The 144,179-nt window shown below is 42.0% G+C and overlaps 1 protein-coding gene across 1 annotated transcript; it reads right to left on the bottom strand.

The window, feature by feature from the left end:
- Positions 1 to 52,016: 52,016 nt before the first annotated feature.
- Positions 52,017 to 100,049, bottom strand: LOC126469615 (pro-neuropeptide Y-like). The gene is made up of 3 exons (XM_050096737.1): positions 100,020 to 100,049; positions 58,130 to 58,331; positions 52,017 to 52,219 (listed from the first exon to the last, which is right to left on the bottom strand). The coding sequence occupies exons 2-3, from the start codon at positions 58,321 to 58,323 to the stop codon at positions 52,114 to 52,116; spliced, it is 300 nt and encodes a 99-aa protein (XP_049952694.1). The 5' UTR covers positions 58,324 to 58,331; positions 100,020 to 100,049; the 3' UTR covers positions 52,017 to 52,113.
- Positions 100,050 to 144,179: the final 44,130 nt, after the last annotated feature.

Genomic DNA, 144,179 nt, shown 5'->3' on the forward strand with positions numbered 1-144,179 from the left:
AATCATCCCTTGTAGATCATTCGTAAATATACCGTGAAGACAGACAGCACCACATATACTCCTCACAGCACCAGCTATTTTCATGCAGGGTTGGCGGTCATATAACCCTGAAGGGTGACCAGAGCGCCCTCTGCAGAACGAAGTCACTCTTAGAACTGTTCTACAAATTCGGGCTCGTTTCCCCTCGGCACAAAAGCGTTACTGTTCTGGTACAGACCTGCTTGCTTGCTCACTTTTCTACACCCATCTCCAAACTCGGGGATTACAAGAACAGATGTATTTTCGTACAGTTTGCCACAATATTATACCATTTTCGCAGTACTTCTAGATATCAAGCACATGGCAGCATCCTACCAATGTCTCGCGCAACATAATTCCCAAAATATGGACTGGAAATTATTTTTCTACAAACCCCAAACTTTATTGAGATGGAGCGTACTCTAGACCACCGAGTAACTAGAAACTTGTCCCATCTGCAAAGACCTTTACGTGAGAACTCGAAACAAATAGAGGAAAATGATATTTCCACTCGCGAATACCAGTGTCGGTGATGTAACAGATTCCAAATCATCCCAACAACTTACGGAGTCAACTAAGGTGTTTATCATGTGTAGAGAACCGGCATATGTGTCTTTTACCTGCTAGATCCACATACCATGCCGGCCGGTGTGGCCGTGTGGTTAAAGGCGCTTCAGTCTGGAACCGTGTGACCGCTATGGTCACAGGTTCGAATCCTGCCTCGGGCATGGATGTGTGTGATGTCCTTAGGTTAGTTAGGTTTAAGTAGTTCTAAGTTCTAGGGGACTGATGACCACAGATGTTAAGTCCCATAGTGCTCAGAGCCATTTGAACCATTTGAACCACATACCACATCCGATATCCCCTCAACTAAATAAAGGTGCGAAATTTTCAGCTGCTAGATGCACACACCACAATCCATGCTCCCTCAACTAAATAAAGGCGTGAAATGTGCAGAAGCAGTCAATCTTCTCAAATTTCAATGTGATCACGAAAGTTGCCCAACACATACGAAGTATTAGTTCACTATTGTGCCGTCTAGAGGACGACACAATCAACTCAGCTACATTCCGGTATTCCAACAGACCTTTGCATTCGGACGGCTGCTGCCGTTAGCTGGAAACATGAATCATTCCCACCACAGGCCACGGATAGATTGAATCATCCCATGAAATTGGTCACATATGTATTTGATCGCTATACTTACAATTAAATGTTAGGATATCTGTTTCAGTTGAATGACATTCGACAATGACCGAAGTATCAGAAATACACTCTACTGACAGCTGTTGCTCTAAAAATAAAAATATCGGTGCATTCTTATGACCTGACTTACTCTTCCCTTTGCTATCATAGTACTCCACTTCAAATCCACACCTTCCTTACGACTGGACACAGTCATTCCCTTTGTAAGTAGGCTGTTTATGTTTTCTCTATGTAAGTAGGCTGTTTATGTTTTCTTATTGGCAACGTTACGTAGCGCTCAATATGAAAACACTGGCTGTGCTGTGTGCAGTCTGTGGCTAGTTTGCATTGTTGTCTGCCATTGTAGTGTTGGGCAGCGGCAGCTGGATGTGAACAGCGCGTAGCGTTGCGCAGTTGGAGGTGAGCCGCCAGCAGTGGTGGATGTGGGGAGAGAGATGGCGGAGATTTGTAATTTGTCATGAACTGATATATATATTATGACTTGTGATGATATTAAGGTAAATACATTGTTTGTTCTCTATTAATATCTTTCATTTGCTAACTATCCCTATCAGTAGTTAGTGCCTTCCATAGTTTGAATCTTTTATTTAGCTGGCAGTAGTGGCGCTCGCTGTATTGCAGTAGCTTGAGCAGCGAAGATTTTTGTGAGGTAAGTGATTTGTGAAAGGTATAGTTTAATGTTAGTCAGGGCCATTCTTTTGTAGGGAATTTTGAAAGTCAGATTGCGTTGCGCTAACAAAATATTGTGTGTCAGTTTAAGCACAGTCATGTATAATTGTACAAAGGGGACGTTTCATATGTCGACCCTTAGCCGAGGATACCTCACTGGAATCTTCTAATTTTTTTCTTGTAGTTTGTGTAATTAGTGTAGATTTTGTTTATTGCTAGCGCGTAATTATAGAGAGAATTTCCTTTGTAGTTGCAGTCTTTCATTGTTGTATAGTAAAACAGTTGTGGCATGCATGTAGATTTGCACCAAGTATTTCGCAGCTGCGCTTGCAATTAACTAGATATTATTTTCAGTGCTATGTTAATGTGTTCTCTTATTTTTGATCTTCAAATTGTGTTTTTCTGTGTTGTCGTGTGAAATACTGTGACAATAATGGCGTGTGAAAAACGTAATACTAGGCTCCAAAGTAAACTGAGAAATGACAGTGAAAATGAAAGCAGTGTGTTAGCGCCACCGAGTAATGAATTAACTGATGTTCAAAGTAGTAATTTGGTAATTGTGCATAGGGAAATGGAGCGGGCTGCAAACAATGGTGTAGACAGTGAAACAGGTAGTGAACAGGGAAGCATTATCGATCGATCGGTCGGCAACAGCTCGCCTCAGGAATCCGAAATGACAGGACACAATTTCGCAAATACTGTAGATTCAGGTTTTGGGTTATCACCGTTTTCTCAAATAAGTCAAGACGCATTTTCTGCTTGTCAAAATGTGAATGTTGCCGGTGCAAATGCACTGCCGAAAAGCGTAGAGAAACAGATTCCAGACACTAATACATTATTATTGCAATTAATGCAACAAATGGAACAAAATCAGAGACAAATGGGACAAAATCTTAAAAAGTTAGACACAGTGGAACAAAATCTCAAAAAGTTAGACACAGTGGAACAAAATCTCAAAAAGTTAGACACAGTGGAACAAAATCTCAAAAAGTTAGACACAATGGAACAAAATCTTCAAAAGTTAGACACTACACTTGAACAAACACGTGAAGATTTAACCACTGAGTTACATAACATCGAATCGAAATGTCAAAAGGTCTGTAATGACGTAAAAACACAAATTTGTGAGCATTTCCAACCTATTTTTTCGCGTCATGAAAATGTATTACAGAAGCACGAAGCAGCCATAAAAGAACTGCAAACTATTGTTCATGAAAATCATGAGACCTTGCAAGCTAAAATTGACTCAGTTGCATCTACCGATTCGGTTACGCAACTTGCAAGAACTCAGGAAAACTTAAAGGACACAGTAGATACTCTGAAACTTGGTTCAGAAAAACATACAGAGGAAATAATTTCACTATCGGATAAAGTAGCAGAACTTTCAGATCAGTTCACTAACTTATCTACAAAGGTAGATGATGATCTGAATAACACAACACCTGTAGCCTTCACTGACACTGAAGAGTATGTAGAAATTAGAAAATTCAAACAAAATCAAAATCAAATCAATACACAGTACAAAAGAGAAATCCGGGAAGTACAAGATCAGCTGACACAGGTAATACAAGAATTACGTATTTCAGAGGACACTCGCGCTCCAATACGGGAAGAGGGACATAGAAATACGGAACAACCACAAAATAATAACACAGCGCATTTCGGAAATTATGAAAGAAATTGGCAAGGCGCATTGGATTTTGAGATGGAACCGCCGAAACGAAGTAACAATGACCGACATGCGACTCGCCGACATGACGATTTTGACTATAAGCTGTTCATTACTACACGTAAATTCAAAACATTTAAGAATTCTGGCAACGACATTCATCCACAAGCATGGCTCCATCAATTCTCTCATTGTTTTCCTCCCAACTGGTCGTTGGAACACAGATTAGAATTTATGTGTGGCTACTTAGAGAATGAACCAGCTGTAAGAATGCGATCGGTAATTCACGATTGCCACAGTGAAGGAGAGTTTTACCATGCCTTCCTCTCAGCATATTGGTCTCAAGCTACACAAGACCGTGTAAAACATAGCATCATGATGATGAAACACTTTGAACAATCTGAATTTTCCAGTCTTGTGAAATATTTTGAAGACATGTTGCACAAGAATCAGTACCTGACAAACCCATACAGCCCCTCAGAACTCATCCGCATTTGCTTAATCAAATTACCTGAACATTTACGCCATATTATTTTGGCAGGACGTTGCAAAGACGACACTGAAGCTTTTCAGGGACTGTTACAAGAACTGGAAATTGACACTGACAATCGCGGAACGCGAAAACAGGAACACAACAATTACAGGTCACATCTGTCACAATTCCGTGACGACAGAAACGATAACTGGACGCGACAAGGCTATTCTCACAACACAAATCGTGACCGAAACAGGCACCACCCGTATTACAACCGTTGGCAGAGTAGTAATAATTATAGGGAAAGATCACCTCTCCGCGGTAGTGACTATCACAGAGACAATCTGAGAAACAGACAATATGGGAACCAAAATAATTATTATTACGGGAGACAGAATAACTTTAGACGCAACGGTCCAGCGCGCAGTTACGATTCAGGGAGAAATTCTCCACCATGTGACCGACAAGAAAGAAACTATGGAATCTACCGACATGACGACAGACGATATGATCGTAACGACAGACCTGAGTTGCATCAGAACTGGCGGGATTCAAACAGAGCAGGGCCCTCTCGTCACGGTAAATTCGTAGAAGTTAGGTCTCCAAATCCCAATAACGACGCGCGCCAACAAAGGAACAGACAATGACTCGCACAGGAGGCAGCCGCGTGCGCCCGCTGGCTCCGAGAAAAATAACATAAGACGCTAACCTTGAGAAATATTCCAGTATTCTTTACCGACGTATACCGCACGATAACTGGGTTGATGTTGAAACTCTGAGTACTATGAAGAGTAAAAGATTGTACCACATTTCACTTGTAAAACCGTTTATTGAAAGATAGTCTGCCTTTTAACTTAGTCTTTGTCATAAAATTTTTCGCTTCACATTACTAATATGATTTGTCAGACTTAGAATCTGTTAACATACAACAATGTTTGAAGTTAAATATCCAATCAAGAACCAAGAGAACTTATTTAAACAGAAATGACGAATGCACTGTTATAGTGAACAGACGTCACAGTGTTATTGTGTGTGTACATTCTTGCTTGTTTGCTGCACGATTACGTAACGACTATAAGGCTCACATACTTAGAACATTTACCAGTACTGCTAATGAGATTTTTATGCAACATTTTGGTTTATTTGAAAATAAATTCTGAATTTAAAGTGCTTTCTGAGAGATACCAGATGACACAGATGTTAGTTTATGTGACAGCTACACGATTTTTATCACGACACTACTAATGAGTGACAATTTACAATGTTGCTTTTGCGGTGTATCTGTTTTATATCTGCACAGTTTTCTGAATTCTTCTGGAAAGAAAAACATGTTTTAGTAGTAACTTTGTAGTATAGCTACAATGAGACAGGGTTTTCCATAGCACAACAATACGTTACAGCACAGTACGTTCTTCACCACAACAATAAGCGTAATAACTAAGATATCTATACGCAAAGCATTTCACTTTCGTTTATCATGAGGTAAGTACATTGACTTCTGCAGAACTTAGCTTTCGGAGGACGATAACTACTACACTTCCACACAGATTATGTTGCAACAAGACGCACATTTAGCGCTACAGTACACGTATTTGAGTGATTAATTTTGTACTTAAAACATTTATTTTTAAAGATTTTTGAATTACAAAGAAAGTTTTCCGTGATACATTTCATTCTATTGCTGTAATCTGTAACACCTGAGTGTATAATTACATTAATCCTCAGGGGGGTACACGCCTACTTTGTGTACCATGTGTGTGGCAACCACAAGGAACCCTAGCTAATATGGTATTTGCTTATTCAACTTTACACATCGGTACCATATTTCTCTAACACACAAATTACACAGCTATCTGATCATTTAACTGAGAGATAAACTTTTTTTATTACATCAGTGACATATGTTTACGCAATTACAGAGTTGGATTACTTCACACTTACGAAATTGTATTTTGTCTGTACTTTGTGAACTCTTCATATTTTTTCGGAACCATTGTGATACTATGAGAGCTTTGAATGATGTATTTGGTATGGATTCATGATTTTTAAAGTACGTTTGAGGCAGATGACACTTTTGAAATGAGCAGAGAATTTTTTTAGGCTTAGAAATTATTGGAGGAAGCTACGACGATTTTGAGATTTGACTGAGGTGTTATGATGTTATTTTTATGACGACGATGTGTATTATGCTGCTGAGGTATGTTTATGATTAATAGGCTGATGCTATATGAGTTATTTGATTAAGCCACGTAGCTGTTATGATGAAATATTGAAGAAGTGTCGACGAATATGGTAAGGAATAATGAGTAGTGTTTAGGGACTCTGGTTTGTGAAAAAGGTTGTTGGAAACCAAGATTCGTACTTTAAGAGTTATGAAATGTGTGTGTAAATGTGTGACTGTATCACAATGCTGACGAATTTTTTTTTTTGGACGCTGTTATATTTACAAGATTTGGTTTCTACACATTTGTTACGCAAATTTTCGACCTGTGAAATGTTTATATGAGACTGCCACGGTAGCAGAAACTGCTGTCGTAAATATTTCCGTACGAAAGTTAAGTGACCACCTGCACGTAATGCGTTGCGGGCACCCAGCTGTGTCAGACGCCTGGAGAAAAAGCCATTATTGCGAGCCCTTTTCAGCGGCAAGGGTAGAAAAAAAAGGGGACGCCATTAACCTCGCTTCCGACATTCCTTTGTAGAAAGCATCGCAAAAACGACACGGTCGAACTAGAAAACATATGATTTTTGTAATGCGTTGTGGGCACACAGCTGTGTCAAACACCTGGAGAACAAGCCATTAGGGTGTGCCTTTCATCGCTAATGCGACACCCTCGTTACTTGAAAACATATGATTACTCGCACTTTGTGCTAATTACTGAAATGCTTATGAATTGATGGGAAATATTCGTACATCTGCACACCTGATTATGACAAGTGTCTTTCTACGAGAGTTGAGAGAGTTTCTACTAACTTATGAAATGTCACATGACTACTGAATGATATTTTTATACTTTGCTTTTCATAGTTGCTTATTTCATTTGATATCTGGTTTCCAGCTGTGTTGCAGCATTGCTTTTATAAAATAAAATGCATTTACTAATGTGAACACTTTCTGTCAACAGATCTATTAAATAATTATTTTATGATCCACATTCTTTAAAAAAGGAGCACTTGGAAAGGAAAGAACAATAAGAAGGAACTAGTAACAGTAACACAATTTTCTTTTCAAGTACATGGTAATATTTTTTTTACAATAATTTGTTATGGTGCACCACTTTAATTACATATACATTAAGATGTGAATAGACATTTCCCTTGTCTGCATTGTTGTTTTTCCTGAAATATTTTTTATGCTTGAGCTTTGTCATGCTTAGGTATACGTCATAGCATTTGCTGCTGCTGTTTGCCAGGCATAATGTTACTGAATTTGACTTTGTGTTACTCTTCTAAGCTAGTTTTTCTTGTTTCCTGCACAGTGCCTTATATTAGTTGTAATTTTGCATTTTTTTTGTTAATTTAGATTTACTGCTGCTTGCTTTGCAAATTGGCATTTTTTTTGTCATTGATGTTTGTGTTAATTGTTTTGTGCTGCTGCATTGCCTCGTCCCTTAGTTTAGCATCTGAGCTCAGTAGATTTAAGTTAGCTTAAGAGGGGGTAGACTATAGAAGAGAATGAGTTGCGATGAATTGGAAGAAATGCATTGAGAATCTATACGAAAAACGTACAGAAAGCAGGTATAGGTAGGATTTTCTTGGAAATAAATGTTGAGGTAAGAAATGTGTGAACATATAAATACAGAAAGCATGCTTAGATAGAATTTTTTTGGTGGAAACAAAGGATGAAATAAGAGGAAAGATATATGAAGTTTTGGGTTGGACTGCAGTACCACATGTTACACTGAAAACAAACCCTGTCCTTTCCTTGTGTTATCCCACTATGTGTTTGTGTACCCTTGTGTATTTGTTTTCTTCCTGTCTCTGTGTAGTTTCATAGAATTTTTTTTTCTTTTAATATTAAGCTACATTCACTATGATGAGGAATACTGTTATCCTCAAATATAATTGGCATTAATAATATGTTATTTACCTTATAAATATGCTTACACATTATTTATTCTGTTTAATGCTCATGTGTGAAGTTGATGTTTCAATAATTATTCTGATCTTTTATGTATTTACTTATGTCATAATTCCTGCAACACTGATGTATATGTTTATTCCTATTCTTTTGTAAAGCCCCTATTACTACAAATATTATCTGTATTGTTATGTTCTTTAATGATGTATTTTGTACCTTTGTAATTGTATTCTCATGTTATAATATTGTAATTGACACTAGTTCATCAAATTAAGTAACTTGTAAGCATTCCTTTCACTGCACACGTTTCTGTTGGTCATAGTATATGGACAATATGTGAGCCGTAGGGACTGTTAGTGTTTGCACGTGTGTTACTAATTCAGCAAGGGACTGGATAACAGCATTGCTGGTTCTAAGGACATTTCAAACAAATTTTTTTGTGAGTGGACATGTGGTGGTTTATGGACTTGCCATATTCTCCACAAGACTCTTCAAGGGTGATTGTGCACCTGCACAGTCGCAACAGATGGCTGCTGGCCGTCTCTACAAGGACTACAGTGGGTCTGCACCTTCGATGGCCCACCAATACCGTAATCTCTACAAGGACTACAGTGGGTCTACATCTTTGATGGCCCACCAATACCATTATCTCTACAAGGACTACAGTGGATCTGCACCTCTGGTGGCCCACCAATACCACAATCTCTACCAGGACTCCAGTGGGTCTGCTCTGTGATGACCTAACTACCAATATTCTTCAAAACGTCGACTGACTCTGCTGTGGGTTTACCCTGTTGTGGCCCATTACCTGTCAGCATGTCAAGAGTCAGCACTGTCTTTCCGTTGGAAGGACAACACTACTTCTTCAAGACGGCATGGAAATCCACTACTTCCGTGTGCATTGTCTTTTACTGCTCAGACTTTGAGAAAAGAAACGGCAGTTTCACTGTGATGAACAATGTGGACTGTCTTTATGGACTGTGAGAAAATTTGAGCTTTTGACCAACATAATATCAATAAGTGTGTGCATTTGATTTCTTTGTTATTGTAGTTATGAAAAATTTTATCAAATCATTATTGGCCACCGCCCAAAAAAAAAAATTTGTAAAATTTTTTGTGGGGAGCATGGGGGCTATGTAAGTAGGCTGTTTATGTTTTCTCTATGTAAGTAGGCTGTTTATGTTTTCTTATTGGCAACGTTACGTAGCGCTCAATATGAAAACACTGGCTGTGCTGTGTGCAGTCTGTGGCTAGTTTGCATTGTTGTCTGCCATTGTAGTGTTGGGCAGCGGCAGCTGGATGTGAACAGCGCGTAGCGTTGCGCAGTTGGAGGTGAGCCGCCAGCAGTGGTGGATGTGGGGAGAGAGATGGCGGAGATTTGTAATTTGTCATGAACTGATATATATATTATGACTTGTGATGATATTAAGGTAAATACATTGTTTGTTCTCTATTAATATCTTTCATTTGCTAACTATCCCTATCAGTAGTTAGTGCCTTCCATAGTTTGAATCTTTTATTTAGCTGGCAGTAGTGGCGCTCGCTGTATTGCAGTAGCTTGAGCAGCGAAGATTTTTGTGAGGTAAGTGATTTGTGAAAGGTATAGTTTAATGTTAGTCAGGGCCATTCTTTTGTAGGGAATTTTGAAAGTCAGATTGCGTTGCGCTAACAAAATATTGTGTGTCAGTTTAAGCACAGTCATGTATAATTGTTCAAAGGAGACGTTTCACCTTTTGCACATGTCAGAACACAAACACATACATTATAAGCCTGATGCTCAAGGCGAACCTATCACGCATCCCCTACTACTACTAAGTATAATACTTGACGAATAAATGATTCCACACGATGCAAAATAATACTGACCGAAAATCAATAATGGGTCGGCATGTCTCATCGGTTTCTTCTTGTGTGTGCTACCACTTTGTCTTAGAAAGAGAGACATAATCGGCCAGATGTTAAAAAAACCCGATCGCAACAACTACTGTACGTTACTGTCACAAGCGTTCTTGGCTCTACAGATTCATACAAATATCCATGTTAAAAGCTATACTGGCTTTATAAATCGAGGTACGACATTACATCTGAATGAGGTGGTTTTTTCCTGACAAATACCAAGATGGTGATCGTAGGAATGTGTATTATCAGAGAAACACATAGCCCATGATGCAAACGCATGATAAAATTACCGGGGTTTGAAAGTGATTCGGCTAAGGAACGTGGTACGTAAACGGTATTTACGACTCCCTCACACCCCCCAGCTCAATAATTCTATAGTATTTGTAGCGTATTCTGTCTTGATGCAATGTCAGAGGGTCGGTGATATATCCACTAGGCTATAGGCAATGGTTCATTCAGAAGGATCACAAACAGTAATAGATGGTGTGATGACTGAAGTCGTAAGAAATGTACACAAGCTTTTCACCCCTTTAATGCCATGCTACCCGCTAGAAATGCTGTCTGGGATTTGGAAGCCAGACAGCATGGCCGAGCGGTTCTAGGCGCTACAGTCTGCAACCGCGCGACCGCTACAGTCGCAGGTTCGAATCCTGCCTTGGGCATGAATGTGTGTGATGTCCTTAGGTTAGTTACGTTTAAGTAGTTCTAAGTTCTAAGGGATTGATGACCTCAGCAGTAAAGCCCTATAGTGCTCAGAGCCATTTGAACCACTTTTCTTTTGGGATTTGGAATCAAGTCTTTCTATTCAAGCACATACCTGCAATGTGTCCTTTAATGATTACAACCACACTCTCATATCTCCAAACGATCCGCCTTTTCGAATCTATCTGCTACAGTAAAATTACTGTGTCGCTTTAGGTAGCCCCTATGCATCCTGCAAATGCCTCCTCAGACTCTACGCTACCATTCCCGCTCCTTTGCGCACGTGATCGTTCCAGTGTTAAGTCGGAACTGAGTAGGTATCAGAGGAAACTATATCTACCACCTCCTGCAATCCGTGCAGAAACAGGCGAAGCTGAGTTACTGCAACAAAACTGTGTTTTGGCCATTCGACGAAAACAAGGCTTGCTCCTGCAACATGAAGTAGTATAAAACACAGTATGGGAACTGGGGAAAGGACATGGATTTTGCTACTGCATTGTGGTGCTTCTCCAAACTACATACAAATACTACAGACCCATGTCTATTCACATCTATCTCCCCAACATGCTGTCTTCGTTATCCATCAGAGAAAAATTACGATCTACAAAAGCTCAACTAACTTCATCCGATAGATAACTAGATAAGATTTTTACCACATCTCCCTCCTCCCGTATATCGAAAACAAATACCACATGGGTGCAAGCATCGAGCACATGTGACAATTCTATTAAATATACAGGTATTGATCAACTGCACAGACCAGTTTAAAGTTCCATCACGTGTTCTGTAGGAGGATGACCATATACCCCACAGAACATACTGTAAGCAGCAAGAGATACTCCCTGTAATCCTGTATCGTTGTTTGAAACATTATTTTTTTCTGCTCTAATACGCTTTGTACAATGCCAAACATTTTGTTTTTCTGCCACGCCTTCGAGGTCTTTGTCAGGTTCTAAACTGACATTAAGACGCTCTGATCTACTGCCTCTCACAGACAACAAGGACATCACCCCAAAGTACCATTATCCAATATGTCGCACTGTGATGCGATTGACATCATTCAAGATGATTGCTGTGACGTTAGATGATGACGCAAGTACCGCTACCCAAGGTGGCTGGAAAGTGCCACACACCAAGCCCCCAATGGCGGGAAGCTTGAATTTTGGAGGGAAGATGAGTCAATTGGGCTACCTCTAGACGTCGCACTGTGTAAACCATATTACTACCGCTGTCACCATAACACTGGATGATTTTAAATAAAAATCATTTACAACATAAGGAAACTGGAAGAGATTTACGACGTTGGCGTGGGTTTCCAAACTACATTTAAGCTCATTTGTCACATTAACTGAATAGCTAATGGCTCTGCGTTCCATTTCGACTGATTCCTCATATTGCAGTCATGTATGGAATAGAAGGGAGAACCGATAGAGGTACTCAAGGTACCCTCCGCCACACACCGTCAGGTGGCTTGCGGAGTATGGATGTAGATGTAGATGTAGATGTACGCAATCACTGTTTCGCTGTTAGCAACCCCCAGAACGTGTCACCCATCTACAAAACTCATTCTCCAACTCAAACAAACGCTGTCAGTCAATCACTATGTGGTAACCAACAGTTCACCAATGCACGAATGGGATGGAAAAGAAACCGCCGATGTACTGTAATACTAAGCAACACAGTTGATAGTGCGAACAATTTTAGCAGTTTTACTGTAACTTCAGCACTGGGAAAGGATGTGACAGCATGTTTCCCCAATTTCAGTATCATAGCTAAACCACCCCTTCTCTATTTTACGAGTATCATTGCGAATGTAGTTAGAGGACTGCTCAGTGTGTCCATTCAGTGCTAATTCTCGAACACATAAATCATCAAAGTACACCAGACAGCGCTCTACCTATTTCTGAAACCTCAAGCACAGTGCTTAAATTACGATCTATCTCTCTGCATATGAGGGTTACATAGTATTCTCGCTGTCTTAGGATAAAATTAAAGAGTGAAGGACCGTCTTCACACTGTCATTGACCAAAGCGCCCTGCAGCACCGTTACCGAATTAATCTGCAACCGATCAGAAGAAGAGCGCTAGACTTCACGTCTCGTGAATGAAGGGAGCTCTCCGAGTCCTCACCCATCCAACTACATGAGATTTCTCGAGATGCGCCCATGTCGAGGAGCTTTGCACTCATTATCGATCTATAGTAACAGATTTCAAAGTGTCGTGATGTAATAGCAGACAGTTAAGAAGAACTAGAAACGAATGACTTTTACGCGCAAAGGAGCTCCAGACGGATGGAGTTCGACGCATTTTTACGTAAATCAATCAAGCTATCAACTCTAAAGTATTGTTGAAGAGTCTAGGATCGGTACCTGGACGGTAATGGTAAGAGAGGACATAAACACACGCAACACAAACAACGTTCTGCACTTAAAATGGGCTCTAATGTTAGATCTCTTGCGTCTCCAACCTATCAGTCGTATGGAACGCAGCACTGTTAATATCACAATGTAAGAAATATATTTCAAGTGCAGGACATACATCCTTCTTCCCGGTTTCTCTACGATAAACTATGTTATCGAACTGTGTACTGGCTGTACTGGCGCATGACAGTATGCGAGACAGCTTGAATGTGGGTGCACAATGCCCACGCCAGTGTGGAAGGAAGGATTATTCCCAGGTGATCATAAATCAATGAACAGAACAATATGTTAAGGGGAGGCGAAAGTGGAGGGGTTACATGAAAAACCATTCAGCAGAACAATAGGTTGAGGTCATAAATCAATCATCTGCCACAATTTAATTAATTTGCAATCAAAAGTGATATAGAACCGCCATTATGATACTACTTATAACGATGTATAAGTGCATTGCTCCTGTTTATGTTTTACTATTTTTTTTCTATTATCAAATATAAAAGCCTGACTAAGAAGTGTGCTATTTGTGATGCAAATAAGACTTGTGTACACTGACTGACAATTGCTATGGAACACCAGACAGTTTCTGGTGAATAACTGCCAGTTGCTAGAGAGCAACCGATAACTGCTGAGTAATGTCCGACAAATGATAGTAAAAGGTAATGTAGTGGGTGGGACTTGTTAACTACAGCGAAGCTTGTCCTCAAACATTCTGCATGAATCCAACAGCTTATGCAGCATGTGTCTGACGAAGGTTGTTGTGAAACCGATTACTTTGACATTCTGTATAGTATGGTAAAATGTCTGCAAGGTATCATTTCAGAGCTTATGATTGTGGACGAGAAGTTGGAGGGCTTGAAGACTTTCAAAGTGTCTCTAGTGTGGCTACAGTAATGGAATTGTCCAGTTGTGTCATCTCGCAATTAAAAAAGGCCGTTGAAGGTGGAAATGCTATTTGAAATGTACTGGTGATCGAATATAGGTCAAAACACCACAAGAGGATCGACACGTAGCCCTAATGGCGAAAAGGAACAGACATCTCACTCATAGGGAGACCACTGCAGACCTTGCAACTGCTACCCATGTGTCTGGCAAAAACATTTCACACTGTTAAATCAAACTGCTTTGTATGCTAGGAAGCCTGTTAAATGTGTCCCACTTAAACCACGCCATCATCGAGAAAGTGTTCGTTTCTGTAGGGAGCATGTTAGTTGGGATCAGCAACACTTGTCCAGAGTGATGTTCTCTGACGGATCCCACTTCACTGTGACAAGTGATTCTGGCAACCAGTTATTGTGGAGAGAGGGGGTGGAGGAACACATTGCTTGCCACAGGGTGTTCATCAGTGACATCGGTATGGCCTAGGCGTTATGGCTTGGGTAGGCTTTAGGCACAATGGCCGAACGCCACTGCATATCTTTGTGCAAAGTACCTCTACAGCACATGGGTATGGAAGGAAGGTTATTCTGGACCATGTCAGTCTGTTTAGGGGTATGAATATGGAGGTGTGTTTGCGCTGTACCATTATTCCCTCCCACGTAAATTGTTCAGTTGACTGCTCCTGCACATTTCGCGCCTATCTTTAGATGAGAGAAGATCGATTGTGGGATGTGTATCTAGCATGTGGAAGACATGTTTGCTGGTTCTCTAGAAATGAGACACAATTTAGTTGACCTTGTAAATAATAGGGATGATTTGGAATCTACTACATCACTGATATTAGATTTCAAGAGTAGAAATATCAGTTTCCTCTATTCGTTTCTAGTTACTCAGTGGTCTAGAGCATACTTCACCTAGCTAAAGTTTCAGGTTTGTATAGAAATTGTTGTGTTGGCAGAAGAGCCAACACCGTGTTACTAGTGGGGGCCGAAATGCACGCGTTTTAGCTCACGCAGGCTGGCGTGACGAGGGAAGGACTATACTGACGTGAGGTCTGGAACATGACAAGGAATTAGAATTCAAAAAGCGTACGTAATTAGTTTGATACTTAACTTTAATCCATTAATGATGAACGTCGCTTTTGACAGTACATGATTCACAATATTATCTGTTCAGAATAGTAACTGAATATGGCGCCTTGCCAGGTCATAGCAAATGACATAGCTGAAGGCTATGCTAAACTGTCGTCTCTGCAACTGAGAGCGTATGTAGTCAGTGAACCATCGCTAGTAAAATCAGCTGTACAACTGAGGCGAGTGCTAGGGAGTCTCTCTAGACTAGACCTGCCGTGTGGCGGCACTCGGTCTGCAATTCACTGATAGTGGCGACACGCAGGTCCGACGTATACTAACGGACCACGACTGATTTAAAGGCTACCATCTAGCAAGTGTGGTGTCTGGCAGTGACATGACAGAAATAATTCTGTCTATATCTTCGGAATTTCGTTGCGTGAGCGATCGGTAGGATACTGTCTAGTGCTTGATATCGAGAAGTACCACGAAAATGGTATAATATTATGGCAAACCATGCGAAAATACGTGTGTTCTTGTAATCCCAGCGTCTGGAGATACGCGTAGAAAAGGGAGCAAGCAGGCAGCTTTGGACCAGAAATAGTAATGCGTTTGTACTGAGGGGGTGAAACGAGCCAGTCTTTGCACAACAGTTCTGAGAGTGACTTCGATCCACTGACGCCTTTCGGATGTAAAAGGGATGATTTTGTATAGCGGAGCATATGAATTGTATGTTTACTACATCTACACGGTATGCGGTGATATATTTCTGGGTTGGAGATCGCTTTCACGCTCTAATATTCAAGGTCATGTCCTCAGTTGGAGAGCAGTGTAATTGAGTAAGAGTCTTTCCATATTTGATGATATGTATGGCACTTTGCAAGGTTTAGTTGTCGCTGCAATATGGCGATCAGTGTAAAGTAGTTTACTGCTGCTGATTGTCATGTCTGTAGAAAGGTAGTAAAGGCAGACGGTGATTCTCTAGGACTCAGGAGCATCGTGACATATAGCCAGTGTGAGTGTAGGCATATAATTTTTTTGGGTGCTGTACAGATATAAAAATAACTGCACTGTCTGTGTAAGATGTGTATATATTGCATTGTAAAGCTATTGTGGCTATGTTGTGTAAAATGTGTCTATATTTCAGTGTAAAGCTACTGTGGTTTATGTTGTGGCATGATTAGAGAGGATGACTGTGTGTTCTATCGTGAGGGATGTAGAGTTTCTGCACATCGATAACTGTGAGGGTATGAGAGAGATTTTTTTGCGGAAAATTATGTGCGCTATAGATACTGAGATTCGTGCCAGAAGCACAGCCGTCAAGAGGAGACATTACCTGTACATCAATCAGTGTCAGGCTGTAGCCCAATAGTAATATTTAATTGTAGTTACACTGGCTTCCAATATTCTTGTGAGTCTCGTATGTATTTGATGATTTGTAGACAACTTTGTGGGTTTAACTGTCATTGCACTTTAGTGATCTGTGCATAATAATTTTACTGCTGAAAGTCGTGTCTGCAGAAAGAAAGAAAAGGTGGATGGTGCTTCAATACCGACGGCATCAGTAATTAGGCGGGTAAATTCAAAAAGAGCCCATCATAATGCTCGATTCATTCACATCCTTTGTGCTGGGATATAGGAGCCTCTACATAGCGGTGGGAATGTTTGTGTGTGTTGAAAGTGGGAAGGGTAAGACGTGCTGAACTGGGGAATCACGTTAGGAGCGCTGGGAAGAGTGCATTCGATGTTGTTCTGCACTATTTGCAGTTACGCAGAGTTACACGCATCTCTCATGTCGCACTAGGTACAATGTGCCCTGCGCTACTCTGTCATCAACGGTAAAGACATGTGCTGCCTAGAGGTATCTCGCATATGGGAGCAGCATGAGCACAACTTGGAGTTCTGTGATGTCAGTGTAACACTGACTGTATACCCAACAATAGAGGCCACTTTCACTTGTGTCTATGGCGGTTCGCAGCTGTGATGGCGCGCAATTCTCTGGAGCGTCTGCACTCCCACACGGTGGTGTCAGCAATGGTGCCTAGGTAAACATGTTTTTCGAGAGGAATTTCTCAGGTGTCAAGTATGAAAGGGATGTCGCTGCCTCATGCATGCTGGCATCTGTGTGTGGTATGATAGCTGACAGCCGCGTCACTTAGCGGGGACTAACACTAACCACCTGTGCAGTTCAGTGGACAGGGTGTGGGGGGTGGTGCATTCATGCATTGATTGTGTGTCTCTTCCATTGTTTTGTGAGCTGGTCTGTAGGCTGTGCTATGCATTATTTGGACAGTTTATGATTTCATGTCTGCACGTCAGTATACTGCATTATTTAGGAGCAGTATGCAGGTCTGTACTGAAATTATTTCAGTTAATTAGGAGCTGTTTGCATGTCTGCAGAGCATTATTTAGGAGTAGTTTACAGGTATGTGGACTGTGTGGCGTGACCCCAGCATGTGGTTTGTACCAGTGTGATAAATATACTCCATCTCTAAGTAAATTGTTCCAAAATAAATAAAGTACAGTCCTTCCTTACTCTATCCAGCAGCCCAGCGCAGTCTGAGTCATTTTCGCACCATTTTCCCCCTCCAGACCACCATCTGGGAATACATCACAGGAGGGTTGATTGCACCATCTGGTGACAGTATTGTGTACTAGGTCAGCTGGCGTCTAGATCTCATGGTGAAGACATTGCCTGCAAAATAAAAACTCATGTCCAGCACAGGCAGAGTAGTTTTTCCGCTATTTCCCCCCACCATCTTGGATTATGTTACTGAATGGACAACTGCACTCTCTGGTATTGGTACTGTGTACTAGGTCTAGATCTCCTGATGAACACACTATTGGCCACCATCTCGGATAATGGTACTTGTGTCATCAGCTGATGTCATGGCTGCCATCTTGAATTACGTTGTGGAACGGATGACAGTGCCCTTTGGTGGTGGTACTGTGTACTATGACAGTTGGAGTGTGGACCTCCTGGCGAACACACTGGATGGTGGTGCTGTCTCTAATTGTTTAAATAAAAACTGGTGCATGATTTCGATAGTTGATAATTAGCAAGCATGTTTGCAGAGTCTTTTAGATGGATTGTTGTTTTTACAATTTACGAGTTGTTTGGCTCTCTGGACGTAAATGTACTACATTATTTACGAGTGGTTTGCATGCCTGTAGGCTGTGCAATGCGTTATTTTGACAGTTTGCAATTAGCAAGTGCATGTGTAGAGCATTATACAAGAGTTATTTAGGAAAAGTTGGCAGGTCTGTATGTTGTGTGGCATGTCAGAGAGTGTGTTCTGTATCACTGTGATAAATATACTCCATCCCTAAATAAATTGTCCCAAAATAAATGAAGTACACTCTTTCCTCTCTCCAGCAGCCCAGTGGAGACTCAGTCCTTTTCCCATAAATCCCTAGAAGGAGGTGTTGGTTGGGTGACATAGGTTAGTGGAGGTATCCCAAGTGACGTATCTTCCGGCGATTTTCTTAGGTAAGTAGAGATAACCGTGGTGTGATGCATTATCCTGTTGGAATTTGAACTTGCCGCCATTTTTCTGGGGGAGAGGAGGGAAGGGGTATTAGGTTAGTTGGGGCAGCCCAATTGACCAAAGTCCGCCATCTTGGATGACGTCACAGCGGCCACATTGGATTATGTCCTGTGCTGTTGCCAATTCTATGCACCGCCATCTTGGATAACGTCATCGCCGCCATCTTGGATACGTCTGGCAACAATGCAGAGTGGGCGAGATTTCCTCTTGCCCCAATACTGATGTCTATTTCAATTTCATGTCAATCGCATAAGAGTGATGCTAGTAGCACCACTGTGATGATGCATCTCAGATTTGCTTTAAATACGCTCTGTAATAGTCGTGAGTGTTAGTTACCTTTGAGACTGGATGTGACGAATTGATGTTAGTCATGAATGCCTTAATGCGCAAAGACGCTATACATCTCACTGAGTTTAAACGAGGTGGTAGGGCTATGAGAACCTGGCCCTTCCTCATGCAATATTGCAGAAGAACTTGGCAGGAACATAGCCACTGTACATGATTACTGACAGTGGTGGTCACAAGAAAGTATGATTGCAAGAAGACTGGGCTCCAGATTGCCACATGACACGACCAAGAGGGAAGACCGTCATGTTCAGTGTATAGCTCTGGTGCATCGCACTACATCTGCAGCAGCAGTTTGAGCACCAGTTGACACCACAGTGGCACAACGCACTGTTACAAATTAGTTACTTCAAGGACAGCTCCGAGCCAGACACCCTGTAGTGAGCATTCCACTGACCACAAACTACGATCATCTGCGACATCGGTGGTGACAAGCGAGAGCTCACTGGTGGGCAGGCTGTTGTGTTTACCAATGAAATCTGGTTCTGCCTCGGTGTGAGTGTGATGGCCATGTGTTGATTCGAAAGAGGCCAGTTGAGGGCTGCATCCAGCCCGTCTGTGCACTGTACCCACTGGACCTACACCTTTAGTGGGAGGGATGCGATTTCGTATGGCAGCAGGCGCACTCTCGTGGTTATGCCACGCACACTGACTGCAAATTTGTACATAAATCTGGTGCTCCCACCTGTTGTGCTGTCATTGAAGGGCAGCATTCCAGGAGGTGTTTTCCACCAGGATAACGTTCGACTACATTCCGCTGATGTAACCCAACATTTTCTACATGCTGCCTTGGCCTGCACGATCAAGATCTCAATCTCCTGTTGAACACATAAGGAGATAATCGGAAGGCAATTCCAGCGTCATCCACGTACAGCGCTAACCGTCTATGTACTGACCGACCAGGTGCAACAGGTATGGAACTCCATCCCACAAACTGACATCCGGCATCTGTACAACACAGCGCATGCACGTTTGCATGCATGAATTCAACGTTCTGGCGGTTACACCGGTTATTAATGTGCCAGCAATTCATATTTGCAATGGCGTATCTCGCGCTTACATTTACCTGTAATCTTGCAATGTTAATCACTTAAATATATTACCTAGAAAAATGTATTCCCGAAATTTGATTACTCTATATTAATTATTTTTTGGCGTTGCGATTTTTTCCGGTTAGTGTATTACTACTCCGATCAGTCGGAACAACACCCCGCACAGAGAAAGAAAGTTGCAAATATGTACAAATCTGTAACGTAATGTAAAAGTATACGATGAATTCGTAATTATGGGTGAGACATAGACGTGAATAAAGAGTTCTGTAAGTATAACTTGGAGGAGAGAATAAACCTACATAATCCATTGTAAGCAGTTACTTGTGATATGTGCGTTTAGAACTATTTGTGGTGAATAAAAAGTGAAAAAGTGACAGGTGCTGATACGAGATAACTGTGTCGCCCATTGAATAAACTTTGTGTGGAAGATAGTGTGTTTCACTTACCAGCGCTAGGATGTTGCGGAGGTGAACGGCAATTCCCGTCACAAAATGAGTCTTCGCTTCCTCCAGTGAATAATGTCAAACACTACTTGGACTTTTGGTCTACTGAAGATACTACATATTTATCATTTTTGGACATTTTAATTGGTGAAAGACTTTTGAGTTCGATTTCGTCAAGTAAACAGGATCATTTCCTTGCGTCAATCAAAGGGGCAATATAGCTAAGATTTTTCTCTTTTTTCGGTTTTAGTAAAATTACTTTTTTTTCTAAGAGCAAATATAACAGTCCGACTATGAAGCGTGCTATTTATGATGAAAATATTTATGTATATGAAACTCAAGGTCATTATACTGAAGGCTTGAAGTAAGCAGTTTAGTAACTAAGTTACCTTTATGAAGCAAAATTAGTCTTTTATCTGATATACTTCACTTATCTCTTCCTTCTTTACCTTTCCTCCTCCTATCCGAGATCTTTTAAGATCCATGTATTGACGTAAGTTTCCTTAAGTGAGAATAGTCGCTCATATTTCTTCAAACATTGTGTGATGTTCTTTTATTTTGTGCCACTAATACCCCAGGTATGTTATTGACAGGTTTTGCGATGGAAGTGTGGCTAAGTCTTATTATATGAACGGAAGTAACAAGTTTGGGCGACATCTGCTTAGCCACCATTGCGGCTGTGGCACCGAGATACAAGAAGCCAAGCTAGTTATTCCTAAAGAGTGATATCTCGTGTCTTATAGGAATCCAGTCTGTAGAATTTTCCATTAACTCAGCTCACCCTCTGAAAAGGGAGAGTTAAAGGAAACTTGAACGTAGCTTGGGGCAATGTATAGTCTGCCTCAGGAGTTATATGCCTGTTTTTGGCCTTTGTTAGATACTACTTTTACATTACTTTTGTACAAAGTCTTGAGAGGAAGTTTTAAAGTTGGCAAAATTGTGTTAATTCCTGAAAGCTCTGAGCAGGCAACAGCAGATAAATTTCTCCCGATTACCTTATTAAGTTGCCGGCTGTCTGCTTTGCTAGAGAGAATTGGTGCTGATCATCAATGCTGTATTCCTGGTCGTATTACTCTGACCTCGATAGCTAAATGTCGTGAAGTCACATCGGTGGCCGCTGTTACTTCTGTTCCTGGTGCTCTGGCATTTTTTAATTTTGACAAGGCATTCAGCCAGGTCATTCATGGCTTCCTGTTACCGGTACTGGGAATCGTTGTGTTCATACTTGAAGCAAGCAGGCTGTTGTCTAACTTATTTACAGATATCGCAGCTTCGGTTTCTGTCAATGGACAACTGACACCCCCGATTCCCATCCGTAGAGGTTTTCATCAGAGAAGTCAACTTACAGTATCGTTGTTGGTTCTGTGATTTGAGCCTCTTTCCCCGAAGAACCGTCGCTCACTTACAAGGATGGACACTATTGGGCGAGACGATCTCTGTGCGCGCATACATGTGCGACGTGATGGTATTGCTCTGTTCTTCCACTGAGATTCCATTGCACCAGGCTACGTTGGATACCTTTTGCCTTGTATATGGTGCCTGTATGAACGAAAGCAAAAGTCGTTTGATGAAATTACGGGGTTCTGATAACGCCGTCATTTCGCGGGCGGCGGTCGATAGACATATATCTCTGGGAGTCACAATTGATCGTTGTCCACTCCAAACGGCTACACTTAACTGGAAGTCAGTTATAGGAATATAAAACGTGCAGTCCTGGAACATGAAAGTCTTTCGTTAACCTGCTTCAGAAAGCTTAGATCCTGGAAACCTACTTCTTGTGCAAAACATATTACGTCGCTCAGATCTTTCCCCTTCCCGCAATGATGGCTAGCCGTTTTCATGGAAGCGTCACATATTTCCATTACGATACGAGGTGGTTGCGCGTGCGCGTCCTCTCGGGGCTTGGGACTTTCCGATATTCAAAGGGAAGAGTCTATGTTACTTATTCGGCGGACCATGCTGACTATCTCTCACGCCCGGCGGGGTCAGGGATTTTCACCTGCCTCGAGATGACTGGGTGTTTGTGCTGTTCTCATCATTTCATCCTCATTCATGAAAGTGGCGAGATTGGACTGAGCAAAGGTTGGGAATTTGTACGGGCGCTGATAACCGCGCAGTTGAGCACCCCACAAAACAAACATCATCATCATCATCATCATCATATCTCTCACGCAATCCACACATTCAAGTCCCTGTTATTTAACTGTCTGCGGCCGGACAGTCTTGATCCGCCTGTAGATGTTGGTCGATTGAATTTTCAGTTAAAACATGTCAGTGAATTTTACACTGCTTTCAGTTACTTGATATTCTACAGAGGCAGCATCTGACAACCACATTTTTCATGATGCGTGTGGGAGGTATTGACTGTACGGTGTCTGTTGAACGAGTATCGCAGCAAACTTCTTGGAAGCGGGTGTGGTGTTATCTTAGTCTTCCTGTTCTACCTCGTAGTATCAAGAGGTACACAACCTGTTATTCACCAATGATCAACTATTTGTATTGGACTTAGTGTCACGGATCATTGCAGTCACTGTCCCGCTATAGACACGACACCATATAGATTTACTTTTCACGGTCACGACGCGAACTAACGCTGGCTTAAAAAAAAATTCTGCGTTTCTAGTTCTGTCAGCTGAGACTGCTTTTTCGTCTGATATGGTATTGTGTCCAGACTTCTCCTACTTTACGATAGCAAATTCAAATAGAACTGCACGGCTGTTGCGTCACCATATTCATTACATTGTAGATGGAGCGGGCGATACGGTCAAACTTGCCTTCCACCAATATTGGGCCACTGTGTATTGGAAGTGCCTGCGCTTACCACGGTATCGCGACTTATTCGCTAATGTGTTGAACCTTGTATTTCGTCGTCAAGTTATCGGTTGAGTCAGCCGGTCCTTGTGTCATCGTCCGCTTTCAGGCATATCGTTACACAGTTTATTACACTTTTGTGGTCGTGTAGTCTTTTTTTTATTAATGGAAAAAGTACACTACTGGCCATTAAAATTGCTACACCAGGAAGATGACCTGCTACAGACGCGAAATTTAGCAGACAGGAAGAAGATGCTGCGATATGCATATGATTAGCTTTTCAGAGCATTCACACAAGGTTGGCGCCGGCGGCGATACCTACAACGTGCTGACATGAGGAAAGTTTCCAACCGATTTCTCATACACAAACAGCAGTTGACCGGCGGGGGTTGCAAATCACCTAAGTGACAGGCAGTTGATTGCAATAGTTTCGGAATAATGCAAAGAGAAAATAACGTGCGAATCGAAAACCTTCATTTTAAGTTTTTTGTAGTCGAAGCAAAATGTAGCATGGGATGTAGCTTTGCTTCGTTTTGCACAAAGGAGGTTTTACAGCAGCGCAACGTATCACTCAACTTACAGTTTTTCTGCTTTTCTTGAGTCCAACATAGTTGGGAACAAGATTCTCTGCGGCGTGGGGCTAAAGATAATATATGTTTGGACACTTTGAAATTATGCAGGATACTGGTAAACGAATATCCACTGGCGACGCATTTCGAAATACGACGACAGTTTCAGACAACCAGTTTCTGCTTCCCTCACATTAGTAATCGCAATCGCACAATTAATTCACTGCAAATCCATCGAACAACAAGCAGTGAGTTACCCAACTTCCAATATTCTAATAAATATGACCATTAACGAAAAGATAACCACCTCATCATATGATGTGAGACTTGCAGTTTAAAATAATGAAATATCCTTAACCATCATATTCACTGCATTCGTTTGAGAACATTTTCATAGCGAAAAACATGCAAATCCAAAATATGTGGCGTTTTACTTTTTATGCTTCGAGTAAAACGTTTTAGAAAAAGTACTTCTGCAACTTTGCTTCGTTTACAGGCTGTACGTTATTCCAGGAGCGCAGGAGATGACTCGAGTTTCAGCTTTCTGCTTTCCTTGAATGAAACATAGATATGGGCCCTATTCTTTTCGTGGCACCGCAAAGAAGTCTCCCATAAAGCACCACAACAAATAATTGCGCCACTGAGTCTCAACAATGCATCACAGTGCGTACTAAGCTTCACAAGGGAAGTGTTTCAACAGGAGCTAAAAATGGTTCAAATGGCTCTCACCAATTTGAGACTTAGCATCTGAGGTCATCAGTCCCCTAGAACTTAGAACTACTTAAACCTAACTAACCTAAGGACATCACACACATCCACGCCCGAGGCAGGATTCGAACCTGCGACCGTAGCGGTCGAGCCGTTCCAGACTGAAGCGCCTAGAACAGGAGCTAAACACCTACATTTTTGTTCTTTTGTTTGTGCCACCTCAGCCAAGGTTGTAAGCATATTACTTTCATGAGGATGTGCTCCCATCATTGATATGAAATGTCACTCCAAAGGCCAATTATACACTCCTGGAAATGGAAAAAAGAACACATTGACACCGGTGTGTCAGACCCACCATACTTGCTCCGGACACTGCGAGAGGGCTGTACAAGCAATGATCACACGCACGGCACAGCGGACACACCAGGAACCGCGGTGTTGGCCGTCCAATGGCGCTAGCTGCGCAGCATTTGTGCACCGCCGCCGTCAGTGTCAGCCAGTTTGCCGTGGCATACGGAGCTCCATCGCAGTCTTAAACACTGGTAGCATGCCGCGACAGCGTGGACGTGAACCGTATGTGCAGTTGACGGACTTTGAGCGAGGGCGTATAGTGGGCATGCGGGAGGCCGGGTGGACGTACCGCCGAATTGCTCAACACGTGGGGCGTGAGGTCTCCACAGTACATCGATGTTGTCGCCAGTGGTCGGCGGAAGGTGCATGTGCCCGTCGACCTGGGACCGGACCCAGCGACGCACGGATGCACGCCAAGACCGTAGGATCCCACGCAGTGCCGTAGGGGATCGCACCGCCACTTCCCAGCAAATTAGGGACACTGTTGCTCCTGGGGTATCGGCGAGGACCATTCGCAACCGTCTCCATGAAGCTGGGCTACGGTCCCGCACACCGTTAGGCCGTCTTCCGCTCACGCCCCAACATCGTGCAGCCCGCCTCCAGTGGTGTCGCGACAGGCGTGAATGGAGGGACGAATGGAGACGTGTCGTCTTCAGCGATGAGAGTCGCTTCTGCCTTGGTGCCAATGATGGTCGTATGCGTGTTTGTCGCCGTGCAGGTGAGCGCCACAATCAGGACTGCATACGACCGAGGCACACAGGGCCAACACCCGGCATCATGGTGTGGGGAGCGATCTCCTACACTGGCCGTACACCACTGGTGATCGTCGAGGGGACACTGAATAGTGCACGGTACATCCAAACCGTCATCGAATCCATCGTTCTACCATTCCTAGACTGGCAAGGGAACTTGCTGTTCCAACAGGACAATGCACGTCCGCGTGTATCCCGTGCCACCCAACGTGCTCTAGAAGGTGTAAGTCAACTACCCTGGCCAGCAAGATCTCCGGATCTGTCCCCCATTGAGCATGTTTGGGACTGGATGAAGCGTCGTCTCACGCGGTCTGCACGTCCAGCACGAACGCTGGTCCAACTGAGGCGCCAGGTGGAAATGGCATGGCAAGCCGTTCCACAGGACTACATCCAGCATCTCTACGATCGTCTCCATGGGAGAATAGCAGCCTGCATTGCTGCGAAAGGTGGATATACACTGTACTAGTGCCGACATTGTGCATGCTCTGTTGCCTGTGTCTATGTGCCTGTGGTTCTGTCAGTGTGATCATGTGATGTATCTGACCCCAGGAATGTGTCAATAAAGTTTCCCCTTCCTGGGACAATGAATTCACGGTGTTCTTATTTCAATTTCCAGGAGTGTATATGGAAAACACAATATTCATCCCTCCAGACAACTTTACCGTGTGCTGCTTACATCGCGTAAGTTATTTGAAAGTGATGATATTCACTTACTTTAAGTTGTTTTCAGAATAATTTATAGTTTTATTCGTGGCCCCCAAAGAAAATCCACTACGCCTTTGAAGTCGTCTGACTGCAGATACTTACTGTTGCCCGTGCGAAGTCATTCTGTTTTGCTACTACATTTACAATAGCCGAGAGACTTTACAGTCCAGTTGTTGCCATGTCAAAGACACTTAGAGCATTTTTGCGTGAAATGGAAGTTAACAGTTCAACTGTTGCAATGTCAGAGTACGAGAAAGAGTGTTTGCCAAAAATACGCCTCACCAATTGTACCAGTACACATAAATGTTATGTTGCTAAATGTAGAGAACACACAAAACTGCTAGTTTCATACAGCTACTGCATAATAAGTGCAAACGCATAGGAGTACACATGCTGTCCAAGTTGTTGTTGTGTTGGCAGGAATTTGCAGCTTTAACATGAGATGAAATTTCAGCTGCTGCAATGTGTGAGAGAGACTTTACAGTTCATACTTTTCTGTTGTTTTCGCTTTGCAAAAGAGAAACTTAGTAGTTCACGAATTTTCAGCTGTTGTTGGACTTACCAGTTCATTAGTAAAGGAGGCAAAGTGTGTGTGTAATATGAGATATGAAATTTAATAGTTCAACTGATGCATGTCATAGAGACTTAGCAGTTCACATACATGTCGAGTGCGGCTGGCCTTAGCAGTTCTTTATTAGAAGAGACAAAAAATGTTTCGAATGTGAATGCTCAAAAAAAAAAAAAAAAAAAAAAAAAACGAACTGGGAACTATACAAGGCGTCTGTGGGAGGAAGGGAGACAGCCAGAAATATCTGCTAAGCAGTCATACCATCCACCACTATTTGTTGCAGTATCGTGCAGTGCTCTACTACAAAAAATGGTAATTAAAGATAACAGCCTGTAAAACCTTTTAGCTACGAGTTAAAATACAGAGCTCCACAAATAAAATTATTAAGCAGCCACGCTAACATGTACCACTTCCAAACTATGGGCTACAATACGGTTTTCTACAGCAACAAGTGTTGAGCAGCCATAGCAACACATACCATTTCCTCAGTATGAGTGTACAGTAACAAGTGTTAAACCACCATACCATTCTGTACCACCTCTTTGGGACGATGTATCAGTTAATGGTCTACAACAACAATTGTTAAATAGCATTACCTACCAGTAACGCTTCCAACATATGGGTTACAAGACAGTGCTCTACGACACAAGTGTTAAGGAGGTTTACTAACCTATACCACTTCCTCACTACTGTCACAGTTCAGTTCTCGACAGCAACATGAGTTAAGTAGCGATAACGTAATGAACCACCTCTCCATGGTGGGGTATCGTTCAATGCTCTACAACAAATAGTGTTAAATAGCCATAGCATACAGTATTGCTTCTAACATGTGAGTTAGAAGACAGTGTTCTACAACAACAATGGTTAAGCTACCGTTACAACTGATGCACCTTTCTTACTATGGGTTACCGTCCAGTGCTTAACAACAACAAATGTTGAGGATCTGTACTGTCCTGAATCAGCTCGTCACTATGAGATGCAGTTCAGGGCTCAAGAAAATCGTTAAGCATCCTGTTGAAAGTCATCTCCGTGGGATGGCATTCAGTTCTCTATAAATAAAACTGTTAAGTAGCAATAACATCGTGTACCACCTCCATGCTGTGTGTTAAAAATCTGTGCTTAACAATGACAACTGTTAACTGAGAAGAATATCCTCCACCATTTCCATATGACTGCGTAGCGTTCAATGGACTACAACATCAATTCCATTTTGTACCACTTCATACCCATTGACTGCAGTTCAGTGTTCAACCACAGCAAGTGTTATGCAGCTATGCCTTCCAGAACAACCTACTCGTTATGGGGTACAAATCTGTGCTCGTCATCATTGAGTGGTAAGCACCCACACTGTATTGTACCATCTCCTCAATACAAAGGACAACTAAGTGCTGGAAAACAACTGGTAAGGACCAATAGTAAACTGTACCACTTGTTTGTCATAGAGTACAACTCAGTGCTTGACTACAATGTGAGGAGGCACCCATATTATCATGTACAACAACCTCACTATCACTCTTTTGTGATCAACATCAAACAGTCTTTACTTATAACAATCTGTTATGCGGTAGCGTTCAGTGTACTACAGCGCACGTAACACCTCTGTACCATCAATTACCACCTTCTGATTATGCATTAATTTACAGAACTTGACAGCACCAAGTATTAGGCATCTATTAAATCCTGTACAATCTCTTCGCAATTGGGTACCAATCAATGCTGTACAAAATGAAGAGTGTTTAGTAGGCATACCAACCTAAACCACTTGATACCTGTGGGATACCATACAGTGTTCTTCAAATACAAAATTTAAGCATCCGTGCCAAACAGTGCCACTAACAACCTATGGGTTACAATAAAGTGCTCTGTAACATCAATTGTAAAGCAGGTGTACCAACTGGTTATACTTCCAACACAGTGCTCTACAAAACAAAGTGTTAGGCAGGCATACCACTGCAGGTTACAAACCATGGCATGGCAAAAACAAGAGTTATGCAAACAATAGAGTCCTGTACCACTTCCTTTTTTAAGTCAGCTTTCGACTTCTACGAACGTTAAGCAACTACACTATTCCTTCCAGCCTGCTAGATAATGGTTACACATCAATTATTGACAACATCAAGTGGTAAGCGACCCAACTATCCTTTACCACCTTATGGCTATGGGTTACAATACAGTACTCAACAACAGCAAGTATTAAGCAGACGTACCAGCCTGTGAACTTTTCCCACTACCTATACAGCCCATACTACCCTGTAACACATCCTCGCTAAGAGGTACAACTGATTGCTGGACAACATGAGCTAACAGTACCATCCTTCAACAACTACTCTTCATGGTGTAGAACTCAGTGCTCTACAAGAACGAGTGGTATGCACACACACTGTCATGTGAAAACTCCTCACCATGGGTTACTATTTAGTACTCCAAAAAAAAAAAAAAAAGAAAAAAAGAAATGTAAAGCAGGGCATAACATCCTGCACAATTTCCCCATGTTGATGTACCATTCAGTGCTCTGCAACAAAAAGTGCGACTCATTCATACCGTGCTCTACCACCTCCTCTCTGTAGGTTACAATTCAGTGCGCGACAGCACCAACTGTCAAGTAGCTATAACAACCTGCACTGCCTCCTCACGATGGGGTACCATTCAGCCATTCAGAACTGTACAGCAACAAGTGTAATGCAGCCATAAGATACAGTACCATTTCTGTCGATGGGGTATTACTCAAGGCCCTAAAACAATTACTATTAAACAGCTATATCAACCAATACCATATCTTACCTATGAACTGGAGCACAATGCTCTATAACACAATGTGTTACATGTCTGTATCAACAAGTACTACTTCCTCAATACAGCTTACAGTTTAGTACCTAACAAGTTTTAAGCATCCATATTATTCTTCACCATCTACTTACTACAGGTTACAACGCACTGCTCTACAGCATTAAGTTTTAAGTCACGATACAAACTTGTGCCTCTCCCCCCCCCCCCCCCCAACTTAGTGATGGGGTACCATTCAATTTTCCAAAAAGCGTTAGTTTTATCTAGGCATACCAATCAGTACCAACTCCAAACTACTGCTTACAATGAAGTTCTCTACAACAACAAATGTTAAGCAGATGTACTAACCCATACCATTTCCTCAATATGAGTAACAATTCAGTGGTGAACTGTGGCAAATGTTAAGCAGCCATTCAATTCTGTATCATCTCCTAACTGTGACTACAATACAGTGTTCAACGACAATAAATGTTAGGGAGCGATACTATCCTATACCACATCCTCACTATTGTTTAGAATACAGTGCCCGAGAGAAACAAGCGTTATGCAGTGATACCAATCTGCACCACTTCCTTGGTATGGGTTAGAGTCTAGAGCTTGACAGAAGCAAGTGTTAAGAAGCCGTAACATCTCCTCCTGGTAGGGTACCTTTCAGCACTCTACAATAGCATGTGTTAAGCAGTAAGTCCATCCCATACAACCACCTTGCTTTAGGGTATCACTCAGCCGTCTACAACTACAAGTGTTCAATAGCCATATCAACCAGTACCACTTTCAGCATATGACTTACAAAACAGTGCTCTACAACACCATGAGTTAAGCAGGCTTACCAACCTGTGTCACTTCCGTATTACAGATTACAATTGACGACTTGACAACAAAGAGCATCGTGTACCACCTCCTCATTATGGTTTACAATCAGTTTTCGAAGAAAAAAAATCTATTCTATTCTGAACGATCTAGTAGATATGGGGTGCAGTTAACTTCTTGACGACATTAAATGACATCCATATCCTCAAGTACCACATCTTCACTATGGGTCAGAGTAAAATGTTGAAGAAGTAGTGTTAAGCAATGATACAGTTGTGTACAACATCATCGCTATGAGTAACAATTCAGTATCCGACAGTAGCAAGGGCGCAGCAGCTACAAAAGCCTTTAACACTTTCTCATTATGGGCTAACAATCAGTTCTCTACAACAGCTAGTATTAAGTAACCATACGAGCAGGTTCCACTTACTACCTGTGGGTTACAGTGCAGTGCTCTGCGACAAGTGCTATCTTGTTGTACCAACCAGTACCACTTCCTCACTGTAGGCTACAGTTCATTGCTCAGTAACAAGAGGTGTGCAACAGCCATCCCATCATGTGTCACATGTATCATCATGAAGATACTATTTATACTCAACAATAGTGTTATGCAGGAATTACATCCTCTATCAATTCCTTGCATTTTCGCACCATTGGAAACCCTGTACCTAGTGTTGAGCTGCTGTACCATCTCCTACCACCTCGTACCAATGGGTTACAGGTCAGTGCCTGACAAGAATAAATGTTAAGCAGCTATATCATTGTGAAACATATACTCGAATGGTTTACAATTCAGTGCTTGTCATCATCGAGTAGTAAGTGACCATTCTATCCTGTACCGCCTGTTCGTTGTAAAGTACAACTGAGTGCTGGTAAACGTGTTGTAAATATTAACATACTCCCTTTACCTCCCACTCAATATAGGATACAACTCAGTACTTGATGAGTGGTGTGCACTCGTATTATCATGTACATCGTCCTTGCTATGGGTTACTACTATTTGCTCGACAATAAGAAATGCTAAGCAGCCAAAATTAACTGCATTTGTTCCTCACAATGCGGTACCGTTCAGTGCTATACAAATGTGTAACGGAGTTATTCACACCTATACCACCTTCTCACTATGAGTTACTATTCAGTGCTCTACAGCACCAAGTGTTAAGCAGCAATACCAACCGGAACTGTTTCCTCACTGGAACAACTATTCAGAGGTCACCAACAACAAGTGATAAGCTGGTATACCATCCAGCACTACTTACTTGATATGGTGTGCAATTCAATAGTCGACAACATCTAGTGGCACGAGGCCACACCATCCTATACCAACTCCTCGCTATTAAGTAAATCTAAGTGCTGGCCTAGAAGTGGAAACAACAACGCTATCCTTTACGAACTACTTTTTGTAGAGTGCGACTCAGTGCTTGACAAAAACGAGTGACGTGCACATATACTATAATGTAAAACTTCCTTGTTATCGGTTTATTTGTTACCATTCAGTGCTAGGCAACAAAAAGTGAAACACAGGCATTCCACCAAGTGCTAAGCAGTGATAACGTACTGTACCACCTCTTCACAATGGGGTACAATTCAGTGCTGTGCAACAGCAAGTGAGAAGCAGCCATACCATCCTATACCAGCTCTCCACCAGTGATTAAAATATAGTGCTCGACAGCACAAAGTGTTACACAACTGTAACGTCCTGTACCATTTCGTCACGATGCTATACCGTTCAGTGCTCAACAACAAGTGTTAAGTAGCCATAACTTTTTCTACCATCACATTAAGATGATGTATCAGTCAATTGTCTACAGCAACAATACAGTTAAATAGCATTACCTACCAATAACACTTTCAATATATGGGTCACAATACAGTGCTTTACAATACCGAGTTTTAAGCAGACATACTAACCTATACCACTTCCTTACTTCATCCAAAATTCAGTGCTTGACAACAACGAGTGTTTATTAACCACACCATCCCGAACCAGCTCCTCTCAAAGAGACAGATTTCAGTGGTCAACGAAATTGTTAAGCCCCCTGTTGAGTCATTTTGATTGGATGCCGTTTAGTTCTCTATAAATAAAACTGTTAAGCAGCAATAACATTGTGTATCACTTCCATACTGTGCATGAAAATTCGGTGTTTAACAAAGAAAAGCGTTAACTCTGAAGCAAATTCTCTAACGTTTCCTTGTGATTGCGTAGCGTTCAATGGACTACAACAACCATAATATTTTGTACCACTTGATACCAATGGGTTGCAATTCAGTGTTCGACAACAGCAAGCATTAAGCAGCTATGCATTCCTGAACGACCTACTCGATATGGGGTCTACAGCAACAATACAGTTAAATAGCATTACCTACCAGTAACACTTCCAATATATGGGTCACAATGGTCCAATATATGGGTCACAATGTGCTCATCATCATCAAGTGGTAGGCACCCACACAGTAATGTACCACCTCGTCAATACGAAGGACGACCAAGGCCTGGAAAACAGCTGGTATGGATTAATAGCAAAATATACCACCTATACATCATAGCGTATAACTCAGTGGTTGACTGCAATGAGTGGAGGCACCCATACTATCATGTACAACATCCGCGCTATGGGACACTTTTTGGTGTTCAATATCAAACAGTTTGCGCTAATAACAGTCAAATGGTTAGCGTCCAGTGTACTACAGCACATGTAATGCTGCTGTACTATCAATTACCACCTTCTCATTATGCATTAATTTTCAGTGCTCCACAGCACCGACTGTTAGGCAGCCATTACATCCTGTACAATCTCCTTGCAACTGGGTACCATTCAATGCTGTACAAAATAATGTTTAGTGGGCATACCAACCTATATCACTTGGTACCCGTGGGATACAATACAGTGTTCGCCATATAAAAAATTTAAGCAGCCATACCAAACAGTGCCACTTACAACCTATGGGTTACAATGAAGAGCTCTGAAAAATCAAGTGTTAAGCAGCCATACCAACTACTTACACTTCAAGCCTAAGAGTAACAAAACAGTGCTGTAAAACAAAAAGTGTTAAGCAGCCATAACACTGCAGGTTACAAAATAGGTCATGACGGAAACAAGAGTTACACAACCACAACGTTGTGTATCACTTAATTGTTATAAGCCAGATTTCAATTACTGTGGGCGTTAAGTAACCATACTAATCTTTCCAACCTGGTGGATTCCGGTTACATTTAGTTATTGACAACATCAAGTGGTAAGTGACCCAACTCTCCATTACCACCTCATTGCTATGGGCTACAATACAGTGTTCAACAGCAGCAAGTATTAAGCAGCCGTACCAGCGTGTGAACTTTTCCCACTACCTATACAGCCCATACTATCCTGTACTACATCCTCCCTATGAAGTACAACTGGTTGCTTGACAACACATGCTAAGGTTCAGTCTCATCCTTCAGCAACTAAAGTTTATATTGTACAACACTGTGCTCTACGAAAACGTGTGGTATGCACACATACTACCATATAAAACCTCCTCGCTGTGGGTTATTATTCAGTACTCAAAATCAAGAAATGCTAATATGCTATAACATCCCATACAACATGCTGAGGATGGTATACCATTCAGTGCTCTACATCAACAAGTGTAATATAGCCGTACCATCCTGTAACACCTCCTCGCTATGGGTTATCATTAGCGCTCAAAAAAAAAAAAAAAAGAAAAAAAAAGAAAAAAGAAATGATCAGGCGGTATAACATAATTTATAACTTCCCAATGTTGGCTTACCATTCATTGCTCTACAACAACAGGTGTGTCGTATTCATACCGTCCTCTAACACTTCCTCGATTTGGCTTACAATCCAGTGCTCGACAGCTCTAACTGTTAAGTAGCTATAGCAACCTGTACAGTCCCCTCACGATGGGGTACCCTTCAGAGCTGTAAAACAACGAGTGTTACGCAATTGTACCACGTCCTTCGATGGGGTATCAATCCATACTCTAAAACAACTACTGTTAAACAGTCAAGTCTATCAGAAACATTTCCTATCTGGCGGTTACAGCACAGTGCTCTACAACACAATGTGTTGCAAATAATAATTCCTCAGTACAGCTTACAAGTCAGTGCCTAACAACTTAAAGTTTTAAGCATCTATATCATCGCTTACAATGCACTGCTGTACAGCATTAAGTTTCAAGTCACGACGCCATCTTGTACCACCTCAACACTCTGCGCAGTGTTCAATGACAATAAATGTTAGAGAATGATACTGTCCTATACCACATCCTCACTATTGCTTAGCATACTGTGCACAACAGAAACAAGCCTTATGCAGTGATACCAATCTGCACCAATTCCTTGGTATGGGCTACAGTCTAGAGCTTGACAGCAGCAAGTGTTAAGCAGCCGCAACATCTCCTCCTGATAGGGTGCTTTTCAGTGCCCTACAATAGCAAGTGTTAAGCAGTAAGTCCATCCCATACAACCACCTTGCTTTGGTCCACAACTACAAGTGTTCAATAGCCATACCAACCAGTATCACTTGCAGCATATGACTTACATAACAGTGCTCTACAATACCAAGAGTTAAGTAGGCTTACCAACCTGTGAGACTTCCAAACTACATGTTACACTTCAGTGAGCGTCAACAACAGGTGATAAGCAGCTATACTGTCCACCACTACCTACTCAATATGGATTAAAATTCCGTGCTCGACAACTTTTAGTGGCATGAAGTCACACTAGTCTATACCACCTCCTCACTATTAGGTACGTCTAAGGGCTGGCCTGGAAGTGGTAAAAATCGACACTATCCTTTACAAATTACTGTTTGTAGATACGACTCAGCGCTCTACAAAAAAGAATGGCTTCCACATATACTATCATGTGAAACCTCCTTGTTATCGGTTTGTTAGTTAGCATGCAGTTCTCGGAACCATAAGTGAAACACAGACATTCCGGTAAGTGCTAAGCAGTAATAATTTCTTGTACCACCTCCTCACAATGGGGTACAAATCAGTGCTCTACAACAGCAAGTGAGTAGCAGCCATACCATCCTGTACCAACTCTCCACCAACGATTAAAGTGCAGTGCTCGGCAGCACCAGGTGTTACATAGCCGTAACATTCTGTACCACCTCCTCACTGTGTCATACCATTCAGTGCTCCACAACAACATGTGTCAGGTAACCGTACCATTTTGTACCACCACCTTGGGATGATGTATGAGTCAATGGTCTACAACAACAGTTACCAAATAGCACTCACTACCAGTAACCGTTCCGTCATATAGGTTACAATACAGTGCTCTACACAACAAGGACACGTACTAAGCAAGAACATTGTGTATCACCTCCACGCTGTGTATTAAAATTTCGTGCCACCAGATTCCACTACGAAGGACAACTGAGTGCTCGAAAACAGATGGTGTGGATTAATAGCAAAATACACCACCTATTCGTCATAGAGTATAGCTCAATGGTTGACTAAAATGAGTGGAGGCATCCATACTATCATTTACAACAACCTCACTGTGGGACACTTTCTGATGTGCAACATCAGTTTGCGGTCATAACAATCTGTACAATCTACTCACCATGGGGTAGCGTTCAGTGTACTACAGCACATGTAACGTTGCTGTACCATTTGCTGTACCTTCAATTACCACCTTTTTATTTTGCGTTAATTTTCAGTGCTCGACAGCACCCGGTATTAAAGAGTGATAACATCCTGTACAACCTCCTTGCAATTGGGTACCATTCAATGCTGTACAAAAAAAAAGTATTTAGTAGGCATATAAACCTAAACCACTTGATACTTGTGGGATACTATACAGTGTTCGCCATACAAAAAAATTTAAGCAGCCATACCAAACAGTACCACTTCCTATCTATGGGTTACAATGATGTACTCTGTAACATCAAGTGTTAAGCAGCTGTACCAACTAGTTATTCTTTCAGCCTATGAGTTACAAAACAGTGCTCTTCAACACAAAGTGTAAAGCAGTCATACCACTGCAGACTACAAAATAGGTCATGACGAAAACAAGAGTTACACAACCATAGCGTCCTTTATCACTTCCTCGTTATAAGTCAGTTTTCGACTACTACGAGGGTTAAGCAACTGCACTATTCCTTCCAGCATTCTAGATAATGGTTACACATGAGTTATTGACAACATCAGCTGGTAAGCAAACATACTAGCCTTTACTATGTTCTTGATGTGGGCTACAATACAGTGCTCAACAACAAGATGTGGTAAGTAGCCGTACCACACTGTGTATTTTTCCCACTATGAGTCTCAATGACTCACTGAGGTGACAAAAGTCATGGGATAGCGATATGTACATATACAGATGTCAGTATCATCGCGTACACAACATGTAAAAGGCAGTACATTGGCGGAACTGTCATTTTTACACAGGTGTTTCGTGTGAACAGGTTTGCGACGTGATAATGGCCGCATGACGGGATTTAGTAGACCATGAATGTGGATCAGTAGGTGGAGAGAGGCGCATAGGACATTCCATTCCGGAAATCATAAGCGAATTCAGTGTTCCGAGATCCAATGTGTCCAGAGTATGCAACAATGTGTCAAGAGAATGCCAAGAATATCAAATTTCAGACATTACCTCTTACCACAGACAGCACAGTGACCGAAGGCCTTTAGTTAACGACTGACAATAGTGGCGTTTGGGCAGAGTTGTCAGTTCTATCACACAAGCGACATTGCTGGAAATTTCCGTAGAAATCGATGTGGAATGTACGACGAAAGTACCTCTTTGGATAATACGGCGAAATTTGGTGTTAATGGGCTATGGCAGCAGACGACCGACGCGAGTGTCTTTGCTAACAGCACGATATCGCACGCAGCCCCTCTCTTGGGATCGTGACCATATCGGCTGGACCCTAGACGACTGAAAAACCGTGCTCTCGTCAAATGAGTCCCGATTTCAGTTGGTAAGGGCTGATGATAGGATTCGAGTGTGAAGCAGACCCCATGAAACCGTTAACAAGGCACTATGTAAGCTGGTGGTGGCTCCATAATGGTGTGTCCTGTGTGTACATAGAATGGACTGAACAGATCATTGATTGGAAATGGTTATGATCGACTACCTGGAGACCATTTTCAGCCATTCATGGACTTCATGTTCCCAAACAACGATGGAATTCTTATGGATGACGGTGCGGTATGTGACTGGGCCACAAATTTTCGCGTTTGGTTTGAAGAACATTCTGAAGAATTCGAGCGAATGATTTGATCATCCCCACATGAATCCAATCGAAGATTTATGGTACATAACTGAGAATCCAGTTGGTGTGCAAGATCCTATAATGACAACAATTTCGTAGTTACGTACTGCTATAGATGCAACACAGCTGTAGCAAACTTCCAACGAGTTGTTGAGTCCATGTCACATCGAGCTGGAGCACTAAGCTGGGAAAATGGATGTCCGACGCGATATTAGGAGGTATCCCATAAGTTTGGTCACCTGAGTCTACTACTAACTGATAGACAACGCGAAATGTTTATCAGCCTTTAATACTTCTACAACCATCTCATAATGGGGTGCCATTCAGTGCTCGATATCAAGAAGTGTTAAGCTCCCATAGTGCTCTGCATCACTTCTGCAATACATATTAAAATACACTACTCGATTACGAAAAGTGTGAAGCAGTTATACCATCCTCTACCACCTACTCAATAATGGCCACAGTTAGGTGTTCAACAACATTGACTCACAAGCAACCCTGCTATTCTGTACCACGACCCTGCTATGAAGTAGAACTGAGTACTGGACAACAAGTGGTAAGTATCAATATTATACTCTGCCACCTAGTCGTTAAAAAGTCCAACTCAGTGCTCGGTATCAACGACAGGTATGCGCTCATACTATAACTATGCTGGTTTATTATCATGGTTTACTATTCAGTGCTCGACAACAACAAAAAAGTTAAGCACCTATAACATCCTGTACAGCGTCCTCTCGATAGTGCACCAATCAGTGCTATACAAAAACAGTTTTTAAGTATCCGTACCGTTCTTTAGCACTTACTTGCATATTTTTACAGTTCATTGCTTGACAATATATGTAAAGCAGCCATACCAAGCTCTAACCGCTCTTCACAAAGGGGTACCATTCAAAGCTCTATAACAAGAAGAGTTAAGTATCCATACCAACCAATACCACTTCCAACCTATGGGCTACAAAACAGTTATCTACAACACCAAGTGTTAAGCACCTACTCAACTGCTCAACAACAAGAAGTGTTAAGAAGCCACTCCATTGTGTACCACATCCTTACTGTCTATTATGATTCAGTGCTTGACAACAGCAAGAGTTATGCAGCCATACCATATTATAATAACTCCTCACGATTGGGTACCATCCAGTGCTCTACAATAACAAATGTTAGGTAGCTGTACGAACTTATGGATTACCGTACAGTGCCCTACATCAGCAAGTGTTAAGCAGCTGTACCAACTTGCACCACTCCTTCCTACAGGTTACAATTCAGTTTTTGAGAACAAAAAGTGTTAAGAAGCCATACCACCTTGGACCGCTCCTCACTATGGGTTACAATTCAGTTTTCGACGACGTCAAGTGTTAAGCAGCTATACCACTCTGTACAAACTACTCATATGGGCTACAGTTCAGTTCACTACACATTGAGTCGTAACCACCAATATTATAGTGCACCACCTCCTCGTTGTAAAGTTTACTGAGTGCTGGAAAGCAAGTGGTAAGCATTAACACGAACATTTATCATCTACTCAGTACAAGGCAAAACTCAGTGCTCAGTAATTACAAGCTATCAGCTAAAGCCTCCGCACTGTGGGTTACTATTCAGTACTTGATAACAAGAAATGTTAAACTGCCAAATATACCTGTACAATCACCAGATAATGATGTAGCATTCAGTGCTCTATAACATCAAGTGCTAAGCCGTGAGGCCACCCTTTACTACCTCCTTGCTACGAGTTACAATTCAGTGCTGGACAGGAACCAGCGTTAAGCAGCTATGCTATCCTGTAAAACTGTCTAACTGTGGATTACAGTACAGTTCTCTACAAGAATAAATGTCAGGCAGCGATACCAACCTGTACTGCCACGTCATTGCGAGTTACAATCCAGCCCTCGGCAGGAACAAGTGTTAAGAAGCCAGTACATCCTGTGTAACCTGTTCATGATGGGATACCAATCATTGCCCTACAGCGACAAATATTAAGAAGCCGTACAATCTCTCACCACTTTTTTGCTAAGGGTAAAATTTCAGTGCACAGTCACAACAAGCCATACTATTCTAAATCACTTCTTCACTAAATATGGTTACATTTCTGTGCTCGACAATGACAAGTGTGAAGCAGCAATACCAGCCCCTATCAAGTACCCAGTATTGGCCACAATTCCGTGCTCGACAAAATCGAGTGGTAAGAATTCATACGATCCCGTGCCACGTCCATGTTATGAAGCAAAACTGAGTCCTGGACAGCAAGTGGCAAGCATCAATACTATCCGTTTCCACCAACTCGTCATAGGGTACACTTCCGTGTTCTACAACAGCGAGTGGTATGTGACAATACTTTCATAGACAACCTCCCCACTATGGATTACCATTAAGTGCTCGACAACAAAAAACATTATGCAACCATAACATCCTGTACAACCTTCTCTCGATGGGGTACCAATCAGTTGTTAAGTACCAATACCATCCTGTACCAGATCCTCGCTTTTGTTTTTCTTGTTTCTCACTATGAGATACTATTCAGTGCTCAACAAATGCGTTAAGCATCCCATTGAAAAACAAACAGGCCCCATTCAGTTCTCTACAACTAAAACTGTAAAGTAGTCATAACGGCATGAACCACCTCCCTACGATTCTGTACTACTCGCTGCTCCACAACAACAAGTGATAAGCAGTCATACAATTCTGTGACACCTCCTTCCTGTTGGCTATAATTCAGTGTTAAAAAATAACAAGCGTTATTGCGGAATAACATCGTCTACCACTTCTCTGTGACTGGATACTGTTCAGTGATGTACAACAAGTGTTCAGCTGCAACAGCATCCTGTACCACCTCCTATATATAAGTTACAGTTCAGTGCTCGACAAAAGCAAATATTAGGCAGCTACATCATTCTGAACCACCTACTCGATATGGAGCACAATTCAGTGTTCGACATAATCGGGTGGGAAGCCCCCATGATATCATTTTCCACTCCAGCTGAGTGCTGGAGTATATGTGGTAATCATGAATACTATGCTTTTAAACCTACTCATTATAGGGTAGAACAGCCGGCCGGGGTGGCCGAGTGGTTCTAGGCGCTACAGTCTGGAGCCGCGCGACCGCTACGGTCGCAGGTTCAAATCCTGCCTCGGGCATGGAAGTGTGTGATGTCTTTAGGTTAGTTAGGTTTAAGTAGTTCTAAGTTCTAGGGGACTGATGACCACAGCAGTTAAGTCCCATAGTGCTCAGAGCCATTTGAACCATTTTTATAGGGTAGAACTAAGTGCTCGACAATAGTACAGCCACTTCACAATGGGTTATTAATCAGTGCTCAACAAGAAGTACCCCCTCACAATGGGGTACTCTTCAGTGCTCTGCAACAAGAAGTGTTAAGCAGCCAAACGACCGTGTACCACTTTTGTGCTATGGGTTACAATTCGGTGCTCTACAACAAAAGATGGTAAACAGCCATACCATCCTATGTCTCCTGCTTGCTATGGCTTACAATTCAGTGTTCTACGACGAAAGGTGTTAAGGATCTATGTCATCCTGTAGCAACATCACGCTATGGGTTACATTACATTGTTTGATAGCAACAAGTACTAAGCAACCATACCATCCCGTGCCACCTCCTCACTATGGAATACAACTGAGAGCTGGCCAAGAAGTGTTAAGCAGCTGTTCCGTCCTGTACCACCTACTGGTTATGGTACAAAATTCAGTTCTCTGTAACATGGAGTAGTGAACTTCGTTTGCATGCTGTATCACATTCCGACTGTATGGGATAACACAGTGATGGTCAACTAGCGTTAGACAGCGATAGAAATTTGTACTATATCCTCCCTGTTTCGTGCAATACAGTGCTGGACAAAATCGACTTGTAAGCAGCCATCTTATCCTATGGCACCTCAACTCTACAGAGAAAATTCAGAGCTGGGCATCAAGTAGTAAGCAACCGTGTCTTCCTTTACGTCCCACTCATTTGGGTTAAATTCAGTGCCGAACTACAAATAGCGCTAAGCACCCATATCGTCATATATCACCTGCTTTCTATGGGGTGCAATTTTGAGCACTACAGTAAGCATTAAGAAGCATTAAGAAGCCAGTAGCACAGTGCTCGATGCAAACATGTGTTAAGCAGCCATACCATTCTGTGCCACCTCCACACTGTGGGATACAATTCAGCACTTGGCAACAACAAATGTTAAGCAGCCATTCCAGTTGGCAACAACGAGGGGTTAGCATTCATACCATTTTTTACTACCCCATCTTTACGGGGAACTCTTCAGCGGTCGACAGAAACGTATAGCAAACACCAATATCATCCTGTACAGTACTCCACTGTGACTTAGAATTAAGTGCTGGACATCAAGTGTTAAAAACTATACCATCCTGTGCAATATCCTCCCTATGGGTATTAATTCAGTGGTCGACAATAACAAGTGTTAAGCAGCCCTATCATACTTTACCTTCTCCTCGCTAGAGGATACAATTCAATGCTCCGCAGTAACCACTGATGAGTAGCCATACTATCTCGTGCTAACTTCTCTCTATGGGATACAATTGAGTGCTTCACGACAAGTGGTAACAATCCACACCAATCTGCACCACCTCATCACTTTTGGGAACAATTCATTGGTGGACAATAAGTGATAATCAGCCATTTCATGCTGTACAAAATCCTTCATAGTGGAAATGATTCAGTGCTTGACAACAACATGTGGTAAACAGTCATATCGTCCTGTAGCATCTCTTGCCTATAGATACCAACAAAAAAAAAAAAAAAAGGTTCAAATGGCTCTGAGCACTATAGGACTTCACTTCTGAGGTCATCAGTCCCCTAGAACTTAGAACTACTTAAACCTAACTAACCTAAGGACATCACACACATCCATGCCCGAGGCAGGATTCGAACCTGCGGCCGTAGTGGTCGCGCGGTTCCAGACTGTAGCGCCTAGAACCGCTCGGCCACTCCGGCCGGCCTATAGATAACAGTTACCCATTCGACAATAAGAAGCGGTAAGCAGGTGTACCATCTTGTAGTAACTTTTAAGTATGGGGAACACATCAGTTCTGAATTTCTCACTGGAGGATTCAAAGGCCACAGCCTCATATATGCTCTGCTTACTAGTCATCACGGCGTATTGAGATTCACATGGGCACAAGTTGACAACTAAATTCCTGAAAGACAGACTAATGAGTTGCGGTATATGTGGACACACGCTGTTGGCAGTGATGATAACTTCAAAGACCATATCAGGCGTTGCGTCACGCTCGGTGTCGAAGAACCGTTCAGGCAAATGACGGTGGGATTCTTGTATGGAGGAACATTACAAAGCATAAAATGGAGCTACCGTTAATCCATCATCATTTCTCGAAGATGAGCAATACGGGAACGCATAGTGAGATCATCTGCATCAACTTTTTGATACCGTGCGAGTTCTCACAGTGGTAATGTACAGAATTTGTGTTCAGGAGGGCGGCTATTCTAAATCCATTCCAAACATAACATGGTTATGAATGTTGACTGGAAAGGAATTTGAGTCAATTATTGTACAAATAGGTGGAAAATGGGTTTATTATCGTGCATGTACTAGTTTTCGCCGAGTTTCGATCCGGCGACATGTTCATGAGCCTCGTCAATCCACAGGGTGACTGCTTGATTAGTTATGACGATGAGAACAGCATGAAATTTCTCACTCATTTCGTACCTAAAACGCAACATCAGGTTTCTGGTACGTGGCACGTCGAGTTCCCTTGGCAGGTGCGGAGTGAATAATCCATTGTGCCTCCAAAACGATTTATTCCTGGCTTATAAGCGACGTCTGCGCTGTAACTGTGCCGCCAGATTGAGCTAACAACTGGAAACAACCAATGTGTACTCGACCAGTCACTTGCGAGCAGGCTGTGTGAAGTAGTCTGTCAACGTTGGTCTATGGCAGTTCGGAACGGAGCAACACATCGAACACATCTAAATCAAGTGTTCAAAACATTCTGCAGAGATGTTTTGAATAAGTTAAAAGCGTGTGCAAGATTTTTGCCGCACGCCTTGACTCCCTGATACGAAACAATGACTCGTGGACACCCGCCACGACTAGATTAAAATACAAAATGCGGATAATTCATTTCTGGAACCATGTTTATCTGAAGTTTTTGCTTCAAATGATCTTTCCTCTCATAACTTTGAATATTGACCATTTCTTCTGGGACACCATGTGTGCCGACCGTTGTGGGCGAGCGGTTCTAGGCGCTACAGTCTGGAACCGCGCGACCGCTACGGTCGCAGGTTCGAATTCTGTCTAGGGCATGGATGTGTGTGATGTCCTTAGGTTAATTAGGTTTAAGTAGTTCTACGCCTAGGGGACTGAGGACCTCAGGTGTTAAGTCCCATAGTACTTAGAGCCGTTTGAACCATTTTTGAGCAATAGTGATGGGATACAGATAAAGTGATCAGAAACAAAAGAACCTGCAGTCACACAAAACATGTCACAGAAACGTCCGCTTCATCACAATTCCACAAGCACAACAAATTTAACACACAGAAAATATGCAAGGTGTTTTGCATCACTGACTGTTATGTTAGAAACTGTAATTACTTGTGTGCAAATCCAAATGTAGAGTTCCAGGAAGGAATGAGGATTAAGGTACAATATTTCGTCGACGACAAGGCCACCTGGGAAAGAACTCTAGGTCGGTAGCTCGGATAGGACAAAAAAATGACAGGGTTAATCTTTGCCTTTTCAAAGAAACCATCCCGGTGTTCACCTTCAGTAATTTAGGAAAATAGTGAGAATAGGATCTGAACATCAGTTCTCCCGAATGTGGGCCCATACGCTCAGCCATTCGGCTACCTCGCTCGGATTTATAATCGAAATGAAGACTTCATATCTCTTCTAAGTTGCTACTTAGCATTTGACTCATAGATCTCTATATCATGTGCACAATTTATATTTCAAAAACGTAACTGTCGAAAAAGAAGACGAATACTTAAGGCTTTGGAGAATTAAATGTCATGTACAGTTACCTAGAATCCTATGGTAATTTATTTGGTGTGCATCTTTCAGAATCTTATAAAGACCATTTGTTCCTTTACCAGCAAACGCTAATAAGCCAAAATACTATGCCCACTGTCCACCGTGAGATTGACTGGCACGTGACAGTACATAAGCGAATTTTTTTAAGGTCAGATTGTTATGGCCTGGCGCCTCAGATCAAGCATCTCGGAAACGGCGAAACTAATCGGCTATTAGCGATGTATGTATGAACAGTGAATGAAAGACTGCGAAACCAGGCGTACGCGACAATGCTTTGGACGTCCAAACCCCATCACAGCACGAGGTAGTAGGAGGCTTGCTCGTTCTGTAAAGAAGAATAAATGTAGATCTGCTGCAGAGCTAAGGACGGAGCACAATGCTGCTACAGGGTTAAGTGTTTCGGCGCACACCATTCAGCGAACAATGGTGAACATGGGATTTTGCGGCACATGACCCGTAAGAAATCCCATTTTGAACCAAAGACATTATCATTTACGATGAAAGTGAGCATGGAATCATCAAGATTGCACCGTGGATCAATGGGAGCGTGTCACATGGTTGTATGAATAATGTTTCATACCAAGCCCAAGTTGTATCTGGACACGTCGTGATCCAGTCGAACGACTGTTCAAAACATGCATCGCGCCACGGATGTAGGTCGGTGGGGGCAGTATTATGCAATGGGGGGAATTCAGGCATTCATCTGGGCTTTTATGGGACCTGTGACAGTAATCTAAGTCACTTGATAGCTGTGGATTACCTGCAGCCCTTCAGGCTTGATGTCTTCTCCAACGGTGATTGCACCTGTCCGTGTCACAAGGCTAGAATCGTGCTATAATGGTTGAGAGTCGTAATAGTGAACTCATGTTGATATTAGCCACCAAATTCGCCTGAACTGAAGCCGATGGAACACATCTAGGACGCCTCGGGCGCCTGCTCCGATCCCAAAAACTCACAAACTACCGATCCATAATTTACGTGAATAGCATGATCTGCTTAGAGAAGTCTGGTGTTATTTACTTCTGGAAAGCTACCAAGAACTCGTTGAATCCATGCCTCGCTGAATTACTGCTGTATAATATCCCAAAGGTGGGCCAATACGCTGATAAGTAGGTGGTGGTCACAGTTTCACTCATCAGTTCATATATAGCTTCAGTTATATCCTTCCTATATTAATAACATGGTTTGCACAATGCGTACATGTATTTCATTGCTCCAGAAGTTGAATTTATTTTTTTATCTATCGATGTTACGAGCGGTTTTCCAGTTACTTAGGGCAGTTCTCTCTTCAGTTTCATGTTCAGTGTGACAATCCAATATTTTCTAGATGATTTTGTCATCTTACACTGACCGATGTGACTCTGTGTTTAAGTCACTGAAGTGAAATCGGATGCCTATCCAGGTACCCTCTCCGTCGTTTGAAGTAACGTATCAACAGACGTTGCTGTCGGACGAGGATATCAGGAGGGAGTGGGTACAGTCGGAGCATCGACATAATATATACCGTATCGGGACACATAATCCACCATCAATACAGGCGTGTTTAAAGACGCATCGCCCCCTCGCGAAACGCTAGAGTGGGGGATCACACGTCTGCGCTCCGGACGACGGCAACACCAGTTTGTTTTCGTTCGAAACTCCAACAGTCGCCACCGTGAAGAGCGACGCCCGCCTCGCTACTAGAGGTGTTCGGATGACCAACAGCGGCGCGTCAGACATAGTACTACTTGCTTTCGCCTGTCATATGCCCGCAAGCAGTGCGAGCCATATAAACTCCTGGAAATTGAAATAAGAACACCGTGAATTCATTGTCCCAGGAAGGGGAAACTTTATTGACACATTCCTGGAGTCAGATACATCACATGATCACACTGACAGAACCACAGGCACATAGACACAGGCAACAGAGCATGCACAATGTCGGCACTAGTACAGTGTATATCCACCTTTCGCAGCAATGCAGGCTGCTATTCTCCCATGGAGACGATCGTAGAGATGCTGGATGTAGTCCTGTGGAACGGCTTGCCATGCCATTTCCACCTGGCGCCTCAGTTGGACCAGCGTTCGTGCTGGACGTGCAGACCGCGTGAGACGACGCTTCATCCAGTCCCAAACATGCTCAATGGGGGACAGATCCGGAGATCTTGCTGGCCAGGGTAGTTGACTTACACCTTCTAGAGCACGTTGGGTAGCACGGGATACATGCGGACGTGCATTGTCCTGTTGGAACAGCAAGTTCCCTTGCCGGTCTAGGAATGGTAGAACGATGGGTTCGATGACGGTTTGGATGTACCGTGTACTATTCAGTGTCCCCTCGACGATCACCAGTGGTGTACGGCCAGTGTAGGAGATCGCTCCCCACACCATGATGCCGGGTGTTGGCCCTGTGTGCCTCGGTCGTATGCAGTCCTGATTGTGGCGCTCTCCTGCACGGCGCCAAACACGCATACGACCATCATTGGCACCAAGGCAGAAGCGACTCTCATCGCTGAAGACGACACGTCTCCATTCGTCCCTCCATTCACGCCTGTAGCTACACCACTGGAGGCGGGCTGCACGATGTTGGGGCGTGAGCGGAAGACGGCCTAACGGTGTGCGGGACCGTAGCCCAGCTTCATGGAGACGGTTGCGAATGGTCCTCGCCGATACCCCAGGAGCAACTGTGTCCCTAATTTGCTGGGAAATGGCGGTGCGGTCCCCTACGGCTTTGTGTAGGATCCTACGGTCTTGGCGTGCATCCGTGCGTCGCTGCGGTCCGGTCCCAGGTCGACGGGCACGTGCACCTTCCGCCGACCACTGGCGACAACATCGATGTACTGTGGAGACCTCACGCCCCACGTGTTGAGCAATTCGGCGGTACGTCCACCTGGCCTCCCGCATGCCCACTATACGCCCTCGCTCAAAGTCCGTCAACTGCACATACGGTTCACGTCCACGCTGTCGCGGCATGCTACCAGTGTTAAAGACTGCGATGGAGCTCCGTATGCCACGGCAAACTGGCTGACACTGACGGCGGCGGTGCACAAATGCTGCGCAGCTAGCGCCATTCGACGGCCAACACCGCGGTTCCTGGTGTGTCCGCTGTGCCGTGCGAGTGATCATTGCTTGTACAGCCCTCTCGCAGTGTCCGGAGCAAGTATGGTGGGTCTGACACACCGGTGTCAATGTGTTCTTTTTTCCATTTCCAGGAGTGTATATCCGCCTGAACAGTACTTGAGTGAGCGCACAGATCCGTATGCAGCCTCTGTCTGGGGATACGCTGCGCCCACACGCCTGCGCCGTCTGCAAATCATACAAAACAATGTACTCAAAATCATAAGCAATGCTCCACGATACACACACAACGCGGAACTTCACCGGGAATACTGGCTTGAGGCACTCAGGGAGGTAATCCACAAACTCACCACAAGACTATACAGAAACTCCAGACATTCGCAGAACCGGTTCATTCTGAATCTGGGGAACTACGACCACAACCACAGATGGAAATATAATAGGCCAAGTACACGCAAACAGAACGGTACAGGTGAGCCCCTGTTTATCAGCCACCATTACTGGATACCCAGTTGGAATACACCTGCCGAAAAAACGGCACCACGCAGGGAAACCGTACCGTACACTACATGCAAACAAGCTATACCCACCCCTCACACAATGAGATGATCTATGGCCGATCTGTCACTAATATACAACGATTTTGACTGTTCCAGGAATGCAGCGGCTGCAGCAGACCGTGATATCGCCATGGCCTGCCACGGTATTGATGCATGATACCCACACTAACAAACCCAACCTTGCATGAATTATCGCAGCTAGTAAGCCACTATTGCTCTTACTACCCATCCCACAGAGGTTTTTTGACCTCGGTACGAGCCTTGGCACTTGTTTCCCCTCTGCTCTTCAAATTGCTACCGTCATTCGCGTTTCGTCCACAATCTATCACCTGTTGGACCATGTTAATGCGTAATCTTACCCAGACACACCGATAACATCATAGCCCAGCATCCTGTGATCCACTGATTAGGCAAGTAACATGTTGACCGAGGTGACAGTAGAACTTTCGGTTTGGTCACCACGTTGGTGCGGGCGTGGAGGGGCCCCATCTCTATTTTTTCTGGAGCAGCAGTTCCGTCCGCCGCCGCCGCATCAGCATAGTAGAGGCAACAGCGGCTTGAACGAGTGGCCAGCCATCACAACAGAGACTTCGCAACCTCAAAGTGGCGACTAGGAGCCTGCGCACTCTTGCATTCGTAAAAGACGACTCAACGCTACGAATGTACTCAGAACCATCTTCAGCGATAAACGTCCGTCTATTGTTAGACTCTCAGCACTGATGGGAATCTGAACTGGACAGACTTTAGTGTTTTTTTTTTTGGTCACAGGTTAAATAACTAACTAAGACTATAGTAATTCATCAGATTAAGAAGATCTTAAATTTTGTATCGTGATTATCACTAATTTGCCATTGAACAATGAGTGTGGCTTGTTTTTATTACTGTGTGTTAGAATAAAGTGTCTATCGCTATCTGGGAAACTTGCCTCGAGTTCAGAATTGGCAGCAGTTCACCACAGTATTTACCATAATATACACTGGGCTACAGAGTTCCGTGTAAAACACTTCAAGGGCGAGTTACAGTTTATGAAGAGAGTAAAGAATCCGTGAAATGAGTGTTTTGATAATAGGCAGTGGCTGCATACGGAGTGATATGTGTATACGTGCCCACAACGTGGAACTGCGACTGAGCAGATCTGGAGAGATGACATGCTGAACATTGCACCTTGAATGTGATTATTCCATCCTAATAGTTGACAACGTTCGACCACACAGGTCTTCTCTTGAGGTGAATATATCCCACACCAAGCAACTTCAGCATGAAGTGACCATCACCGTCATCTGATACGAATCCTCTAGGGCCTGTTCTAACGGCTCTGAGCAATATGGGACTTAACATCAGAGGTCATCAGTCCCCTAGCACACAGAACTACTTAAACCAAACTAACTTAAGGACATCACACACAGCCATACCCGAAGCAGGGATTCGAACCTGCGAACATAGCAGTCACGCGGTTCCGGACTGAAGCGCCTAGAACCGCTCGGCCACCACGGCCGGCTCTAGGGCCTGTCTGAAACACACTCTAAGATAAAAAAAAAGGAGGCACCATAACCGAATAATCTGAATGTGACGAAAATCGGTAGATGTGATGTCCAGGTACAGACATACAAATGATTACAATTTCAGAAAAATTGGATGATTGATTCGAAAGAAAGAGTTCCACAAACTGAGCAAGTCAATAACGTGTTGGCCCAACCCTGGTCTCTATGTAAACAGTTATTCGGCTTGACATTGACTGATCGAGTTGTTGGATATCCTCCTGTGAGTTGTCGTGCCAAATCCTGTCCAACTGGCGTGCCAGATTGTAAAAACTCCGAGCTGCTTGGAATGGAGGGCCCTGCCCATAATACTCCAAACGTTCTCAATTGGGGAGAGAAACTGCGACCTTGCTGGTCAAGGTAGGATTTGACAAACAGTAGAAGCTGTCACCGTGTACTGACGGATATTATCTTGGTGAAATGTAAGAGGATGGCATGCCATGAAGAGCAATGGAACGGGGTGCAGAATATCATTGACGTACCGCTGTGCTTTAAGGGTGCGCGAATGATAAGCAAAGGGGTTCTGCTGTGAAAAGAAATGGCGCCCCAGACCATCACTCACGGCTGTCGGGCCTGAGTGAGGCTTGTCATCGACAGTTCCTGTTTCTCTGTATCTCCTCCATGTCCGAACAATATCGCTTTGGTTCACTCCAAGACGCCCTGTTACTTCCCTTGTTGAGAGCCCTCCCAAGCACAAAGTAACAACGCGGACGCGATCGAACCGCAGTATTGACCGTCTAGGTATGGTTGAACTGCAGACAACACAAGCCGTGTATCTCCTTCCTGGCGGAATGACTGGAACTGATTGGCTGTCGGACCCCCTCCGTCTAATACGTGCTGCTTATGCATGGTTGTTTACATCTTTGGGCGGGTTTAGTGACATCTCCGACAGTCAAAAGGACTGTGTCTGTGATGCAATACCTGTTGTGGTTGGCAGGAGAGCCAACACCGTGTTACTAAAGGAAGCCGAAAGGCACGCGTTTTAGCTCACGCAGGCTGGCGTGAGGTCTGGAATAGGACAAGGAAATTAAAATTTAGAAAAAACGGACGTAGCTGGTGGAATACTTAACTTTAATCCATTAATGGTGAACGTCGCTCTTGACGTTACATGATTCACAGTATCAATAGTAACTCGTAATGGCGCTTTGCTAGGTCGTAGCAAATGACGTAGCTGAAGGCTATGTTAACTATCGTCTCGGCAAATGAGAGCGTATTTTGTCAGTGAACCATCGCTAGCAAAGTCGGTTGTACAACTGGGGCGTGTGCTAGGAAGTCCCTCTAGACCTGCCGTGTGGCGGCGCTCGGTCTGCAATCACTGATAGTGGCGACACGCGGGTCCGACGTATACTAACGGACCGCGGCCGATTTAAAGGCTACCACCTAGCAAGTGTTGTGTCTGGCGGTGACACCACAATACCCACACTCAAGTCTATCTTCAGGAGTTTTGGCAACCGGGGTGATGCAAAACTGTTTTTGTTGTGTGTAATTTGTTAAACTGAATTTCGCCACAACCAACAACTGAATGAAGGAACACAGATACAGAGAGAAAATTGAACGTTGGCTTTTCTGGGATGCAACCATGCGGTCTGTCCTTTCTTGCCAAATCCAGGGCACAGTCTGTAATAAAAAAACAGCCGGCTGGTCGTCGTGCTGCTCTTACCTGCTAGATTTGCAGTCAAAAGGGACACCCGAAAACTGCATTGATAATTGTCGATTTTGTAAATGTTAGTTGCATTGACAGATTTATACCATTCTGTATCGGCAGTCGTATCATACAGCTCCAATGAAAAAATGCTTCACATTAAATTCTGCGGAAACAATTTATTTGTAAATTGCCTTGTAGTATGTTTGAGTGTATTGAAATGTAAATGAATGCTCTTATAAGGTACTGTACTTTTCGTCTCTCGTGGATACATCTACGAACTAGTGTAGGTGATGTCTGGGGAGTCAAAAGAGCAACATTGTGCTTTCCGAGTTGTGGAAAATAATAAGAGGTATAAAGACGTGAACTTAAAATGTACGTTTAATGTGCATTTTCTTGAGATATGTAAGAACAATGTGATTCGCACAGATCAATTACGAATAAATGCGTACACAAACAAAAGATTACGGTGACAATTATGGGACGAACTGGCAGGTAAAACGTGAGAAGTGAGGCGGAGACTGCGTCTACTGGTGGTGTGCGTGCTGCTCACTCGTCGTACTGGAACAGCTGCTCGTAGGCGTCCGGCGGAGGAAGCGGCAGCCGGCTGGCCGCTCGGAAGGCCGCCGCCGCCGACGACCCGCGCTTGCCGAACCTGCTGCCAGACACAATACGCTTAGTCACTTCACTCCGTCTCTCATAGTACTCTCCGTTCTGAAGGCAACATAGCCTGGAGACGCTATGTAGTGTTCAGTTTACACGTCTGCAGGTTCGAGGATTTATAAGTTACGAATGTGATGTATTGCACATAAATAAAGGGTATTGTACGATTATACGATTCCCAAACAATTTCTGGAAGTACCGGGTTGTCAAAAAGTCAGTATAAATTTGAAAACTGAATAAATCACGGAATAATGTAGGTAGAGAGGTACAAATTGACACACATGCTTGGAATGACTTGGGGTTTTATTAGAACCAAAACAATACAAAAGTTCAAAAACTGTCCGACAGATGGCGCTTCATCTGATCAGAATAGCAATAATTAGCATAACAAAGTAAGACAAAGCAAAGATGAGGTTCTTCAGAGGAAATGCTCAATGCGTCCACCATCATTCCTCAGCAATAGCTGTAGTCGAGGAATAATGTTGTGAACAGCACTGTAAAGCATGTCCGGAGTTACGGTGAGGCATTGGCGTCGGATGTTGTCTTTCAGCATCACTAGAGATGTCGGTCGATCACGATACACTTGCGACTTCAGGTAACCCCAAAGCCAATAATCGCACGCACTGAGGTCTGGGGACCTGGGAGGTCAAGCATGACGATAGTGGCGGCTGAGCACACGATCATCACCGATCTTTCACGCGTCTGTCAATACTTTTTTTTCGGTTCTAATAAAACCCCATGTCATTCCAAGCGTGTGTGTCAATTTTTACCTCTCTATCTACATTATTCCGCGGTTTATTAAGTTTTCAAATTTATTCTGACTTTTTGATCACCCGGTATTTGTTGTATCCGGGAAGTGCGGAAAACAACGACTGGGGGTGTTAATGGAAAAACAAATTTAATCTCTCAATTGAAATTCACACGTCTCAATACAGACACTGTCAGGCAGAATTGTACACTGAGTCCCTATCACAATCGTACAACACTGTAGCTTGGGAGTCTCCATAGATAGGTCCGTAGTAACGAGCGGTGGGTCTGAACATTTCGAGAGGCTGCAGTCCAACTTCGCACTGCCATCCATGGAGGGGTGTGCGCTTTTAACTAGTGCGGGCTCGCAGGAGTACACAGGCTGCCGGTGAGCTCGTGACGTCATGGCAAGGCGTGATTGGCCTGTAGTCGGTAGGCTTCTATTTTCCGTATGCACGCCGACTGGCGATGCTGGGATTATCGTGGAAACGGCTAAGGTCAGGCCGCGCCTGCACTGTTAAGTGACGCTGGTGCCGCCGCCTATCGGCTGTGAGCTGAAAGCCGTGAGTTGGTATCACGCTTTCGTATGAATCAGTTGCACAACGATTGGGATTCACGATATCCAGTTTTATGGCGCTATACGATAAGCTCGTTGATTCGGAAAAAGCGTATGGGGCCTGAATATGGCAAAATGAATTGCCGAAACTGGTTGCTTTCGAAGTAAAATAAAATAACCTAAAGTATACGGCAGTTGGTAAAGTTTATTGAATTGAAAAGTACGTACTGCCCGATGTCCCCTGGCCATAATGAACCGACAGAGAGAACGACATATGTTTTCCACCTGCTGTCAGAGGGTAAGAAAATCTGTGATAGAGAGTCTGTTGTTGCAAATGTCAATTTTAACTTTTAATGTGTTTCTGTATCGCGATCCATATGTAATAACCCTGGAAGATAGTCTTCAGTACGGTTATGACATACTAATTTTATTTTATTATGAATGTTAATGTAAAATTTTTTTTTTATAGATATTGCTTTTTGGTGTTTAATGTTCCCTTCATGTTTATGTAGTGTTTGACTCACACATTTTAACTGAATTACCACTGAACTGTCGGAGATGACATTTACTCTGTGCTCGTACTCCACTCTCGATATTTAACATGTATTACAATATCTTTCTCGAATATTGTATGAAGTTTGACGACGATAATCTGTTAAAGTCTAATGATAACCTTGTAAAATGAAAACAAATTAACAAAATAAATTAGAACTGTTATACATACGCAGTGTTGTGCTCTTCTTTTATAATGATGTTGTTCTACTAAAAGCCGACGGAAGAATCGGTAAAAGTCTGTATTTGTTCTCATATGCTACGCGAGAGTGGATCGGTAGTTAAATAGTTTGAAACATTCTGCAGCGTAGACATGTAAATGTGGATGCTGATAAATGAATGGGTCTTCTACCGTAGCCGAACGAATGCCGGCAAGGTAGCTCAGCGAGTTCAGTCAGGAGACTGGTCATGCTTCGAAAAAATGTCATCGATAAAGTGGGCAGTGTAGACAGCTGCCATGTGGAGGACGCTCTGCTTCGTGATGTCACCTGAGAAGCCTCATGACTGACAAGGGTACCGCGCCTGCGCATTACACCATTTCGTCCAGATTTATGGTATACCTAGGGCTTGGCCAAAAATGAAAGTGACAGAACTGGGAGCTCCAGACTGAAAAACTCATAAAAAAATGGCTTTTTGGCGCGGGTCGGCATGAGCCATTTATACTCACGTAGTCTCCAACCAGCGAATGGCCCGGCGGAAATCCTACAGAGTGATAATCTAGAGGCCGTGGGCACTAGTTTTTTTATTTATTTTACTTTTATTTTTATTTTATTTACTTATTTATTTTTTTTTTTTTTTTTGTCGTGTGACTAGGGCCTCCCGCCAGGGAGACCTTTCGCCAGGTGCAAGTCTTTCGATTTGACGCCACTTCGGCGACTTGCGCGTCGATGAGGATGAAATGATGATGATTAGGACAACACAAAACCCAGTCCCTGAGGGGAGAAAATCTCCCACCCAGCCGTGAATGGAACCCGGGCCCTTAGGATTGACATTCTGTCGCGCTGACTACTCAGCTACCGGGGCAGACATGAAATCCTATGAGCAGGAGGACAAATTTCTTCTGTTAACTGACTTTTGGTGAGGACAAACAAATCCACAATTATGCGATGAGATTTTTCAAGACAAAGAAAGACAACCATCGTGCAGCATTAAAGAGATTCACTCCAAGTGTGCTTTCAAAGTGCAACCCTGCGACGCCTGTTTTTATCGTCAGCTAAGGAATTTAACGAAAAAGCTTCAAAACTGCCATTATCTCATCGAGAGAGAACAAGAAAAGACCACATCCCTAGCAGACTGCATCAAAATACGTTCCATTGTACATCAGCAGCTATCCTCGCTCATATTTGATGAAGTGATGCGTCACGCGCAGTTTGCTGCCAAAATATGTGATGACAGGGAACCTTTCATGTCTTTGAACCGTATATATTTTTGTGTGGAAATTTTAAGACAATTACGTAACTGTAAAACTGCGGAATTAACAACGTGTGTAAGGTGCAGAGAAAATTACTGCTTTCCCAGTTTTAGACTGAATATCGTCCCAACAACTGAGAACTGTGAACTTTAAAACAACAAAAGTACCTAACTTTATAAACGAAGTCCTCGTGCACGCCTTACAATCCCTTCCCGGAAATTTATTTGGATTCTCTAATTTTCCTTTACCCTTCCTTTACGTGCCTTTCATGAAAATATTAACAAATACAATACATCGAACATTATTTCGGTTCATTTGCTGTGTGAGTAAAGTAAAATTTGAAAAAAAAAGTTGTCGCAGATGGACTCGAACCCACGACCTTAGAACTATGGCTCTGTAGTGTTTCCGCTGTTTTTTATTCTCATTTTGTTCGTTTTTGTTCGTTGTATCTGCTAGGGGCGCACGTCGCAAGACACCCGTTTCAGTTCGTCGTTTATCCATTAACTCAGTTTTTTTTATTACAGAGGGCAGCTAACCCTCTGACCGAACACGCTGAGTTACCGTGCCGGCAATGATGAGGAAACACAAACACACAGTTCCCGGGCAGAGAAAATCCCAAACCCGGGCGGGAATCGAACCTAGGACCCCGTCATCCAGAGGTAGCAATGCTAGCCACGAGACCACGAGCTGCGGACCGCTGGGCCGACAGCAGCCTTGAGAACACGCGAATGCAAATGGATCACCCCGCTCCGCGTCAAATATGTTATAATTTCTAAACGCTTGGCAGCCTGAAGTTCCCATCTCTGTAACTTCCATTTCTGGTTCTGGCCAAGCCCCGTATATGCCATGGACGAAATTAATTCTGACGAGAAGGCGGGGTCCTCTTGTGATTAGAAGCAGCTCCTGGTCTATTAACCCGAAAACGGCTGGGAAAGTGGTGTGTTGACCACCGCATCCAAGGGACGCCATTGGCTAGTGGATGAGGCGCAGGGGGATTGGTGGAGAGGCGATTGTAACTCTATAGTATTCAACAAGACCGAGCAGTGTGGCGAATGACTATTAACTGAAGGCTCATTACTATTCACATACACTACTAGCCATTAAAATTGCTACACCACGAAGATGAAGTGCTACAGACGCGAAATTTAACCGACAGGAAGAAGATACTGTGATATGCAAATGGTTAGCTTTTCAGAGCATTCGCACAAGGTTGGTGCCGTTGGCGACACCTACAACGTGCTGACATGAGGAAAGTTTCCCACCGATTTCTCATACACAAACAGCTGTTGGTCGGCGTTGCCTGGTGAAACGTTCTTGTAATGCCTCGTGTAAGGAGGAGAAATGCGTACCATCACGTTTCCGACTTTGATAAAGGTCGGATTGTAGCCTATCACGATTGCGGTTTATCGTATCGCGACATTGCTGCTCGCGTTGGTCGAGATCCAATGACTGTTAGCAGAATATGGAATCGGTGGGTTCAGAAGGGTAATACGGAACGCCGTGCTGGATCCAAACGGCCTCGTATCACTAGCAGTCGAGATGACAGACATCCACATGGCTGTAACGGATCGTGCAGCCACGTCTCGATCCCTGGGTCAACAGATGGGGACGTTTGCAAGACAACAACCATCTGCACGAACAGTTCGACGACGTTTTCAGCAGCACGGACTATCAGCTCGGAGACCATGGCTGTGGTTACCCTCGACGCTGCATCACAGACAGGAGCGTCTGCTATGGTGTACTCAACGACGAACCTGGGTGCACGAATGGCAAAAAGTCATTTTTTCGGATGAATCCAGGTTCTGTTTACATCATCATGATGGTCGCATCCGTGTTTGGCGTCATCGCGGTGAACGTACATTGGAAGCGTGTATTCGTCATCGCCATACTGGCGTATCACCCGGCGTGTTGATATGGGGTGCCATTGGTTACACGTCTCGGTCACATCTTGTTCGCATTGACGGCACTTTGAACAGTGGACGTTACATTTCAGATGTTTTACGGCCAGTGGCTCTACCCTTCATTCGATCCCTGCGAAATCCTACATTTCAGCAGGATTATGTACGACCGCATGTTGCAGGTCCTGTACGGGCATTTCTGGATACAGGAAATGTTCGACTGCTGCCCTGGCCAGCACATTCTTCAGATCTCTCACCAATTGAAAACGTCTGGTCAATAGTGGCCGAGGAACTGGTTCGTCACACTACGGCAGTCACTACTGTTGATGAACTGTGGTATCGTGTTGAAGCTGCATGGGCAGCTGTACCTGTACACGCCATCCAAGCTCTGCTTGACTCAATGTCCAGCCGTATCAAGGCCGTTATTACGGCCAAAGGTGGTTGTTCTGGGTACTGATTTCTCAGGATCAATTGCGTGAAAATGTAATCACATGTCAGTTCTAGTGTAATATATTTGTCCAATGAATACCCGTTTATCATCTACATTTCTTCGCGGTGTAGCAATTTTAATGGCCAGCAGTGTATTATGTCGCAACTGGTGAACTGAGACTGGAAGCTGTCGCTTGGAACGACTGGTGCTATAAAGTATAAGTTGTTTAAATAGTAAAGAACGTTTATTTCCACCCATTAGTTCCAGTCTTAGGCTCCTGTGAAACTGAGTACGTCTGTGGCACGCACCTGGGCCTGCCGAGAGACGCGTAGAAGTCGCTCAGCTGGGTGAGGTAGTTGCGCAGCTCCTCGGGCGAGGTGAACATGGGCGGGCGCTCGGGTCGCTGCTGGCCTGCATCGGCGCCCGCGGGCAGCGGCTCGCTCAGCGGGGCCGTCGCCGCCAGCACCACCAGCGCTATCACCACCACGCGCACCAACGACATCTGGGATCCTGCAACACCCACACACACCCTCTGTACTTTACCTGGCTGGCTTGGAATGTAAGTCTGAAGTCAGCATTTCTTTCTGTCGCTGTATGACCTTTGTAGAGACAGCAAAGGACAAGGACTTGGGAGAGCAGTTGAACGGAATGGACAGTGTCTTGAAAGGAGGGTATAAGATGAGCATCAACAAAAGCAAAACGAAGATAATGGAATGTAGTCGAATTAAGTCGGGTGATGCTGAGGGAATTAGATTAGGAAAGGAGACGCTTAAAGTAGTAAAGGAGTTTTGCTATTTTGGGAGCAAAATAACTGACGATGGTCGAAGTAGAGAGGATATAAAATGTATAGTGGCAATGACAAGGAAAGCCTTTCTGAAAAAGAGAAATTTGTTAACATCGAGTATAGAATTAAGTGTCAGGAAATCGTTTCTGAAAGTATTTGTACGGAGTGTAGCCATGTATGGAAGTGAAACGTGGACGATAAGTAGTTTGGACAAGAAGAGAATAGAAGCTTTCGAAATGTGGTGCTACAGAAGAATGCTGAAGATTAGATGGTTCAAATGGCTCTGAGCACTATGGGACTCAACATCTTAGGTCATAAGTCCCCTAGAACTTAGAACTACTTAAACCTAACTAACCTAAGGACATCACACACACCCATGCCCGAGGCAGGATTCGAACCTGCGACCGTAGCAGTCCCGCGGTTCCGGTCTGCAGCGCCAGAACCGCACGGCCACCGCGGCCGGCTGAAGATTAGATGGGTAGATCACATAACTAATGAGGAGGTATTGAATAGAATTGGGGCGAAGAGGAGTTTGTGGCACAACTTGACAAGAAGAAGGGACCGGTTGGTAGGATATGTTCTGAGGCATCAGGGGATCATAAATTTAGCATTGGAGGGCAGCGTGGAGGGTAAAAATCATAGAGGGAGACCAAGAGATGAATACATTAAGCAGATTCAGAAGGATGTAGGTTGCAGTAATTACTGGGAGATGAAGAAGCTCGCACAGGATAGAATAGCATGGAGAGCTGCATGAAACCAGTCTCAGGACTGAAGACCACCACAACAACAACATCTTTGCTACTCCACAACCTTTCTTAGCAGCTCATATGCGCCTTTTCAAAAAGATTCATTCGATTTCACGAGACATTATCTTCTACACGAGTGAAGACAGAAACCTGGGACGGATTTTAACTCGCGCGTTGAAAGTAAATGTTCACCTCGGCGCCGGTTGGTGTGGTTGCCAGGAGGGTTTGAACTCACATTCTCCAGAGGCAAAGAACTGATCGCCACATAAAAATTAGATAAACTAGACATTAATGAGCCTTTGAGACTAGTGATGATATTAATTAATTTTGAGTGTAATCTGATTCGTGATTTTTTGTGTGTTTTCAAAGGTTCAAACGTGTGTGAAATCTTATGGGACTTAACTGCTAAGGTCATCAGTCCCTAAGCTTACACACTACTTAACCTAAATTATCCTAAGGACAAACACACACATCCATGCCCGAGGGAGGACTTGAACCTCCGCCGGGACCAGCCGCACAGTCCATGCCTGCAGCGCCTGAGACCGCTCGGCTAATCCTGCGCGGCTTTTGTGTGTTGTGGGGGGCGAACAGAAGATACCAAATAGTCGGTAATGGCGCTTCAGTGTAGTGTCATTGTCCGTAGTTTTGCTAGTAGTAATTACACTTAGTTCAGAAGTTAGTACTTTTCGCCAAGGGAGCCCTCGTGCTAAAACTGAACGATCCTTGGGGTGTGAATACACCAGAGATGTGGCAGGGAAACAACCTAAACCTGACCAAAACAGCGCAAATGAGTGCCCTCCCCACAGGCCGCCGTTTCCAAGGTTATAAATAACCTCCATAGCGAGAGCTCTGCCTCACTGCGACCCGAGTTCTTCTGCCACCGAGACGCGTTTCCGTGGCTGGTACAGTCAGTCTCCAGGCCACACGGTCCTAACGTTTAGGTACACCCACTAGTTTGTGTTCTTCTGGCGAATATGAGGAACTAACCCAGCGTTGGCGTAAGCATCGGTGATAAACAGCCTAAAAACGAACAGTTATTCATCGGGTGCGATGATTCGATCCGAGTGTGGTTCTTCTGTATATCATTCATACTAGCACGCGTAGAGTTAGCTTTCGGAGTGCGTCAAGATGCATGAGAAACTTAGAATTAAACTGATTATAATCAACGTACAGTCTCAATCTATACAGTGATCATTTTAGTGGAACATTCTGCGTTAAGAACTCAGCTTAACCTAATGGAGCCCAAGATTTTTAATCTGAATGTGAAGAACATTGTCTTTTATTTTTCTTACTGGTGTAAAAAGTAAAATAAGGGAACTGAAGAGTAATTTATCAGTGGCCGAGGAAAAGCTCTTTGTGCTCGACATAAACGGACTGCCCCTATTGACCATGGCTTGTCAGAACACCGACAATCTTTTCGATTATAACAGTACTACTGATACTTATGTTTCATATTCCGACTCCTTGGCACAGAGCGTTATGTTAGTATGTGTTCCAGAATGACTTATTTAAATGCAAATTATGTCCCGTTGTGAAAAGTATAATATCCCTCAGACCACTGTGAGCAAGAATGTTAAATTGTACAAGGAACTATGTGAGTTTCTGGATAAGAGATGATTCATTTCTATGTCTTCAGTCACATCTACAGTGAATTCATAATGAGGGACAGACGAGAAGTCTGGAACAGTTTTATAACAGTAGGACGAAAATCAGTCCCATGATCAAAGCAAGTTTGTGTTAATGGTATAAAAACACTAATTCTTGAGATGAAGAAATGGGTAACATAAGTAGTAGCGCAGCAGCAATCATGAGCTACTAGCTTATAAGTTAATAAGTAATGTCCTTGGTCATATACGCACAATACATCACTGACATAGAGAATTTTTCCAGACAGATTAAAATATGCAATTGTTAAACTTCTTCATAAGAAAGGTGATAAGACAGACTTAAACAGTTCTCTTCCAGTTTCTTTACTGACAACTTTTTCCAAAACACTTGAAAATGTAAAATTCTCAAGAGTAGTCTCACACTTAAATGGAAACAGTTTACTTAATGTATCATAGTTTCGATTCCAGAAGGGTTGTTCGACTGAGAATACTATTAATACATTCACTCATCCAGTAGTACTACCATTAAACAATAAAATGTCGCCAGTTAGTATTTTTTATGATCTTTACAAGGCGCTTAGTTGAGTAGATCATGTTACTCGCTCAGAAAAATTCATCTTTTATGTAGTTGATGGCTTTACACACAGTATGTTTGAAACATACGTAAAACATAATGCCAAAGGTTGTGCTGAATAATTCAAACAATCTTGGAAGGGTATCGTTAGTGACAGGGGAGAAATCACGAAGGGCGTCCCTCAGGCACAAATTTTAGGTCCACTGTTGTTTTGTATATACGTGAATGACCTTACACTTACCATTCAACAAGTAGACTTGGTACTTTTTGCAGACGGTACTAGTGTTATAAGAAATCTCATTAGAGAGAAATCAACAGAAGAGATGGTAAATGATATTTTCCAAAAAATTATAAAGTGTCTCTCAGAATATTGACGCTTCCTAAATTCTGAGAAAAAACCACACTGTATTCAGTTCTGTACAGCAAACAGAGTCATATCAGCAACTGATATAGAAAATGAGCAGGAGTCAGTAAATAGGATAGAATGCTGCAAATTACTGGCTGTACATATTGATGAAAACTTGAACAGGAAGAAGCATATTATACAACGTCTTTAACAGTTAAGATCAGTTACTTTTGTTCTTCCTATAATTGCTAATCTTATAGGTCTTGACATATTTTGCTTATTTCCACTCAATAATGTCATAATTTTATGGAGTAGCTCATCACATAGAAAGTACAAAAGCGAACAATAAGAATAACGTGTGGTTTTCACCCACTCACGTCATGTAGGTACCTCGTGCACTGCACCGACACAATACACACATTCACTAAAAACATTGTTCAGAAATAATCCATCACATTTTGATAAGAACAATGATGTCCATGCCTACAACAGTAGAGGGAAAAATAACCTTTAATTGTCATTACTAAAGCTGTCAGTAGTTCAGAAAGGAGTTCGATATGCAGCAACAAAAATTTTAGATCATTTGCCCAATACCACAAAATATCTGATAGGTAGCAAAGCAAGTTTTAAATTTAACTTACAATGATTTCTCCCAGACAAGTCCTACTCTATTGACGAATTTATACTTAAAAACTGTTAGAAAAAAAAGCTTGTTTTTATGTGTAGTTGCACGAGTAGGACTAAAAACGTAATGTGATCATCAACGTTAACACTAATCATGCATACATATCCCGAAAACTGAGCGTTCCTCATCACTTCGATAAAAGAATCGTTCAAATGATTTATGGAACATGAACTAACAAACTGACTAAGTAAGGGTAGTGTACGTCTAACGGGTGCCTGAGCTTGCTGGGCTTCCGCATTATTGCAGAACATTCTTAGATATAACAAATACAACTCAAGCACGACGCGGCTCTTAAGCGTTCTCGAGGAATCGAGGTTGAAATTTTTGCGAGGTTTTTGAATACGAGCTAGCCCTTGAGTTGCGGCTTTAGCACATTAATGTTTGCAAAGTGTAAGTCTAGCCTTACTGAGTTCAAGTCATGTAATTTTTTTAGTCCTCTACCAAACACCTATATTGCTACAACAGGGAAATCTTGTTTTGTGACATGAAATCTTTCAAGATGAAAACAGACGAACAACGTATACATTCAGAACTATACAACCCAAAATGAAGACCGTTGTGTCAATCTTGCAATGTATACTTTTGTCGGTAAATCAAAAATTTTGTGAAGCGACTGGAGAATGCTTCTACATTGTTGCAGGGCCTGAGAGAAATATCAAATCTTGGAGGTTATGTTACTTTTCATTATCTGGTACAACATCAGTTGACAGCTCCTATGTTCGTATGTATGCTGAAAACACAGGGTTCGCAATAAATAAATAAATAAATAAATAAATTATTTGTGAACCGTCATTCTTTTTAGATATCAATGACGCATATTTTCGACTATCATTATTAAAAATGAGAAGTGCGTGTCAAAAAGTGGTTTAGTGTCAGTCTGCACTATGTTTTCCTGCTTTTATGACACAAGGGGTGTTCAAAATGTTTTCGATTGTGGCGTTGCTGTAGCATGTATGCACAACAGCGCGACTCCAACGCGGGTATGCAAGCATCGACTTGTAGACATGGAAACTATTGGTCGCCCCTTATAGATACCAGCGCAAATGCTGTCTACCTACAACTGAGAGAAAGAATCGTAAGTGAACTGCCACAAACGCGTTAACTGTTTATTACGCGCATGAATTTATTGATAAATAAGTGTTCATTTAATCACACTTTCTTAATTGTAGTTGGTCCAATGTTTCTTGTTAATGGGCTCTGAAAAGAACTGTTTCTGCTGGAAGTAAGTTTCAGAGGCAGAATTCTTCGTCATAATTGGAACCCAAAATATCTTGGTGTCAACCTGGACCGTACGCTACGCTTCAAACAACACCTTCCTAACTTAGCTCAAAAGTTGAGGACTCGAAACAACATCCTCCAAAAGCTATGCGGAACTACCTGGGGATCTTCAGCAACCATCCTGCGATCTTCAGCTCTGGGCTTGGTGTAGTCAAGTGCTGAGTATTGTGCACCTGTTTGGATGAACAGTCATCATACAAGGCTTGTTGACACCCAGCTGAATACGACAATGCACATGATATCTGGCGCAATCAAATCTACTCCAGTTTATTGGCTTCCAGTGTTAACCGGTATAATGCCTCCTGATCTACGCAGATGTACTGCTCTTACGAGAAAATTCCACAAGATCTCCAGGAATTCTACACAACCTGTGCAAAGTGACCTGCCACTTTTAAATCGTAGCAGACTGAAATCACGCCATCCAAATCTGTGCGATGCTGCTGAAATGGTCGCTAAGGATTTCAAACCTCTTGAAGAATGCAAATGTCAGTCTAAAGCAGTGACAGATGTGCAACCGCATAACTTCTTCTCAGGTGCTAAACTTCCAAGTGAATTCGACCTACCACACAAGACCTGGACTACTCTCAACAGAATCCGTACCGGCCATGGCTGATGCAGGGATGCTCTCTTTAAGTGGAAGAAGCTGCCTAATCCAGCCTGTGACTGCGGGGCTCCGTTCCAGACTGTTCACCACATTGTCAGTGAATGCAGGATTCGAGCCTTTCACGATGCTGAAGACGACTTCCTGCAAGCAGCTCCAGCTACAGTGCACTGGATTGCAGTTGCAAAGACAAACTTAAGCTTCTTGTGTGTCAATATGTACATATGTATACGTAATTTAATTTTATGATATGTCTATTAGCCATGCGCTAAATAATAATCTTAATTAAACCATCGACTTGAATGTACCACAATAATTATTGTTATTCCCACCATTAATTTTCGAAGAAATATGATTCGATATGGTGATAGAAGTGTTTGGCGGGAGTTTATCAACAAAATGATGAGAATCGAATGCAGCACGGGCAGATTCTTAGTCTATTGCCTTAGACAGTAATGTCCCTGCTCGGCGATTGCCGTTCGTAAAACTTTGAACATCGATTTCTTGGAAAGTCTTGAGAAGCCCATCATACTATAACAGCGCTCGTTCCATGTAAATACGTACTCCAGCGATGCCAAACATGAGCAGACTCGATTAACCTTTGGGCATATGTTTCCCTCGTTAGAGGTATCTCCGTTCTCTCGACCTCTCATTGGTAATTTAAGAACACGAAGTGTACGAAATTAATGAGAGAGGCAACAGCAATAGCTATAAGTACAATGTATATTTGTGCCAAATATCTCTATATCGAATATGCAGCCAGATAAAGCAGTGCTTTTCCTACCGGTACATCCATTTGTATGCCACAAGCGTATTGAAATCAAAGGTAGAGGTAATTTCCATGAATACAAAGGATACCAAAGAGAATCACTAGATCTATTTTAAAAGAGCCAACTATCAAAACAGCGAATTACGGATACTTTGATTACTCACTTTAAAAAGATGCACGAGGAAAAATAGTTTTGTAAATGACGACTGAACTCAAGGCGCTGTGGTAGCTCCAACTGAAACTGTGCGTGAAAATTAACTTCAGAGGAGCGTAGATGTTGTAATTTATATCAGGTGATAACACAAAAGCTATAACTTAGCGACAGCCGATACGGGGATTGTCGACGATGAATAGAACATAATATCTGGATGTACTCTAGTTTCGAATTATGATAACTCGATAATTTTCAATTTGTTTACTAATATCTTATACGAAATAATTGTGATTGTCCCAGGTGTGATGTACTGAATACGTAGTGAGGTGAAAATGTACCCATATCATGCTTTAATAGTCGCTGCAGGTAGCTCCATCCTAGCAGTCTGTCATCTATCATTGGCAACTGAAGAGCAGGAAGTGCTCGGAGTCGATAAGAGAGGCAACAGCGATATCACAACAGACGACATCGAGTATGCCACAAGTGCAGAGACGTTGTGTTTTTGATCACGTGTTTACAGGGCTTCTTATTTTTATAACTTTTAAGAAATCACAAAGAAAATAAGCATTTAAGGAGAAGACAATCACTTGCCAAATGATAGCACATTACTTCGCTGTGATGTGTCTATAAAGTTAAGTGGCCATCATTTAGCGTTTAATTTTTGACTAGTCTTTCACACTGATTTCATGAGTACTTTTAGTTCCAAAGCATTTAGTAAATTATTGTCATTGGTACATTTCTCACGAATTTATCTTTTCCGCGGATGTTGTTTTGTAATTTGTTAGAAAATCTAATACACAACAGCTCAGTTTTGAATTCAGTCTTGCCTCACTACTATTCGAAGGTCCACCAATTGTTTTATAATGGAATGTATCGTTATCTCCAGCCTATAATCAGCAATGAAATCTGAGTACCAGCCATACATTTACGCACGAATCGCCAGTTGTATTACTTCAATGAGATACTCCTACTTTTATGCTTGATCACAGTCACAAGCGTTTCATCTGAAATTAGTTTTTAAAATCTTCTTCACGTCTTATCTTCTTGTAAATTTGCAGTAATATAATAACGGCATTTATAGAATTGCCCTTTGAAGTGTGTAGACTGTACTTTGAGGAAGAAAAAATAAAACAAAAAACCAAACACATCTGCTGAAGTAAACTGTGTAGACTATTCTTTGAGAAAGAAAAAAAAGAAAAACAAAAAACAAACAGACCTAGTGAAGTTCTGTACTTTATTTCGAGGAAGGAATATTTTTCTCGGTAGGACTTAATGACTACGAAATGAGACAAATGCAGTTAGTGTTCTGTAGCAAGACAACAATGTTAATGAAATAACAGTTATTTTAAAATAGTATGACTGAGAGTTATTGAAGTTGTGAAAAGTAACGTTATATAAGAGACGTGAGGCTCGACTGCCTATATGCAATAAAACGGTTATTATTCAATTAAAAATTAAGAGAAGTAGAGGACCTAGACGTAAGACACACAAGTAAGATATTTGGGCATCAAAAAGCTATCGAATATTGGAAATCAATAATTTATGGTGAAGTGTTTGAGAACAACGAGGAGTTAAGAGAAGTAGTAATTAACAGTGTTTCTTTTAATTTTTTAGAGAAGAACTCAACATCATCCAGTGTTTACGAAATACTTCCAAATAAACATCTAAGGATAATGAGAAGCAATAAAAAGAAAGGTATGGGAAACATAAGGTTAAAATAAAAGGAATGCAAGGTCGTATTATGATAAAACAGTAGCGAAGATATCTGACAAGAGGAAAAATTATCATAGTGACGGGATGAAGCAATAATGGTGTATAATTAGGACAATCGAAATTGGCCCACGGTCCTCAGATATTTGTAACGAGAGGAAGCAGAGTTGTACATAGTTAGGCGAAATATTTACAGCGGTGGCATATTAGTGTAAATTCGTAAATGTGATTAATTATTTAATGCGATAGATGTCACTCCACAGATGGAATAATTTGCGAGATCTATTGTATAACATATCGAACTGTTAACATTTCAGTTAAATAATAGTTACTGAAGATATTAAATTTAATATTTATCAAAATTTTATATTTCGTATCTATCATTGAGTAATTGTTGTATAAGGATCGTTGTTATGGCATAACTAACACCACGTGTATTGAATTAGTTTTTTATTTTAATCATATGAAATTCAATTTACTAAGTTTACAGACGAAATAGGCTAAAATGTTACGTAAAAATGGAACAACATCAGGAGAGAATATGTACGATCTGTTATTTATGTTGGAAGTTACTCTGCTTGAAATCTGTAGGTAAATGTGTTCTTGTTCTATTATTAAAGAGCGCTTCAATAATTCTCTGCGCAATAGGCTTTGGGATGACTGAAATGTCAGAGTCGAAGGAACTAGTACAACGTGAAAAATTATGAAAAGTTCGTTTTATGACATCAGATATCAACATAAAAGTGCATTAAAGGCTGCTTACCTCTCATGTGTAGCTTGCAACAACTACTGAAACATTTCCTAAAATATCACTGCAGATATTTTTTCTGGGTTCTTAAGGAGTTATTCGGGACTCGTCCCTTCCGCTGAATAAAGACCCACACAACCTTTACCTCTCAAATATCATCCATCTCCGGCAAGATGACAGTTTGTCGCCGCGCAAAAAGCTGATGGCATATATTTGTCAAGCAGAGATGGAGAGTTTTTTTTACACAGTGGCACATGTTACGGTGTGTAGGGACAGATAACACGGATGACAAAGAGTGTATGCACGTACATGAAAGATATAAAACAAACATCTTCTGAAATAAATAAAGAATGCAATAAATGAATCATATTGCTATCTTATGTAAGTATTCCCTTCAGCTGTAACAGTCACTAATACTAATTCCGAGTGAATTACATACTTTACCTAGCTCACACGAATCTGCATAATGCCGCTTCATCTCCTCAGTATACCAAGAATAGGTACCTTATTAAAATCTGAATAAAAAATTATTGCTTTTATTCCTGCCCTTAGCACGTTTCTGCTAGTAGTCTTTAGTCGAGAGCTAACACTGAATACAAATTCTCGTAAGATGCATCGTACGTTGTTACTATCGCGTGAGGTACAGATTCACAGAATAGATCACCATACGAAACAACTTGGCTGTAGTCACACCATTGTATTGTTGCGAAAAGAAAGAGAACCTTCTGGAAATAACGAGTCCTCTGGAAGAAAACGGCCTCCGAATTTCCTCTACCAGTTATGTTGTAGGGCACATAAATTTTTCTTCCATATACACACCTTTACTAACTAGAAACTTCAGTTGTAGTTTTACAATGCACAGAAGTACGTTATTAATTAGCGTCCCACTCACATTTACCATATATTTTCAAATTCATATTTGAATTCTTTTCATTTTCTGCGATTATCACTGCGATATTTACCAAATACATTAATAACACCTACAGGACAGACCTAAGAATATTAGCGTTTATCTAATAGGATATGAACGCAGTGTATTCTCATTCTGTTAGGACGCAATATGAGAAGTTGTTAGTTTGTAATTATGCATGAAACTCTTGAAATATACTGATGAGACAAAACATTATGAGCCCTTAGTTAAATGCGTGTTGGTCTAGCTTTCGAACGCAACACAGCAGCACTTCTAGGTGGCATGGATTCCACGAGTCGTTGGAAGGTTTCTAGAAATACGTAGCACCAGATGCCGATGTTGAGGTAATGCAATTTTTGGGCGCTGAGCTAGCACCTGATACGTCCGAGATGCATTCGATTCGGTTCAGATCAGGTGAACTTGGTGGCCAAGACATCAACGTGAGTTCACTACTATGTTCCTCAAAGCGTTGCAGCACGATTCTGGGCTTCTGACACAGGAAGTTATCCTGCTAGAAGATGCCATCGTTGTGGGGTAAGAGATCGAACATAGCGGAGTGTGGTTGGTGAGCAACAGCGTTCACGTAGTCCACAGCTGTCACGGCGACTTCGATTACTGCCACAAAGTCCATCGAAGCCCAAGAGAATAACTCTCGTGGTACAACACTGATACGAATGGCTTGCGTCTGTGGTGATGCGCATGTTTCGAGCAGCCGTTCGCCCTTATAGTACCTGTCTCCAGACCTGGTATAGCAAGAAATGTGATTTACCCTACCGGACGAAACATATCTGTTGATCGATGGTCCATTCTCGAGAACCCCGTACCCACTGCAATCGTAATTGACGATGTCGTTGATCAGCTTGCGAACACGTAGCGGTCGTCTACAACGGTGCCTCATATTCAACAGCGTGCGCTAAACGCTCACAGAACTGCATGTTGTGTTGTAAAGAGCGGGCAAGCTTTCGACTTCCACCTTCTGTGATGATATATGGTCGTTCAACGCCAAGTTACTTCCTCATGGTTTCATCAACTACTTTCTGTGGATGATAACGACAGTAATACAGGAACAGCCGACCAACTTAACCGTTTCTGAGGCGCTTGCTCCCAGTCGTCGAGCCAAAACAACGTACCATTTTGTCAAAAAAGCTTATGTCAGTGGAATTCCACATTCGCGCCAGTTTCATCGTTGGAATGACTCCCCATTGGTGTCTGCTCCGTTTAAAGGGGGAACAATAGGTAATGGAAAATTTTTCTCTCTGAAAGCAGGTTGGTTTTATACAGAATTCCAATATACCATATTATACTCCACTCTTTTGGATGTAAAACCATATTTTTCAACATACACTGCTGGCCCTTAAAATTGCTACACCAAGAAGAAATGAAGATGATAAACAGGTATTCATTGGACAAGTATATTATACTCGAACTGACATGTGATTACATTTTCACGCAATTTGGGTGCATAGATCCTGAGAAATCAGTACCCAGAACAACCACCTCTGGCCGTAATAACGGCCTTGATACGTCTGGGCATTGAGTCAAACAGAGCTTGGATGGCGTGTACAGGCACAGCTGCCCATGCACCTTCATTATGATACCACAGTTCATCAAGAGTAGTGACTGGTGTATTGTGACGAGCCAGTCGCTCGGCCACCATTGACCAGACGTTTTCAATTGGTGAGAGATCTGGAGAATGTGCTGGCCAGGGCAGCAGTCGAATATTTTCTGTATCCAGAAAGGCCCGCACAGGTCCTGCAACACGCGGTCGTGCATTATCCTTCTGAAATGTAGGGTTTCGCAGGGATCGAATGAAGGTTAGAGCCACGGGTCGTAACACATCTGAAATGTAACGTCCACTGTTCAAAGTGCAGTCAGTGCGAATGAGAAGTGACCGAGACGTGTAACCAATGGCACTCCATACCATCACGAGAGGTGATACGCCAGTATGGCGATGACGAATACACGCTTCCAATGTGCGTTCGCCGCGATGTCGCCAAATACGAATGGGACCATCATGATGCTGTAAACAGAACCTGGATTCACCGGAAAAAATGACGTTTTACCATTGGTGCACCCAGGTTCGTCGTTCATTACACCATCGCAGGCACTCCTGTCTGTGATGTAGCGTCAAGGGTAACCGCAGCCATGGTCTCCGAGATGACAGTCCATGCTGCTGCAAACGTCGTCGAACTGTTCGTGCAGATGGTTGTTGTCTTGCAAACGTGCCCATCTGTTGACTCAGGGATCGAGACGTGGCTGCACGATCCGTTACAGCCATGCGGATAAGATGCCTGTCATCTCGACTGCTAGTGATACGAGACCATTGGGATCCATCACGGCGTTCCGTAGTACCCTCCTGAACCCTCCGATTGCATATTCTGCTAACAGTCATTGGATCTCGACCAACGCGAGCAGCAATGTCGCGATACAATAAACCGCAACCGCGATGGGCTACAAACCGTCCTTTATCGAAGTCGGAAACGTGATGGTACGCATTTCTCTTCGTTACACGATGCATCACAACAACGTTTCACCAGGTAACGCCGGTCAACTGCTGTTTGTGTATGAGAAATCGGTTGGAAATTTTCCTGATGTCATCACGTTGTAGGTGTCGCCACCGGCGCCAACCTTGTGCGAATGCTCTGAAAAGCTAATCATTTGCATATCACAGCATATTCTTTCTGTCGGTTAAAGTTCGCGTCTGCAGCACGTCATCTTGGTGGTGTAGCAATTTTAATGGCCAGTAGTGCAATTTCTGTTCAATCTGATGGCCTTATCCGAACTTACAGGGAGGGCCTGAATCCCTGCATGGTACCAGTCAACTAGTCGACGTCGGGGCCAACGTCTTCCTGCATCAGTAACCTGTAAATCATCGACGTACCTCTTCCCGCGGAGAGCAGCTTTCATTGGGCCATAGAGCTGGAAATTGGGAAGTGCGAGATCCGTGCTGTAGGGTGGATAAGGAAGAACAGTCCAATGAACTTTGTGAGCTCCTCTCAGTCGCGCCGATTTGTTGGAGGCCTTCCGCTGTCACGGAGAAGGAGAAGTTCGTTTACATTTTTGTGGCAACGAACAGGTTGAAGTCAATTCTTCAGTTTCATGAGCGTAACAAACTACACTTCAGAGCAGACCATTGCACCATGAGGGAGGACATCGAACAAAAAAAAAAAAAAAACCTTTAGAGTCCCAGTAGGCTGTCTCCACGAGTTTACGGAGTGAGGGTGCAGCTTTGAACTTTTTCTTCGAACGAGAGATGGTGTGGCGCCACTCCACGCATTGCCGTTTTGTTCCAGGTTCGAACTGATCAAACCATGTTTCGTCGCCTGTGTCAATGTTCGACAAAAAATTGTCACGCTCAATCTCGTAACGCGCGAGCAATTCCGTGCAGATGGTCCTTCATTGCCCATTATGGTCTTCCGCTACGCGGCGAGGAACCCAAGAATCACACACGTTTGAGTACTCCAACTGGTTGTCGAGTGAGTCAACACTACCAACAGCGACGTTTGAGTACGCCAGCTGGTTGTTGAGTGAGTCAACACTACGAACAGCGACGTGCAATTGTACAGCGACATGTTTGATTAAGATGCTTCGATTACCTGGAATGAGAGTGTCCGTACGTTCCAACATGCAGGAGTCACAGCTGTGTGCGGCCGGCCAGCACACGGGAGATCGGAGAGGTCTGAGCGACCTTCTTGAGACGAATACAGACGCCTCGCCCAACGACTCAGTGCGGTTTTGTTCACTATCAGGGCTCCGTAGGCATTCTGCAAACGCCTATGAACAGCTGCGAGGCTCTGGTTCTCCGACAAAAGAAAGTCAATGCTTGCAACGCACCTCCATTACAAACGCCGTTTGGAATGGAAGGCTACGTATAGCGCCGCGAGCTATCGGGATTTTATGAAACTATGTGGACCGAAGCGGGAATTTTCCACGATATCCTGCGACAAGGTCCGCATTTTTCAACCGAAACTGGCCGAGAAAAAGAAGTGTTGGATTACTTACCGAACGCCCCTCGTATACTTTTCTTGCCACATCAGGTGCCCGAAACGCCACCAGGCGGCATTCAGTCTCATGGTGGGCTGTGGTCATAACGTTTTGGCTCATCGATGTAATTAATTTGCAACCTTGTCTTTAATGACGCTAATAGGCGTATTGTCTTGTTTTATTTCCGTCTGACCTGCGTGAAAATTGTAAGAAGAAATATTACGCCACACTATTGCTGTTCAAACCGCGAAATGGATATTTACGGTATATTTTAAGGGTTTGTAATTTTAGCAGCACTTTCTAACTAGTTGAAATACTATGAAAATCATATCTGGCGTGGGAGAACGAATCTTATAACATAAAAATTGGTTCCAAGGGAGATATAAAAATGATTAATGTCGACATTTGGTTTGAAAGCTAAGATGGCAGATTTACTTGGTGCAAAGCGTGGTTACATTTTTTACATCTACATCTACATTTATACTCCGCAAGCCACCAAACGGTGTGTGGCGGAGGACACTTTACGTGCCACTGCCATTTTCTCCCTTTCCTGTTCCAGTCGCGTATGGTTCGCGGGAAGAACGACTGCCGGAAAGCTTCCGTGAGTGTTAGAATCTCTCTAATTTTACATTCGTGATCTCCTCGGGAGGTATAAGCAGGGGGAAGCAATATATTCGATACCTCATCCAGAAACGCACCCTCTCGAAACCTGGACAGCAAGCTACACCGCGATGCAGAGCGCCTCTCTTGCAGAGTCTGCCACTTGAGTTTGCTAAACATCTCCGCAACGCTATCACGCTTACCGAATAACCCTGTGACGAAACACGCCGCTCTTCTTTGGATCTTTTCTATTTCCTCTAACAACCCGACCTGGTACGGATCCCACACTGATGAGCAGTACTCAAGTATAGGTCGAACGAGTGTTTTGTAAGCCACTTCCTTTATTGATGGACTACATTTTCTAAGGACTCTCCCAATGAATCTCAACCTGGCACCCGCCGTACAAACAATTAATATGATCATTCCACTTCAAATCGTTCCGTACGCATACTCCCAGATATTTTACAAAAGTAACTGCCACCAGTCTTTGTTACGCTATCATATAATCATACAATAAAGGATCCTTCTTTCTATGTATTCGCAATACATTATATTGGTCTATGTTAAGTGTCAGTTGCCACTCCCCGCACCAAGTGCCTATCCGCTGCAGATCTTCCTGCATTTCGCTGCAATTTTCTAACGCTGCAACTTCTCTGTATACTACAGCATCATCCGCGAAAAGCTGCATGGAACTTCGGGCACTATCTACTAGGTCATTTATATATATTGTGAAAAGCAGCCGGCCAGGGTGACCGAGCGGTTATAGGCGCTACAGTCTGGACGGCTACGGTCGAAGGTTAGAATCCTGCCTCGGGCGTGGATGTGTGTAATGTGCTTAGGTTAGTTAGGTTTAAGTAGTTATACGTTCTAGGGGACTGATGACCTCAGATGTTAAGTCCCATAGTGCTCAGAGCCATTTGAACCATTTTTTGTTTTGTTTGTTATCAGTAGGTCTAAGATTTTATCTCCACGAGTCGGTTCTCTCCAGGTAATTTTCGGATAGTGCACTCGGTATAACGTCACTCGATTCTCTGTCCCTACCACCCGCCCTGAACATCTGAGTGTCCCAGTCTATATCTGGTAAATTGAAATCTCCACCTAAGGCTATAACATGCTGAGGAAATTTATGTGAAATATATTCCAGATTTTCTCTCAATTGTTCTGCCACTAATGTTGCTGAGTCGGGAGGTCGGTAAAAGGAGCCAATTATTAACTTAGCTCGGTTGTTAAGTATAACCTCCACCCATAATAATTCACGGGAACTATCCTCTTCTATTTCACTACAGGATAAACTACTACTAACCGCCCGCATCTCGTGGTCGTGCGGTAGCGTTCTCGCTTCCCACGCCCTGGTTCCCGGGTTCGATTCTAGGCGGGGTCAGGGATTTTCTCTGCCTCGTGATGGCTGGGTGTTGTGTGCTGTCCTTAGGTTAGTTAGGTTTAAGTAGTTCTAAGTTCTAGGGGACTGATGACCATAGATGTTAAGTCCCATAGTGCTCAGAGCCATTTGAACCATTTTTTACTACTAACAACAACAAACACGCCACCACCGGTTGCATGCAATCTATCCTTTCCACACACCGTCTGTGCCTTTGTAAAAATTTCGGCAGAATTTATCTCTGGCTTCAGCCAGCTTTCCGTACCTTTAACGATTTCAGCTTCGGTGCTTTCTATCAGTGCTTGAAGTTCCGGTACTTTATCAACGCAGCTTCGACAGTTTACAATTACAATACCGATTGCTGCTTGGCCCCCACACCCTTTGAGGCTGTTGCCCTTTCGTGTAAAGCGTGAGTTACTCTCTTTATTTTCTAATACGGACACATTCAGCGATCTGAAGCTTAGAAAGACACGCACTCATATCACGCTTTCGACCGTGACCCTTACTTCAGAGTGTTGGGCTGGGGGCGGCAGGTGAGCGCCGTAACTCAGGGCCGCACAAAGCGCTGCTCCGGCGACACACACAATTTTCAGCTCGGATATTGCATTACTGAGGCCGGCGCTGTGTGCAGGGGGAACGCAGCCCTGGCGCGCAGCTTCCGGCTAACTGAGGGTAAACACGTCAGCCCTGTCTATCGTCCCCGTACCTCCGCCGTCACACAATTCCTGCAATACGCCCATCGTACTTTGGGGACTGCACTGTGAGATTTTCCAGAAATGCTCTAATGAGTGTTTATATAGCAGATTACTGAGTAGTGCTGCAAAGTGTCCTGCTACTAACCGTTTATTTTAGCTCCTAATTAGCTAAATGAAAATGGCTTTCTTCCAATACAAATCCTGAGCATGTGGGGTGGAAGATTGAGCCGGTATTCCACGACACACCTAATGTGTTCAAGTCAAGTGTAGACGGCTACCGAGCGAGGTGGCACAGTGGTTAGTATACTAGACTCGCATTCTGTAGGACTACGGTTCAAATCCGTGTCCTGCCATCCTGCTTTAGGTTTTCAGTGATTTCCCTGAATCGTTTAAAGCAAATTCTAGGATGGTTCTTTTGAAAGGGCACGGCCGACTTCCTTCCCCACCCTTCCCTAATCCGATGGGTCCCCTCCCCCAAAAGCAACCTGCCTCCTACCGGCACAATGGGTAGAGCTGTGATTTCTGCAGACGGTTTATCCGCCAGGGATAAATAGGAACCATTCTATTCTGCCGTGGATCCGCATGTGCGCAACAGAAGAGGTGTAGGCGCGCATGCGCAGATCCCAGCATTTGGAGCGGGTTTCCTGCTTGTTATTGTTTTCACGTGTGGTCAACAGACGAGAAACACGCGACCTCTTGAGGGCACTTTTGGCTATTGCGCGAGGTATTCTACACATTTTTCAGTAATTATTTTTCATAACTACAGTAATAACACATTATAATCATCTTTTTCTTATCACCGTTGAGAAAAGTTGTACATCTAAGGACAACTTCTTACTATAGAAATGGACTACACGAAGAAAGTATAAGCATGCTTGTTGAGGCATACAGCAAGGAGAGGTGTCTGTATGATTCTCTAGATACGCTATACCATAATAAAGTACGTCTACAAATGTTTAATTCTGAGTTGATACGTCTTACTTAAATGTGGATCTAATTTTACTTTCGATATGTGTAAATATTCCTGTAACTTGCTGAAAGTACTGCATGTGTTTGATTTGACTGCACCTTTCGTATTATTTGAGCGCGCTAGGAAGGAGAATAGCGACGAGAGTCAGAGCTGTTATGGCGGCCGCCACCCGTGAGGACTGTAAAAGCCGTTCTGTATCTCTGCGCTCACACTATTCTGAAATAACTTCCCTCATTACTGTGTTACTTGCGTGAATCCCGTCACGTACGATAGTTAAGGCACATCCATTCTGATGGAGTTCCTAAATCCCCTTTCTTCCAAGCCATGGTCCAACCCAATTCCTACTCCTGGCATTATGTCGTTCTGCCCTTCCTGTATCGACTAAGGCGGATACCATCACGGCTAATGCTGCATAGAAAAGTGCGTCCTCCATGTCTAAAATGCTGTGAAAACCATCTACTTGTATCAGCGTGACATAAAACGAACACTGAGTCCATAATTCTGTATATTTCAACGTAATTATATTATAGCTGCACAAGATGATAATAACTGCTTAATAAATACGAAACTGAACTTCTCAGAAGCTACAAAATAAGTAAATAGCAGCTTTACAAAATATCAGCATTCGCACTCGACTACGTAAACGACGTAAACAAGCCAGTGGTTCGAATGTTGGCGTACTGGTGAAAAATTACACGTTAGGTGTATCGCGTAATAGGGCTATTACATTCCTCCTTCCCCTCTCTACCTATTCGACTTGCATCTGGTAGGAAGGATGGATAATTGACAGTTCCCTTCTATGTGCGTCTGAATATTTCTAATTTTTCCGTCGTTCGCTTTTCGCGAAATGTGATTTGGAGAATAATGGTGTACTTAATGATTCGTATCGGAGCGTGAACTTTCCAGGATGCACCATCCATTTCTTGTAGCATCTCCAGAGTTCGTAAGCCTCTGGAGCTTACTGCACAAACTCGTCAAGAGTCGCGGAGCTCTTCTTCAAAAAAATGGTTCAAATGGCTCTGAGCACTATGGGACTTAACATCTATGGTCATCAGTCCCCTAGAACGTAGAACTACTTAAACCTAACGAACCTAAGGACATCACACAACACCCAGTCATCACGGCTCTTCTTCGAATCTTTAGTATTCTCTCCGTAGATCTAACTGGACGAGGTTTTCAGATAGACCAGTAATGCTGGAGAAGCGATAGATCGAAGGTCTCATAAGCGATTTCGTTCGTGAGTGAATTACACCTATTTAGGATTTTTCAAATAAATTTTCCGTCGAGCTTCTGTTTTTTCTCATGTTCGTTGCTATAACTCTCAGGAATATAACTAAATTGTGTTCATAAATCCGCAGAAACAGTTATGTTCAGTACGTTTACCTATCTAAATAAATATTCCTTTCAGTAATTATTTTGTAAGTCACAGAGAAAAATATCTTATCTGGAACACGCTTTATGTGAACGGTAGGATAAATTTTGGTAACTTTATTGCCTGATATTTCTATTGGTTCGCCTTCTGTTAGTCTGATAAAAGCTATGTGTTTTCCTTCTTACAGCCTCACATTTGAAAAAAAAGCATTGTCAATGCGCGTGTTTCATTTTTTCAGAAGTAACTATAAATAGCAGAGTACTCCGTTCTTGTGAGCCACGAGGATGCATTAGTAAGACGCTCGTGGGCGTAGTTGTGTTCGCCCTCCTGCGTCAGCCATGCAACAAAGAGCACTGGCTCAGCCCTCATCAACATTAGGCCGCGGCAGATGTCTTCGCCACAATGCGTATAGCACCACAAGGTCGATATTTCCAGCCCTTTTTGGCCAGATGAATGAATTCATTAACTAAAACGCACACCCGCTGCTGGCACGCCAGTTTGTCGCATTTAGTTTTTATACGAACGGTCGGAAAGTGCATTTTTCAAGTATGGTGATTTTACTGTTATTACGTTCAAGAGCTGTGGAGGATAACTGCCTGACACTGAATCTCATTCCACAAGAAATGAGATGGAGAATCAATTGTACCTACAGTAAAGTACGAGTACTGAGTGTCTGTGTGTGTGTGTGTGTGTGTGTGTGTGTGAGAGAGAGAGAGAGAGAGAGAGAGAGAGAAAGAGAGAGAAAGAGAGACAGAGACAGGGGGTGGGGGGAGGAGGGATAACGAGGAAGAGAGGGAGGAAAATCTTCCAGAAGATCACTGTTTCAAGAATAACACACGTCTTGTAGATGCGTATTAAAACATCAACAGAAAAAGCCATTAGATTTTTCACGGAAAATGTTTGCATCACTAATTCAAAGTACACATAACGGTATTTATGGGTTATGCCTATACGAGAAATATCAGATACAATGGTTTCATCATTTCGTGTAAATACCTTAGGTCCGTCCATCTCTCTCCAACAACGTTATATTAAAGATAAATTGCGTTATGATGCTGATAATACTAATGAGCGTGACGAAATACACCTTCTTTAAGTTAAATTGTCTATTTTGATACTTGTTTTTGTTCGATGTATCCTCAATAGCTCAATGATAACAATTAAATACTTAAGGCCAACGCTGAGCAGGTGTTTCAAATTAAATGCAGAAGTAAGATCTAATATAGGCACCAAGTCCTTCGTTTAATAGTTGAATATAAGAGTACCGTTCCTGCAGACGACACCACATTCTATAATTATATATAACACATGCTTTAGTAGCCTTCAAAGTTTTGTGAACTTTCGCATCAGGTCGTCATGAAAGAAAGTGTCGAAAGAGTTCAGAGAAGTCTTAGTAACGTTGTTAAAGAAGGTTTGATTTATATAAAATTTAGAGATATTTATAAAATTCAAATAACTAAATGAACTGTAAAGTATTTTTCGCCTAAGTTTGTTGGATAAATTCAGGAAAACTGTATTTCAGGTGAAATGGGAACCAGTTCTGCTTCCTCCATCGAATATTTCGTCTAAGCAACATGAACACAACATACAAGTGATTTAACTACATACGGAATCTTGCAGGTTGTCATTTTGCCTTCCCTCCGTCTACGAATGGGACAAGCATGAGTACGACTAATAACCCTAAGAAGCAACGTCCATCATGCACTGAACAACAGTCTTATGAAAATGTATATAAATGTGTATATTGCGTTTTACTCATTTACGCTGCTCGATTGCTTATCAGCGACTGTTGGTATTGGGCCTCACTCACTTCATCATCGTTTGCGGCGTTATCTGAATCTCGAGGATTTTTTTTATCTTTGCTTTTAATGGAATACTACAAAAGAAGACTCGGTTGTAGTATTATTTCGCGTTCAGGCAGTATATTTCATCGAAACGTCGCAACGTACATTTACTTCAATACTGCGACAAGCATTCTTGTATCTTTGTTCCGCTAATGACAGTGCACTCATCCCTGTCCGCTCATGTAATCAATCTCTCTCACAAAGCGGAGTACATGTGAAAGCTTTTCCAAACAAAATAAAAAACATCCTTCTTGTTCTTTGGTCGCAGTGGTTTATTCTGCACCAAGAAACAGTAGAGATCCGAGGTTAGTCTGTTGGATACTGATATTGCGAGAGCACAATCTTTTTCTAAATATGTGTATAGCAGTGTTTTCTCCTGCGTAACCTCAGTAATTATGAAGGAGAAATTACAATAATTTTACGTTTGTGCTTACTCCGTTGTGTCGAGGTCAGAAAAAGTCCCCTTTTTAAAACAATTGATAATGTGCAAAACAGAAATGGTTCATATTTTCTTTGCATAAAGTGACTTCTTTCAGTTTGGATGAGTAAAGATATAGCATTCTATGAGATACAAGAGCCAATATGTGCTAAAATGTGTGGCAGTATGCTTGCTTTAACTTGCAAAAGAGAAGATACGAGGAGTGGAAATGCTAAAACATTCATTTCTAGTTGGCGCATGGCCTTTGCGCCAAGCAGTGTTTCCCTCTGGACTTTCAGGCGCCATGCGTAAAGTTATCCTCCATTTAGATGATGCACAATTTCCGTGGTAAGCAGAGTGCATGTAAGCTTGTGTTTGCATCAATAAAACACATTCATAACGGAAGGACATAATTTGGGTTTCAAAAATAGTAAAAAAGTTGGAGAAGGGAACAGGCAAAACAACGTGACTTTGGAAAGTGCAATGAAAAGCCGTTTCCTTCTCAAAAGCACAGGGACCTCTACAGCAAAGTTTGTAAGAATGCAGTTGTGTAAGAAACAGAGGTGTATACTTGAATTTAATACTGTTATTCTCTTGCAAAAAGCGTAAAAGCTGTAAGAAATGGTTTCGTTAATTACAGTTCCACTCCTTAAAATATTACTGCTGTATTTCTGTTCTTGTATTATCCCCAATAAAACATTGCGCCTCAACATTAATCGCACTTGAAACAAAAACTTCCTTATTGGCGCTTAAAACCAGTCAGTTTCATGCTATGGCATCTAATACGTTCTTAACAAACTACGTATTTTCTGATTTCTCTCATATTTTTTGGCAGTGATGAGACGAGCAGATTAATTCTGTGGTATCAGAATACGTTTCAATTCTTTGTATAAAAATAAGCTATGTACATTATATTTAGATTTTCCTAACAAATGTGGGGTTCGAGGCCTAGAACGTTTGCATATTCTCTCTTCATATAATTCTCAAAAGTGTGTTTAACTGTAAGTCTCAATGCGAACAACGGCTAACAGAAACTATTTGCTATAACTGACTTCTTTGTAAACTGAGAGAAAAGGTCAGTCTCTTGTAAAAGTTTTATGTTACGCACATAAATTTCCTGTATTTAGCATTTATCATGCACCTCTTATGAAACATAACCTGTTATGGGCACGGAAATATGAAAAGATAAGAAGCACCGAATACAGTTCATACTCAAAAGTACTTCAGTGGGTGGGAAGAGGCAGTCGATAAATGTGCTATCTCGCTAATTACCAAACTGAATCGATTCAGTTGTCGGTGATCATAAAAGTGCTTTTACACAATCGGTAACACCATGAATGGCTATTAACGACAGTTAGCGCCTTACCCTGACCAGAGCATTCATCGAATTCGGGAATATTGTTAAATTATCAATGTGAAGTGACATTTGGCAGTGCTGCAAAATGTAATCACCATGAGTGTACGAGTGTAAATTTTACGAATGGCAGTTACAGAAAAACGAGGAAGGTGTCTGAGTCCACCTCATTGAGTCGGCGTTAACATCCATCCGATAACAGGTTCTCCGAGTTAGCAATTTATACAATCATTACTACAAAGTTCCTCTCCTGTGTTCGTGATAACAGCACAAACATAAATTTTAATGTATCACAGTCGTGCCTATGAATCACAAGGCTGTCGCATCTTAATATAAGATGCGATTTAAAGTAAAAACTTTGAGAAGTGAGGTGATTGATAATTGAATGATAGCGCCTTTGGGAAGCCGCAAAATAAAGACTGTTTCACAATTTCTGTTACAGGCATCTAGAGGTTGTAGGGGGGACTTAGTAGATAAACTTTTGATAAGGAACTCATGTCAGAACATGTACCGTTTGGATATAAAATAAAGTTTCAAATCTCCCGACTCTACGCACGCAAACAGAGAAGAGGAAAAAATTAATCTGTGTGTAGATATACGTTCCAAAATTCAAAATTACTTGCAGTTTGATATTTACATACTTTATTGCAGTAAATTCTACGACGCATGAATTCTTAAGACATTAAAGGCAGTTATGTGTTATAGAAATGTCACTGGCTCGAAGCTTCACTTCAATTACTTTAATTAAATTAGAATTACATTTAGTAAAATGAGCTGGAAGCTTGGAATGCTGTGCAAATTAGGGTCCAAGAACAAACGAAAACCCAAGTGTGGAAAAAACTTACGTTAAATTGGTTAAAGAATTCGGCAAGATAACTACAATCATGCACTATATCAGTCAAGAGCATTGCAATTACTCCAACATTTTGATAGAATGCCAGCGCTCCGAATTTAATATCATTTTAAGTTTTAAAAACAAGATTCTCGCAACAATAACATCACATTATCGGTGGGAATTCATTAAAAATGTTACTTAAAACATAATTCTGCAAACTGTTCTGAAATAGGTTTCATGTTTATCTGAAATACGTTTAACTCTCGGCAAATGGTATTCTTCCAAACATGTCCAGTCGCATTTTTTGAAATGAGGTTTCGAGTTGTGAGCTATAGCTGGAACAATCGAGTGAATTTCACCCCTAATTGACTTCCAGAAAGAATTTGCAATTATTGGTGATGTTCCTGTTCCAGTCTAAACGAATATCATTTTAAATTCTCGTGGCAATATCATACGTTCGCTCTAATCCATTCAACACTGGTACATGTAATAAAGCCCATTTCGGTTTTCATTTAATATCCTACTGAAAATGACGGCTTTCGTAAACAATTATGTTGGGCTATGAATTATTACTAGTGTGTTACTCAAAACGACGACTTTCGTAAATATTTATTTTCAACTATGTTTTATTACTTGTATTTCCTTCATGTATAGGCTTCTATGAAACACATTGTCTTTCGCAGTTTTGTAATTTCGATAGTATAAGGTAACTTCATATTAAATATGTTATTAACTTCATATTCATAACAGTATCTAGACAGCAACATTGAAAAATTGTGTCCGTCTTATTAAGTTGTAGCTCTGTCTGTTGGTGACACTTGGTGTTAAACTTTAATAGAGTTTTAGCAATCAGCACAAGGTAAATACAAGGAAGGCGAAAGCAGTTTCAATCCTCAACAGAGTGTGGTCTGGAGTTAGACGTGAATATTCCATATGTTCGCTGATTTCCCTAGGTCCTCGCTTGTTTTCATATATACTGTGCTGCTGCATTAACAAGCTGAGTGGAGCAGACGGCAGAATTCTTGCATGAAGAGAATATCGTTTCCAAGTGGTATACAGCTTTTTTACTGGTTGCAACGTAGTTAAAAAGTAACTGTAGATGTAAATTCTCCAGTACAATAAAAACAGATTGAAGAGTAACAATTTTCTGAACTATTACTAAAAGACTAATCTCGATTTATAATTATTATTTATCTGGAACAATCCACTTTTAAAGCACAGAACGTGAAATAATAACAATAAAAGCAAATTAATTGTTCTCAATTTCAGAGCTTAGTTCAGTTTTGGAATGTGAGATTGATGCCAACTCTCTTTCCTTGTAAATGTCACTCAGTACTTCCAAAGAAGATATATTTCGTGTACACATATGTATCGAAAACAAAACTTGGTTGTATATAGAGAAATGTGTTTTGCACCCTACAAATAGTTTTAGACAGCTTAGAATTTATTAAATCTTATTATTGATACGTCACCGGAGTGGCGTGTTTCTATAAAATTTTCTCGGTTTACAAGCCGCGTCATTTCAAATGAATACCTCAAATTTCCACAGGTATGTCCTAATGATGACGGCTTGTAAACTTAATTTTTATGTTTAGTTAAATTTTAGGTTCGTGTGCAGTAGCAGTAGCCGTTTTCCACAGTTCACTGTCTGCAGCCGGCCTACTCAGCTGCTACGAGCTGCTGTGATTTTTGTAGTTTGTAAATTGTTGAATGTACTATTTCGTGGACATCCACAACCCCCTGGTTATTAAAGGTCAGTTTTCATTCAGCTTTAGTGTCTTTAAGAGTGTCAAATCGACACTTCCCACGAGTCCTGTAAACCTAGTTTTGCCCTATTTGTTGATTATTTTTGTTGTCTACAATACCCTCCGATGATTTTTTGTAGTTCATAAGAAACAACAAATTTCGAAAGCCGTAATACTTTTCAAATCATATGCTTTAGTTTTCTACATCCCATTAACACCATCAAGATGTTAAATACGATGTTGCTTGGGTTAAATACCTCTCACTTTTGTTTAATTACGTAATATGTATACAGTTTCTCGTTGACTTCAGCCGTAAGGTAAATTATTGCATATAATCAATTTTGTACATTTGCAAAACAATATATGAAGTTATTCTAATCTTTTATCCCACTTATATCTTACGAGGGGAACGTCCCTACGTGTCATCACTGATTTCGACCTGATGCAGGACTTGGCCAGGAATCAAAGCTACAGAAGCTGGAGCTCCGGATGGCAAAGAGTTTAGAAAAAAAGTAGTATTTTCGGGGTGGACCAGACAAATCATGATCGTAGATTCAAGGTAGCAACTGGCGAAACGCGAAGAGTACAGAACGGTAATGCGATGGTAATGGCGTCAAGTGCGAATGCCGGGAATTGTTTTTGCTTTTTAATACTCAATTTTTACTTTACCTACACTCCAAATAAAACTGAATAATGCTAAATGTACTGTATTTATTAACATTTTCGTAAAAAAATATGTAAGGAAAGGCAAAGGAAAAATTGGGTTTACAGATAAAGTTCCAAAAAAGGTCGTACTTCTAGCCTCATTGAGGAATGTGCAAATAACTTTCCAAGAAGGGATCGTAATTAAAGTGTGCCGCTCTTGGTATTCGTTTTGGCGCTGAAACAGCCCTTGGCATCTGCAAGCCAGCAAATTTTCCCCGCACGCTATCTCATTAGCTAGCTTACTCGACCGAGTGACAAGAATTTTTCGAAAATATTGTGTGAACACAATGGGAATCTTTAAAAAAAAATCGTGTAACTGAAAAAAATTAGGCGTTTATAGCATGTGTAAGATGCTAAGAAAATTACTGCTTCCTCTGTTTTTACGACGAATATCACCCGCAGTACATGCATATCACGAACTGTAAGTTAATAAGAGTAGGTAATTTTACCATACAAAGTTCTCGTGTACGCCTTACAATCCCTTCCGCGAAATTTATTCACAGTCCCAAATTTTCCTTTGCCTCTCTTTTTCATGCCTTTTGTGAAAGTGTTAATAACTTCAATATACTGAGTGTTATTTTGGTTTATTTGCAGTGTAAGTAAAGCAAAAAATGAAAATAAAAAAGAAATAGGTTTCATCTTAGGGACTCTACCCCACGACCCTCGGATTACCTTTCTGCACTGCCTCCACTGCGGCTGCCGCTGCCTGGAAAATAAGTGAACATAAACAGCTCATGTCTTTCTCTACCGAAGCCAAAAATATTATTTTTTCTAAACGCTTGGCCATCTGGAGCTCTCGCTTCTAGCACTTTCATTTCTGACCGAGCCCTGCATATACCATAAATTTGGACGAAATCGGTGACGGCGAGTAGGCGCGGGCCCCTTCATAGTTATAAGTTGTATTTTATCTATTATACTGGCTCCAACCTTTAGAATATTGAGATGACATGTTTCTATCTCTCTACGAGGAGATGAAACTTTTTTGGGAAAGTAAAACTTTGTGACAGACCGGGACTCAAATCTACAAACTGCTTTTCGCGAGAAGTGCGCTATCCGAACATGCCTCATAGACCACCTTAAAGATTGAGTTGTCCTCCCATATCCTCCAGGCTCAATGTGCCACTAACTCTTCTCAATATCTCGGAAGCTTGGGAGGTATGGATAGGAACTGGTGACAAGGCCGGAGTCAGTTCCTGAGGCGTTCTCGGATGGCACAGCTTGTTGCACACTACCTGCCAAAGGCTACGATATGGGTTTGAGTCCTGGCCTGATACACAGTCCTAATTTTCCACATATTTTATCAGTGTATTTATTTTGGTTGTTCATCACCATCTGCTAGTGGTGCTATGGCATACGCAAAGTGAGTCACATTTATTTTCTCGCCATTTATTTTCATTTCATCTGTTTTGTGCAAGCACTTGGTTCAAATGGCTCTGAGCACTATGGGACTCAACTGCTGAGGTCATTAGTCCCCTAGAACTTAGAACTAGTTAAACCTAACTAACCTAAGGACATCACAAACATCCATGCCCGAGGCAGGATTCGAACCTGCGACCGGAGCGGTCTTGCGGTTCCAGACTGCAGCGCCTTTAACCGCACGGCCACTTCGGCCGGCTGCAAGCACTTCCTGGTTTCATTGAGACCCAAAGATAGAGAAGGACGAAGATCTCTTTGAGATCGATGTCATCATGGACGAATCATCCGTTGTTGGAGGATGGTGCGAGGAATCGACCGTCTCTTTCTCAATGGCATCTATGATAGAGAGCGTCCACACGTCATATTGTTTCAGTTTTGATTTATAATTCATGTTGAACAGATCTCACAAATGACATTTCCTCTCTTAACTTGTGCAAAATAAATTCCTTTTCCCATATTACTCAAACTTTTAAGAAAATGTTCCATTCCATTCTGTGAAATGATTATTCCATGTTTTTTTTTTACCTTCGGAGATTGCACTGTATCTTTGCACCTTGAATACTTGTTCTCACTTTCTTTACAAGTATCATAAGTAGTGCGATTTTGTTTAACTTGTGTACTCGGAAAAGAGACAGAGAAGGATTCAACTCTTAAGTAGCAATAGCACTGATAATGTCACCAGCTAACCATTATTTAATGTTTTTTCATCATGAATTGGGTGCATTCTTCCAGGTTACCATGCACATGAATCAGGCTCTTTATCTCAACATTCTTGGTGACCGGCTGTTGACCTTTTCCCATATCTACATGATGAGTATGCTGTGGAGACTTCCGTCTCCTAAACTGACAACAGTGTTCTGAGCTGAACGTGTAAGTCCTTGTCTGATGAACAATCAGGCTTCTGACACCGTGCCCCACAGCAGACTGTTAAAGAAGGTCCCAGCATACGGAATAGATATCCAGATATGTGATGGCTCGAAGACTTCTTAAAAAGTAGAACCCAAAATATTGTCCTCGGCGGTGAGTATACATCAGAGACAAATGTGATAAGGCCTCTCTTGTTCTTTATACATATAAACAATCTGACGGATAGAGTGAACAGCAGTCTGGACTATTTGCCAATGACGTTGTAGTATACGCGAAAGTATCGGTTTAGAGTGAGACTCTGGAAGGATAGAGGATGACTTAGATTTTCTGTTTAGTGTGATGAATGGCAGCATGCCCTAAATATAGAAAACAATATGTTAATTCGGGTGAGTAGAAAAGACAATCCCGTAATGATCCAATAAAATATTACAAGTGTGCTATTTGAAAGAGTCACGTCGAATAAATACCTAGGCGGGACGCTGCAAGGCGATGTTAAATGAAAGACGCACATAAAGACGGTAGCAGGAAAGGTGAATGGTCGACGTCTGTTTATGTGGCGAACTTGAGGAAAGCGCAGCTCATTTGTAAAGGACACCGTGTATAGAACACTTGTGCAACCCATTGTTCAGCAGTACTCGAGTGTTTGGGATCCCTACTACTTCAGATTCAAGGAAAACATTGATGGAATTCAGAGTTGTGCTGCTAGATTTGTTACTAGTAGTTTCCATTAATACTATAGCGCTACGTAAGTGCTTCGTGAACTCGTGAACTCAAATGGGAATCCCTGGATGGAAGAAGGCGTTCGTTTCTCAAAACACTACTGAGAAAATTTAGAGAACCAGTATTTGCAGCTAACTGCAGAACGATTCTACTGCCGCCAACGTATATTTAGCGTAAGGACAGCGCAGACAAGAGAAGAGAATTTAAGGCTCGCTTGAAGGCCTATACACTATGTGATCAAAAGTATCCGGACACCTGGCTGAAAATGACTTACAAGTTCGTAGCGCCCTCTATCGGTAATGCTGGAATTCAATATTGTGTTGACCCACCCTTACCCTTCCTGACAGCATTCATTCACGCAGGCGTACGTTCAGTCAGGTGCTGAATGGTTTCTTGGGGAATGGTAGCCCATTCTTCACGGAGTGCTGCACTGAGGAGAGGTATCGATGTCGGTCGGTGAGGCCTGGCACGAAGTCGCCGTTCAAAAACATCCCAAAGGTGTTCTATAGGATTCAGGTCAAGACTCTGTGCAGGGATATTATTGTCGTGTAACCTGTCCGCCACAGGCCGTGAATTATGAAAGGTACTCGATCCTGTTGAAAGATGGACTCGACATCCCTGAATTGCTCTTAAACAGTGGGAAGCAAGAAGGTGCTTAAAACATCAATGTGGGCCTGTGCTGTCATAGTGCTACCCAAAACAATATGGGGTGCAAGCCTCCTCCTTGAAAAACACGACCACACCATAACACTACCTCATCCGAATTTTAGTGTTGGCACTACATACGCTGGTAGATGCCGTTCACCGGGCATTTGCCATACCCACACCCTGCCATCCGATCGCCACATTGTGTACCGTGATCCGTGACTCCACACGTTTTCCACTGTTCAATCATGCAATGTTTACGCTCCTTACACCAAGCGAGGCGTCGTTTGGCATTTACCGGCGTGATGTGTGGCTTATGAGCAGCCGCTCGACCATGAAATCCAAGTTTTCTGACCTCCAGCCTAACTGTCATAGTACTTGCAGTGGATCCTGATGCAGTGTGGAATTCCTATGTGATGCTCTGGATAGATGACTGCCTATTACACCTTACGACCCTCTTCAACTATCGGCGGTCCCTGTCAGTCAACAGACGAGGTTGGCCTGTACGCTTCTGTGCTGAACGTGTCCCTTCAGCCGGCCGGTGTGGCCGTGCGGTTCTAGGCGCTTCAGTCTGGAACCGCCTTACCGCTACGGTCGCAGGTTCGAATCCTGCCTCGGGCATGGATGTGTGTGACGTTCTTAGGTTAGTTAGGTTTAAGTAGTTCTAAGTTCTAGGGGACTGATGACCACAGATGTTAAGTCCCATAGTGCTCAGAGCCATTTGAACCAGTTTTTGTGTCCCTTCACGTTTCCACTTAACCGTCACAGTGGACCGAGGGCTGTTTAGGAGTGTGTAAATCTCGCGTACATACGTATGATACAACTGACAACCAATCACCTGACCACCTTCAAAGACCGTGTGTTCCGCGGAGCGCCCCACTCTGCTCTCTCACGATGTCTAGTGACTACTGAGTTCGGTGATATGGAGTACTTGGCGGTAGGTGGCAGCACAATGTACCTAATACGAAAAACGTGTGTTTTTGGGGGTGTCCGGATACTTTAGATAACATAGTGTAGATAGTCGTTTTAACCTCGCTCCATTTGTAAGCGGAACAGGGAAGGGAATGACTGGTAGTGGTACAAGGTACCATGCACCTATACACCATATGGTGACTTGTGATATAGAAGTCGATATCGCACTTCGAATGGCCAGCTAAATCACTCCGTAAAATCCATATAATATCTGAGACTGCTTAGACTATCGGGTGGGACGTAGCAGTCACCATCCTCACAATGCTTAGACCTTAGCATATTCAATAGGATCACGCTAAGTAAGTCAGAGTCCTGTTGAAAGCAGCCTTCAGGGTGAGACCCAATTTTACTTGATGTGTGTTTGGAATATTTTTTAGTTACTTTATCGCCACCTTATCGCCATGTCATGCATTTCTACAAAAAACAGTTTCCACGCAGGCAAACGCCAACTGATGTGATTTGATGTGAAATTTCTACTGTACGATGGATGTTTCACAACATGCTGCTGCAGAGTCAGCTGCATGTGCATATCAGGGAGAATTTTCAACAAATTCTGCGTTTATTGATGGTAACCCGCTGAAAATGTGTAGTGGAAGTGACGTAAGCGGGTGATACCAAAGCTGATGTAGAATACCGTGACCTTCGAACAGTCCTGTTCTAAAACGATACAGCTTCCGCTCACTTTATAACAGAAGTCCCATTGCATCTCGATCATGATCTTGACCGAATAGTGACACGACAGCGTACTGTTCTTGGAATCCCACCATTTTCACCTGATATTGCCCTATAGAGCCCAGTTAAACAGATGATATGGTGGTTTGCGGAGTATAAATGTGGTGTAGAAGTGTATCGGAAAAAAAATCGGAAGAGGTAGAGCAAATGAGAGAATTCGCTAAAGATGACTCGAAAAGTTTCGATGAGAGTTCACTAAGGCAGCTCCATAAAGTTTCGATGCGAAGGTGTCACTACGCGTGTACGAGTGTATTCCGGGTAACCTCAAGCAGTATGTTACTGAGAACGTAAAAAGAATTGGATGTGTGGGTACTAGTTTAAGTGCCTAACACATATATTTTCTTTTTTTTGTACTTTCCAAGTAACTTTTGGGTCCTCTGTACTTTCCAAATAACCTTTGTGTGTTGGATAGATGAACAAATTTTTCCGTTTGCAGAGGATCTCGTAGGCACGCCTAAAGAATAACTCAAAATGTATGCTGAGGCACACTGTTATATTTGAACTGAAATACTGAACAGGCCTTTCAGAATGTAGCAGTTTCGCAGTAATTAGCAGCAGTAGTAAGAAAGTACTACAATATCATTATGCTCCCGTAGAAGTCTTACATGGTATTTGTTGCAGTCCGAAATCGAGTGACGGATGGAAATTATGAGCTAAAGAGAGAGAAAAATGTAAGTTTCTGTCGACATCTGAACACATTTTATGAGTTGCAACTTGTAGTTCCGCCTAGAACGGGTTAATCAGATACAGTAGCGCAACAGACTCCCCAGCAACGAAGTTTGTAACCCAAGTTATAGGGATACAACGTTAGTTCTACGGCGCCGTCAGGACGGCAGAGGAGTATCGACATTTACACCGAGCATCAAACCAACAAGTGCCGTGCGGATCCCTCCTTCAAATATTTCGTGAAGTAGTAGGCAGGAAGCCGCGGCTCCGGCGCCGTCATTCAAGCTGCCACCAACTCAATACTTATCGTCTGATGATATCCGGCTGACATCTGATCTCAGCTCATTCTTCTTGCTTAACTCGGCTGTGGATTTTTTAAATCAAAATGTGCTGAAAATTACAAGATCTACATCTGCATCTACGGACTTAAGCCGCAAGCCACCATATGGTGCACATCGGAGGATAAGTTTTCTGTAGACTGTATTGATTTAAAATTCATGTTGAAAACCTTCAGAAAACAGGATCTACTGCGAAAAATTTATGTGGATGGGATCCGATCGAAACGGATAATAAATCCTGGTAAGTTTGATCCGGGACATAGTTGAAGCTTTGAGGGGTTGTCGGACAGCTGAGTTGACATGGTGCGGATCAAATGGCCAAGTTACGTCAGTTCGAGTCCCGCGTTTGCAGTACATATCCGTAAACACATTAAACTGCGCTTGTGACCGACGTTTAGACTTTTCGGCTACTCTATAAATTAGTACCTTACTGCATTTTATGACAATTTACATTAAATGTAGTGTCTTCATAACAATTTTTTCGTCTCATTCTTAAACTACCTGTGCTTCTCGATTAATTTATGTCAATGACTTTTCATACTCACAAATAAGGGAGCAATGAAACTTTTTCATGTGGTATTAGTGTTACCTACGTTATCGCTCAGCCATACTTAGCAGTAACGTCCGCCCCCGGTAGCTGAGTACGCCGGCACGGTAGCTCAGCGAGTTCGGTCAGAGGGCTGCTCGCCCTCTGTTATAAAAAATGAGTACAGGAATCAACGATCAACGTGAATGGATGTCTTGTGACGTCCGCGCAGACCAAACGCAACGAACAATAAAAAAAAAAGTGGTCAGCGCGATAGAATATCAATCCTAAGGGTCCAGGTTTGATTCTCGGCTGGGTTGGAAATTTTCTCCGCTCAGGTACTGGGTGTTGTGTTGTCCTAATCATCATCATTTCATCCCTATCGACGCGCAAATCGCCGAAGTGGCGTCAAATCGAAAGACTTGCACCCGGCAAACCGTCTACCCGACGGTAGGCCCTAGTCACACATTTACATTTTTTACTTAGCACTAATATTAACATTACTTTAATAGTATTGGTCTCAAAAGTTTGTATTCCTGATATTTGCATCTTAGTTTAAGATAGGCTTTGTATGAATGCTTGTACCTGGGTGTTAAGTATCATCCTGTTTCTATGTTCCAGAACGCCAAACTCTCCAGCGGCCGAGAAAATAAAAATACATCGATGTAAAAACTCCAGGAAAAGTTTTATACGCAGAGCTTGATGACAAGGTAGTTAATGTGTAGTTCATTCAGCGTTCCAATAGTGGTATTTTTCAGTTAATCGTTTTATCAGCACAATACCCAATAAGTATGTGACTGGTCGTGTACCTCTTCAGTTTAGATTCCAAGCCGAGGATAGGTCATTGTCGATCATTTATTAACTGGAAGTCACACATCTAAGTAAAAGATGTGAAAAAGTTTTTTATTCACTCATGAGTTAAACAGTACGATCACTAGCATTGTAGCGTGTTGGTCCACCTTTGGAACGCAATACTGCAGTGGTTGGACTGGACAAGTCCCTGGTAGGGCGCCAGTTGCCTACACGCAGGTCACACAATTCCCGCTGGTTTGTGGGCGCGGATCTAATATCTGACAGTGCGCTCAGATCAAATGATTTTGGTGTCCAACAAATCAGCTTGAGTTCATCATGCTTCTCAAACCACTGCACCACGATTGTGAACTTGTGAAGGAGAATTATCCTGGTGGAAGACGTCGTCGCCTTCGGGGAAGGCGTCAAACATGAAGGGTAAAAGTCACATAATCCACAACTATCATGGTGCCATCGACTGCCACCACAGGATCAAGAAAGCCCACATGTATGTCCCCCTTAACATAATACTGCCCCCACCCGTCTGCGTCCGTGGCATTGCTCAGCCGTTCACCTGGATGATGGAGTATCTGTACACGGTCATCAACGTGACTCATCCAACCAGGCGACAAGTTTCTACTGACGACGGGCCAATCTCGATGATCGCCTGCGCACTGCAATCGAAATTCATGATGTTTCTGGGTCACGATGGAAGTACGTAGAGGTCATCAGTTGTGTCGCCCCATGTTCAACAGCATGAAGTGAGCGGTGTGATACAGAATATTTGTGCCTGCACCGGCATTGTAGTCCTTCGTCAGATCTGTCTCAGATCACCGCGTATCCTGCTTTGCAAAGCGACCGCGTCTTCCACCTTCAAGTTCTGTGGTGAGGCTTGTCGCTTATTCGTATTTTCACCGTCCCTCAACCACTTGTCATACATGATAGATACAAGCACGCGAACAGCCGCCCAGGATCCGCAGTTCCAAGATGCTCGTTCCTAGACGCCGAGCCACAACAACTTATCCTTTTTTGTAACTGCTCATTTCAGTGGATTTTCCCATTCCAGGCTTCTATCACCATTAAAATGATTGCACATTCGTCACTGCTCCGCTTATATACTTTACTTGCCGCGTCACGCACCCGCAGCGCGACCATGCGGCTTTCAATGTCGCTGTAGGCTGTGGTCGTGACGTTTTGACACATCAGCGTATATTAAAGGAATTTAACTAAAATGAAAACAAAGATTTCATCTGGATGTTAACAGCAACAACTACAATAAAAATACGTTGAACTACATCCATTGTAGAAATTACGAGGCCTATTCGGAAAGTAAGGAACGATAGGTGGCGAAATGAAAACCATAGTGCAAATCAAAACTGTTTTATTTGCAACGGTTAGCTACACCACCCAGCCACTTCTCTACACAGTCGCCGCTCGGACTTAGACATCTGTCGTAGCGTTGTACCAACGTTTCAATTCCCTCGTTACTGAAGACAGCCGCCAGTGCTTTTTGACAATTTTCTACTCTGGACTGCAGCTCGTTGTCTGTGTCAAAATTTTGTCTTCACAGCCAATGGTTCATTTGAGCAGATATGAACCTCAGAAGTAGCCAATTACGGGCAGTATTGTGGGTGATCAAACACTTCCCATCGAAACGCTGCAGTGCGGCCGAGAATTGTGGTGTAGAACGAACCGCATGACAGTTATGTTATGTAGATTGCATAGCTTCAGGCGAAATCTTTCGCCAGGCCCTCATACTTGGTGGGAGACGCTAATTTATAGCCATCTTTACGTTTTCACTGTGAGCTGAGAACTGGAAAGAGTGACATGATGCGACTGACGGGCGTACCAGACACAATGCCCAACACATCTGTGCAAAGCTTCATCAGATTTTCACTGTATTTTCCATTGCGCGACCGATCGTTCCTTACTTTCTGAATAACCCTCGTAATTCATGCTTTCGATACTGTAATTAAAATTTCCCGAATTTGCAACTAATAATGAAGAAAACTGTCATAACAAAAATTGATAAATAAACTGATCTTCAATTTAGCATGATGTTTACACTCATACAACAACATCGTACAATAAAATTTCAATGTGATGCTACATTTGAGTGATGCAGAGCTCTCCACACATATTAGTAATGTATATGATCAGAAATGACTTCAAATATATCTCAAAAAATATCATACAGATATATCAGCGCATCTGTAATTCTGTGCAAATTTGTGAAGAACTGCTGTCTTAATGCTATATTTTTCTTTTAGTGTCTTAACGGGAATAATAATTTGCTTGCAACATTCTTCCTTAAATTGTCATTTTTTCATAATGTGCAACAAAGTATTGAAAGTTCAGCTACATTGTGGCTCATAACTGTTCTCATTTACAGCAAAAATTGAAAATTGTTTCCCATTTATATATAACTGTCATGAAATTACTTTTTGACCAAATTCGGAAGACAAGAGACTATTTATCGGTTATGACTTGGGTAGGGGGAAGGGGAAAGTATATGATTTAATCAGTAATAGGAGTTTTAACATTCTTTTTTCAACTAAAATTCCTCGCAAACAGTTCTGTTCACTCACTGACGACTTAAGCGTAGAAGCTAACTGTAACGAAGTACCGGCTATCGCTATCTCGAAGGTAATCGTGTTGTCTCTACAGACTTAGTTCTGCCCGAGGTTTATTCAATTATTGAAGGAGTGGAGGACCGCGAAAGCAAGAAGAAAAACTCCCTATACGGTTAAAAATGACTGACATAAACTGAAGCTGAAGTTAATCCGAATTTCTAGAGCGCTGATATTAATTTAGGTATTACTTTTTATAAAAATAGGAATATGAATGAAATAAAATTCTTATTAGCATTCAAAAAGTTTGCCGTTTCCGTTTGAGATGTGGCCACTCCACGCGCATTACGTGGCATCGTGACGGGGCTACAGGCGCACAGTTTCTTCTTAGCTGTCTGGAATCCATACTTACTTTCTGGTAAGCCCAGTGGACAACTGCAATGAAACTTAACAAACTGCATCACATACCAATGCTGTGACATTAAAGAAACTGCAGAGTCTATTTTATGTAAATCTGTTACTTTAACCCTGTCATTAAATCGGCCGACAGAATATTATAAAGCTAACGGTGCAATCCAGCATTGTCTAATCAGTTATTTTTGTTAAAGAAATGGTATTTACACTCTTCCCACCACCCAGCGCACGCCCATCCACATCTTCAAAATAATGCTCTCAAGCGTCTCTTTTGATCTTCGTCTCACGCGGCATTAATCGACGATGACAATTATTAAACAGACAGTGTATGGTCTTCACAAATTACTCAGTATGCCTATTGTAACGGGTATCAGTTTGAAGAAATAGCCCTGTCTCTTGAGGAATCTTCTAGTGAAGATGCCTAGAGTGGTTCCACTATCAACAGTTAGACAAAATTGCGGTCATAGAAGTTGGAAAACCAGGAAAGTTGTAAAGATACATTAAATGACGGAATTTTATCTCCAACACTTCAGTGCACTCGAAGTAGCAAGAAATTGCGCAAAACCATTGACATTTGTTGATCTGTTCTAGCCGTCCATGTTTTGTGTGGTACGAATAACGAAATCACGCGGCGTGCTTCCCAATGAATCCCAGACCAATTGGAATATTCTAATGATATGCTTGTTGCTTCAACGAAGATCAAAACTAAAAAGTACTCTATAAAGGAAGATAATGGTTTTAAGCTACGTTGACGATGAAATCTTCAGAAACGGTAAAAAATCTAAAAAAGACCTGTAGAAATTTCGTCGAGTGACTCGAAATTAAACGGGTTCTATTAGAAAAAACTGGGTATGAGAAGGTTAGAAGCACGTAACACGTTTTCCCTCCTGCTAAATTTAAATGTACAAGCTAGAGTGTGTAATTGACTAAGCCACACCGGTAAGAGTAGTTCAAGAGTTGCAGTGTTTTTCCCTGTTCCTTAATAATGAAATAGTTAATAATTTATTGCTTAGTTTCCGATCTATATTGTTTTATAGTCTCTTTGTAGTCATAGATATTCTCACGTGGGTGTCCACGCTCAGAATTATGGGCAACGATGATTATGCCTCTTTGGCTTAAATTATGCATTAACCTTCCGATGAACGAAATGTAGCGTGACGTGTTAGTTTTCCTTGTCAGTTGTCTATCAGAGAGATTTGTTCATTCTTCTGTGCCAGTGCTGAACATGTCGTGATACACCTCGACCTCATCTTTCACTTAACTGCTCATAGCGTCGTAGCGTGTGTTTGGCAGCTTGCATTCAGAAAAAGTGGCTATATCCATTGTCTTCATGTTAAGCTACTCATATTCTTACGAAGTAGGTACCGATATGTTTAAAACCTCTACAAAAATCTACAAAACTGAAGCAATTTTTAATTTAATTTAGCAATTCCAGTAATGGGAAAATGTGGACAGCATCTTTATCGTGTTCAGTGATAATTGTTTCATTTCATTCACGTTTATTGCACCAGTTTAAAGGACAGGTTTGTAGAAATTGTTACTGACTGTGATTGTAATGAAGAAACCAATCGCAGCTAGAGGAAAGACCGATGATACAGTATGGAAACTTTACTGCTGAAATTTGTTGTTTAAAATTATTTTTAAATGTAGAGTGGCATTTTTCACCTACCAATAGCGATCTCACTGAGCTTATGCTTTGTCTCTAGACATACTGTTACTGTAACGTAAAATCACAATAAACACATTATATTTTCCTACTTGCCGTAGTTCGCCCTGATTTAGTGTTCCTATCACGCTGAGATATTATCGGTCAGGTAGAGCTACCACTTCGTTGAAAATATATGGATTCTAATAGTTTAATGATGAAACTGGTAGTTAACTGTTCAATATCAGTGCCAGAAGTGGCTTAGTTTTAAATAAAGAAACGGTAAAGTATGGTAACTAGGATCGCAGATGTTTTAAAAATATGGTACACTTCAACAACATGGACATAATTTTAAGACTGCCACTGAAGGAAAAATATTGTATTCTTTTGGTTACTACTTTATCTTGTTGGAAGTTATAATTTGGATAATGAAACGACATCCAAGCCTTTTACTGTCTCAGTACTGAGCAATTTCGCTCGATTGGAGACAGTAATTTTTTACTTAAGAAGAATTTAGGATTCATTGGAACAAGGGTACCGAAGTGCCGGCCATCAAGGGTATGATATTAACTGGTTTCTAACGCCCATATAAGCAAATGTCGGACTTGGTACCCATTTCCATAACATCTACGTCATTCATAACTACATCATACCACGTTACAAGGGGCGCCATATTTTCCTTCAGTAGGTTTCTCAAAGTTGTGGAAGATAAACTGGGACATATTATGTATACTTTCTAGTTTAGTTAGAATGATGTTTAATTCGTTACTTGCAGCTGTGTATGATATCATAATACATGATGCATGATACGGCACCCCTTTCTAGTAAAGTCTGAATTTTCGATTATTACTTAGTCATCGTCCGATATTGAAGAAATCTGTCGCCTTAGATTATAGTGTGATTTAAATTACTTGGCATCTGAAGTTTCAGGTTACAAGTTGTGTCGCTGTCACGTCAAGAACCGCCAGCGGGCAGTTGTCGCAGCATTCTGCTCTCCAGAACCACAGTAAATCTCTCCTACAAAAATGTCGTCTCTACAGACCGAGGGCTCTTTAATTCTAACGAGAGTGAAGGCTCAAATGGCTCTGAGCACTATGGGACTTAACTTCTGTGGGCATCAGTCCCCTAGAACTTAGAACTACTTAAACCTAACTAACCTAAGGACATCACACACATCCATGCCCGAGGCAGGATTCGAACCTGCGACCGTAGCAGTCCCGCGGTTCGGGACTGCGCGCCTAGAACCACTAGACCACCGCGGCCGGCGAGAGTGAAGGACCGCAAAGCCAAGGAAAAACTTATACAATCCAAAAATTAATCGGAATTTCTGCAGAAGTGATATTAACTTCGATATAATTTGTTACAAAAATAAGAAGCCGAATGAACTAAAATTCATATTACCATTCCAGACGTTGTGATTTGAACCTGACAGCGGTGAGGTGTGCCAGTCCGGTTTGGTTGGGACGTGAGACCGCACGCCGTAAGTCAGATCGTGGCGAGCTTTTGTAAGAGGGCTATAGGCACACAGTCTTCCCTTAGCAGTCTGGATTCCCTGTTTTGTGTAAATCTGTTACTTTAACCCCGTCACTCGGGACCCTTCGCAGCAGCCCCTCCCCCCTCTCCCCCCTCCACCATCCACACTCTTTTTTTAAAGTACGTTTTCGAGTGCACCTTTTGATTACCTTTCATTTTGAATTAACCAACGACAAAAATTATTAAACAAATAGATTACGGTCTTCACACATTACTCACGTCTCTAACCAGGGTACTTTACCTCTGTGACACTGAAATTACAATCGCTGCAATAATAATATGAATTTTATTTCATTTAAATTCTTCGTTTTAGTAACAAACAATATCGGTTTTAACATCGTTAGTTTAGGAATTCAGTCACGTAAAGGAAGCTTTTTCTTGACTTCGCGGTCCTCTCCTGTCGTTGAATTAATCAAAGCTCAGGCTGCAATAAACTTGCAGGACACAATTATCTACAAGAGATGTGTAGTCGTCTATATACTTACAGTTAACTTTTACATTTAAGTCGACGGGGACTGAGTACAGCTGTTTGCGAGAAATTTCAGATTTAAAAAAGTCTCATTTGATTTTTGTAGGAGACGGAGGCTTTAAAGAGATTTACTGCCGCCGAGGAGACTGGAATGCTCTGACGGCTGCCTTCGCGCCAGAAGTAAACAACTTATAACATTAAATGCCGAACTATTTTAACTCATACTGTAACGTGAGGACGACATATATTTTCTATCAGGCATAGATTTCTTATTTACTGAACGGCCTTGTGCTATAAAGGATGTGAAGAAAATCTGAAAGTTACCTGTGATACAGATCTCCAAGAAGATCCAAACCTTTTTTCCTTAAATTTTAATTAGGGTAAGGGCTAAGTTACTTTTAAGAAACGGGCAAATTTTTCACATGTAGGAAACATTATCACACTTATTACGTGATATCTAAACTATTGAACGCAATGAAACTTTTTTTTGTATGTTACTTACCAAAATGACTCGGTCAGCAACCGGTGGTTCCAGACTTTCTTATCGCATTGCGTTTGCTATGTGTAAGCTTCGGAAAATAACGTTCGTTCGGAATTTTGGAAATATTTAACTCACAACGAGTATTAAATTTGAAGTCTGTACAAAAATCATAGAAAAATCGCCCAAAAATTCCGAAATTCTCATAGATCTCTACAGCATCTCTACAAATGTCAAAACTATGATATTAATTTTAATTAGGGTGTAGACGTGTTTTTACATGGAAATAGGCGGGATTTTCCGTACGTCAGAAAAGGCAGGCACACTGCTCTGCGCAGAGAAATTGACGATACAGTGAGAGCCGACAGTGCTAATACAGCTCCACGGATGTATCGACAGTGAGAAGTCGAGCCCGCTACCTGTCAAATGGAAACTACTTCAAATTGAACTATATTTCAGGCCAAGCTGAAAAATCTAGGTAATACATTTGTTTCCCCCGGGAACGCCTTCCATGAACGGACACAGACTGGAGTACGTAGTGCCTAAATAATACTCGGCTGAAGCTAGTAGGCAAGTCGGGCAGTGCGCGCGGCGCCGCAGACTCACCTCTGGTAGCAGCAGCGGCGAGAGGGCGGGAAGGCGGGAAGCTGAACGCTGGGGCCGGCTGCCGCCGCCCTTATATACTGCCCTCCGGCGCGGAGGGGGCGGCGTGGGTGGCGCGCCTCTCGCCATTGGTGCGCTCGCCGCCCCGCGGCCCCCTCCACACCGACACGTCCTAAGCTCCTTATCACTCATTCTACTGGCAAACAATTTATAAATTTCACCGAGATATTCCGCCAGCGAACTTTGTTTCCTGTGGGTGGTGTAGTGTTAAACCGAGTACCAATGGTTAAGGTTAAGAATTTTTGATCTGCTATCATTTGTTGTTCTACAAGAGGTAGCATATTTTAATGAGGAAGAATGTGGTACTTCTTAATTAGTAGTGGCATCTATAGATCACGTGTTCCTCACGAAGTACAAATGAACCACTGTAGTTTACCATCTGTATGAATTAGTTAGAAAACAACGTACTTCACATATGAGAACATTGATCCTCGCGGCGACATTCTTGGATAAATGTTTCTCAGTTTTCTAGCCGCGTCAGATTTGTTCGTATACTCCAGCTGTTAACGACTTATTCTATTAGGAGTGAAATCTCGTGCCGTTGTTTGGTATGTAGTTGGCACCAAGTCTCGGAACTTCCGTTTGCTACCAGAGAGTATGTCCAGGCCTGCGATGGAGGAAAATTAGTAACAATGGTGATTCCGTGAGATGCTATATAGCTCGGCTTATTTTTCTATAGCCTTTCGACATTAGGCACCACTAAGGGTATAGCCGCCGTCCCGATTGAAGCTGTACATACTAATTTCAACGGATTCCTTGATTACAGAATCTCAGTAGTTAGGTACTTAAGATAAGATATTCCTTACATCAAACGCAATCGTAAGTTTTTGAGGCTCTGTTCTGCAATAGCAGATCTGTCGAAATAGCGATATTTGATGTTGCATTGCAGCTTTGTGTTACATTCTGGCGGCCAGAGTGGCCTGCTGTTCTAGGCGCTCCAGTCTGGAGCTGAGCGACCGCTACGGTCGCAGGTTCGAATCCTGCCTCGGGCATGGATGTGTGTGATGTCTTTAGGTTAGTTAGGTTTAATTAGTTCTAAGTTCTAGGCGACTGATGACATCAGAAGTTCAATCGCATAGTGCTCAGAGCCATTTTGTGTTACATTCTGAAATCGTATTACCGACTGACCAGTGTAACTGCTACCACACATCCACGAGGAATTTCGTAACTTTTCGGAACATTGCTGTCTTTTACTGCTCATATGGTCTCTGTAATTTTCTTGTGAGGTGGGTAATGAATTGAATACCTTCACTCTGTCTAATTTACTTCGTGTAACTCCGAAGAAAGGAAGGAGTTTAATAAACCTATTTTCTCGTGATGACTGAATATCTCCGTGCCGACGCCACATTAAATACCGCGATTTCGACAAATCTGCTCTTGCCGAACACAGCCGTACAACAAGTAAATTAGTTTGTTCTATGAGACGAATACCTTATACTATGTATCTCTTCATTGGTATTCTGCAACGAAAGAAGTTATTGAGATTAGAATCGCTGCTAATATTCCTCAATCACAGACATAGACGTGATCCCTCGTAGCTTATGGAAGTTTCCTGACTTCGTGACGTCTCTATGACATTATTCGACCAACTACATACCAAAATAGCACTCCGCCCATTAGAATCAAAGGTAGTACCTGTCGAGCAAGTTCGCGTATACAAACACATCAACCAAATCTCACGCGGCGAGAAAACCGAGACAAATGTATGCAAGTATTTCTCATACTTTTATCTGCAATTGTATCTATATTCAACAAATTATCAGGATTGTAACACGTTTGTATAGCCTACACAAGAGTGCAAGAAATTTTAATCTGTCTCTTAAAACAAAGACGACGTTATCGTCGAGGAACGTTGTCGGCTAAAATCAGAGAACCAGAATTTGAAGTAGAATCTGAAAAGATTCTGCTCCCCCGTGAAATGTCTTGCGTAGAAATCATGAAAATAAGAAGAGGTAGGCCAAGTCTCATTCTAAAACATGCAGTCGGTAATTCTTTTCTTTCACCATTTGCAAAAGAAAGGAGAGCGAGTGGTTAACACTTGTACAACTACATCCGGCAGGCACTGCAGAGTGTAGATGTAAATTCGTGGCAGCGGTTTTTTTTTGTCTAATCACTTCGTGGAGTGCGTAGGAATGGCTGCTTATGCCTACCTAAGAAGTGTTACTAGTCTAATTTTCTGGTGCGAGTTGCTTCGAGTGTTTGTTTTTGAGATTTTCCTTCCTTGTACAGGCTGCTTTGGATTTCAAGTACTTTACTAGTATTTCAACATGTACCGTACAAGTGTTCTGTATGTAAGCTGTTTCGTGATAAACGGCTGTTTCCTGATATCGTAGCAATGAATCTAAACCTGCTGTTTTCTTTTCCCCCTCTGGACGTATGCGGTATTTCGAATTCGTATTGCCATATGTTGTTATTTCCGGGTAAGCCTATTTTAACAAGCCTGAGCCCAGTAAGTGAAGTATTTATTGTACAGTAAAAAGGTATCATATGTCTACGTCTTGTTATACGGAAAAGAAGGTCCGCCCCAGTAGCTGAGTGGTCAGCGTGACGGATTGCCGTCCTCTGGGCCCGGGTTCGATTCCCGGCTGGGTCGGAGATTTTCTCCGCTCAGGGACTGGGTGTTGTGTTGTGTTCATCATCATTTCATCCCCATCCGGCGTGCAGGTCGCCCAATGTGGCGCCGAATGTAATAAGACCTGCGATATGGCGGCCGGACCTGCCCCGCGAGGGGCCTCCCGGCCAATGACGCCAAACGCTCATTTCCATTTCCATACGGAAAAGAACAGAGGAGGTATCGAGTTAATCTTTTGTCAACTTGGTCATCGCCAGTGACGGAACGCAAGCTCATATTGGACTTTGTTGTCGAAGGAAATCAGAGACAATATCATTTAAGAAACCATCGCGGTTTTCCTTCCAAATTGTTTAGGAAATCACGAAAACATAAATCGAGCTGAATTGGCAGGCATTTAAGTCCCACTCCTTCATCAACATAAATACAGTTCCTTCAAAGCTGCGCCAGCTTTCTTGATTCCTGTGAAACTCACGAACCTACATTAAGTGGTACACGTCAGTAATTGTACCATGTGGTTTTTTCTTGCAGAAATGGAGTTACGTATTCCTACAATTATTAACGAAAATTATTTTACAATATGTAACAGTACTATCTGCTGTATGACTGAGCAGTATTCAGTATTTTCTGTGATTGAGGATGCGATATACTTTGTGTAGCGGTAGTACAAAAAGATAAAATAATTCAATTAAAAATAAGACCAGCTGCAACACCCAGTGATTAGCAGCTGACCCTAAATGTAAATAATCTCTGAGTAATGGGCGATAAGCTGCAGTATTGGATGGGGAGCGACAGCGATAAATAGTCTGTAGTATCAGTTAGGTACCCTGGCGGTCGATTAAAATCGTTTGCGATAGAACAGCTTCGCCACACCATTAGTGACAAACTACGGTGCATTGGAAGAATTATGGCGTACAACGTATCTGCACTGAAAACATACCCGTAATTGCTACACGACTGCAGAAAAAAAAGACTGAAATGAGTGAAGAAATAGACTGAGCGACTGTCATGTGCTTGCTTGAATGGTGTAAAGACCTTGCATAGATCAGAGCCCACTGGCATGCTAATATACGAGAGGCGTCCCATAAGTAATGCAACACATTTTTCTCGGCCAATTTCGATTAAAAAATGAAGAATTTATTGTGGGATATCGTGGAATATTCCCGCTTGAGCCCCTATAGTTTCATGAAGTTCCGACTGGTAGCGGAGCTATACGTAGCCTTTAAAATGACATCCGTAATGGAGGTGCGTTCCAAGCAGAGAGCTGTCAATTATGAAACAGAGGATCGCAGATAATAATAGGCGCTTGCAGAATGTCTAGAGAGTCGCGGCAGTGAACAAAAGCACGGTGAGTCGTTGGGCGAAACGTCTGTCATCGTCCCAACAACATCGCTCAGACCTGTCTGATCTCTCGCGTGCCGGCCGGCCACACACAGCTATGACTCCTGCAATTTGGAACGTGCGGACACTCTCATTCGAGGTGATAGAAGCATCACAATCAAACTCGTCGATGTACTGTTGCACGTCACTGTTGTTAGTTCTGACTCATTCGACCACCAGTAGCAGTACTCAAACGTGTGCGGCCCCTGGGTTCCTCGCCGCCTAGCGGAAGACCATAAAGAGCAACTAAAAACGATCTGTACGGAATCGCTTGCACCGTCAGCCTGTAAACTAGTGGTGACAGTCTTTGGTACTCTGAAGGGGCTATTCTGTTTGATGTCATCCACCATGGTGCAAGGACCAACTCTGAAGCGTATTGTGCTACCCTCAGGAAACTGAAGACACGACTTCGGCGTGTTTGTCGCAACAGAACTGCTAACGAACTTCTTCTTCACGTGAACTCAAGGCCTCACATAAGTCTGCGCACCCGAGAGGAGCTCACTAAACTTCACCGGATGTTCTTCCCGCACCGCCCTACAGCCCGGATCTCTCACCTTCCGGCTTCTATCTGTTTAGCCCAATGAAGGATTAACTCCACGAGAAGCAGTACGTGTAGGATGGGGCTACTAATGATGCAGCAAGTCGTCCATTCCGACGTGTACCGGAAGAGTGCTACCATGCGGGTATACAGGCCGTCCCATTAACGTGACGTAAGGCCGTCGCACTGAACGGAGATTATGTTGAAAAATAGGGGTTTGTAGCCAAAACAGTGGGGAGTAAAATGGTGTATTTGAATCCTGAATGAAGACAACCTGCTTTCATATGAAAAATATTTTGCAATATTTACTGAACGCTCCTCGTAGTTCCCGCGACGTAAAAATTGTTTGATTTGCCCTGTGGCTCGAGTTTTGTAGCTATTTTCAATGTGAAGGGACATAAATGGTACATTCAACATCTGAGAATCTACCCGATCAGAAAATTTTAGGAACGTATTACTGTTCCCTCTATAAATATCACGAAAGAAACGAAGGTGCAGGGTTTGGATTATAATCAGCGATTATATCACACAGTGTCCGTGGATGGTGTAAGACCAGTGAGAGTCATACAAGTTTAGATGCAATCTCTTATATTCAATAGAACGACTTGGAAAATGTAATCGCTGGTGAAAATCCGTACATTTTGTTGAAAGACAATCATGTCTATTTTCTTGGTCGTGTCTACCATTGCTAATTCAGACAAATAATGGAGAAGACGATCTTCCTGCTGGTTTAGCTTAACGTGCAACGATCTGACTTAACAGACAGTGTAACAGGCCCAGACAGAATCAACTCCTTCTGGACTGAATGTCTAGAAGGATTTGAACGAATCAACGCCTGCAAACGACGACCGTGGTTTGGAACAACCGTAAACCTGACTATGATAGTTATGTAATTTCCCACACTCTTCTAAACAAATAAAATTTGGTTCAATATATCCGTTTCAAAACCACACGCTAAATACGAATATGGGTATAACACATTTATCACGATTCGCAATCAGATTATGCATACGGAATTTCTTCCGTAAGGTGACTGACGGAGTTGGTAGTAGGATCCGCAGCCGACAACTGAATTAAAATTAAATAATTGCTATACAATGGGCGAGGTTGTTCCCATCATTAGAGGCTGCTGTCATAGGGGAGACAAACTTTCAAGAGAAAATGTGGACGTGAGCAAATTGCAACCAGCCACTGTTATACAAAATTAGCAACAAGAAAACTGTGACTGGTAACGGTTTGCCCAGCTGCTTAATGGGTTATTTGTAAGATGTTCGCTCTCTTTGATCGCAATTCGCTGGCTTTAATTTATCTCTGACTCTATTCGCCACAGACTTCTGAGTATAAATTTAATTGCCAGAGGCAGATAATTTAGTGTGTTATCGTTGGTTTTGTAATATGATTCCATACGTCACACTAATTTGGAGAGAAAGCCTTGCTCCACTTCGCCTGAATATCCAGTAAGACGCAATGTTTTGCTGAATTACAATAATAAAAGCAGTATTTAATAATATATCTGGTTGTAGTGTAGCGCCATTCTCATGAAGTTAAGGAAATTACAGCCTTCTTAGCAGGGTAGTTGGTTCTGAATGGAAGAAATTTGTGGTACAGTCCATGCCAAAATCCTACGCTTTCACCATGGTTCATCTCTGGCAACCATTCGACAGTAATTTTTTTAATGTGCACTGTAAATTTTCAGTGTTCTGGATGCTTAGAACAGACGAGACGGTCTTCCTATTGTACAAATTGCAGCAGGTAGCAAGTGCCGTTAGAGTAAAGAGCGTGAATTAATAAACAGCTGTTCTTAATATAAGAGTAATTGGCTCGCTGTCCAGATGGTAATTGCGCTTTGCGACCCGCCAACATCGAGGATGTTATAGTGTTCTGACGGTCCCAATCCATCAACAGATTTATCAACGCAAAGTGCATGTTACTGGGTTCTTTTAATGAGGCTGAAGTAGTTCGCTCGGTCCTTTGTAACTAGATGATCACTTTCGGCGATAGTGTTGTTTAGGAACAGAGGCTTTGAAGATTTAAATAGTTTTATTAACTTTCTGTGTCCTGCGATATGAATGGAATGATTACCGTATAGCCAATGACAGTGGATGGACTTACGCTGCAGCTGTAATGTTTTTTTTTTTCAGGCTAAAAACTAAGATAGTACGCTGTTATTGGCTGAGAGGCTCTTAGTGGAAGACTCAGTATTTCATTCGGAGAAGTCCTTCTACGCAGACATTTGCAGTTCTACATTCACAATAAAACGCTGAGTGTAGTAGAACTATGCGAAATAAACTTTCGAAGGATAACACGGCAACACGTGACATCCAGTGAAAACCAACAGAAAACTAATTCATGCGCCTGCAACAATTCGTACTCCGAGAGGTCTTATGCGAGAAACAAGATTGCACAGTGAATACATCTTGATAACTTTACATTTGGACAGACCACTGACAGCCCAAAGTGAGCGTTATGTATGACAGATGTTGAATATCACCCGAAGCGTCGTTTTGTGGCAGTGGGCAAGATTGTAGGATAAAGAAAACATTCAACGGTAATATTAACAAGGTCAGACATGCGTAGTAAGCTAGCGGCAGCATCTTTACGATGCATTATGACTTCCAAGCACAACAGCACTAACGTGCCCTCAGATCTGTAGTGATATAATCCTGAAACGACATGTGGGGTATTTGGGCCTCCGTTTGATCCGATGCCCGAAAACACATGGCACTCCTGCAATATGAGAAAATCATATGCTTACAGGGTGTTACAAAAAGGTACGGCCAAACTTTCAGGAAACATTCCTCATACACAAATAAAGAAAAGATGTTATGTGGACATGTGTCCGGAAACGCTTAATTTCCATGTTAGAGCTCATTTTAGTTTCGTCAGTATGTACTCCAACGCGATCAAATTGTAAATTTTCACAATCAACATGTGTGGGCTGACGAAAATCCGCACGCAATTGTGCAATCACCTCATCAACACAGATTTTCTGTGAACGTTTGGGCAGGCATTGTTGGTGATGTCTTGATTGGGCCCCATGTTCTTCCACCTACGCTCAATGGAGCACGTTATCATGATTTCATACGGGATACTCTACCTGTGCTGCTAGAACATGTGCCTTTACAAGTACGATACAACATGTGGTTCATGCACGATGGAGCTCCTGCACAATTCAGTCGAAGTGTTCATACGCTTCTCAACAACAGATTCGGTGACCGATGGATTGGTAGAGGCGGACCAATTCCATGGCTTCCACGCTCTCCTGACCTCAACCCTCTTGACTTTGATTTGTGGGGGCATTTGAAAGCTTTTGTCTACGCAACCCCGGTACCAAATGTAGAGACTCTTCGTGCTCGCATTGTGGACGGCTATGATAGAATACGGCATTCTCCAGGGCTGCATCAGCGCATCAGGGATTCCATGCGACGGAGGGTGGATGCATGTATCCTCACTAACGGAGGACATTTTGAACATTTCCTGCAACAAAGTGTTTGAAGTCACGCTGGTACGTTCTATTGCTTTGTGTTTCCATTCCATGATTATTGTGATTTGAAGAGAAGTAATAAAATGAGCTCCAACATGGAAAGTAAGCGTTTCCGGACACATGTCCACATAACATATTTTCTTTCTTTGTGTGTGAGGAATGTCTCCTGAAAGTTTGGCCGTACCTTCTTGTAACACCCTGTATAATAACTAGTTTGCTCGTCGAACTTTAATCCGATTAACTATGACCCGAAGGGATGCAGCCCTAACGACGTCACCACCGTCCGAGTCTGATCTCCAAGAGGGTGTTTGTCCAGCAATGGGAGGCGCTACTGGAAACACGACTGGAATGCCAAATCTACGCTCTAGAGAAATATGGCGTTCTTTTAAATGTAGCTTCCGCAACTATGACTGCTTTATAATGTATTAGTACATATGGTGTAGGGACTCGTCCAATAATTAGAAAGAAAACGATACTGGCATCCATCGTGTACTATAAATGAACTACTTCCTCTTAGAATGTATCACGTCCCATGTTAAGCAGGACAGGATCCATACTGCTCGGCTCAGAACGATTAATTTAACACAGGAGACCGTGACACAGTGAGAACCGTGTCTGGGTGTCAACAAGTGGGCACAGCTCCAACAGGTGGCCGTGTGCCCCTCTCATACCGTTTGAAGATCCACTCTGCGCCACGCGCCCCGTAGACAACACCGCAAAGCTAGCGCGCATTGTAGCCGTGCACGCTGGTGACAGTAAGCGTGTCATTACACTGCCTCCGCGATTGAACACGAAAGTCAACTCCACTTCTCTCTCTCTCTCTCTCTCTCTCTCTCTCTCCTTCTTTTTTCTTTTTCTAGTACTATGCGTAATGGCTAGTTTGCGTCGAGAAAGGAAACTTGCAAGGAACTGTATTAACGTGTATGCATATTTTTAATTATTTTGTTTGAGTTACACTACTGGCCATTAAAATTGCTACACCAAGAAGAAATACATATGATAAACGGGTATTCATTGGACAAATATATTATACTAGAACTGACATGTGATTATATTTTCACGCAATTTGGGTGCATAGCTCCTGAGAAATCAGTAGCCAGAACAACCACCTCTGGCCGTAATAACGGCCTTGACGAGCCTGGGCATTGAGTCAAATAGAGTTTGGATGGCGTGTGCAGGTACAGCTGCCCATGCAGCTTCAACACGATACTACAGTTCATCAAGAGTAGTGACTGGCGTATTGTGACGAGCTAGTTGCTCGGTCACCATTGACCAGACGTTTTCAATTGGTGAGAGATCTGGAGAATGTGCTGGCCAGGGCAGCAGTCGAACATTTTCTGTATCCAGAAAGGCCCGTACAGGACATGAAACATGCGGTCGTGCATTATCCTGCTGAAATGTAGGATAAAGCCACGGGTCGTAACACATCTGAAATGTAACGTCCACTATTCGATGTACCGTCAATGCGAACAAGAGTTGTCCGAGACGTGTAACCAATGGCACCCCATACTATCACTCCGGGTGATACGCCCGTATGGCGATGACGAATACACGCTTCCAATGTGCGTTCACCGCGATGTCACCAAACAAGGATGCCACCATCATGATGCTGTAAATATAACCTGGATTCATCCAAAAAAATGACGTTTTGCCATTCGTGCATCCAGGTTCGTTGTTGAGTACAACATCGCAGGGTAACTGCAGCCATGGTCTCCGAGCTGGTAGTCCTTGCTGCTGCAAACGTCGTCGAACTGTTCGTGCAGATGATTGTTGTCTTGCAAACGTCCCCATCTGTTGACTCAGGGATCGAGAAGTGGCTGCGCGATCCGTTACAGCCATGCGGATAAGATGCCTGTCATCTCTACTGCTAGTGATACGAGGGCGTTGGGATCCAGCACGGCGTTCCGTATTACCCTCCTGAACTCACCGATTCCATATTCTGCTAACAGTCATTGGATCTCGACCAACGCGAGCAGCAATGTAGCGATACGATAAACCGCAATCACGATAGGCTACAATCCGACCTTTATTAAAGTCGGAAACGTGATGGTACGCATTTCTCCTCCTTACACGAGGCATCACAACAACGTTTCACCAGGCAACGCCGGTCAACTGCTGCTTGTGTATGAGAAATCGGTTGGAAACCTTCCTGATTTCAGCACGTTGTAGGTGTCGCCACCTGCGCCAACCTTGTGTGAATGTTCTGAAAAGCTAATCATTTGCATATCACAGCATCTTCTTCTTGTCGGTTAACTTTCGCGTCTGTAGCACGTCATCTTCGTGGTGTAGCAATTTTAATGGCCAGTAGTGTAGTTTTAAAGTACAAGTACAGAGAATCACTAAAGAAAAGACGAATATTAAGTGATTCATATCTCCCCATTAAAACAAACGACTGCGTGGAAGCGCCAGAGTGTAAGTTGCATTGGCGTTTCGTAAGTTTTGTTCGACATGTTGCCATGACGTGCGTGGAAAACTTCAGTAGTTAGCCCAATGGAAAACTGATCATGGTCCATTGTCTCCGTGTACCTTCGCGTAGCAATATTTCTTTTATAAATTAGAGATTTCAGAAAACACCATTAAAAGAAATTAACTGGATTAAAGTCCAGACATCTAGACGACAATGACACAGCCTTTCCACGACAAACCCATTTGGAAGGAAATGCATTTTAAAGGGTAACGTCGCACTGAGGCGCGCAAGTGAGAGATAATTTCATCTTGCACGAATAATACTTCCATACGACAGGTTAGAGTAACATTTTCCAGTAATTCCGGTAAATCAGCATCCTGGAATACTCAAGTCGCTCTACGATCAGTTTTGGTGGTAGGACATTTTGCCCTATAAGGCAATGATCGACAATGCCACACGAAATATTGACAGACAACTTACTTTTGTTTCCCACTCGCTCCTATTATGACTACACACTGTGCCCCCCAGCATGAAACTGGCATTATTAGTTCAAGAACTTTTCTCGAATAATGCAGGTCCTACATCAGTCGCACAAGTCCAGCATCTGCTAGTATTATTCCGGTAACAACGGTTGCATCACCTACACGAGAAAGCGGTGGAAATGGTGATTTCTGTGCAATACTCGAACAACGGATTGTGACATTTCTGATTGACCTGCTGCTTATTCTTCGGACCAGTTTACAAGAAATTGTCTTCGGCATCGAATGTCGGTACCGACTACTAAATTCTAAAAGCACCACCTGTCCACTGAGAAAAATGGTTTTGATAATGGGAGGCGCCTGCTGAGAATATTTTGTAGGTAGAGACATCTTGAAATTTCGTCCTTTAGCCCATAAATAATGTGAGTTTCGGGATACTCCTAGTCTTACAAAGCTGAGATGGAAGTAACACTGCGAAGCGTCCGTTAGTAGCTGCAGGTGCGGCGCATATCAGCACACTTCCCTTAGACACTGGACGTTCTTTCCGTTTAGAGCTCAAATTTCACACATCATGTGACTGAATACACTATAGTTGTAGGCAAAGTGATTCAAAAGTTCTTTTATGATGACTCGTATTCTGCAATGAGGTAAGTTTGTCTCGCGTCTTATCGGCGCTGGCTGATTCAAATCAGGACTTTTGTTTCTCGTGTGACACATCTGTGGGAAAATAAGATCTTGAGGCTCTGATAGTCTCGTTAAATGGTTGATCTTCATTTATTTATTTTGGAAACACTGAGTCCAGAAGGAAACAGGTAACAACTGTTCTCAACTTGTGCGAAACAGCATACGTTTCCTCATTATGTGTTCAGGGTGTTGATTTTAACTTGAAACAACTAACTGTCTCTAAAACGACGCATCATACGAAAAAAATGTTCTAAATGAAAACTTACTATTAGTAAAAAGGGCATCTGTTTGTGCTACAACTGGCCACCTCCTAACCACCGCTCTAGCGTGTTTTTATAAATGGGAAACCCTCCCCCCTCCATTTTAGCGTATATTCGAATTCTACGCCAAAAAAATAGGTACGGTTTACTAAGACCATTGTTTTCCATTCGTGATAGATGGCGCCGTAATCGAAAAATATCAAGTGTACCTGTTTTTGCAACTAAGAAGCGACATATTTAATATTATATTTCATTTAAGACGTTAATGTAAACCTTTGTTTTCTAACGGTAGATATTGACATTCACACGCTATTTGAGTGTTGAAAGTGTGATTTTACAGTACAAATAATATAGCTGGATACTGATATTTCTGGTAAGTAATCTGCTTGTATGATAACGTAATTTTCTGTTTCCTACGGGGTTCATTGTGGTTTGTCCTCAATCCATCTGTGTTTTGCCGCTACTGATCATTACTGTGCTCTATGTGCACAGTGATTTTTGTAAATAAAAGCGATTTACAGGCACTGATCAGTGAAACATTACGACCTCTTATATAAGAAACAGCTGAAATTTAATGTTTTCTGGATTCTACAAGTTCGTGACACGTGTTAGGAAGTAGATGGGAAGAGATGCTCGCATTGAGGTCACGCATTTTCAACCGATTTCGAGTGTGCGGGGTGTGCTAAGGATGACAAAGGTGTGGGTGTCCTGGACAGTTGTGGATTTGCATTGAATGTAAAAATGCGGAAGGGTCACTGGTAAAATATCATGGATTTATTGAAATAAAGGGTCATACTTGATTTGGTTCGCTTGGGGAAACCCACCAGCTCGTTTGAAGGGGCCATACGGCCAAGAATCTAAATGGCAACATCCGGAGGACAGGATATGACAGTGTGTTTGTATACCGGAGGCCGGCATGTAAGAGAGCATAGCGTGGCCCCTCTCACTCAACCGCGTCATTCTCACCCACGCTCTGATTGCTAGAGAGCTTCTGCTGAGGACTTACCAAAGTGTCCCTCCGTCAGCAGCTCTGAAAGCTTTTCGCCCACTGGCGAGCTTGCATCGTATTGTCAAACTGAACAATAATTTTTTTAAGAAAAATTATCCTTTAATCCTTCAGACAGTTGACGTCTGTATACTTGAAAGTCGTCGTAAGCCGTGAACTGGCGATGTGTGCTTCAGATGTGTGCAGTACAGTCAGGACATCCGTCATACTGTCGAAACCACCATAAGAGCCTGTGATGTAACAAAGTGACGTTGTTATTCAGTCGAAAAGTTGGAGTTTGAGATTTCGCTTACTGTTTTATCAATCACAATTGGCGTAAGAATCATGGATTGACCATTGCCATAAAATATTGCATTATGAAATGTGAATAGTCTTTACTTGCAGTTTCTCGTGGCTTGAAGCAGTCACAGCTAGCGTGCTATTGATTAAGAAATTGCATTATCGTCTTTCTAATTACTTCATGATCGTAGGTAAGATCATACCCGGTTGTGAAGTTATTATTATGACAAAACAACTTCCTAAGGGACCAGAAAGTTCTTAAGGACGCAAAAATAACTGTAACATCACACAAAAGGGAAATTCAATATTAAAGCTGATGCAAGAAGACGATAAAACAGTTTTCTTTTTATCAATGTAACACGCACATTGGACTGCTGATCTTGGTGTCTTTATTCTTATCAAAATGCATGATTAAAATGAAAATAATACTGAGGAGATGATAGGAATGAGCACTGCTAAATGATTCAGTATTCCCAGAACAAATATTTATTATAACTAAAACATATATCGTAACTTAAGGTTAGTACTACATTGACGGTAGATTTTTATGTCCGTTTCATGTCCATTGATCGCTCTTTTATATAGCCATTGTCCTCTTTGAGTCGCTCGTGCGTCGTCACGGTAAGTTATAGCAGTTCTTCTTTTTACACTTCACTCAAACTTAGACATAACACGTTTTTAAACATTTAGTAAAAGTTAGGTCAGACTGCCACAAATCTGCGTCCGTCTTACTTAAGAAAAACAGTACAAGTCTTTTAGCATTCAAGGCTTCATTTGTTCTACAGCGAACAAAATAATAAAGGATCGCATATCTATCCGTATTTTTCTGTTTATGTTGCCGCACAAAGACGACGAATTACTTTATTTGGGAAATTCCACTGTCGCTATGCGACGCCTTATTATACGTTAATCATTCTTTATAAACAAGTATTTGCCTTCTGGCTGAAAGTATTAACTATTTGCTGTTTTAATGAAGCCAAAAATAGCGAATATCACAAGCCGTAGCCCAATTTTGACCCTGTAGTGTGTAAAACTAGGCTGACAACAAATGAGAAAAAAATCAGCCATGCGGGAATGAAAGTAGTCGGTGATAACATGGTTTATTTCGAAGCTGTCATGGTGTCTTCTATCGCATTCGCAGGTGGCCACAGCGCAACAGTGTGACCACCGATTGATGTGTCTCACGTTGCTTGTGTGGAGCTTGCTCTTGAAAGACACGTCCACTAACATTTCTCAGCTACAAGCGTAATTCATCTTTTTAGGCAACTAGAAATTCCGTAGGCAACTCGGTTATATTCCTCCATCATCCAGTCAAGACGTCCAAATTCCGTCTGCAGTCATAAATGACGATTGTAAAAACACTGACGGAAAAAATTAATACACCGTTTAGAGGTTTCCAATTCAATCAAGATTTCTTGTTGCAGCAGTGCATAAGGAGTACATGAAATGGTTGCATTAACAAAACAATGGCACAAGCAGTTCTGAGGTATCAGAAGATGCTGAATATCCGTATTGGTACGTGGTGTAACCTCCACAGGCAGCAATGCAGGTGCCGAGTCTGGTATCCAATCGATCGTACAGATGGCGAATACTCTCCTGGGATACGTTATGCCGTGCCTGCTAGACCTGTTCACGTAGTTCTGTGAGGATTGTTGGTTGAAAAGACGCACGAGTCACTTCTCGTCCCATAATATCCCACACGTGCTCAATTGGAGTCAAGTTCGGAGATCGTGCTGGCCAGGGAAGTTGTTGTACGTCTTGCAGAGTTTTACAGGCAGAATATGGGTAAGCGTTATCCTGTTGGAACAACATATCACATTTCTATTGCAAGAATGGCAAAATAATGGGTCTAGCAATATTCTGCATGTATCGAGCGCTGGCCAGCGTCTCCTCCAGAACCACCAAAGGTGAACTACATTTGTAGCTTATCACCCTCTAGACTTTAAGGCGAGGGGTGGGGCCACTGCGTCTTGGATGAATGGACTCTACGAGACAGCGCTCTCTAGGCCTACGTAGTACGAGAAAATAACCATCACTTGCATGCGGGAAGAATCTTCTTTATTGTTGAAGTCCACGGCGTCCCATTCCATCTGCCAAGTGATCTGACGGCACTAGTTGAGCCGTGAACATCAATACTGTGGCGCAAGTGGAGGACGGGCAAGAGGTGTGCGGGCCTGCCGTCCCACTGCTAATAACTGGTTCGCAACAGTAGTGTTGATACGTCTAAGCTCACAAACACTCTTATCCGTGATGTGGTAGCTGTACGATCTGTCACTGCTGCCCTTACAATACGACGATCGTGGCGGGCGTTTGTGGTGGGTGCACGTCCAGAACCTCATCCGCAGGTGTGACAATGTTCACGTGACGGCTGATAGCGAAATTGTTGCACAACTGACGCAGCACGTCCAAATTGTGTGGCAGTTCTCTGAAAGGACCATCCCGCCACTCGGAGGCCACAATTTGACCCATTCAATCTCACTCAGTTGACTGTAGGAAGCACGAGTGTGTCTCCGTATCATGGTTTCCTGCTTGCTTGACACGTTTGCACCACACTGAGCAGGCTTCTGGCTCCGAGCATTTCCCATTAAAGGGTAGACACACTTGGCGCTCTGACAGCTATGCCACTACTGTGTCTGTTGAGGACGACGTTGAAACCACTGTCAGTACATTTACTCTTCCCGAGGTGGCATATCCTGTCATTGGATCAAAATCGACGTCATCTCCTTGTTCACAACATCTTGGTAATAATATCATCTTTCACATTAAATCTGTCCTTTCGAACGGATCATCTACATATTCAAAACATAATTGTAGTTCAATTACTTCCTAATGATAAAATATCTTAATTGACGTAACAGTAAACCTCACACGAATTGCTAGATTTTTGAGTTTACGTAACTCTTTGCTACAGATTTTATGGCAAACGAGGTTCAGACATCACATATTGTATTTACGTATCTGTAAAACGAATGAAACTCAGCTGGAATATTACATATGGTAAATGAATTAAATAAAGAATGACAACGTTGTATGTGTGCTGTAACGCAAAACATTACAAAATTTAACATTAATTAGTTTCTAGTCCGCCATAGTTTTCAGTTTTCATAGAAATAAAATTTCATGACGTATTTTCTGGTGCTATCAGAGCCGACCTCGCCAGGGGAGGAAATGTCATTATTTCCTTTTTTTCCCCCTTCATTATCTGTAACCGAGGAGCGCGAATGAACTTGATTAGCTGATAATTGTTGTATACGAATTTAAATGTGTTTCCGTTTCCGCTGATCAGGCATTATTTGATACATCGTTTTCTACTGGGTCCTTTCAAACTCTAATCATAGCATTGCTTCGTGCAATCAATGATACAGACAAATGAACGTGAAAAGCTGACGGGATACTGAGCCACATTCAACCTGCTATTACACGAGTGCCTCCATGTTGGTGAATTAATCAACAAATAAAAAAAAACACTTTGTTTTGTTGTTCGCGTTAAGTCTGGCCTAGTTCTGCCTCATTATATTTGACGATTATTTACTACAGATTAGAATTTTTCGTGAAGTATCAATCAATACTGCAACGCTCTTCAATCACACAGAACGCAGCTCGAGAGAAGTTCTAAAATACAAAAAAACATTATGTCTGTATAAAACTGCCATGTGCACAGCTCATAATGACATAGGAAGGATCCATTTAAGCATCGTCTGAATAGTTGTTACCGTACAAAGCTTATGGATTTGCAATAAGACGTACATCCACGATACACTTTCACATTCTACTAAAGTATACAGGTAGTACCACTCTTTTCGTTATCATCGTGTTCTGACGAGCACTGATGATTGTGTTGAATATCTTCTTTCCGGGTTGGCAAATTCATGTAGTAACAAGGTAGCAAAAACAATTGATTGCCAGTAATCCGTGTGATAAAAACCTGCTATTCTGTACGACCTATCACATAAAAAGTATGAAATCTGTCTAGCGCAGGTCCATGTTATCTCATTTACTTCACAGGAACAATGAGTTTGCAGTTACTGGTGCGTTATAGATAATAATGAACGTTTCCATTTCGTCTCGAGAAATTCATTTTCCAGAAAAGCTCGATGGCAGTTTTATCTGCTTGGATTTGCACCTGCTCCCAATCGATAAATGTCCCATTGCTCGCTATATGCAAATGAAACATTGTAATTGAGAGGAAGACATGTGATAATATGCTACACGGCCGTCGTAACACTTTCTGAGAGACATTCGACGTGTGAATCGATTTTGGACCTCGGGGTAACGACACCTAGAAAAGCTTCCGACTTCTCGTTGGGTTGCCGTTCTTTGAAGACTAGAAGGAACATGAGCATTTCACGTTTTCCCCGAAGTTGTAGGTACTCGACGCATTCTTTGCTTGACAGAAATAAATTACATTCCTTAATAACTGAAGTTGTCTTCTATTTGTATATTGCGAGTTTAGTCATCACACATGTGTAATGTAATGTAAGTGATGAAGCAAACAGGGCACTGAAATTAATCGACATATTGCTCAAATAATTCAGTTTAGAGTTGAGTTTACATTGTGATATTACAGAACTTTTCAAAGAAGTTAATATTTTATAAAAGAAAAAATGCCAAAAGCTCAACCTGCTGGAACCCGTGGGAATTAACAAACATTTGACCCAGAGTCCTAATCTGATATTAAATGACCAAATACAGCTTAATAATTTTCTCTTCTAAACTTCACTGAATGCTCAAAGTTTTCCAAATGCTTCCCACACTGCCCATTCCTTTCTATTCCTTCTTTTTCATGAATTTATTTGTTTTTGTGATTGCCTATGTGACCAACACATTCTCTTGTTACAATTTTCAAGTCTAATTTTTACTCTGTTTATGTAACACCTTCCATATGTAAACCTCTTCAACTTATTCTTAACTATCCTTGTCAAGTAGTAATTCTATTTTACTGAAATTTCTAACTTAATTTAAACTATTATACAAGCTCTGTTTTTTGAGTTTAGAGATAATATTTTTCCCAGTTTGCTTCCATTATACTTAATTACTATTCAGTTTCTCATATTTTTAATTATATTACCGCTGCACTGGCAAAGATGGGATTTACTGTGTTTTCATGTTTTAGTCTAGACGAATAGTATCTTTCCCAACGTTGTTTATAAACGTTCTAACTTCTTTGACTGTGACAGTTAAAGTCCTATGTGGCCCTGTAAGCCGAAAACAGTTGACTAAACAAATTAATCATGTAGAACATACACAATATGATTTTATTCTTTTATAACGATGTTTTTCTACCATAAAGCGACGGAAGAATCAGTTAACATAAAATATTTTAAATCACCGATAGCAAAAGAAGATGGACATTTATTTGCGTGCCATGAATTTAACGCGCTTTACACAAGCAAAAGGCTAGGCTGTACTATCATTACCCGCAAAACAGTGTCTACGTCGGTAGTTTGAATAAGAACGACTTCAGTCACAAATTGTCGTGTGTTATTAAATTACACGATTCTTTGCGGACCCTATGGGTCTATCTTCAGGTGGAAATCATCTAATAAATAATTTATATTTGTTCTTAAGTGAGATGAAATGCATTTCCCTGTGATGAGAAAGTTATATGTAAGATTTCGTATTTCGTGAACTGAGTGCAGGAATATGTGAGAAATAGTGGAAATAATGATAAAATAAAAATATCTACATCAGTGAAGCTGACGCGCGAAAACTTGTTTTTCCTTCTTCTGCACTGGGTTCTGTATTTTATAAGTGATAACATTTCTTGTGTTCCACTGTGGATATGTTTATTGTCCACAGTTGCAATTTCGGTCAGTTATCCATTTTCGAGTGCATCGGCATATGTGAGTAAACAGGCGAATAAGAGGAAATAGACATACATCGCCATAAGCGATGTCATGAAACAAGTAGTCGACAATGTAACAAAAAACATAAGAATCAATCGCACGTCAAATGCACACGCTCTCGTTGAAATATATGCATGCGTTTTCCTTACCGATTCCTTACAGTGTTATATTGTAAAATAGCGCACCGTTATATGGGACTTAAAATGAATTATCTTAGCCGTATATGTTTATGTACCTCGTGTTCGGCCTTGTTCAAGAACCTGAGTTTCGGCATAAATTTATGTTCTTGTAACATGGTTATCAGCTTTATAAGCATAATCAGAGGAACCTGCAATATGTTATAGACAACGTAGATTATGATTTTAGGTTGGTGATTACTGTGCAGAAACCATTTCATTAAACGGCGGGCTTCCAGCAGAAAGGAAATGACTTGTCCCACAGTCTCAATTTGCAACTGCAAGTATTTTCAGTAGTGGAGCAATTCTATTCGCAGGACGATTTTTTAGAACATGATATTTATTTCTGTGTAATATAATTCAGTTTAAGTTATGTTGTCTCCTTTAACATCACCACAACTTATTGGCTTGTACAAGGACATAACATGTATTCGCCTATGGGCAAATTTTTATGTCACTATTTTCTATCAGTCAACCTAATTTGTTCTGTATATTCTTCGCTTTTCCCAAAAAAAAGAGGTTGAGTCAGTGGCAGTATGAACTTTGAATGCTGACAACAGCAAATAACAATGAAATTATTTATTTGTAAGTGCAATGCGAATATTGTTTTCACTTGTTTCAGGAGGTATTCTACAGCTTCCGAGTAAATTGTGAAACTAACATTACTTCGCAATTGCTCTATTTATATTGGAATGTTTGAGGTCTGTGATTCGTTTTGTTTTGCACAGCATGTGTCTTGAAATAAAGTGAAATAAAACAGCCTATGCAGGTGACCCAATTCTCTACTCTCCTACCGCAACAAACTTTTATTTGAAGTTGTCACACCAGAGAAAGGCAGTTACCAAATTAGCTACGATTAGATTTCAATTGTTCTACTAAACCATTATGTGGGTGTATTTTTCTTTTCAGAACAATCATTTCAGAAACATGAACCACAGAGTACGAGTGACGGTTATTCCGCGTCGCAACGGAAAAAGGTGTGCCAGAGGCGACACCAACTGATAGAACCTTTAGTTTTTGACCTGTATGTGATATATTTTTATATTCTCATTACGAATTTTGGGGCAATCGTGAGACGTTTCTCACACCTACGAACGATTGTGTTACTGAAAATTAGAAAATGTAAACTCATAAACAGACTTCAGATTAAAAATTTGTTGTAAATGCAGAATTTTTCTCGAAACTGTAATTATCTGACGAGTAATTTAAAAAGACTAATCTTAAAAAGGTATGAATTTTTTTGCATTCTTTCCTGTAAGACTGCCATCTTCAGAGCGTCGTTAATGACTCAGTACCATATTTTCACACAACGTAACTTAGTTTTTCCATTAAATCCGAAAGTTCTAATGAGCTCGTTGTTCATTACATAGATGGACTCCGCAAACGACAGATTACGGTGTAGTATTAACTAGCGAATCCTGATTGCCTGTTTATTTCTAGCTCTAACGAGACAATCCTCATAACGGCTGCATACTATTTCCACGTTTAAGGGTGCAGTCCCCTAATATATTGTTGTATTATCTTGGCTGCATACTATTTCCACGTTTAAGGGTGCAGTCCCCTAATATATTGTTGTATTATCTTCCATATTTCTACGACAGCAAACATTATTGTACAGAGTATGAATGCAACATACTCTATACGCAGATAGTCACTCGGTTAAAGAAATATCTTAAACTTTATCAATGACTCCAACAATGCCTTTCATATAAACAGCAAAGAGGCCAAATGTGCCACTTCTGCATGAGCCAATATCCGTTTAAGAGGTAACTGTAGCTTCTCTCTACTTTAACAACTTCAGAGTGTCATTGATTCTCTGGAAGAACGGCTAAGAGGGGACTTGCGCTATATCGGCTCAAAAACTGTAATTTTTGTCATTTCATATGCTCTGCAGTTTTCTTTATAAAATGAACTTTGTTTCGTGAATATCTGAGGACTATTTTCCGAAATACTTCCGATTTTACTATACGTTTAACATAACGTACCACACCCATTTTCGCTTTACTGCAAGTTTTCAGGCGTATGACTGTGATTTAAGCAGCCATGATTTATATCTCAATGTTTTTCCAGCCTGTAACCTTGGTGAAAATTGAACTCGCTTGCCGATACGAGATGAAGATGTGTTTCTTTTGTTTATTTGCAAACTTGTATTGCTATTCTAATTTTCATAGTTTCCCTAAGAAAATGCCGAGAATAAAAAAGATTCACCGTAATAATACAACTGATAAACCAGAACAGTGGGTGTCTAAATGTGCTTCTAATGATGAAATCAAACATCCCGTAAGTACATCAAGAAAGAAATTAAAAGTGAAAGCTTCTACAAGAACCTTCAGAACAGAGAGAACTCGGAAAATAGTAGAATTGACTTGGAGATGCTGAGTGAATTTACCAGTTCACTTACGCGATATAAGGAGTGTGGTGGTGTTATTTCTTTACGAGAAGACAGTAATATTCGCAAGGGGGTTGTGAGTCAGTTAGTGATAGAATATGCTAAGTGTAAATGTACTGCGATGACTACGACATCTAATTTAGGTCAAGCTAAGTTATGTGACAATAATGTACGTCCTGTATATGGATTAATGGAAAAGGTATACAGGCACGAAGGATTCTTTGTGACGTGTTAAATGTTCCTCAACTTCCCACGCGATTTTCAATTTATAATAAATTCATTAATTCACTGTCACTGACATGTATGACTTAAAAAAGAAGCGGCTCAGCAAGGGATAAACACTGAAGATAATTAATGGTCCATGGCAGAAACGAGGGCACATGTCTTTATTCGTTCTTTATTACGAGATGGGCATTCTGTTAGTAAAAGGGTGAATGGCCTTTCAGACCATGATGCACAAATTTTAACACTAAAAGGTTTTTGTACTGTACTCAAACAAATGTCACATATAGTTGCAAACCATGTAGGAAAGTTAATCCAACAGCAATGGAGAGTGTTTTAAACCTTGTCAAGGAACAAGAGTGGCAGGATGTTTATAGTGCCGATAACATAGGTGATAAACATAATGCTTTACTTAACACATTTCTCATCCTCTGTCAGAGTTGCTTTCCATTAGAACGTTCTAAACGGGGTAATAGGCAGCCCAGGTGGCTGACTAGTGGCATAAGGATATCATGTAGAACAAAGCGGGAATTATATCAAAGTGTTAGAAGTAGTCACAATCAATCTACAATAGCCCATTACAGACAGTATTGTAAGGTGCTCAAAAATGTTATTAGGAAAACAAAGAGTATGTGGTATGTAAATAGAATAGCTAATTCACAGGATAAAATTAAAATCATATGGTCACGTGTGAAGAAAGTGTCCGGTCAGCAGCACAAGGTCGACGACATAAAGTCAGTTCGTAGTAAAAATATTTCTGTTGCTGATAAATCAGATATATGTACAGTATTTAACAATTATTTCCTGAAATTTGAAATTTGTGTTAAGGTCTTATGGGACCAAACTGCTAAGGTCATCGGTCCATAAGCCTACACGCTACTTCACACCACTTAATCTAACTTAAACTATGGAAAACACACACACTCATGGCCGAGGGAGGACTCGCACTTCCGACGGGGAGAGCCGCATGGACCGTGAGAAGGAGCCTGAGACGGCGCGGCTCATTTTCTGAGCATTGTTGGTGAATTAAATAAAAATTTAGTTTCTACTGGGAACCATGTAACTTCGTTGCCAATTCCCCTCCTGAGATTGATGTTTGAAATACTAAATGGTTCAAATGGCTCTGAGCACTATGGGACTCAACTGCTGAGGTCATTAGTCCCCTAGAACTTAGAACTAGTTAAACCTAACTAACCTAAGGACATCACAAACATCCATGCCCGAGGCAGGAGTCGAACCTGCGACCGCAGCAGTCTTGCGGATCCAGACTGCAGCGCCTTTAACCGCACGGCCACTTCGGCCGGCCTTTGAAATACTCCTCTGTGTTACAGACAAGGGGGAGATTGAGTCAATAATTAAATCACTAAAGACAAGGACTCACATGGATATGATGGAGTGCCTAGCAGAATATCAAAGTACTGTGCTGCACATGTTAGCCCCGTATTTAGCCATATTTGGTATTTTTCTTTCATGAATGGTCAGTTTCCTGAACGATTAAATTACTCAGTAGTAAATCCCCTTTATAAAAAGGGAGAAAGGGTTAATGTAGACCATTGTAGCCCTATTTCTATCTCATCAGTGTTTGCTAAAGTTATTGAAAAGGCTGTGTATGTAAGGGCAATTGATCATTTTACATCACACGATTTGCTAAAAAAATGTACAGTTCGGCTTTAGAAGTCGTTTAACAAATGAAAATGCTACATTCTCTCTTCTCTATGAGCTACTGGATGGGTTAAACAAAAGGTTTCGAACGCTAGGCACATTTTTGATTAACTAAGGCGTTTGATTGTTTGTTGGTCACAAAATATTGCTCAAGAAGTTGGTTCACCTCTTACTTTAGCAACAGAGAGCAAAAGGTCATTATTCACTATTTTGGGAATGACTGTGATGTGGGGTCTGAGTGGGGTACAGTCCAGTTGGGAGGGGGGGGGGGGGGGAGAGGATGTCCCAGGGATCTGTGTTGGGGTCTCTCCTGTTCCTTATTTATACAAATGATATGCCCTCTAGTATTACGGGTAACTTTAAAATATTGCTGTTTGCTGATGACACTAACTTGGTAGTAAAAGATGTTGTATGCAACATTAGCTCGGTTTCAAATAGTGCAGTTCATGACCTAAGTTCACGGCTTGTAGAAGATAAACTAACGCTAAATCACAGTATGAGTCAGTTTTTACAGTTTCTAACACACAATTCAACAAAACCTGACGCTTAAATTTCACAGAATGGGAATATGATTAGTGAAACTGAACAGTTCAAATTTCTAAGTGTTCAGAGAGGTAGTAAACTGTTGTGGAAAGGCCACATTCAGGATCTTGTTCAAAGACTTAAGTCTCCCATTTTTACTGTGCGAACGGTATCTGAAGTGAGTGATCGTTCGACACGAAAAAAATGGTTCTAAGCACTATGAGATTTAACATCTGAGGTCACCAGTCCCTTAGACTTAGTACTACTTACAAACCTAACTAACCCAAGGACATCACACACATCCATGACCGAGGCAGGATTCGAACCTGCGACCGTAGCAGTTCGACACGAAAATAAATCTACTTTGCTTATTTTCATTCGCTTATGTCGTATGGTATTATATTTTGGGGTAACTTTTCCCATTCTAAAAGGATATTTTTGGCTCAGAAACGGGTGGTTCGGGCAATAAGTTGTGTAAGTTCACGAACCTCTTGTCGACATTGGCTTCTCAATTTGTATATTCCTCACTGTCATTTCTTGTTAACAATATTTGCTTATTCCCAAGAATAAGCAGCTTTCACTCAGTTAATACTTTGCAGAAATCAAACCTGCATTTGGATCGGACTTCTTAACTCTTCTGCAGAAAGGTGTGCAATGTACTACTGCTTCCATTTTCAATAAGCTATAGCTCGAATTGAAAAATCTTATCAGTAAGCCTCATGCTTTCAAATCGAAACTGAGGAGTTTCTTCGTGGGTCACTCCTACTATTCTGTCGAGATGTTCCTTGAAAAATTAAGCTGATTCTTGTTGTACTATCTATTGCTTTTACTTAAACTTATGGATTGACTTTTTCGGGTTCATAAACATTTTATTTTTATCTCTTTTTACTTTTATGTTGTAATTTCATGTACTGAGGCGTTCCGTGACCTTGAAGATTTGCTCCTCAATTTGGTTCTACGCAACTTGACGTGTAAATAAATAAATAAAAAAGGCTTCGTTTCTGTCACATCCTTTAATACTGGAAAAGTTTTAGATGTATAAGTAATGAGTTGTGCTGGACCAAGTGGAGGTATGGAGGTGGCTGGAGTACAAAAAATTTGTCAGCGCTATGTCAAGAGGTGTCATGTACACGAAATATCTCGGTGTTGACGACACAAGGTCTTTGCTATAATTTGTGAAGAGATGTCATATGGACCTGACTCTCAGATTACAAAATTAGGACACACACGGCATATTCAGAAAAGACTTGGCTCCAGCTGAGAAAGTTTCTAAAGGAAAAGGCAGGAAATAAATTAGAAGTCGGGGAAAACTTGGATGAAAAAGATGTCTCACAAATTCTAAAACAGATAAGATGTATACCTATTATGGATTAGCCATAAGAAAGAACTTAAATAATTCAAATTGTATGAGAAGAGCTTTATGGGCAATTTTTTTCCATAAGTTATCAAGTGATGCAGACCCAAAATGCAGCCTTTGCCCAAGTAGTCCTGGAAGTTGGTGCAAATATAAACGGGCATTATGTGCCAGTGAAAATCATGAGGATAAACACTCTTTACCACTAGCAATTATGAGCACAATAAAAACCTTGTTAATAATAACCCACTCAAGAACTGCTTACATGGTAAAACTCAAAATCTCAATGAAGGCTTGAACCTAGTAATTTGGAATTGTCTACCAAAAAAACGGTGTTTGTACACTGTGAAACTTTACAGTTTGGTGTTTTAAATGCTGCTTTATGTTTTATTGATGGCATATCAAGAATAATTGAAGTGCTGGAGAGACTAGGAGTCAATACAGGTGCAAACACAAGATTGGCGTTACGATATATCGATTTTTCAGGAATTTGTGAAACAGACATAGCTGCATTCAACTGCACGAAAGAAGTGAGAAAAAAAGATTCAGATGATGCTGAATACAGTGGAGGAAAATGTCAATTGTAAAACCTGTTATAAAAAGTTTTAAATAATACGCAAATGAAACTTCAAACCAGGTTTTCTCAAAAGTACATATTTTGTCCTGTAGATACCATTATTTTCAAAACTGTGTCGTACAGAAACTTGAAATCTTCCGCAATTTTTCCTAGACAGTAAATGAATGAAAACTGCACATTTGGCTATGTCAGTGTACTTCTTTTGATTGAGGCTCAGAAAGAAGATTTTCTTTTAAATTGTAAACCACTTTTTTAAACTAATGTCAACAGAACTCCACAAGTTCACTGTATGTGAATCTGTACTAGGTTAAAGCTACAATTACTGGAGAACTTTCCAAGTTCAAGGTTCCATGTCTAATAGTTTGTGCCGTAACAGTACCCACATACACTGAACATTTGCATAACCGGCATAGCTGAAATGGATCGCGTAGGTCACCCCTTCTGCAATCCAAATCAGTCAGTAATTCTTACATGTGAGACTACTACGTCATGTATTCTGAAACCACAATATTTCATTTATATTTGACTGAAATTTAGTCCATGTGCGAGAATTTGAAATGAATAAAAACACTATGAAAAACGTTTTCGGTTAAGTCGTTGTTCCAGAGAACGCCTCAATTTCGTCACACAGTAAAAGTCAAGGCACATGTTTATATATGTGATGTGTAAATATAAATTTCACTCTTCATTAGTAAACAGCGTTTCAGTCGAACTGTACTTCATCAAACTGGCCTAGTTATCGTGTGATCCCAAAGTAGATCACCAATCAATATACCGGCTGGTTATAATTAAGGTGTAGCTACTCACGGAGTCCAGTGTGGGATGTAATTATCATATGACAGCGAAACTTGGTAGTTGCATTACTGAGATGCTTTAATGAAAAACCGATTTACGCTGGAAAACAAATCAGTTCCAGTTTTGGCTAGCAGCCCGAACAGAAGACCGACGTTACGAAATAGCTGCACTCATCTGCACGAAAGAGGCGAGGAAAAAGAAGATTGAAGAGTAAATGAAGAGAAGATGCCTACGATTCAGATGACGCTGTACACTGCCTTTTTGACAGTATGATACCCACGCTGTCATTTGACTAACCGTAATGTGAGTGAACAGTATGACGGTCGAGAAGAGAGACCGGGCGCAATTAGTGAAACTGTTCTGTGTGAATGGCAGTAATTACAGTGCTTATTGACAGAGTAGAGCTGACTGAAAGGTTGGAAGAGAGTCCCGATGTCATTAAATGATTTAAAGAATATGACAACGAAATTCGAAAACACTGGTGAGCTGGATGTGGCACCTGGAAGAGGAAGGCATCCTTTCCCGGCAAAAATTATTGACGAGGTTGCTGTTGCTGTAACTGATCATGCAGCACGAGCTCCGGGTACTAGTGCTCCTACAGGGTCATGAGAACTGTCCACTGCATGGTCCACTGTATGGAACTTTTTGGGATCTACACTCCTGGAAATGGAAAAAAGAACACATTGACACCGGTGTGTCAGACCCACCATACTTGCTCCGGACACTGCGAGAGGGCTGTACAAGCAATGATCACACGCACGACACAGCGGACACACCAGGAACCGCGGTGTTGGCCGTCGAATGGCGCTAGCTGCGCAGCATTTGTGCACCGCCGCCGTCAGTGTCAGCCAGTTTGCCGTGGCATACGGAGCTCCATCGCAGTCTTTAACACTGGTAGCATGCCGCTACAGCGTGGACGTGAACCGTATGTGCAGTTGACGGACTTTGAGCGAGGGCGTATAGTGGGCATGCGGGAGGCCGGGTGGACGTACCGCCGAATTGCTCAACACGTGGGGCGTGAGGTCTCCACAGTACATCGATGTTGTCGCCAGTGGTCGGCGGAAGGTGCACGTGCCCGTCAACCTGGGACCGGACCGCAGCGACGCACGGATGCACGCCAAGACCGTAGGATCCTACGCAGTGCCGTAGGGGACCGCACCGCCACTTCCCAGCAAATTAGGGACACTGTTGCTCCTGGGGTATCGGCGAGGACCATTCGCAACCGTCTCCATGACGCTGGGCTACGGTCCCGCAAACCGTTAGGCCGTCTTCCGCTCACGCCCCAACATCGTGCAGCCCGCCTCCAGTGGTGTCGCGACAGGCGTGAATGGAGGGACGAATGGAGACGTGTCGACTTCAGCGATGAGAGTCGCTTCTGCCCTGGTGCCAATGATGGTCGTATGCGTGTTTGGCGCCGTGCAGGTGAGCGCCACAATAAGGACTGCATACGACCGAGGCACACAGGGCCAACACCCGGCATCATGGTGTGGGGAGCGATCTCCTACACTGGCCGTACACCACTGGTGATCGTCGAGGGGACACTGAATAGTGCACAGTACATCCAAACCGTCATTGAACCCATCGTTCTACCATTCCTAGACCGGCAAGGGAACTTGCTGTTCCAACAGGACAATGCACGTCCGCATGTATCCCGTGCCACCTAATGTGCTCTAGAAGGTGTAAGTCAACTACCCTGGCCAGAAAGATCTCCGGATCTGTCCCCCATCGAGCATGTTTGGGACTGGATGAAGCGTCGTCTCACGCGGTCTGCACGTCCAGCACGAACGCTGGTCCAACTGAGGCGCCAGGTGGAAATGGCATGGCAAGCCGTTCCACAGGACTACATCCAGCATCTCTACGATCGTCTCCATGGGAGAATAGCAGCCTGCATTGCTGCGAAAGGTGGATATACACTGTACTAGTGCCGACATTGTGCATGCTCTGTTGCCTGTGTCTATGTGCCTGTGGTTCTGTCAGTGTGATCATGTGATGTATCTGACCCCAGGAATGTGTCAATAAAGTTTCCCCTTCGTGGGACAATGAATTCACGGTGTTCTTATTTCAATTTCCAGGAGTGTATTTCACACTGGTACCCATTCAAGATCCAGACGGAACAACTGAAACGTCATGATCCGCAGCAACGTTCTCAGTTTGCTCTTCGGTTTCTGGCACGGATCGAAGTTGATGACACGTGGCCGGGCAATATTCTATAGAGTGAGTAGCCGCATTTTACACTACAGTGTGCAGTGAATGCACTGAACTGCCGAATTTTGGGTACCGTTCAACCGTGTGTTGTGCACGAAGGGCGCCTGCACTCACCATAGGTGACTGTGTGGTGTGGATTCACTAACACCTTTATTCTGGGTCCGTTCCTCTTTGAAGAGTACACCCAGGAGCCTTCCAGGTGCACTGTGATGTCTGTAATGTTATCGAGACATCCTTGTACAGCATGTAATTGCTGCTTTGGGCCGGCCGAAGTGGCCGTACGGTTAAAGGCGCTGCAGTCTGGAACCGCAAGACCGCTACGGTCGCAGGTTCGAATCCTGCCTCGGGCATGGATATTTGTGATGTCCTTAGGTTAGTTAAGTTTAACTAGTTCTAAGTTCTAGGGGACTAATGACCTCAGCAGTTGAGTCCCATAGTGCTCAGAGCCATTTGAACCATTTTTTTGCTGCTTTGGAAGAGCGCAACTGTGTGGAAACCACTGTTTTCATGCAAGATGGGGCAACATCTCATGTCACCCGCCCTATAAAAGATCTGCTTAATGAAGCCTTCCACGAACTTGTTATCCCTAGATATTTTCCAGATGCATCGCCTGCATGATCTTCTGAACTAAGTCCATGTGACTTTGGGCTCTGGGGATGTCTAAAGGAATGCGTTTACCGGGGACTCGTACGGTCTCTATCTTATTTGAAGGCCAGTATACAGCAACAAGTCGCTCAGAATCCACGGAACTGCTGCAAGCAACTGTTGATCACGTCGTTTTACGGATGCAGCATCTCGTCGATGTCTACGGTGCTCATAATTAACAAATTGTGTGATCGACGGTTAATAATAAAATCAACATTATGTCTTTCTTAATTCTTTGACATTCTCTGCCCACATCCCGTTGCTGATCCATTACATATGGGAACATCTCTATATGTTTTTTTTTTTTTTTTTGCATTCACTGTGCTGGATTATCATCTGGTCACCAGAACTGGAATTAATTTTTTTCTAGTGTAAATCGGTTCCGCATCAAGGCATTAGAATATCAACCAAGTTTCGCTAACACACGATAGTTACAGTCCACAATGGACCTTTATGAGTAGCTACACTTTAATTATAACCACCCAGCATACGGAAACAATTATTGTCGCAGGAAGTGTAAGTGTATGAGGAAGAACTAAGAGGAGGTACTCGTACACACTGAATGTTTGTGGGTACACGCATGAAGCATGATGGAAGTGCAGTCTCGTTTGAGGGTAGATGTATTCGCTAGCGCTATAAACTCCGGTAGATAGAAGCTTTTGTCATGCTCGTTGCTCATAGAAGTGCAGATATGTGCTTGAAGTTCCAGAATTTTGGGAAAAGTTGTAGCTGTTCCATACTGCCTATTAACGTTACAGCGAACATACCACAAGCCTGATAAATAACACTGTTAGAAAATAACATATACTTATTCAAGAAATTAATAAGTTACTGATAGCCATTAATGACAATTGACAACTAGACGACACTTTTTCCGCATATCAGTGGTACTTTATTGCAACGGAGTTGTGATGAATCGCTCCTGGCGTCTCAACAACTCCAGTTTTCCCCGTCGCCTGAAGGTCTAGAGAGGCGTGCTTTAGCTACTCCAAGTTAGGACAAAGACTAATACACCACGGTGGAACGCTCCCGGTGGATTAATCGTTGTTCCCGCCCCAGCCGTGGCTCGTAACTGTTACGGAGTGCGCCGCAACACCTGCGCGGAGCAGCAGACATAGGTAGAGATTTCTCAGTTAAACCATTAAACGAAGGCACTATGTGATAATGATGGTGTAACAGCGTCATTGTATTTTTTAGGGACTACATAGGCATTGTTCATGCTGAATAGGCAAAACCCATTTACAACCAAAAACTTGACTCTAAACAGCATTCCTTTCCGAGGAAGCAGATAACGTGCTTAGCGCGGAGTTGTCCAAAGCATACGCACAGTAGACTCTAGACGTAGTATTAGTGCAGATAACTTGAATGGCTGTAAATTATTCTTTTGCAATTAAAACTTACATACATTGTCATAGCACACAAGTCTCTTCAAAGAGACATTTCAGAATAGACACCAATCCTTTCCAAACGCAGTGGTATTACTTGGTGTCAGTCTGCCAATATGGAAGCCAATTATCTGGATTTACCATCACAATCTTAGTTAGAAACAGGTCATACGACTCATAATGTTAGAGATTACTTTCGTCACATACACGTGTGACAAATGGAATTATTTTATAATTTTACGAATGAATAAACTACATTTCATGTATTACTGCTTAAAATTGTCTTTTGTTTTGAATGCTTGTCCTTCCTAATGAAATGACGGTATGGCGTTATTTTCCAGGAGACTACATCTGAAGTTGTTCGGCTGCCTAGTGCAAGTCGGTGACTTGGGCTTCGATGATGATGAAATGATGATCAGGACAACACAACACCCAGTTCCAGAGTGGATAACATCTCCGACATGGTCGGGACTCGATCCCAGGCTCCCACGTGGTAATCACCTACGCTGACCACTTAGCTACGGAGGTGGCCAACACACATCCCCCCCCCCCCCCTTCCCTATCCCTCGCCCCGTACTGTCTCGTCTTCTTCCAAGCAAGGTATTTTATTTGTTGCTCATTCATTCGGTGAATCACTATGTTTTTGTTTGGGAGAGCATTGGAATTTTAGCAGTACTGTTGTTTGTATAGATTACTTGTCATTAAAGCCAGTAGCAATTTCGACAGAAGTTCTTCGACGATTATCTTATCAAATTGAAGAGTACTCATCAGTAGTTCGGAAGACCAGTCCTAATTAAACATAAAACTTTTGGCTCACTAAGGTGATTAGCAAAACCATATACTTTGGAGGAAGAAAAGAACGGAGTGGATTGGCAGGTGTAGAATATCAATGATGAACCTTTTTCTCTTTTTGAATATACGTAACAGTCGAATCACGACTGTACGTCCTCAAGCGTGAAATCTTGTCCTCTGTATTAAGCCAAGGTGGCTAGTCTTCCCCTGTTGTGTTCTAGCTGTCAGATCCCTTCATGTTTTTAAATAGCTTTTATTCCACGGTTATACAACCATTTACTTGAGAAACTATTTGGACATTGCTTGATGTAGTGAAGGATCACCAAAGTCATCGGACTTCGTGCTAAAGCAGTATTATCTGTGAAGTCGACAGAATGCTTTCTCGTATAATTGCGAAAGTAGAAATAGACTGCAGTTACAAATATTCCTTTGCGTGTCCGTGGAAATTAATGGGCGTAGACCAGCGTATACTTTCGGAACGGCAGAAGATTATGAGCATAAACTCGCGACGACGGTGGAGACTCTTCATGGCTTGGACTCTACAGGACCCGGAGAGAATTGGGGAGACATCCTGATCCATGTCCGCTCACCCACTGTCCCCAGATCGCTTACTCAGGTCGGAGCCGAGTCCAAGGCGCACTGATCTCGCCAAATGGCGTCGCACATATGTTGACTGGAATTAAAGTCAGATGAATCGGTGGAGGGGAAGCGCACAATTTCTCTAACTCCATTGGAGTGTTCCTCAAACCATTCTGAAACAATTCGGGAGCGATAAGATACAATGGTGCTTTCTTTTTCTTAATATAGGGGTCACCAGGGTTGCTGTGACCAATAAACGGATGCACATAATTACACAGCAGATTTCTTTTTCGTTCGCAGACAAGAGACGATGGCGGAAGTGTGGGGGCATCAATTCATAGCTCGTAAACAGACCTCCCCCCCCCCCCCCCCCCCGCCATTCCACCGTCCCCCAGCCACCAGAATACCCTCTCCACCTGTTGAGCTGCGGGATTCATCGCCTCATCGGGTTTATGAAATGCTTGTACAGCGTCATGCCTGCTCCTATACTGCTACTCATAAGTCCAGATGACTTTCCCCATGCTTTCCATGGCAGTTGACTCTGGCGGAGGCACGTTTCCCCCAACACTTCTGAAACGGTGTCATGTGGAAAGCCCGACCTCGGAAACGGAGTGTCCCTTGAGTTGGTTATCCACAACGTGTTGACGATGAAGTGCTCTGATAGTGGGACTCTTGTGCACCATAAGCTCGACCGCCAAGCGACGGTCAGTACAAGGTGTGACGTCACCCATTTTCTTGACATGGCGCGTTATTACATTCTCCTTGGTGACAGGAACGTTTCCTCTCCAACACAGAAGCTGTCTCTAGTTCCTCACCTACTGAATGTTGTACTTCATCCCATTAAGAGAGAGTAGCTGGAATGAAATGCTTGTACTTAATTCTTCCGAGAGCTTATTGTGTGGAAGAGGGATACCTCACAGGGACCACAGCAGGAGTATAATGAAGATATGCATACCATTATAAATTAAATTTCCTTTGAAATTAAACCTCCCACTTAACCAAAATGACTCTGTTACATGCTAGTAGCATTCTTTCCTTTGTAGTCAGATGAAGAGTCGTTATTTGGGAGCAGAAAAACTTGATGATGGTGATAATATGACGTATAATGGAACAGAGTAAAGTGCATTCCAGAAAGCAAAAGAGTGATCAGAATTCATGACAAGAGATAAGATTGGATGGTTCGACTTATGAAAAATGCAAGTGTGCATCCAATGACGTGCGTTTAGCGCGCAACCAACAATTCACCAGACCACTCGCTTCCCAAAGCCATTAAAAACTGAAACATGAGAAGAGGCTACACATATTATTATTAAAGGATAGTGGGGCACTTTCTCATAAATAAAAACGCAGCTCAATTAATGCAATAATTAATGATAAAACTACAGAGAGCAAGAAAATGGCGTGCACATAGTCTGTAAGTCGTAAGACAAGAAGAAGATTGTACTTCTTACTTTGTTTTAAAACAGATGACAATCGAAAGAAATAAGAGATACATTCAGCACAACGATATGAGTTAGGTAGAACCCGAAAATGATCAGATCGCTGACCTTACTATAGACCTCAATTTATTAGAGTGCATGAAGTGAATGGAGACATGCCCTGCTACCGAATTTTGTTCTAATAACGATATATTTGTAGCAAATCTTCAACTTTATCTAAACAGAAAAGTAAATAATGTATATAAACAGATTGAGGTGGACGACTGTATTTCTTCGCATGCAGGTTCCTTCCCTGACTTCCCAGCTGTTCTGACTCTGTGTCAAAGTAAGGCAATAGCCTCATCTTCACCCGCTCTTTCCGTTAAAAATTGCTGTACAGTTTTGTTATACTGAAATCAATATATAAATGCAACAGCTGCTACAAACTTATTATCAGTTTTAGACTCTTACTTCTATTGTCAAATAGAAATATTGTTTTCGTTTCATTACTTTCAGTTGGGTACGACACATTTCAAAATTAAGATTCTTAATATGTTAAATTTTTTGTAATGCTACAGTTAATTCACACTGAGCTGCTGACACACAATCGGTTATACCTGATAACGAATACTGGAGGTAATCGTTATTAAAAACTCGATTTGCAAATGAAATGTGGGTGTAAATTCCTTTTCTTGACAACAGTCGTACATTTAGAATCAATTAAATAGCTTAAAATAAAATTATAGATTGCTACACAGCTATAATTATTCATAGGGTATTCTTTAAAAGCAGTATTGATACCTGTTTCCCCTGCATGGAGATAATGTAAATTAGTCAATTTTTCTCGCAAGTTCAGTGGATGCAGAAAAAATAATAGGCTGCTGCTTCAATAAATTAACTGTGGCTATAACGATTTTCTTGATGTAAAAGAGTATTAGATCTGAGACAAGTCTTCCAGCGTGTCTTGATTCCAGTCTAAGGCAGCCGGGTTCACTTACCCCTTGAGTACTTACCAAAATCGTATTGATGGAAGAGGATGTAGATTAAGATGAAATAGGAGATATAATACTGCGTGAAGAGTTTGACAGAGCACTGAAAGACCTGAGTCGAAACAAGACCCCGGGAGTAGACAACATTCCATTAGAACTACTGACAGCCTTGGGAGAGCCAGTCCTGACAAAACTCTACCATCTGGTGAGCAAGATGTATGAAACAGGCGAAATACCCTCAGACTTTAAGAAGAATATAATAATTCCAATCCCAAAGAAAGCAGGTGCTGACAAATGTGAAAATTAGCGAACTATCAGTTTAATAAGTCACGGCTGCAAAATACTAACGCGGATTCTTTACAGACGAATGGAAAAACTAGTAGATGCCGACCTCGGGGAAGATCAGTTTGGATTCCGTAGAAATCTTGGAACACGTGAGGCAATACTGACCCTACGTCTTATCTTAGAAGCTAGATTAAGGAAAGGCAAACCTACGATTCTAGCATTTGTAGACTTAGAGAAAACTTTTGACAATGTTGGCTGGAATATGCTCTTTCAAATTCTGAAAGTGTCAGGGGTAAAATACAGGGAGCGAAACGCTCTTTACAATTTGTACAGAAACCAGATGGCAGTTATAAGAGTCGAAGGACATGAAAGGGAAGCAGTGGTTGGGGAGGGAGTGAGACAGGGTTGTAGTCTCTCCCCGATGTTATTCAATCTGTATATTGAGCAAGCAGTAAACGAAACAAAAGAAAAATTCAGAGTAGGTATCAAAACCCATGGAGAAGAAATAAAAACTTTAAGGTTCGCCGATGTCATTGTAATTCTGTCAGAAACAGCAAAGGACTTGGAAGAGCAGTTGAATGGAATGGATAGTGTCTTGAAAGGAGGGTATAAGATGAACATCAACAAAAGCAAAACGAGAATAATGGAATGTAGTCGAATTATGTAGGGTGATGCTGAGGGAATTAGATTAGGAAATGAGACACTTAAAGCAGTAAAGGAATTTTGCTATTTGGGGAGCAAAATAACTGATGTCGCTCGAAGTAGAGAGGATATAAAATGTAGACTGGCAATGGCAAGGAAAGCGTTTCTGAAGAAGAGAAATTTGTTAACATCGAGTATAGATTTAAGTGTCAGGAAGTCATTTCTGAATGTCTTTGCATGGAGTGTAGCCATGTATGGAAGTGAAACATGGACAAGAAGGGAATAGAAACTTTCGAAATGTGGTGCTACAGAAGAATGCTGAAGATTAGATGGGTAGATCACATAACTAATGAGGAAGTATTGAATAGGATTGGGGAGAAGAGAAGTTTGTGGCACAACTTGACTGGAAGAAGGGATCGGTTGGTAGGACATGTGTTGAGGCATCAAGGGATCACCAATTTAGTATTGGAGGGCAGCATCGAGGGTAAAAATCGTAGAGGGAGACCAAGAGATGAATACACTAAACAGATTCAGAAAGATGTAGGTTGCAGTAGGTACTGGGAGATGAAGAAGCTTGCACAGGATAGAGTAGCATGGAGAGCTGCATCAAACCAGTCTCAGGACTGAAGACCACAACAACAACAACAACATTTTTTAAGCAGCTACACACAGTATAAATTAGTTTTGATTTTCTGTGCTACGTTTACACCTATATAGTTTGTTGTGCTCTGAGTGTGCAAATTCCTGTAGGGAATATACGCTCTAAGAGAGAGGATTATCTGGATGTGACGGAAAGCGGTAGACTATATGTGATGTACTATCACACCCAAAATATTTGAACGACCTGAATTGTGTTTCGCCTGATTTGCATCCAGCCCACACATTGTTCAATCAAAATCAAATATTTTCATGAAGAGGGTTAGGGATTTTCTCTGCCTCGTGATGGCTGGGTGTTGTGTGCTGTCCTTAGGTTAGTTAGGTTTAAGTAGTTCTAAGTTCTAGTGGACTGATGACCATAGATGTTAAGTCCCATAGTGCTCAGAGCCAACCATTTTCATAAAGAAGAATTTTGAGATAATATCTGGACTACTAAAGTTTTATGACAATTCGAATTATTTTTGTTCTTTAAAAGGTTTTCACATACCTGTGGAACATTGTTGCTGATACGAGTGATTACTCGTAAACTGCGTGTTGAACTAACCAGTTAAAAGCAGCGCTATTAACACCGGCAAGAGCTCTATCGAAACCTCAAAATTAACATCATATCACCAGTATTTTCTCTGTACTCATTATCGAGTAATTATTTGTGTACTTTTTTAACTTCAAACGACACGGAGAACTTACTTGTTCTGGATCTGGGTTGAAACCAAGCACTTACATCCATCGTAACTAACAGAGACTCGATCACAGAAACGTTCGCCACTGGTGCCAGCGATAAAGAGTTGTGAGGTATCGAAGTTTTCAACATTATCAGTTAACAAATCGAGTTTCAAAATTTTTTTGCTGTGCCCGGGATCCTGTCAACACTCTTATCTTCCTGTTAAATAACCACGAAAAAGGTTTAATATAATTCAACGTAATAAAGTTTGCACATGTTTAAAATGAAGTGCAATGATGTAATTTTTTAAGACTCGGATGCCAGAACGATCTTTCTTGAAGCAAAAAAATCTTTTTATGTCGGTTTTGCACAGAACCAGTCGCCCCACATACAATACAAAAGTTCAGAGCTGCCTCTGCTGCCTTCACCCCTCCTCTAAATCCAAACGAACAATATGTCGGAAATGTAAGACGTTTTCCTGTTGCGACTATATTTTATCACACTTGAACAACTTCATAAGTATCAGATGTGCAAAACCCAAATCACAACTGCAAGATAAATACGAAAACCTCAGATAAGAAGTGGCAGTTGGTAAATACACTCATAGCGTCGCACCTCGTTCACCTGGTAACTGCTGTGGAGCGAAGATACTCTCGAGTGTAAAATATTCTGGTCCTGAAGCAGCCACGAACTGTCTGGTGGAAATATTTCTCGTACCTCTTGCTGTTATAGGTCGATTATTAAATGAAACGATTTACATATGAGATTCCATCTGACTGATAACTTTAGCATATATCCGATATGTGATTTAAAGAAACTAGGGAATGGAGTGGACTGGAACTTTATGTTTAGACAGCACGAGGCTTACCTTTTCTTTCTTTTTTATTTTACTATCCGGCCTTTTAACTCCCATTCATGCTGTCGTGACACTCGCTTACAGACTTCTTACTCGGTCTGACTTCACTGCCTATAATGTTCTATTCTGGAACTGTAAATAATATGCTAAAGTTTTCAATCATGCAATTAAAAAAATAGACAAATAAGTACATCCTCTTTTGTTAACGAAGATTCCATTATCCTTAAGACAAAATAAATCAACCACATCTCCGAAAGGTGCTTTTTCTTCGTTGTCTTATTGTTCCGTGTTGTTGCTTCTGTCGATGTTAGAGTTCTTCTGAGGCACCACGTCTTGTCCACAACACAGATTTCTGTGCCATATTAATGAAAATGATGCACACTTCATAGCAACTCTCTTCACCGAAGTGCGCCAACAAAAAATTATCTCATCCTTACGGTAAAGCGTGAAGTAAAGGTAACTGAACCAAATATTTGTATATCGGATTGATTTTTAAAATGGTTCAAATGGCTCTGAGCACTATGGGACTTAACTTCTGAGGTCATCAGTCCCCTAGAACTTAGAACTACTTAAACCTAACGAACCTAAGTACTTCACACACATCCATGCCCGAGGCAGGATTCGAACCTGCGAGCGGAGCGGTCACGCGGTTCCAGACTGAAGCGCCTAGACCGCACGGCCACACCGGCCGGCGACTGATTTTTAGATTAAGATACTCCTCCATTGTACATATATCGTATAGCAGCTGCAAAATGTGTGAATTTGCTTTCTGCAGGAACAGTTGCCCCATGAGTAACTTTGCGATCACTATGTTGAAGTTTTATGACCCTTACGTTAGCAGCCATTAAATTCGTTCACTCTCCCACACGTGGCATTTCCACAACAGGCCGATCTAATAAAACCTAGCTGAATATCAACTGTGTCACTTTCAGTGAGTTTATGTTCTTCAAAGTCAGACTGTCTGCATTTCCGTCGAAGACTCACTACGTTGCTTTCATTCTGTATATCATTTCTTTTTCATGGAATAGGTGTGACATTACACACCATATCACACCATTTCGTAATTTTAGTGAATGCGTTTGGTAGAAAGACGTAGTGGTTAAGGTGGACAATTTCTAATTTACAGGATAGGTGGTCGTATAGTAACACTTCCATAAATTTTATTTAACGGTGAGAGTTATTAGATTAGGAGGACAACAAGAATTATTAATTACCCATTATTTTAAATAATTCAGGAGTATTCACTGAGGATGTAGTGGACTCAAACGCCCGACTTTTCGTCTACGCCGCCGATCTTGCACTACTTTCTCTCTTTTAAGGTTCTGTGATTTCTGCTTGGCATTAAAAGAAATTCATATCTCCTTTGTGCCTTCGTTGGCATTGACGTCCTGTTTTCATGTAAATAAAAAAAACAGAAGTTAACATGATAAAAAAATAAATACTTTTATTTGACGCCTTCATCGGCATTGACGTCATGCCCCAAGTGATCAAAAAAAGTTTCATGTTCGTCTCTGCTTTTTTAATCAATGGTTGTAAAATAATTTAAAATGAAGGGTCTATTGTACGACTGAAAAGGATGAAATATACAGCCTAGATTTTATGTATGATCTTCTCGTTGTTTATTGTTTCAAAAAGAGATAAGGCAAACGAATTTCCTCGTCTTTGAGGAAAAACAAAAGACTCATTTGCCGCAAACAAAATTTTCTCCCTAACAACATAATAGGGCAGTACCCTGTCCTCCTCTGCAACTGCATTTAGCCACCGGGGAACAGAGACAAGAAGTTGGCAGATGAATCTGTTATTCTGCGACGACTTTTCCCATGCCTCATAAACCGCTTCGTCAGCAGTGGCTTAGTTGTTAGTGCTGGTCTGCTACACCTTATAATTTTCTCTATACTTGCCCATATGTGCTCTGTGAGACTGAGGTCTACACCTTCGGTTTGCCAGTCCAACAGCTCAATTTCTCTGTTCATTTGAAACCAGTGTTTCACACAGTCCTGTGTGCGGACAGGTGAACGGTCATGTTGGGAGATAGTTTCTACAGAAAGCCCCAACCACCTGCTGATATCCATCCTTTCATTGAGCAATGATATTGCCCAAATGAGAACCTACTGACAAGGCAGGTGGAAAAGAAGTGTGATACAAGGTGGAGAGCACTTCCTTCGCCTTAGAAGTAAAATTCGTTCACGATTACATGCTTTGAAAAAAAAAAAGATTTAATAAATTAGTTCCTTGTGAGTATTGGTTAGAGTACCATGTAAATATATTTTGTGTCCTCACATCAAACATAGTAATAATAATGAGACCGTTTTCAGAGATTAAAGGTAAAACTTAACTTCTAGTTGTGACGCTAGTCACCTTTCTTCAGCTATCGTATCTTAGCCACCTGTGTTACCCAACATATCACACCACAGAAGTCCGTAACAGCGATTCACACAAGTGGTAGGGTAGTAAAGTTTGTAATTTCTTATCATAGGGTTAGAATTCTCCCGTTTCTACAAATTTTAATTCGTTGTAAATCGAGAACTGTTAGTGTAGGAGGACAGTGCCAAGTGTAACGTTCAAATTACTTGTAGTACTGCAAACATTTGTGTATATGGCTTCCTATGCTCGTTGTAGGAATGCAAGAACAGTCTCCTCTGGTTTCCCTGTTACCAATAAACCTCAGATTGAGGATGAACTCAGTCTTCGATTGTTAATCGTTTTGCATTTTTAGGAGTACCGTACCCGTAGATGTTAAACTCGGCTTCAGCTAAAGGTTTCGATAGCTACGTGGACACAACGTATGATACCTCTTAGGCGAAGAATAGTGCAGCGCTAACAGACGAAATGATCGACATGGTCCAGACTGTGCAGACTCTGTTTTTAAACCGTTTCCTAGCTGGACAATAAGCCTTTCTTGTTCGGTAAATTTGTGAACGTTGTTGCTTAAGACGTTTTAGGGTTATGTTAAATTACTTCGCCTACCACAAAGTCAAAAGTAATCTTCTTAACAGCAGAAATTAGAGGTTTGTGAATCGATTACTGGTCGTATTTTGTCTCATTTCGATAGCTGGAAGGGAAAAAGCTTACAGACCTGAAAACTAATCTCCCAGAAGGAAAAACTAAACTAAACTAAACTCCACTCGAACAGGCCATGAAGGCCCAAAGGTACCGACCGGCCGCCGTGTCATCCTAAGCCCACAGGCGTCACTGAATGCGGATATGGAGGGTCATGTGCACAGCACATCGCTCTACCGGCCGTATGTCAATATGCGAGGCCTTACCAGAAGGACAGGAGCAACGAAATTAAACTTCTCATGTTGGGAGGTAATATGACTTTTATTTCAGTGGTTAAAACATGAAGTGAAACGAACAGTAAAGATGGCAATACGAGCACACTGTTGGTTGCAGTGTGAAGTTGTAGTAACTGTGACATGAAATGACGCAGAGCCAGTTTACGTCAGGAATATACAGAACCGGAAGCCACGGCACTATGGGATTCTTTATTTCGTATTCACTGCTTGCTCACGGAATTGCTGCTGCAGTATATTTATAGAGCCCAATAAGTCAACCGTTTATTTTCCGTTGAGAAAGAGCACTGGGAAACAATCTTCGCTACATCAGTCTACTGAAACTGTTGTTCCACAGACTTAGAATTTCTGGATGGCGGCTCAGTGTAAGTGCTCTGAGACCGATTTTTGCACCGTTAAAACATTTTTCTACTACAGATAAATTCTGCAAAAATGTGAACTTGGACCACGTACAATGCGTTTATAGCAACGGAAACCAGTTGGTCTTCTGCTAAAATTTCTTCCTTCTACTACTTGAATTAGGTGACATCGAACACGTCATCTGGAGACATTGATCGTGACATTTAATATAATATATTAACATCCTCTGGTTTTGAAAGTCTCGTTTACCGCCAATTTTAGCATTTTACAAGTGTCGTTGCTAAGCGCAAGTAAATGAAGTAATGCAACCCAATTTCCTTTATGAAATAATGTCTTGGTTCCTTAATTTAGTTTTAAAATAATCTAAGAATAAAAGATGTTGTCCGACATTGACTTGAAAAATATTTTCTAGACACTGAAGAACTAAATAACTACTTCTTACGGTCCAGTGGCCACAGGGCGCTACAAATATTTTGCTACGGACCGAATATTTACCTGTTTTCGGGCAACTGCTTCTAAAAATGAGCAAGAAGCATTAAATTCTTCGCTCAAGAACGCTTGCAGCAGCAGAAAAGTGAAGAAGTTAATAGCGATAATGGGAATCATAATCGAAGTATTTCGTAATTTCCTATAGTTCTCGATCTAAGAAATTTCTTGAAATAGTGAAAATTTCAAAAAGGCTTCATATCCAGACTATGTTGGCTAAAAGCGTCTTTACGTCCCGCTGACATGAGACTGACATAATTTATGTGTCAGAAGCCAATTAATCAGATAACTGAGAACCGATGTTTTTAACCGTGTCTAATGTGTAAGCTAAGGGCATCAGACGTTACGACGCAATCATGAAATTAGCATAAGTGGGCTTAAGTGGATTAATCCTAGTTTCTTCGCTGCGAGGTATGGCTTCGATGGCTACTTCTGGAATGCATTTTAAACACATGTGAATAGGTCTCCTTTACCTCTAATGATAGCAACTGAAGTAAATCAGATTTCACCGTAGTTCAGAATCCGCATTATAAACGTCACATCCCATCGCCACGTAGTGGAGGAGAGCCGGTTGACGTTGGGCCATAGCAGAGGCGGGATGCCGCGGCAAATAGAAACTCCGTCGCCAGTGAGCTTGCTTACGCTATAAACTTTATTTTATTTAATGAGCCAATGGTCAGTGGCTCTGAGCACTACGGGATTCAACATCTGAGGTCATCAGTCCCCTAGAACTTAGAACTACTTAAACCTAACTAACCTAAGGACATCACACACATCCATGCCCGAGGCAGGATTCGAACCTGCGACCGTAGCGGTCGCTCGGTTCTAGACTGAAGCGCCCAGAACCGCTCGGTCACGCCGGCCGGCGCCAATGATTACGTCAGGTCACAGTGCTGTTATTTTATTTGTACTTGAGGCACTGAAAAATTTGTGCTGGACTGGGTTCGAATTCGGATTTCCTTTTTAGTGGTATCTGAGCCACACAGAACGATATAGTTCGATCATTTTGTTGTTTTCCCCAAGGCTGCAAACTCCTCTAGTTTTCCACAAATGGCATATATGTGCGTTCGAATCCTGTTCCAGCACAAAAATAGTCATGGTTTCATTTCAAACCCTAGCAAGTGCGCATGGAACTACTAGTGACAAATAGTTTTCATTTTTAATGTCTGATCATGTGTTGTCAACAATAACCATAGGCATTGTCGTTTCTAGTCAGACATACTTGTGTCCCCATTTCAAATTCAAACGTCTCGCTGCTGGTGAAAAAATTAGATATTTAACATCTGATTTTACTTAGTTAACAATCTCATTACGCGCTGGTTACGAGTCCACGTCACTGAAATATACAACATGGTGCTTCAGTTTAAACATGTGCAAACTTTGTTATCCGATACTTTATTAAACATTTTCCGTGGTTAATTAACAGGGAGATAAGGGTATTTTTTTTTCCTTAGAGTGTATCATGTTCCATCTCGTTAAATTCTGCAAGATACTTATCTCTATATAGAAAATGGCACCTAGTTATAGTCCTCTCGGGAAGCTGTGTGGGAGCTTGCCTTTACATTACCTCCATCTACAACAACGTCCTTTTTTTCCAACGACGCATCCTCATACGAATTCCGTTTTTACGCTCTAGCTTTAGATGTTACACTGTTGCAGATATCATGGCATTATCATTTTATATCTAAAAGAAATCATGTTTGAGAAGAATGGGGTGAACGTTGTACACAAATAAATTGTCACTATAGTACCAAAAATGAATAATATAACCGTCTTAATCTTAGGTATTTTCCGTTAATAGAATATCGCAACGATTCCGCTAATCTGAAATCGCTTTCTCAACAAACACGATGACCCGAATTTCTTCCCCTGGATTACTTACGACGAGGAATATACACTCCTGGAAATGGAAAAAAGAACACATTGACACCAGTGTGTCAGACCCACCATACTTGCTCCGGACACTGCGAGAGGGCTGTACAAGCAATGATCACACGCACGGCACAGCGGACACACCAGGAACCGCGGTGTTGGCCGTCGAATGGCGCTAGCTGCGCAGCATTTGTGCACCGCCGCCGTCAGTGTCAGCCAGTTTGCCGTGGCATACGGAGCTCCATCGCAGTCTTTAACACTGGTAGCATGCCGCGACAGCGTGGACGTGAACCGTATGTGCAGTTGACGGACTTTGAGCGAGGGCGTATAGTGGGCATGCGGAAGGCCG

Source organism: Schistocerca serialis, chromosome 3 (assembly GCF_023864345.2).
Source record: "Schistocerca serialis cubense isolate TAMUIC-IGC-003099 chromosome 3, iqSchSeri2.2, whole genome shotgun sequence".
NCBI classification, from domain to species: Eukaryota; Metazoa; Arthropoda; class Insecta; order Orthoptera; family Acrididae; genus Schistocerca; species Schistocerca serialis.

Coding starts and splice junctions, on each gene's coding strand:
- LOC126469615 (XM_050096737.1), bottom strand. CDS start 58,323: ATGTCGTTGGTGCGCGTGGTGGTGATAGCGCTGGTGGTGCTGGCGGCG. Junction 52,220..58,129: donor GCGTCTCTCGGCAGGCCCAG/GTGCGTGCCACA, acceptor GTCTGGCAGCAG/GTTCGGCAAGCGCGGGTCGT.